Here is a 143,171-nt window from a genome sequence, read left to right on the forward strand (position 1 = left end):
CATTTGCCTGTTGGTCTTTCCAGTCTTGAGGGAGTGGTTTGCCCTGTGTCCTCATTTCTCTTATGGATCCAAGAACAGTTGTTGATTTTTTTCAGTGTTTAGCTTTTTACTTGTTGTTAGGATGGAGTGGCGATTTCCAAGCTCCTTACACGTGACCAGAAACCAAAAGTGGTCACACAATGCTCTTTTTCAGATAAATTCCTAGAAGTGGAAATGCTGAGTCAAAATTTATGCCTCAGTTCCCCCAACTCGTGATTATTTCACTCCTTTTCCAGCTTAACTTTCCTGGTCCACCATGTAACCATTCTTTGCTAATTCCTCTCATTCCATTGCCTTGTTATCCTTTATCACATGTGCTTTCCAAACCCCAGTCCTGGGTGAACCTTGCTATCTTTCATGCCTACACTTGGGTAGCTAAGTCCTACAGAGAAAAAAAAAAAGCATATAGCAGGGTAACCTAATTTCCCAGAAATTCCTAATTACCAACATCAGCCAAACCATCTGTCCTTAGGTCCAACTGCTTCCTCTGGTCAACACATTCTCCTTCTCTCTGCAAAGATATTCCAAACTTTCTATTTCTCCCCGCAAGCCTCTGACTTCCCCACTCCCCACCCTAGTACCTTCTACTGCAGAGAGAATATATAGAGACTATCACACAATCACCCCACCACATTCCCACCACTAAAGGTATGGCCTTGTCAGCCTCTGGTCCCTTTCCTGCATCTTCCCCTACCTACAAATTACAGCGAAGTGATCCCTCCTCACATATGGGCTAACCCCCCACCTGTGCTTAGGATCCTCTCCACTCTGCCTCCTCAGGATCCATTCTCTTTCATCTATATGTTCAATATCTCCTTGTCAAATGGATATTTCTTTCCCTTCAACATTTAAACATACTCAGATCACGTCCGTCTTAAAAAGCAGAACAAAACAAGGATCAACTTTCCTTGACCCAGGCCGGCCTGTGGCTTAGCGGTTAAGTGCTCGCGCTCCACTGCTGGCGGCCCAGGTTCGGGTCCCGGCCGCACACCGACGCACCGCTTCTCCGGCCATGCTGAGGCCGCGTCCCACATACAGCAACTAGAAGGCTGTGCAACTATGACGTACAACTATCTGCTGGGGCTTTGGGGGAAAAAAATAAAGAAAGAAAAAAATAAAAAATAATAAAATAAAATTATTAAAAAAAAAAAAAAACTTTCCTTGACCTAACCTTATTTGGTTGTCACCCCCTTTTTCTTCTCTCCTTCACAGACAAGCTCCTTGCAAGAATTATCTACTGTTCCAGTTACTATGGCTGCATAGCAGATTATCGCCAAACTCAGTGATGTTTGTTATTCTAATGGTTTCTTGGGGTCAGGAATTCAGACAGAGAAGAGCGGGGAGAGCTCGCTTCTACTCTGCAACATCTGGCTGTCCAGCTGGTTGTCCCAAGAGCTGGGGCTGGCATCACCTGGAGGCTTGAATGGTCTCTTCGTGGACTACTTTGGGCTTCTTCACAGCATGGCAGCCAGATTTCAAGGATGAATGGACTAAAAAAGAGAACCAGAGGGAGTCAGATTCATAGAGACACAATAGAATGCTGATTGCCAAGGGCTGGGAAGAGAGAGGAATGGGGAGTTAGTGCTTCATGGAGACAGAGTTTCAGTCTTACAAGTTGAAAAGCATTCTGGAGATTGGTTGCACAATAATGTGAATGTACTTAACTCTACTGAACTGTACATTTAAAAATGGTAAATTTTATGTTATATGTATTTTACCACAACCCAAGAGAGAGAGAAAATGAACAAACCAGGGAAGCTGCATGCTTTTTATGACCCAGCCTCACAGGCGACATGCATCAGATCTCCTGTTCTCTATTGGTCAGAGAAGGCACAATTGCACCAAGATTCAAGAGTTAGGGGACAGACTCCACCTCTTGATGAGGAGAAGCGAGCTTCTGGAAGAGCGTGTGGAACTGGACGTGTTGCTGTGGCCATTTGTGAGAAGTGTGCTCTTCCACATCGTCCCTCACACTCTCCACGTCCTTGGCTCCCACAAATCCCTTTGCTCTCTAGTCTGGCTTTGGCTTTTTAACTGCTCTTGTGAAAGTCACAAATTATCTCCAGGTTGATCACATAGATTTTTTTTTGTTTTATTTTGTTGTGATTATGGAAGTATTCAAACCTATGCAAAAGTAGAGAGAATAATATAATGAACCGTCACCCAACTTCAACAAATACCAGTATATGCAAATCTTGTTTCATTGACCCCACCACCACCACCACATTCGATAATTTTGTAGCCAATCTCATCTCCCTTGACCCTCTCAAGCAGCACTGGGCAGAGGTGACCTCTCCCGTTCCCTTGGCTTCACGGCACAGATATCTCATGGACTTCCTTCCCTGTTCAGGCCTTTCTTCCTTGGTCTATTTCTTTGTTATTGTCTTCTCTGGAACCTATACATTTTAGGAGACCTCAGCACTTGGCCTTGGCCTTCTTCTCAGTCACCTGGTCTCACCCACGCCCTTAGTGTCAGTCACCACTCACGTGCAGGTGACTCCTGGGGCAGGGACCACCCGCTATTGCCAGTATCCATCCTCTCCTTCTTAGGAGCACTGACTTCTAGCTGGGCATCAGGCTGCTGAGATAAAGGCCATATTTCGCAGCCTCTCTGGCAGCTAGGAGCGCCATGTGACAAAGTCCTGGCCGTTAGAGAGTGAGAGGAAGTGACATGCAAACTCTGTGTGGTGCCTGCATAGAGATGGGCATGGCCTTCATGCTGGAATGCTGTCATGATGAGCCATGTTGGCCTTTGTGGACAAGAGTAACACCCAAGGGGCCGGTCCCGTGGCTTAGTGGTTAAGTGCGTGCACTCCGCTACTGGCGGCCTGGGTTCGGATCCCGGGCACACACCGAGGCACCGCTTGTCCGGCCATGCTGAGGCCACGTCCTACATACAGCAACTAGCAGGATGTGCAACTATGACATACAACTATCTACTGGGGCTTTGGGGAGAAAAGGAAAAAAAGGAGGAGGATTGGCAATAGATGTTAGCTCAGAGCTGATTTTCCTCACCAAAAAAAAAAAAAAAAAAAGAGTAACACGCACATGGTAGAAGCAACCTGGGCCCTGGGGCACCTCAGGGAGCAGGGCTGCCATTCTCCTCAGACTTCTACCTGTGGCAGAAATGAGCTTCTATCCTATGAGCCCCTGCTACTTCAGTTTATCACAAGCCAAACTTGTATCGTAACTATCATTTCTCATCAATCCTAGATGTATTTTCTTCCACATTTTAATTTATCTGAAATCAGAACTGCTCAGTCAATGTCATGTTATGGTTTAATCGTAGCACTCTTTTTCTTTCTTAGTGGTACGTAAAATAATGGTGTAGCTTCCAATCGGTGGCATCTTAGATTAGATGAAATACAGTCTCACGACCCCACACGTGTCTCCTCAACCTGGCCTGTCCTCAGAGCTCTGGCCCTAGTTGTCCAATTGTCTATTTGCCATTCCTGTTTGGACGTCTCAAAGGCAATGAACTCAACATGTCCACAATCTCCCGCTCCCCACTCCCCACCAAAGCTGATCCTTTGTCCAGTTCCCTGTCCCAGTAGACAGCACCACTCCCACCAGTAACATGAGCTGGAAGCCTAAAAACATGACCCTTGAGACCTCCCTCTCTCCGACCCCATATCCAGTCCTTCACCATGTTTATTTTTCCTCCTAGCTTTTTTCCATTTTTGCTGCCTACTCCAATTGCCATCATCTCTGTTTTGAATTACAGCAGCGTCCTCCCAAACGATCCCCCTTCTTCCTTTTAACTTCATCCCTAATTCATTCACCACACCATAGCCAGAGGGATCTTCTAAAAACCTTTATTTATTCGTGTCACTCCCTTTACCAAAATCCTTCAGGGGGCCTCCTATCGCTCTTAGGATAATGTCCCTAATCCTTAACTTGGCTCTTAAAAGCTTTGAATTATTCCCCCCGTAACATACAAGGGGCCCAAAGTAAGGGCAGAAATTGAGGTTCCCAAGTCTGGACGCTTCTTTCTTCTCTTCCCTGCCTTCGGTGCCACCCTGCAGGGGACTTTGCATGCCTGTGTGTAGACACTCCAGCTCACATATCCAGGGTCTGTCCACACCCTCAACCACAGACAACTGCCCCTTGGTCACCCCTCAGACCCGGAGTGTATACACCAGGATGCCGTCTGCCCTTGGAAGGGTGCCCTGAGGGAGAAGCCTTCAAAGCCCTGGAGCGGGAGCTGTTTGGGCAAAGGACTCCAGGGTCCAGGGCATCTGAAACATGGTCTAGGAAGGACACAGGCATATCCCCTTGGCTTTGCAGATTCCTTGTCTTGGAGAGGGGGTGCCCAGAGGAGAGCCAAAGGAGGGGACTCTGAAGTGTGGGGCCCAAGATGGGGGCCCAGCTGCCTGGCACTAAGGGCAGTGCTGCGCTGTATGACATGGCACCCTGTCTACAGCAGAGCCAACACAGGCCTCCTCATGCTCTCCATGCCCCAGCCACCGTGACCCTGTACTTGTCCAAACAGGCTCTGTCCTTCCTCACCCCAGGGCTTCTGCACACGCAGGACCCTCACTTTGAAATACTCTTCCCTGCTCTTCCCTTGGCCAATTCCTTCCTCAACAATTCAATAAACATATAAATGTATGAATCACGACAATTTAAAAAAATCGCCAATTCCCAATGGGAAAATCAGCTCACCTGTGCATGGTGAGTGGAAGTATATATTGGTCCAACATTGAACAGATCAGCTCTGTATCAAAACTTGAGATTCATTTGTTCATTCAACAAATATTTATTGGGTTAAACATCATCTAGGTGAAACCTCTTAGGTTAAACATCGTTTCCTCTAGAATCACCCCAGCACGTGTACTTTTCTATAGCACTGAATCTGGTTGTAACCACGTTGTCGATTAGTTTTTAACATCAGCCATCCCTATGGAATGTAGGCTCCAAGTGGGCAGAGAGTGTGTCTGCTTGTTCACAAGTTTTCTCAAGCGCTTAGTGCAGTGTCTCGCACGTACTGAGCACTCAATTAATATTTGCTGAATGAACAAATGAATCGCACTTTGCAATACATAGAGCCAACCTGTCTTCTCGAAAGGTTGGACCAATTTACACTCCAACCAACCATGTCTGAGCGTGCTGATTTTTCTCCTGGGAATTGACAATCTTTTAAAAATTTTATTATTCATGTCATTTATACATATATGGATAGATTTATTTCAAACTATATTGTAATTCCATATATTGTAGTTCCCTTTTTCTGAATGTTTGTTCACGTCATTTTCGCAGACTTCCTCTGGGGTGGCCATCTTGTAATAATCTCTAAGAACTCTCTGGCATATATGGGACACCAATACTTTGTCTGACATGTAGGTTACAAAATCCCCCTCCCCCCCAAGTTGTCATTAGTCTCTTAATCTTGCTGATGGAGATTCTGGTTGTTTGGTTTGTTTTTGTGCTATGGAAGTTTAGTATGCTCAATGTTTTTCTTTATAGTGTCTTATTTAGTGTCATGGTTGGAAAGGCATTTGCCAAGTTCCTAATTCCTTCAGTCACCAATATTTTATACTAGCTCTTCTGTGGTTGCTTTTTTCCCCCTTAAATCCTTGTCCGTATAGAATTCATATTGAGGTAAAGAACAAGGCAGGGATCTGGCCTATTTCTGGCATTTTTAGGTTCTGCCTGTCCAGCACTTCTTCTCTCTTCTTCTGGAAAGAATCCCTCTTTCCTATGGGAAATGAACCCCTCTCATTGTGATCTGATGTGGGGTGAGCCCATCCACCACCCATACTTGACCCATTGTGCAACCAATCAGACTACTCCATTCCTCTAGCCACAGTGATTGGTTCAGAAAGGGGCATGTGATATAGGTTGAGCCAATCAGAAGTCCTCCCCAGGATTTTTTCTACCATAACATTAGGAAAGAACCACTTTCTTTAGGCTGCAGTTGTTAAGGTGCTGTGTATGTTTGGCTCTTGTAGGCTACTACGCTCACATTGGAGAGAGAGAGAGAAAGATGAAGATCTGATGGCATCATTTGAGAACCTGGACCCAGCTGTCTTACGCACTGGACTTTTGAGTTACTTACACCAATACATTCCTTTTTATTATTTTTTTTTATTTTTTATTTTTGTGAGGAAGATCGGCCCTGAGCTAACATCTGCCAATCCTCCTCTTTTTTGCTGAGGAAGACTGGCCCTGGACTAACATCCATGCCCATCTTCCTCCACTTTATACGGGACGCTGCCACAGCATGGCTTGACAAGCGGTGCATCTGTGTGTACCCAGGATCTGAACTGGTGAACCCTGGGCCGCCGCAGTGGAGCGTGCTCACTTAACTGCTTGTGCCACCGGGCCGGTCCCAATACATTTCTTTTTAAAAAATTAGTTTCAGGGGCCGGCCTGGTGGCATAGTGGCTAAGTCTGCACATTCTGCTTCAGTGGCCTGGGGTTCGTGGGTACAGATCCCAGGCGTGGACCTACACACACTGCTTGTCAAGCCATGCTGTGGGAGATTGGCACAGATGTTAGCTCAGGGACAATCTTCCTCACCCCCCCAAAAAAAAAAAAAAAGAAAATTAGTTTCAATTGGGTTTCTGTCACTTGCAATCAAAAGAATCCTGATGGATACATGACCCCCCTTTTCTTATTGCATCAAATGCTTAACCAGAGATCATTTCTTGTTTTGCCTGCCCAGAAGAAGAGCATTCCTCCCCATCCCTGCCACCCTACCCCTTATTCTGGGAAATTTTTTTCTTCTGTTCCAGCCTTGTGATTTAAACAGAAGCTGTCGTTTTATAGGCACCACTTTCCAGTCACCTCTGATTGCCGGGGAATGGCTCCTGATTCAAGCCTAGCCTATCCTCCTTTCTTGAGATTATTTTTCTCAAAGAGCTGGGAGATGGGATGCAATCCATTAAAATAATATATCACTTTCTGGGGGAACAGGAATATATTCATATTGTTTAACATCCAAAAGATAGTAAAGGGTATACAGTAAAAATACCCACAAGGAACTCTTGAAAATCAACAAGAAAAATATAAGAACCCTAACAGAAAATCATAATAAAAAGATATGAAGAGGTAATTTACAGAAGAGGAAATCTGAAAGGCCAATAAGCATAGAAAGAGACACTTAAGCTCATTAGAAATCAGATAACTACAATGTAGAACAATAATAGCTATCAAAAATGAAGAAGCTGCTTATTGCCAAGCATTGGCAAGATGGGGGGATAAGTGCACACTTGTGCCTGCTTGTGACTTAGAGGAGCAGCTCTTCTGGAAAGCAAGCTGGCACTCTTCAGTAACGTTAAACACATGCTCTACTGCCCAGAAATCCCACTCCTGGGTGTATGTCCAAAACAAGATTTGGGCCTGTAGGGGACACGTACGGGTATGTTCATCACACCATTGTTTGGGGTAGCAGGGAGTTGAAGAAAACCTGGGGGTCTATGGTAATCATTAGGACTGTCCAGAATGTTCTGGCTCTTTCTCTTTCTATAGTCACATGGTAGGACTGAACCTCCGTGCTGTTTAAAGTTAGGTGGAGCCGCGGACATACTTTGACCATCAAAATGTGGGCAGAAGGGATGTGTGTCACTTGCAGATGGAAACCAAGAGTTGGCGCATGCTCTGCTACATTCTTTTATCTACAATGGACGTGTAGCACGAATGAGAAACAAGCCTTTGTGGTTTTAAATCCTTTTAATCTGGGGAGTATTTGTTACTGCAGCATAATCTATTCTATCTGACTGATACAGCGGCCACATGTAGACATTGGAAGCCATGAACCAGGCACATATACAGCAACGTGGAGAGATCCTAACGGTGCTGGGTGGGGGAAAAGCTGAATGAGATCTATAGCATAATACATTCATATCAACTGAAAGTAATGTGCCCCAAACAATTTATATGTTTTTCCAAGTACATATACAAAGCGAAGGATACGCATCAAATATATTGGAATTGCTGCCGATGTTGGAAAGGGAAATGCAGCTAAAGGGGAATGAGGCACCTTCACAGACTAGTGATGGTCTGGCCAGGAACTGAGAGTGGAATTAACCCAACTCACTTCTCCTGACGTCCAAGAAGGGGAAAAGGATTCCCCCCTTGTATCTCCTCCCTGGAGGCATCCAATCACACCTGTTTACTACGTACCCTGCTAGAGGGGTTAATCATATTCAAACAAATATGTATTCTCCTCCTACCCACCACACACACGTACAGCCTTTTTGTACAAATGGAGGCACACCAAAGGGCACACTGCTGGGCCCGTTGTTTGTTTCTCAGTCCATTTTTGATGGTGAGGTTGGAAGATCTGAGGCATGGGATAGGCTTTGTTACCAGATGGAAAGATAAAACCTGTCTGGGAGAATGAAGCCAAGATGCAGATATACACCATGGATCTTTCCAGAGTATTATGAATCTCTCCATTAAGTTCTCCTTTTGCTTAAGATATTTTATATTGAGTTTCTGTTACATATAACCAAATGAATCCTGACCAATACATTCAAATGCCACTTTGATCATATATTACATTTCCATATACTGGGACCTGTCTCTGGACTTCCTGTTTGGTTTCAATGCCCTGTCTATTTATAATGTGTTTATAACATTTAGAATATGTTTTATATCTGGTAGGGCAAGTTCCGCATCAAGAACCTTCATTTTCAGAATTACATTTGCTATTCTTTTATATGATTAATTCTTCCAGATGAACTAAAACATAATTTTGCCACATTAAAAAAATCAGAGTACTCTGAGGTTGCATTAAATTTAGAGGTCAGTTTAGAGAGAATTGACATCTTTAAATATGGAGTCCTCCTAGCCGAGAACTAAGACTGATTTTTCATTTATTCAAATTTTCTTTTATGTATTTCGGTAAAAGTTATAGTTTTTATCTAATAAAATTCTGCACTTTTCTTGTTACATTAATTCTTAAGTATATTATACTTTTTATTGCTGTCGTGATGTGTCTTTTTCCAGTTATACTTTATAGGTGGACATTGTCAGTATATATGCTGTAGCCTCTGTGTGTGTTTAGTTTGCACTTAGTCCATTGAGTGATTTTTAGGCTGGGTCTAATCATTGCAAGAAATGGAGACTGTCTCAAAGTAGCTGGATCAAAGTGTGTGTGTGTGTGTGTGTACGTCTGTGTCTGTATGTGTGTGTGTGTATTAGGGGTAGGGGAAACCGAGTGGGGACCAGGTGAATCCAGATATGGATACAAGGCAGTCCTCAAAGGAACCTGGCCTAGGAAGCCAGTGAGAACGTTTCTCAGGAGGCCCTCTGCCCTCTCCTCTGCTTACCTGCTTATCAGCTCCGTTCTCCCATCTCGGCCATCTGGCTTCTCCAATGTGCTCTTGGTTATAATTTCAGCTCAAAAGTGGTCCAGACGCCCCTGCCTTGGTTCCTTCTGCAGCACCCATCACCAGGTGGCTGCTTCCATGTGGTTCTTTCCTCACACCTCTGAGAGAAGAACTCTGATGGTCTCATGTCCTCTTTTGTGACTAGCCAGCAGGTACTTTGCATTTGGGCCACATGTTCGTCTCTCCTTCAGTCAACGGTAGCTGGGAGAATAGGGTCATTTGGAATTCTTTAAATCACACACAGACACACACACACACACACACACACACACAGACACTCTTATATAAATTCTGGCCCTCGGTGCAGCCATTTCTTTCTTTCAAGGTGGAGAGGGGACAGAGCAGGCAAGGTTTCCCATAGCCAATGGAGATCTCAGACATTTCCAGAGAGGGTGGAGAGGACAGTGAGTAAGAGCAGGGATTCTGGAACCAAAGTGAAGCTGGGGTTCCAGCTCTGCCAGTGAATGGCCTCCACAACCTCGGGCAAGTGGTGCCTCCCAGTGCTTCAGTTTCAGCCTCTAAATGGTGGGATTTAAAATAAAATGTAGAGGCCGGCCTGGTGGCATCAAGGTTAAGTTCACGCGCTCCGCTTCAGCGGCCAGGAGTTTGCAAGTTTGGATCCCGGATGCAGACCTGCACACCGCTCATTAAGCCACGCTGTGGCGGCGTCCCATACACAAAGTAGAGGAAGATTGGCACAGATGTTCTCTCAGGGACCATCTTCCTCAAGCAAAAAAGGAAGATTGGCAATAGATGTTAGCTCAAGGCCAATCTTCCTCACAAAAAAAATAAAAATTAAAAATAAATAAATAAAAAACAAAATAAAATGTAATGTAGTATAATGTAATATGAACTGTATATAATTTAATGTATAATATTATAAAATGTTATAAAATTACATGATACACATGTAATTATAATATGATACAAAATATATAATTATAATAGTAATAAAATAATGTAACATTAATAATCTATATCAGAAAATATATAGTATAATAAATTATATATTTAATATGTAATATATCACCTTATACATGTATAATTATAATGCATGTAATGTTATATAAATATATAGTAATATAAAATTATAACAATATTAATCTATAATCTATAATTAAATAAAATTTATAATATAGTATAGTATAATATAAATTGTATATAATTTAATCTATATTTCACGCATATATGTGTAATTACAATATAAATTATATTGTAGAAATATAATATTAATAATCTATGATATCATATGATTTGACACAAATAGGATTTAAAGCCTCTTACAATTGTGATGAGTATTAAAGTGCTTTGACAGGACCTGGCACATAATAAGCACTCAGTAGGGCCGGCCCTGTGGCTTAGCGGTTAAGTGCGTGCGCTCCGCTACTGGCGGCCCGAGTTTGGATCCCGGGTGCGCACTGACGCACTGCTTCTCCGGCCATGCTGAGGCCACGTCCCACGTACAGCAACTAGGAGGATGTGCAGCTATGACCTACAACTATCTACTGGGGCTTTGGGGGAAAAATAAATAAATAAAATTATAAAAAAAAAATAAGCACTCAGCAAGTAAAAGTTTTATTGTTACAGTTGTGTGGTGTATGAGTAGCAAAGTACTAAACAGTACCTGGCCTGTGGTAAGTGCTCCATCAGTGCTAGATTTTATTATTATAGTTACATAGTATGTGAGTATGAAAACACTTAGAACAGTGCCTGGTGTTCAGTAAGTGTTAAGTTTATATTATTAGTGAATTTAGTGAATTAGTGAATTATAAATTAGTGAATTTTCTTTGGGGTTTTCCTAAGCTATACAATCGTATCATCCACAAATAATGACAATATTAACTTCTAGTTTCTCAGGTTTTTAATTCCAATTATTATTTTTATGTCTAATTGTACTGGAAATGTAACCAGAACTTCCAGAGTAAAATTAAATAATAGTGATGAGAGCAGGCACCGTTTCTGTTGTTCCTGACTTCAAGAATCGTAGGGAAATTGCTGGCTGTTTGATCCACACCCACATAGGCACACACACACTACGATATTAAGGAAGTATCCTTTTACTACTATTCTGCCAAGGCCTTAAAAAACAACCACCAGGAAAGGACACAATGCTCTCAAATGCCTTTTCAGTCCCTGTCGAGCTGCTAAAGGTGTCTTCTGTTTTGACCCATTAACGTGGAGAATCCTATTGGCCAATTGCGCGATGCTCATCCTTTGCATTCCCGCGCTAAACCCCTCTTGCTATGGTCGGGATCCTGGCATTCATCTCTTTCTTGTAAAGAACTACGTCAGGCATCAGAATCAGGAGACAAAGTATCCATATCATTTTAGGAAGAACCAAAGGAGCAAGAAGTAAGCCCCACAGGACAACGTTCATCTAAATGTTACTGAATTGTTGAACCAGCTTTGACAAACCCAAAGCTGCAGTGAAATGCAAAGGAAAATTTGTCCGAATTGCTTATTCTGAGGGCATGGACAGAAACTGACTCTCAAAACTCATCTAAATTTGAACTCTGGGCCGGCCCCGTGGCTTAGTGGTTAGGTGCGCGCGCTCCACTACTGGCGGCCCAGGGTTCGGATCCCGGGCGCGCACCGACGCACTGCTTGTCCCGCCATGCTGAGGCCACGTCCCACATACAGCAACTAGAAGGATGTGCAGCTATGACATACAACTATCTACTGGGGCCTTGGGGGAAAAAAATAAATAAATAAATAAAATTAAAAAAAATAATAAATAAATAAATTTGAACTCTTACAGTGAAGGTTTGGGTTTCAGAAGACGCTCTGGAGCAGCCCTTGTCTTGATCAGATGTGTAGATGAGCTAATGCTATGTCCAAATTTAAAACTTCTAGTTGAAAAAAAAAAAGTGAGTTTAAGTTAAATTTTTATCTGAGATATGTAGGTGTAAAATAAATTCTTTCTTTTTTATATAGAAAGAAATACAAAACTCTGAGCTTTTACTTTCAACACACAAACGGGTCTCATTGATGGTTGAGCCTTGATTGAGTGAACTCGTATTGTCACAGGCATACACCAGGGATTCTGGTGGTTTCTCTACTGCTATTACTACTTAATAAAAGTAAAATCCTTCCGGCAAATGATAAGCTACTGTTACAACTTCAATTTGTTGCTGAAACTGTTATAAGAATATTCAAACCTCTATATGAAGATAATGGAAATGTTTATAGTTGTGGATGGAAGCAATTATGGAATTCTATATGGGGTAATTTCTCAGTTGGTTGTACAATGAGCTATAATTTTATGGGTAAAGGTTTAGTGCTTTGTTATCATGTACTGTCATTTTGAATTTAACCTGTATTACCTGCTGATTTTTAGATTTCCAGTTACTAATTAAGGAAAGGCCTCTTCTTTTTTGTGAAATGTATTCATTTCTGCATTGGATTCTTGTTCCTAGAGACAAATAAGAATGATTCTAGCTATTCCAGTGACAATAATTCTTTTTCTTGAGAAGGCAAGAAAACTTGAATTTTTCCTTAAAATTCAACAGTCTGGTTTCTCCCCCACCTTTTACCATTTTTCTTTAGAATTCTCTATCTCTTTGGTCTATAGCTTTTTAATGGCCAATCTATTTGTGATCTGGTATAAAAAAGCTTTCAATTTGAAATGAAGGAAAAAATGGTGGCACCAAGTTACCAGAATGAAACTACAATGAAGGGTTCCTCAAACTTTAAGAGCCCAGGACATTTCAGTTTTGAGAGCCACCAGAAAAATTTTGTCATCACGGAACTGCCACCAAAGTCTACTTGATAATTGGGAAAGAAAGAAAATGGAGGGAGAAATATTGAATAACTACAGATTTACCAAATGCAATGTGATTTTTAATGGGTCTTCAGATGTTTGCTAAACACTATGAAATCATAAAACCCTAAAGAACATAGTTTAGAAGCCCTCACTGGCCAGTTATTACAATGTCCAATGATCCCTAGTTTACTAATAATCTATAAAATTCTGACGCAAGTACCTGGCAATCAGGGAATCAATGAGGAGAAAGCACAAAAGCATTCTTAGCCTTTTCTCCAGGGGCTGTCTGGTAATCTCAACCCTATGTTCAACTTTCCACTTCCCAAAGTCCTTGTTCATTGAAACCCCATTTAACGGAGACTCTCTCTTTCCTTTGGGGTACCCTGACTTTGGGGAACAGGGTCACAGTATTTTTTTCCTTTGATTATTTCTTTCCTCTTGGAAAAAGAGAACAAATTCTTGTTTCTAGTTCACGGATCCTTATTTTTAAGCAGCTGATCTCAATTATTCCCACACTTGAACTTCATCTCTGAAGCAGCCAAGTGTATGTGTGGAAGAACCGTCTTCGTAGGTGGGGAAGGAGGTCCTACACTCACCTACCCATTATCTAAAGGGCCACATTGAGGAGTCCACTAATTTCCAGCCAAAGTTGACTGAAGCCTTCTGTGTCTCCAGTTGGCTCATTCCATAACTCTTCATGACTTTGTGTCGGGCACTGCTCTGGGCTTTATGTTCAACGCTTTTTATTCCAGATTCTGATATGTGTGCCTTTCCATGAGTCACTCTCTTCCTAACCCTACCCCCACCCCCAAATCCTACTCCCTCCCAGCTGAAACCTCTGCTCTTACCTTATAATTCTGTAGGACCTCACTTTGGAAAGGGAGGAATCTAAGACACAAGGCTGGAGGTCTCAAAGCAGCAAGTCATAGAAGTCCTTAATTACAAAAACATATTTGTGTCTCAAAATGTGTGCTTGAAAGACGTGGAGCACACCCAGGGCCTTCCCCAGGGTTGTACCCAAAGCCTTGAGCTCCTTCCTCAGACTCTCTTCTCACTCTTCAAGTCTCAGTTCCCATGTCGTCTCCTCAAAGAGGCCTTCCCTGATCACACCTTCTGAAGTGACACCACCAATGCATCACGTTGCTTTAGATAGACCTTGTGACCCTCTGCATTACCTTGATTATTTATTGGGTTACCATTTTACCATCTCAATTCTCCCCCTAGAATGAGACAGCTTTCCTGTGGTGTTCGCTGCTGTTCCCCTGGTGCCTAGCACAGCACTTGCTGGACAGTGAGTGTCCAAAAAATACTTGCTGAATGGAGAAAATAGTCTGTGCTATGACAAAGAGTAAAATCAGTTGTTTTTAAAATACAGAAAAATTACTCAACAGATTTATGCAAAGAATGTACCAGAACACCATGGTGATAAAAGATTAATGCCGAAATGTATATCTATAATCCCCCTGCCCCTGCCCCACCGAGCCCCATATAGTAGTAGCTCTTACTATTAATGTCATTTTACTTTGGCAAGTCTCTGTGGGCCATTGATATGATTAAACATAATTCTTTTTCATAATTATTTGCAATGGCCACCCAGAACATTGGAAGTTTTAAAAAATTTAATCTTGAAATTTAGGATTTTTTTTTCTTGGTTTTAAATTTTTAGTTAAAATGGCAATCATATACAAAATTAGAATAGTATAATGAACCCCCATCATCCAGTTTCTACAAGTATCAACTCACAGTGAATCTTGTTTCGCCTTTGCTCCCTCTCAGCGATGTGCTGGAGTTGTCTCATTCTGTCCGCCAAGAGCTGATGGCACATACCTCTTCCCAACTCGTGTTCAGTGACATCCTGCTGGGAGTTTGAAATCAACCATGAGGGGAGAATTACACCGTGGAAATTGGCAAATACTACAAGTCAAGGCTCCCCCTCCCCCCACCTCTGTACTGGAAAGCCTGTTAGATGATTACCAATACTTGCCTCCCCACAACCATACTGGGTTATTTTGGAATATCATATCTTTTATTTCAATGGGTACATATAAAAGATAAGAACTCTTGAAAAAGACATAACTATAATTCCTCTATCACACATTAAAAAATTAAGACTAATTTTTAAAATATTGTGACATCTAGTCACTGTTCAAATTTCCCTGATAATTTCATAATTTTTTTAATAGTTGGTTTGTCCAAATCAGAATTCTTTTAAATAGGTCTATACTATGGGGAAGCGATCAGCAAAATCTAAAATATGAAAAACTCTAGAGGACAAACAGCTGTTCCTTCAACAACTAAATTGTAAGGGAGGCTAAAAAAAAAAAGAGAGAGAGACAGAGAGAGAGGGAGACACCTACAAATTAAAGAAAGATTTAAGAGACAGATAAACCAAATGCAACATGTGGGGCCTATCTAATCAATAGTCTCCTATGTTTCCTTCTAAAAGCTTTATTATTTTACCTTTCACATACTATTGATTTTTCCCCATCTTTATTGAAGTGTGATTGACAATAAAAATTGTATATATTTAAGTTGTACAACTTGATGTTTTGATATATGTATACATTGTAACAATTCCCACAATCAAGCTAATTAATATATCCACCACCTCACGTAGTTACCATTTTCTTTTCTTTCTTTTTTTCCCCTTTGTGGCAAAAACACGATCCACTCTCTTGGCAAATTTCAAGTATACAATACAGTATTAACTATAGTCACATTGCTGTGCATTAGGTCTCCAGAACTTAGTCGTTTGCGTAACGAAACTTTACCTCTTAAACAACATCTCCTCTTTTCTCCCTCACCCCAGGCCCCTGGCAACCACCATTCTAACTCTCTATTTCTGTAACTTTGACTATTTAAGATTCCACATATGAGGGAGATCATGCAGTATTTGTCTTTCTGTGTCTGGCTTATTTCACTTAATGTAATATCATCCAGGTTCATTCACACTGTCATAAACAGCAGAATTTCCTTCCTTTTTAAGGCTGAATAATATTCCATTGTGTGTATGTGTATATATATATACATGTATATATGTATATATATATATACATGTATACATGTACATATACATATACATATATATGTATGTGTATATATATATATACACATACACACATACATATATGTGCAACATTTTCTTTATCCATTCATCCATAGACAGATTTAGGTTGTTTCCATATCTCGGCTATTATGAATAATGCTGCAATGAATATGGAGGGCAGATATCTCTTCAAGATACTGATTACATTTCCTTTGGCTATATATTCAGAAGTGGGATTGCTGGATCATAAAGTCGTTCTCTTTTTAATTTTTTGAGGAACCTCCATACTGTGTTCCATGACTGTACCCATTTACATTCCCACCAACAGTGTACAAGGGTTTCCTCTTCTCCACATTCTCACCAACACTTACCTTTAGCCTTTTTTATAAGAGCCATTCTAACAGTTATGAGGTGATATCTCATTGCAGTTTTGATTTGCATTTTCCTGATGATTAGTGATGCTTAGCACCTTTTCATATACTTGTTGGCTATTTGTATTTCTTCAAGAAATGTCTACTCAGGTCTGTTTTATAATCGAGTTATTTATCTTTTGCTATCGAGTTGTGTGAGTTCCTTATTTTGGATATTAACCCTTTATCAGCTATCTGGTTGGCAAGCATATTCCCCCTTTCCATGGGTTGTCTTTTCACTCTGTTGATGGTTTCCTTTGCTGTGCAGAAGCTTTTGATATGATGCAATCCCACTTGCCTGTTTTTGCTTTTGTACCCTGTGCTTTCGGTGTCAAATCCAAAAAATCATTGCCCAGACCAATGTCAAGAAGCATTTTTCCTATTTTTTTTCTATTAGTTCTATGGTTTCGGGTCTTACGTTTAGGTCTTTAATCCATTTTGAGTTGATTTTTGTATATGGTGTGAGATAAGAATCCAGTTTCATTTTTCTGCTTGTGGATGTCCAGTTGTCCCAGCACCATTTAATGAAGACGCTCTCCTTTCCCCATTGGTACTCTTGTCAAAGATCAATTGACCTTGGATGTGTGGATTTATTTCTGAGTTCCTATTCTGTTACATTCTTCTATATGTCCATTTTTATACCAGTACCATACTGTTTTGATTACTGTAGCTTTGTAACATGTTTTCAAATCAGGAAGTGTGATGCCTTCAGCTTTATTCTTCTTGTTCAAGATTGCTTTGGCTATTTGAGGTCTTTTGTCATTCCATATTAATTTTAGAATATTTTTTCTATTTTTATAAAGAATGCCTTTGGGATTTTAATAGAGATTGCATTGAATCTAGAGATCATTTTGGGTAGTATGGATATTTTAACAATATTAACTCTTCCAATCCATGAACATGGGACATCTTTCCATTCACTTGTTTTCTTTAATTTCCTTCATCAATGTTTTATAATTTTCAGTGTACCAGTCTCCTACTTCTTTGGTTAAGTTTATTCCTAAGTATTTTATTCCTTTTGTTGCTATTGTGAATGGGATTTTTTTCTTAACTTCCTATTTGGATAGTTTGTTGTTTGTGTATAGAAATGTGACTGATTTTTGTATGTTGATTTTTTTAATCCTGCAACTTTATTGCATTCATTTATTAGGTCTAATCATTTTTTTTGTTGCTGTTGAATCTTTAGAGTTTTCTACATATATGATCATGTCATCTGCAAACAGAGATAACTTTATTTCTTCCTTTCTAATTTGGATGCCATTTATTTCTTGTCTAATTGCTCTGTCTACAACTTTTAGTACTATGTTGAACAGAAGTGGCAAGAGTGAGCATCCTTGCTTTGTACTGGATCTTAGAGGAAAAGCTTTCAGTTTTTTCCCATTGATTATGATGTTAGCTGTGGGCTTTTCATACACGGCCTTTATTGTGTTGAGGTAAGTTTCTTCTATACCTATTTCTTTTGGGGGAGGGGGATGATTAGCCCTGAGCTAATATCTATGCCCATCTTCCTCTAGTTTATATGTGGGATGCCTGCCACAGCATGGCTTGATAAGCAGTGCGTAGGTCCGTGCCCAGGATCTGAACCTGCCAACCCTGGGCCACCAAAGCAGAGTGCACGAACTTAACCGCTACGCCACAGGGCCAGCCCTCCTTCTATAACTATTTTGTTGAAAGTTTTTATCATGAATGGATGTTGAACTTTGTCAAGTGTTTTTCTGCATCAATTGAGATGATCATGTGATTTTTACCCTTCATTCTGTTAATGGGGTGTATCACATTGATTGATTTCCATATGTTGAACCATCCTTGCATTCCAGGGATAAATCCCAGTGGGTCATGGAGTATGATACTTTTAATGTGCTATTGAATTTAGTTTGCTAGTATTTTATTGAAGATTTCTGCATCTATGTTCATTAGGGATATTGGCCTGTAGTTTTCTCTTCTTGTATTATACTTATCTGGCTTTGGTATCAGTGTGATGCTGGCCTCGTAAAATGAGTTTGGAAGTGTTCCCTCTTCTTCTATTATTTTTGAAGAGCTTAAGAAGGATTGATATTATTTCCTCTTTACATTTTGTAGAATTCACCCAGGAAGCCATCTGGTCCTGGGCTTTTATTTGTTTGGGGAGTTTTGATTATTAATTCAATCTCCTTATTTATTATTGATCTGTTCAGGCTTTCTAGTTGTTCTTGATTCAGTTTTGGGAGGTTGTATGCTTCTAGGTATTTATCTATTTCTTCTAGATTATCCAATTTGTTGGCATATAATTATTCATAATAATCCCTTATGATCCTTTTTATTTCTGAGGCATCTATTGTAATGTCTCCTCTTTAAATTTGAGTCTTCTTTCTTTTCTTCTTAGTCTAGCTATGAATTTGTTGATTTTGTTTGTCTTTTCAAAAAACTAACCTCTAGTTTTTTGCCTATTGTTTATCTATTCTCTATTTGATTAATTCTGCTCTAGTCTTTACTATTTCCTTCCTTTTGGTAACTTTAGATTTAGTTTGTACTTCTTTTTCTAGTTCCTTGAGGTGTAAATTTAGGTTGTTTGAGATTTTTCTTCTTTTTTAATACAGATGTTTATCACTATAAACTTCCCTCTTAGTACTGTTTTTGGTGCATCTCATAAAGTTTAGTATGTTGTATTTTCATTTTTGTTTGTCTCAAGATACTTTTTAAATTCCCTTTTAATTTCCTCTTTGACCCAATAGTTTTTCAAAAATGAGTTGTTTAGTTTTTACATATTTGTGAATTTTCTTACTGTTATTGATTTCTAGTTTCATTCCATTTTGGGTGGGAAAGATATTTGGAATGATTTTGATCGTCTTAAATTTGTTACGACTTGATTTGCAACCTAACGTGAGTTAGCCTTGAGAATGTTTCATGTGTGCTTGAGAAGAATGTGTACTTTTCTGTTGAGTAGAAAGTTCTATATATATCTGTTAGTTCCAGTTGGTCTATAGTGTTTTTCAAGTCAGCTATTTATTGATTTTCTGTCTGGATGTTCTATCCATTATTGAAAGGCTATCGATTTTTGCATGCTGATCTTATAAACCTGTTCTTTACTAAATTTCCATTCTTTAGTACAGTCATGCTCTGCATAATGACATTTCGGTCAATGATGGACGGCATATAAGATGGTGGTCCCATAAGATTAGTACCATATAGCCTAGATGTGTAATAGGCTATTTCACGTAGGTTTGTGTAAGTACTGTAGGAGAGGAATAAATTTTCCTCTACCCTTCTAGGTTCTTCTGGCTGGTCTAAGAAATAAATTGACATTAGAGAGATTAACAAGGAGAAAAACAAACAAAAGTTCAATACCTTGTATACATGGGAAACTGAGGAACTGGCCAAAATGGCCAAAGCCTTCACCTTAAATACCATCCTCAGCTAAGGACAAAAGAAGATGTTGGGGGTGGGGAGAGCGAGGCACTTCAAAGGGAAGGAAGGCAATTCACAGATAAGTAAAAGGAGCAAGCATTTGGAAAACAAGTATTTGGCCACACAGAAACAGAAGAACACAGAGGTGAGCCCAACAAACAGGCTTTCCTAGGTTCTTCCCTCTATACCACCTAGTTCATTTTATGCTAAGGTGATAGCTTGCTTGCTGAGACAGGTTTTTTTCATCTGAATCCTTTTAGACAGTTAAGAGGGAGGTAACAAGAAAAACTTTCTGAGTCTTTCGTTCTTAAAAATAATTAGCCTGAAATAATCCTCAGGTTAAAGAGACACATTTTGGAGTGGCAAGTTTTATTCCCCTTCAGTACACTCTATGATGTTCGCACAACAATGACATTGCCTAATGACACATTTCTCAGAGTATGTCCCTGTCATTAGGTGACATATGACTATAATTATTTTTCTGTGAATTTTTTTAGGGGGGGAGAGTTATGATATTTAATTATATAATTTGCAATAAAAGATACTTTTATTTCTTCCTTTCCAATTCTCAGGACTCTAATTGCTTTCTTTTGTCTCATTGAATTGGCTTATATGTCCAATACAATGACAAATAGTATGGTGATATGAGGCAGCCTTATCTTTTTTGTTTCTTGTTCCTGACACTAGTGGAAAAGCTTTTAGAGGTTCCTCATTAGTAAAATGTTGGTTTTTGGAGGAAAAATATGTTTTATATGCATATGAACTGTACTATATACATTATATATAGATGTATGTTATGTATATAGTATATGTATGTTATATATAGTAATTATATTAAGAAAGCATACATTAATTACTATTTTATTGGATTTCTAAAAATATATTCCAGGGGCCAGCCCCGTGGCTTAGCAGTTAAGTGCATGCCTTCTGCTACTGGCGGCCCGGGTTCGGATCCCAGGCACGCACCAACCCACCGCTTGTTGGGCCATGCTGAGGTGGCATCCCACATACAGCAACTAGAAGGATGTGCAACTATGACATACAACTATCTCCTGGGGCTTTGGGGAGAAAAAGGGAAAAAAAGGAGGAGGATTGGCAATAGACGTTAACTCAGGGCCAGTCTTCCTCAGCAAAAAGAGGAGGATTGGCATGGATGTTAGCTCAGGGCTGATCTTCCTCACACACACACACACGAAATATATATATATATATTCTAAAAATTCTAAATATAAATAGGTATTGAATTTTGGCAAATTTTACTGTTTTGCTAATATTGAATTAATCTTGAATTCATAGAATAAATCTAACCTAGGCATGATGTATTATTTTTTAAATCTAACATTGGATTCTGCTTGCTTGTATTTTAAGATTTTCACATTGATATTCATAAGTGAGACTGGTCTGTAATTTTATTTTTGGATGCAATCTTTGGCATGTTTTAGAATCAATGTTATATTTGCTTCATAAAAATAATTTTGAAATTTTCCTTTGGTTACACTCTGGAATAATTTAAGTAGTAAGGAATTATTTCACCTTTAAAGGTTTAGTAGAATTCCCTGTAAAACTACCTGGGTCTGGTGCCTTTTTCCTTTTCGTTTTCTTCATTTAAAAAAAATTTTAAAGTATAATGTACATACTGAAAACTGCATAAATCATAGGTGTACAGTTCAATGAATTTTCTCAAATGGAATATATTTGTTTAATCAGCATTTAGATTAAAAAAAAAAGACACTACACTCCAGAGGTCTCCCTCATGTTTTCCTTCCAGTCGCTGGCTTGCACTCCAATAAGAGCCTGGAGCTGCTCTGTCATGGTGCTCTCTAACTAGACTCTGTATTTTTTTCTATGGTAACTAGTCTGCTTAGATTTTTTTGGTCTCCATTGAGGTCAGTTTTGATAAACAGTATTTTCCTGGACAATTATCTATTTCATCTAGGCTTTCAAACTGATTTACATAGAATTATGCCAATTAGTCTCTTACAATTTGAAAGTTTTTTACCTGTTATCTTCCCTAATCCTTGGAAGCTACAGGAACTGGATTTATTTTTCTAGATGTTCCATCAAGTCCATGCAACAGAAAATTATAAATCCCTCCATATGTGTGTGTAATAGTGTTATTGAACAGACACTTTTCCGTCTGTCTAGCTAGCTAGCTATTTATCTAGTAGCCATCTAACTATTTATCTTGCTATCTAGTATCTATGCGTATCTTGCTACCTATGTGTATCCAGAGGAAGAGCACCTACAAAGCATTTGCATTCCTGATAAAAGAGAGAATTGGCTGGGCTGTCCTTCTCCTCTCATTTCTGCCTTGGGCTAAGACATGATATCATCTTGCGACCACAATCGAGAGGCCCCAGAGAACTGTGGAAGTATTGGCCCTGCCATTGATGAGCAGCTGAATAACACCTGGAACTACTTAGCTCCAGAATTCTTGGTGAGATAGAAGCCTCTGTCTGTGCCACTCCAAGTCAGGGTTCTGTTATTTGCAGCTGAACACATTCCTGATACAGAGAATAAGATAGGCAAAACCAGAAAAATTTAGTTGTTCCTAGTATATGAATGTTTAAACACAGGAAAATTATCATAGAGACATCAAATTCCCCCACTCTAAAATAGGAACTTGGGTAGCACCTACTTAAATTAAGTGCTTATCGCACTGGCCTTTTTAGTGTAACCATTGTTAAAAGCATAATTTGCATAAAGTACTCACAATGTTTTAGGTGTAATTTGCCTTTTTCATTTTTGTGCAGTGGGGGTACAGATTGGGTACATCTTGTGCAGATGATAGGTACATCCTCGTAGGGTTTCAAAATGGTTAAATGAGATAATCCATATAAAGGGCTTAGGACAGTGCCTGGGACATGGTAAAGAGCTCCATAAATCTTCATTATAATGTTTTAATAATTAATATTAATCAGAAATAGTGATGTTAGCTATGTTTGGATGGCTAGCTCTGTCTCATCCTTTGTATGCCATAAGAAAAGTCACCTCCTCCGAGAGGCCTTCCCTGGCTATTCTATCTAAAGTAGAATCCCTCCCCAAATACCTCCCACTCCCTATTGCCCCCACCCTGTTTATCAGCCCAGAGACCTCGTCACCATTTGTAATTCTTTTGATTATTGATTTGGTAAATGCATGTCTCCCCTGATAGAATATAAACCCCATGAGAGCAGAACTCCCAGTGGCAGCCACAGATTCCGTACTCTCTACACATTTGCTGAATAAAAAAATGACCAAAAATGTCCAAGAAACCATTATGACAAAACAGTGACATTTGACATAGGGCTGTGCAGAGGTGGCCATTTCTTTTGGTATAATTTTGCCCACATTTAAATAAAAGTGAAGGTGGATAAAACATCTGCCCAATTCTACACCTACTTCATATTAGGCCTCATCAGGGGGCTCAGTAGTTCATTATTATTATCTTTTAATCTCTAAAAGATCAACAAATAGTTATTTATAATATTTGGCCTATACACTTGTAGAAAGTGTGGCACAAATTGTTACCTTTAGAAAAATATGTTGTTTTACCTTTGAACAGAGACGTAAAATTCAGCTGGAAATTTTAAAACCAATGGCTTCTTGTAATCAAAGATTTAAGCGAAATTCTTCATAATTTTTCTGCTTTCTGAAGTTCCTGGAATTCAGATTTTAAAGTAGACCTATAAAAGTTATGGTTGGAATCAGATCAGAGGGAAAATGTTAATGAAAACGTTTTAGATAGAAGGGATGAATCCTAAGGAAGAGAAGGAACCCCAAACACATCTGAGTGACTGGAGAGGCCCCACGGCAAACCTCTGAACTGGGGAGAAGGCAGGAGTGCGCCCAATGCCACCGTCTGAGGGAAGAGGACCCCTTTCCCCCTCCGCCACCCACTTCCCTACCCCATCATCACCACTGGATATGGAATCCAACACAGCCCTGCAGGATTTCCGCTTGGGGTCACCGGTCAGGGACCGCCGACAACTGACATCCTGGAAAGAACACCAGGAGACCTTTTCCTTTTTTTTCCGGATCCTCAAGAGAGACACTATAGTGCTGTGGTCAAGCAGTGGACTCTGGCTACCTAGTTTGAAGCCCATTTTCCCTGCTTACCAGCTATGTCTCTTGGGGCTAGTTACTCTGGCCTCTCTAGGCCTCCATTTCCTCACTGGTAAAATGGCGTAACAGCCGAGCCTATCTCATTGGGCAGTGACTGGCACATGATAGGTGCGGGATAACTGTGACTTTCATTACTCTTCTTCCAGAAGTTATCACAAAGTGTCTGCCAGTTTTTAATTTTATTTATTTATTTTTTCCCCCAAAGCCCCAGTAGATAGTTGTATGTCATAGCTGCACATCCTTCTAGTTGCTGTATGTGGGACACGGCCTCAGCATGGCCCAAGAAGCAGTGCCTTGGTGTGCGCCCGGGATCCGAACCCAGGCCGCCAGCAGCGGAGTGGGCGCACTTAACCGCTAAGCCACAGGGCCGGCCCGTGTCTGCCACTTTTGACCAGCAGGGGTGGGGGTTCTAGAGCATCAATTTTTTTTGGTATAACTGTTCTATGGCCTGGGAATTTGTTTTCTAATGTTGATGAATAAGTGGCTACTGCTGTGGCAATCTTAAGTGGATTATTCAGAGAAGGTTCCAGAATTTCTATGTTGGGGGGCATACAGGCAGCCATCTTGGAAGAGGCGCTATGGGTCTGGTGTCAAACTTTTATTTTCCATTAACACAGCCCTTACATGGATGGATGATTGTGTGGTGGGCTGATGCTGTAGTTACACTTGAAAGCTGGTGTCCAGGTTTTAGTTAGTTGCGTTTATTTGGAATACTTTGGAGGTTAAGGGAATTTTTTGCCTGGTCTTCTGGCTATATTTGCATGGCAAGCACTTATGTAGATTGTATGTTAATTTGGGGATTGTGTTAATTTGGGGGAGGCTTTTGAGGGCTGTTTTGTAACTAAATGTGCAAAGCAAGCACATGATTTTTATGTGGACTGAATATTACTTGGGAAGCTTTGGGAAGGTTTATGGAGATAAGAGTATTTGCTACTTTTTCTGCCCTCCTTGGGGCTCATTTTTCTCACCTCTGGTAAACTATGCTCCATAATTAATTTGGCTGGGATTAATTTGATCTGGAAAACAGAACAGGAAGTGGATTTTTGGCCTGAATTACAGAATCAGCTTGATTAGTGTCCCATTCAGCCAGTTTCAGAGAGTGTAATTGTTGATGCTGGGGACAAGCTGGTCTCTTCCCCCTACCCATCCAGGAAGCCACACCAGAGTGACCACAGCTTAAGGGATGAACCTGAGGGTGAAGACCTAGGGACCCCAAGTGGACCTTGGGTCCAAGCCACAATCCGTCATGGGTTCACTGAGTTTGCTGTGGGGGCCCATGTATGCTGATGACTGACCCCTCCCCCAACAATGGCGGAAGTCTGCTTCATTTGTATTTCATTTCGAGTTAAGTTTCACATTTTCCCCAATTTTTCTTTTAAGTAAATTGCATGTTGATGTACTTTGCCCATTTTCGTGATGGGTTTGCTTATTAATTCTTCAGAGGTCTTCGCTTATTAGGGAAATTAACCCTTTGTTACAGATTTTTACCCAGTCCCCACCCCCATTCAGTTTATGTGTGACTTTTTGTACAGTCCATTTTCCCCCCTTTGTGGCTTTTGGATCTTAGGTCATGCTTAGAGAGGACTTCTATAAACCAATGCTTTGTGAAAAGAGCCACTTTTAAGTACCTTTTTCTATTTAAACATATGTGATCAACCCACATTGAATTCATTTCTGTAGGGAATGAGGTAGGGATCCAGCTTAAATTTTTCCCCAAATGGCGAGCCAGTTTTAATACCATTGCTGTCTTTTTATTTGATAGCTCTTATTCCATTTTTCCTCCCAACTGAGGTATAACTGACAAAACTGTTAAGTTAAAGTGTACAATGTGATTTAATATATGTATATATTGTGCACCATTTCTTGAATAATCCCCCTTTCCCTCACTGATTTGAAACACTGCATTCCTAAATTTCCCCCATATAATTGAGTCCATATCTTAAAGAGCTGGACAGAGTCAAAAACCTATCACCTATTTTGGAGAGACCCTGGGTCAACCGGCACACGGTGTGACCCCGTATAGGGGCATAAGTTGGTAGAATCTTTGGATAGGGCAGTGAAGATCAGAGTGTAGAATTCTTCAACAGAGCTAGTGGTTTTCTGAGGCATGAGAGTGGGAGAAGGATGGGGTGGACATTTTGTGTTGTCTGCAAATTGTTTTCAGAAACCCAAAGATTAGCTCAACAAAAACCTGTAAGGGCAAGATTCTCCACCCACATATAACCTTGGGGCCTTGTCACCTCAACAGGTGGCCTCCCAACTTTTGATGCAGTCAAATCCATGAACAATGGGCATTTGCTTGAAACCGCAAATAACCTACAGGAGTCATGTCCTTTGCTCACATTTAATTTTTATTTTGATTTTTTTTAATGCTCCACAAGACGATATTTATTTCATTTATTTCTTTATTTCTGTTTGCTGCTGTTATTTTACTTACTGAAAGAGAGAGGGAACTTTTGTGGCCTTTTTCTTTTCTGTAGGCCGCCTTAAGCTTTCTAAATTTGGAATATATTTAAGCAAGCTGAAGGGAACAGGGATTTCGCCAATCACTCGAGGGGGAAAGGAAAGGTGGCTTTGTTAATCATGCCCTATGGTGGGTGATTAACTGCGTGTACAATTACGTTTCACTTTTAATTAACTGTGCTTAAGGCTTTAATTAAATTTGGGGGTTCCCTTCTTAGAGCAGCTCATACTGACGAAGGTGCATGCGCTGGATGATGTCACGGCAGTCGTTGAACACACGGCGAATGTTCTCCGTGTCCACAGCGCAGGTGAAGTGGGGGTAGCAGTAGTGGCGCCCATCTCCACTAGCAGTGCTGATTCTCTGTGGCACAAACATAGGGAAACACGGTCAGCGCCACCTCTGCAGAAACCTCCCATCACTGACGGGGACACCGACCAAGGACTGTTGACCAGCTATGGTTAAAACAAAACCAAGTAAAGGGGCACAAACGCTCAAATTCACACTGGCCATCAGTGAGATAAAACCGAAGAACTGGATAGTTTAATCCCCAAATTTAGAATTAAGTAAACTTATAATCTTAAGAGGACAAGCAAAGAGAACTCAAGACAGTCTCTACTCACCAGAAATTCGTCGCGGATGAAGTACTTGGCCCGGGTCACGCGTGGGTCCTCTCCGGGCTCGGGAGTAGCTACAAAGAATATAAATATTTTGCTACTGAAGGTAGTTAAAAGGTTGGAGCAGAGCTGGAGCACTGGCATTATTGCAGCCCCTTCACTTCTTGGGTTTCTCCATATACAAATGAGTGGAAATAAGGTTTCTTGCTTCCCCTACAGAGCATTTATAGTTGGGGGTCGGGGGAAGATTTCTGTTCTTAGAGGTTGTTCATTTAGGTGATTTCTAAAATTCACCTAAATGAACAACCTCCAAGAATGGAAGTTTTTAACATGCATGACTGTATAGGGCCAATAAGTTGAAACGTGTGCTAATCAACTGCAGAAGGCCATACGTACCATCCTCAGGAGTAGTGTAGCGAGCAAATTCTGGAAAGTAGTCCTCAATTTTCGATTTTCCAGCAAGGACTTTCTCAGCGAGCAGGTCTTGCTTGTTGAGGAACAGAATCACAGAGATGGTGCGCAGCCATCTAACCAAGAGGGAAGCAGGTTTAATCACTGCCCAGGAAAAGGAAGCATTCTTTCTGCAAGGGCTTTGGGATGCTTGCACGAGAACTTGCCCAAGATTCTTTTCCGTAACAGTGCAAAGACAGAGCCCTGAGATCAGTAATGGGGCTCCTGGGCGAGCAGCCGGGAGGGAACCAGGCAGTCACTCCACCAACCTGTTGTTCCAGATGCTCTTGAAGAGGTTCAGAGCCTCCTGCAGGCGGTTGGTCTGGTTGTCCTCCCGGATGACCATGTTGTAGCTGCTGCTGGCCACCACGAAGATGATGGCAGTCACATCTTCAGCAAAAGAAAAAGCCATGCATGTTAGAAGCGAAAATGATCCTTAACAATTAAAAAAGCAACATATCCCTCAAGAGCAGAGAAGCCCACTGACTTCCATACCATTGAAGCATTGGATCCATTTGCGGCGTTCATCGCGCTGGCCACCCACGTCAAACATGCTGCAGCAGAGAAACAACACCTGGTCACTCCAGAGGGCTAACGCTGGTCCAGCACTCTAACCGCCAGAGGGAACACCAAGAGCCTATCATCTCCGTTTTTTAAAAGGGAACCATTCACTTACTGGAAGTTGACTTTGTCCACCTGGAACTTGGTCTCAAAGATTCCAGAAGTCAGGACGCGGCAGCGGAGCAGATCCTAAAACAAAATCTATGTCAACGGATCTCACCAACAGAAATATGAATAACCTCCAATCTGGAGCAAAAATCTTGACTATCTTGGAAAGAGGGCTCCAAGTCCTCTGCTTGTGAGAACCTTTGCATACCTGATCGCTGGGCACATAGTCAGCCTGCTTGATGACATCGATCTTGTCCAGGAAGCTGGGAGGAAAAGGAGGACACAAGGGGTTGTTCAGAGAGCTTACGCCAGCTTGTCCACTACTCCTGTCTCTCTACAAAGTCAAGCCAAATGGAAATGATCATCCCACCGTTATACGGCATTAAGTTGGTGGGAATTTTGCTTGTGTTGGTTACATTTATGACTCAAAAGCTTATGCCTTAAATTCTGCTTGTTCTAACCTTTCAAAGATAAACATATTTGGCTGACGAGTAGGTCTAGGAATCAAGAACGAGGCTCTCAGGGCCCCTGGCCTACAGGTACAGCACAGAGCACTGGTTGGGGGTGGCTCTGGTCTTGTTTTAATTTTGAAAGGTTGGTTCTGTACAAATCAACCAGCAGAGGGCCCAAAATCAGGCACCTATCAGATTTTGTGCCATTTGATACTGATTGACTAAAAAGTTAAAGTTTCAGATTGTTTGGCTTGGGACAACATAATGGCAAGCAGTCTGAAAACTGTATACTTCCACATCATTCAGTGTTTTTAAAAAAAAGAAAAATGGCATATTTAAAAGAAGGATTATTCCCCCAAGGGACTAATGAAAATGAGATTGAGGTACTCAGCATGGGTATCCCTTCCTTCTACTTTTTAAGAATGTCAGTTATTAAAGAGAACAAAAGAAGCTGCCACAAAGGGCCCTTTTTGTCCTAACCACACCGAACAGGAAACAAACATGAAGTTCCCTTCCGTTCTATTTGGTCCATGAAATAGAACGCTCCAGACATGAAACTTCTAGTTTTCAAAAAAAATCTCACACCATCCAGGTTGTGGGTCCTCCTCTGGGCGGGGAGCAGGCACAGTGAGGGGCCTGGGGTCTTAGAGACTACCGTCCATGACAAGACAGCTTTCCATGGAAAAGCGCTGTTGCCCACCTCCCTCTCCACAGCTGTAACTTTTCCCAAAGCAAAAAATCTCTTGTTGGTGTTGCTCGACTAGACACACCTAAGGAAAAATCACTTTGGAAAGACTAGACTTTTAAACTAATACGGAATATGTTAAAACCAGCTTTTTGGGGTAGGGGTGGGGGAGCTGGAATTGTTTTCAAGTGGGCTATCAGAAAAGAAAAATCACAAAGGGAGAAAAGTCTATTTAAAGAAATTCTATAAGTTTTTTTTCCCCCTTCCTTTTTACCAGTTTCGAGTCAGTCTGGCTCTGAGGATACACTAACTTGCCCAATCAGTCTTACATTACAGCACCAGGCCAGAAATAGCTCCCCAGCCGCCCTGGCCTCCAGCGCGTTGCCATGGCAACCGAACCACAGTTCTATAAATAGATCATCAGCACCAAATCTTGTGAGAGAGACATCTGGACTGGGGCCAGCCAAACCCCAGCTCAACAAATAAAAATAGGCGGCTTAAGAAATGGGCAAGGTACCAGTATCTCAACTTTAACATAAAGGCAGTTAGACTAGAAACGTCCTGGTCAGTGCACAGGCAAGGCTGTTTTAATCGTCCCACCAGGGAAGACATTTTAAAAGTTTTAAGCTCTGTTGTTCTCCTTTTCTCCGAGTTTCCTTAAAAACTTTCCATAAACGGTGCAAATGTTGCCATTTTCAGATAAAGTTGCAGGAGTAATTTAATGTTGCTTAAAAAAAAATCTTTTAAATGGTGTGAGATTAAAAAAAAAAAAACCTGGCTAAATTGTTCATTAATGAAGTTAATACACCCTACACCCGCTTCCACAACAGTCAACACTGGGATGGCCCAACTCTCCTAATCTTGTACCTGTACTTCTGACTTGGATCCAAAATACAAAACGCAAACAATTCCAGGATTTCCATTTGTTTTGCGTTACTATAATTAGCACTTCCAGCTTTTAGTTCAAACTTTTGTGAAAATCAGGCACTTTGTTGAAGAGGGGGTGGGGGTGGGGGTCACAGGGACTGGCCACGATGGACTGTTTTTCTGTTCCTTGAAAAAATATACAAATTTGCTTGCAATATTAAACCATGACATGGCTCTCTATGTGACCACTGAAAATCATCAGATGCACCTTCCTATGGGAAAGCAGAGGCAGCGAGCGAGAACCCACAGATCCACCAGCCCCTAACCTGTGATCTGCGGGCGCATTCTAGGCAACTCGCTTTGTGTGCTGCCTGATTGCTGTTACCTCCTCCTCCCTCCTATTTATTCAACTGGTTTTCACAATAAGTTCCTCAGGCTTAGGGCTCCCAAGGAATGCAATTTTAGCTTTTTGCCAGCCAGCCTGGTACCTTGGTCCTGATGACTTAATATTTTCTATAGCAAACTCGTTTCTGAGTTTCAGCTACTTAAATGAGAGACTGCAACATCACACATACCTATTGTACCCCCGAGTCACAAAAGACACTCGAACTTCAGAATATCGTAAGTGAGACCACTTTGTGCCACATCAGCAAACAAAAGATTTCTTTAAATTTTTTTTATGGCTCTGAGCACCATATATTTACGCTATCATGTACAGGATGAGGGAGGTCGTAAACTATTTACAAGGCAACTTCCCACATGTGTGCCATGTTCACTGGAAGAGAGCCCATGAAGGGACAGAGCGAGGACCCATGGGGGGAGCACCCTTGAATTAAGGCCCCGTATGAATGAATAAGGATAGGAAATGAAACTCAACACAAGGCCCAGCTCCAGAGGAACATGCCCTAGTAATACTGGACCCTGGCAGCTACTGGAGTCACTTACCTGACAGCACAAATAGCAAAGCAGTTCTCAGGTACCAAGGAAGGGGGTGCATGTGTTTGTGCTTTCTGTTCCTCTCCCTGTTTTTAAATTACAGCAATAAAATGTAATACTTCTATATGATCCCAAGTGTGAGAGCTGCCCTATCTCCCTAAATGCTTGGAGGTCAATTCACTTAGTTACTTCAAGCTAATTAATTATGAACATCACTTTATTGCAAGTAATTATCATTTTGCTCTAACAGGCATTAATTGTTTATATAATGTCACTGCACTAAAAAGTACAATTAAGGGCTTTATAAAACAAGTGAATCAGACTAGAACTTTCTAACGGCAGGTGGGAATAACTGGCTGGCTTCTACAAAAAGAACTCATTTGCAAGTAACTTTGAAAGCGAGAGTCGAGGTTTTTGGCATCTTCTCCGTTTGTGCCTGTGTCCTGTGAGGTGGGGGAGCATCGACTTACTACTGGGCGCAGTCGATCAGCTGGTACTCGTTGGAGCGCTCGTAGCAGGCACGCACTCCCTCGTCCTCCCACAGAGCCTTGGCGTGCTCGTAGAATTCCTGAAAGTGAACCCGGGAAAGAACGTGTCAAGATACGAGCTTGCACCAGTTCAAGAACACCGTCATCAGAACTCGGAGACCCTAGTTCACGATATGACCAAAGTGGGTGTGATGCCCAATTACAAGCCAAATTAAGGAATTAATTCACCTGGAGAACTTTCATTCAACCTGTTAAACATATTAAAAATTTGAAGTATTTAATTCCTGCTGATCTCCTCTTATTGTCAATTACTGGTCTTGGGTAGTTTTCCTCCTATATTTTTTGGGGGGCGGGGGAAGGGGACAGTAACTACTGACTGATTTTGTTTCCTCAGGAAAGAATAGGAAGAATATATGCTAATCTGTTAGGAGAACATGTCAATGAATGATTCAGTGTTGTGAAAACAAGAAATTTCATTTGTAGGAAAATCTGAATTTTACCAAAAAATATTACAGCAGATCTCTTTTATGCCTTTTGTCAGTTTTTGTGGGAATTCGTGTTTGTGTATTCTAAATGGGTTTGGCTGTAAACCTTTATTAGTGGGAAAGCAGTATTAATAAGTAGGGCTAGGTAAACTTTTTTGGCAAATCTGGCCTCGCCAGTGCCTGTCCCTGTGGGGAAGGTTGTATAGGAAGAAGCAAATAACCTCGGAGTTGTTTTAAATCCACTAGGTCATGATTCACATTTCATTGGAACATAAAAACATTTTTAATTATATGGGGGCAATCTTCCCTTACAAGGAAAGAGGAGGTTTTTCTCCAATATGAATTTATCAAGAGAAGGATTAAAAGTAGGTGAGAACATAAAGTTCAGTTATCAGTAGGACTAATAAAAGTTTACTGTTCTGGGGCATTTTTAATAGACTGCCACTTTTTCTTCTCCTGTTAGAAATATAGAACCATATTTCACGAAAAAGTCTGTGCGTTGTACTGTGTATATTGTGCTTATTGCTTGAATTTTTTTCAGACAAATGCTATTTATAAAAATTTACCTAGCCATATTTAATGATACTGCTTTCCCGCTAGTTTAAGTTTACAGCCAAACCCATTTAAAATACACAAACACGAATTCCCACGAAAGCCTGACAAAAGGCAACAGTAACTCATTGTTTTCACTGTAGACAAGTCTCTTCCTTCTAGGCCTTATAAACTCACACATCTTTCCATCTTGTTTCCCGTTCCCTCTTATAAACGCTTCTTCGCCCACAAAGGGGTCAAAATGTATGTGCCCGGGCACGGGCAGTTTTGTGTTCCCTAAAAATAGTTCTTTATGGAGCAGACAAATCTTTCCAAACAGTGGCATGCACGCAGCCAGGGAGCACAGAAGAAAATCTGAGTTACAATTTAGATTAAGTCTTTTTTTTTTTTAAATAATGAGAATAGATTTCATTTGCCCAGAGGCATGGACTACTTTTAAAAAAACCTTAATAAAGGTTAAATAGTAAACTGTTTAAGATAAGAATATCAGAGCTGGCATTTCATTTCTGCATTCCTTGGTATCTTAGGATATTTTCAATTAACTGGACAATTAGCATTTGTCTGCCATATTTAACGGAGTTTTGTCTGTCACAAGATGTGTATGAGGGAACAATTAAGGCTACCACAACTCATGACTTTTTCCCTCATAAAAATTTATAATCTAGTAAAGCAAGAATTTTAATATTAAAATGTGATGTTTACTTGTGGGGAGGAGTGAGCCAAGATTTACAAGGGGTGATAGAATTTTGCTCATCCATCTTGAGCAAAGCCCTAATGATCATTAGTGATTCTTTTTTAAACATTAAGCATCCTTACAGAATTAACTTTCCTAAGAGTCAATACCACTGTGTTTTGCCGAAGTGTGGCTTGACACCGGTGTGCCTGTGTGATGTACGGAGGTGACTGGTGAGCAGAGCTCCAACCTGGTGGCTCGTCACCTGTCCTGTCTGCGGTGCAGGGGAGGGGGCCGAGGCCGCACGTTTGAGGTCTTAGCTTACGGGAGGGAAATCGAAGTCGGGCACGTTCATCACGCTCAGAATGTAGTCCACTCTGAACTGGTTCTCAGGGTTGGCCAGCTCCACAGGGGGCACCAGGTTGCTCATGGCGGCCACAATGGTCTGAAAGGGATTTAGCAAAGTGGTCAGGGGGATGGCACTGTCTGAAGGGGAGGCTAAGAGAATGAGAGAGGACCCGGACACCTACTTCAATGGCCTCTTTCAGGTTGTTTTTGATGTCCTGCACCTTCGTTGCCTTCTCACTACAGTGGGATTGAAAAGAAAAAAAAAATCATATTGCAACACGTCGACTAGCAGTGTCACTTTAGCCAAGATATTCCAACTAAAAGCATAGTATTCTGTTCTTGAAGGAGTTGTGGGTTCAGATATGTGCAGAGATTGGAGGTTCCTGGATAAAGGTGGTTTCAAATTATAACCTCCCAAATGTGTCCCAAGGACACACCCGATTTGGGGCAGATTAGCAAACTGGCATCGAGATAATGATCAAGGCTACTGTACCGAAGTCGGACGTGTTCATTTACTGTTTCAGAAGTGGTTCCATCTGCTTGAAGCCCCCACTGCACACCAACGCTTCCTAAAAGGTTCCTATGCGCCCTTAACGACATCCCTGTTTTTGGGGGGAGGGTGGGGTACTTCATTGTGGGGTTCGGGAGGAGAAAGTTTCCTGGTTCGACTTGGGGCTTACTCCACCACTGGGCAGTATGCTGAGAACCAGTGAGTGCAGGGGGTGGTGTCAGTTACAGATTTCAGGGCTTCTACGGCCCTGTTATTTACTTATTTATTTAAATAGTCATCGTGTGTCTGTCACTGCAGTCAGCAGCAACGAATGACGTTTCTAGTTGATGATGTTAATACACACCGATCCCTTGAGGTGAACAGGAATAAAGATTCTGCCTCTGGAAGTCTTTACGATCTAGGACTTATGCAGAGTGGGGTGCGGGGGGGTCCCTCTGTTAGGTAGAGATTAGAGGTTTTGTGGCTTCTTAATTTTGATTTTAACTTGGACATACAGGATGGCCTGTGTGGTATGTGGAACGCTCTATGTTCTGTCACTGGGACCACAAGGCCACACCCTTTGGCTTCTAGGGTCCCCTGATGGAATGTTTGTACCCGGTGACATCAATAAAAATGCTGTGTCTTGCAGAAATTGCCCTTCACCTGAGGCACAGCCAGGGAAAATTCCTGAGTTTGTGTTTTTAGGGGATAAGGACACTTTGCTTGGGGTATCAATCGTGCCACATCCACGCACCCTGCCTCACTTCTTGGTTTTGCAGTGGGGGCAAATGGAACCAATCTGCACAACACACCTACTGTGTATTAGGCCCTGGGACGTGACTGTCACGTGGGACTAAGGTGCTAGCCTCACAGGGGGAGAAACTGAGGCTGAGAGAGGGCAAGTCTGAGCCACGAGGGAGGAGAAGGGACAGAGCCTATTTCCTGCTGTGTGTAACTCTCAAAAAAAATTGTGCGATTCTCAATTTTTGAAGCATTCACTTGGTTGATTCACCTAGAGTCATAGGATGCAGGTAGAAATTCAATACGTAACCCCTCTGGAGAAGAACACAGCAGAACATCAACGTAGACGAAATGCCAAGGGGCTTAACAGCACCTGCAGCCCGGCCGAGTGGTTCTTGGGGCCTGGGGAAGGTAGATCTCGGGGTGCAGGGATCACTGAGGGGGTCGTGTGCTCACCTGCCAACAGCCCTGCCCTGCGAAGAACCTGGTCTTTCCTTATTCAAATCATTTTAATAGCTAATATTTCCTGAGCATTTTATTCTTTCAAAGTAAATGTTTGCATATTTATTTGAGGGGTGGCCCTCATTTTCTGAATGATCTCACTTCACCTATTTCCAGGATCAGCCCTCTATTAATCGGCTGTTGAGACACTGCTCCTTTTATATGGGAATAAGGAGTTTAGAGGTGCCGTTCTTGTCAGCTCTTGAGGGTGTGCATGTTTTGGGGTGGGGGGTGACAGATGGTACCAGAAACCCCCTCATGGCCATTTAAATAAAAGTGCTGCGAGTCAGGAGAACTTGAGAGCAGATATGACAGCGAGGGGTGTGCTGCAAACCAGGAGTGGGGAATTTGTGCCCACATCCGAAGTCGGACTCCGGCCCCCAGACTCTTAACACAGCCACTTGATATTTAAAGGGACCGGGAGTCCTGACCACTAGGTGGGCTTTTTTGCTGTGCGTGTGCAGAATTGAAGCTCGTTTCTGAAATTAGGACTGATGTCCAGACTTGGTGCTGTAGTCTAAAATCAGTTATTTAGACGTTCGAGTTTTAAAAGGACGTTTGTTTGTCCCTAATGTTCACTTATGAATTTAAATTTACCTAAAACTCCATAGGACAAACCCATTCCCATTCATTAAAAACAGGCTCCATTTCCATGGTAATGCGAGCCATTAACCTTTGGTTTTAAGGTCCCACAATAGTTAAAACTTAGATATGTCCGAGTATTAAATACCCAAATGTACATATGGCAGGAGAAAAGTATTTCCAGAAACGAGGTTCGTTCATTCAGTTTGACATTCTGGTCTAAGCAGTAGTATGACTGGAAAACTTCCAGTCTTAGATACGGATATTTTGAGAACATGTTCAGTATTCATCTACGTATGTGAATAGGTGTGGGAGTGTATCAAGTATAAAACATCTAAAATAGAAATCTGAAATCTAATTCGGGTGTGTAACACTAAAACGTAAAATTCTTCCATTGAAGCCACTACTACGTAGACGGAGCCATTATACTGGGGGCTGGCAGGTTTATCATCATTTTTACTATGGGTTAATGAATTTAACACTGATTGTGAAATTTAAAGAAAACTTCTCAGACGTCTCTAAACTACTTAAAGCCAAAATATATATCAATTGCTAGAATTCTGATGGACTAAAAAACTGGGGCTGGGGCTGGAAGTACGTTTAGGATATTCCAGCCCCCTGCAATTCCTCCCCTGTCTAAGTATAAAGCAGATTAGCTGGGTTCGAATTTTAGGAGCCACCCCCCCTACCCCTTGGGCTAACTAAGTGGTAGAGGAAGGCTATGCTGTACTAAGTTTCATTCAGTTCTATACCTTTATCTTTGTGCTTTTGTGGGAAAAGACAGACAAAAGAAGAAAGACAGAAGACAGACGCAAGATACAGAGATTGCTGAAACATGCAGAGAATTTTTATTTATCACGTACGTTAATACTTATATTTACTTGTAGAACAGAGTCACAGATAGAAGTGCAGGCAAGGTGTTAGTAGGGTTCAAGGGTCTAGCACAGCTTCTAGTACACAGTAGGTTGTTCAATAAGGACTTGTCATATTTCTCAAATGCCAACTTTTGGTACAGTAAACTGTCAATCACTTTTTACGTAGATGCCTTTTTTGGACTGTTGCTACACTACATTTTTGCCAATTAAGAATTTCATTCCGTTTTTTTTTTTGTTCCAGTTATCTTTAGAGGTTAGGTGGTAGGGCCCCATCCCCCCTCCCCCCCGACAACAGAATATTATTCTTATTAGAAGTTCCTAAGACCAGGCAATTCCAGCATGCAAAGTGTGATAGGACATAGCCGGGAAGATGAGAAACTGTAGCCATCATCTAGGGATAATATATTCTAAAAAAAACAGATGAACAAACATGTGTCAGTTACTTTGTCCTGACCCCAATATCCTTTGCCCCGCCCCTCCCCAGCCACAGAAGCTATTTCTTTGAGATGCTCTAGGCTAGGTCAATGAGCTCTGCATGTTCTCATGAGAAATGGCTACTCCATCACTGCATGCTGAATATGCAAGCAGAGCCAGAATGGGTTACCTGGCATGCGTGTGTGTGTGTTTGCATGTGATGAGTAGGGGGGATGCAGGAAGTGGAAAAAAAAAAATTGATAATGAATGGAAAAAAAAAAGATGGATGCCATCGTTAATTTCCTATCCACTAGCTAACATAAAATACCTTGAATAAAAATAAATTTGATAATTTTTAAAAGACCAAAGGCCTTTCGAGATCATTCTTAACAATGACCTCCTCCAACGGGCCGAACTTTTTTTTTCAAAACTCAGGACAGCGCGGCACCATGTATTTTAAGAGGTAAAGTATTATTTTTTTCAAGGAGGTCTGAAATTTTAAAATCAGACCAACCATTGATGAAATGAAATTTAGTAGACAGTTTTAAAGACACGTCGCCAATTCAAATGGAGAGCTGGGGGGAAACAGAAACCATGTGAAAAAACATCAATTCTCAAAACCCTGAACTGATCATCCAATGCTGAAATCCATAACTTTTCCCCAGCTGGATCTAATTATACTTTAAGGATGGCCAAAAAAGATTGTTTTGCACTTCACGTGCTTTGAAACATTAAGAGCTCGTCTGTGTCATTTGCAAACGTATACCGAGATGGCTGATGGCCCTTCAACGACTTGTGCTTTCTTCCCAGGTCTCTGCCCTCAGTTTCCCAGTATGATCTTCATGCTTGTGTGTTTGTTAGAAAGTGTTTCTGGTTTTGAATGTGCCTACCCATCGCTGTTGCTCCTTGCAGCCTGCGGGTCCTCTTCGCCGCCCCTTTTAAAGAGAGATTGAAAGCTCACCTAATCTGCAAGGCACGGCAATGTCACAAACCCCACACAGCCTCTCGACACTCCTAAACGAATGGCCACCATCCTCCCGTTAATTCTTAGGTCTCCCTTCTGGCTAAACTGGAATGTCAACTGAGACTGCAGGCCGTGGAGGGAAGATCCCACACCTGTGCTGCTGCACCAGCAGAGCCCTCTGGAGACTCTGGTCGGGTACAGAAGGGACAGATAATTATTTTCTTGTGCTTTCACTAAATGTACATGCATTAGGGAGCTAAAGCAGGGATTTATCTCACAATTCTTTTGAGAATATAGGAGTCCATGAGGCTCCTAATTCTCCCAGATCTCAACCTTCACAGTTGTTGTATCTGAACACACGAAGGCATGGGTGATTTTTGCCCATGATTTCCTGGTGCAATATTAATGACCTCCCTTCTTCCAGTTGGGGAAAACTACCTATAAAATGTTTTTATTTATAAATAATTGTTCCCCATAAACTGTCATCACTTAAAACTGTACCTGGACTATGAGGCAGCGGAAAAAAAAACCCCACTCAAAACCCAAATCTTCACAAATGGTTGGAATTCTTTCCTGAAGGTGGGAAGGGCAGGATGGCTAAGCCTTCTATGTGGTTTTGTAATTGATTAGCTTATTAGCTCAACCAAGGTTAATGGTACTTTTTTCTTCTGGCACTAAATGTAAGGAAGAGAGTTAGCTTTGTGTTAGGAAAATCCACACCTGACCTCTGTATTTCTGAAGGTCAGATTAATATTACACGTTACTCTAAAAATGTAATTGGCACGGCAGTCTGCGGATAGTTAAGGCAAATTTAATAGCTCAGCCCAGCCCTAACAAAGCGCACATTTACGGGAGCAAGGAGGCAAAGGCCCTGGCACCACGCAGAAACACCCTTTAGTGGATGGATGTCATTTCATAGGGAATTCCTAGTTAAGAAGAAAACCGAGATTGTTGCAATACCGCAGTGAGGAAAAAGAAAAAAGGAGGCTCAGCTGACGAGATAAAAATAAGGTTTCTAGACTCACATGAAGAATTCCCCTGTATGTCACTTTCACAGGCTAAATTTAACATCCTTGGAGATTACCTATGGCTTCCTCTACAAAGCAGGCAAACTGGGAATGTCGCTTCCTCTTTTCAAAAAGAAAATAGAAAAGAGAAGTTCTGGTTTAAATGCCTTGTCTGCATTACAGACCGGCTTACTTAGGGAAGAGAATCCTTTCTCTAAAAATTAAAAAATTTTAGGGCAATCTGTAGAGTAATAAAACTCTAAGTAAATTATTTCAAGGGTGTCCTATCTTCCCTCAGACTCGAGCTTAGGTAAACAGTGGCCGCTACATCCTTTTAAAAATGCTAGCCATGTCCAATTTTAATCAAAATATTTATCTAGAGAGTACATGGTCAAATTATTTTTGCTTAACTAGCCTCATGAAGAAGCACTGTCTAGCAAGTTGGAGGGGGAAAAAATGTGCAAGATTTTTTTTTTTTTAACTACAAATTCATAGCTAGAAGTCTGTTTCGGGCTTTTTGTTTATTGACTGATGGCAATCTCTGGTGGCAGGGCTTTATTGAAGGGTGTGTCAGGAATTAATTTCAGCATTGGCTAGTGACAAGGCGACTTATTTGACAAAATGTATGTGCATATTGATAATTCCAATTCTTCTGAATTCACAGTTAAAGCATAAAAAGCACTCTAAGCTAAAATGTCCATTTGTTTAGGTGATGTCATCCTTTTCTTACCCCCTCTTATCTAAGAAATTCTAGAATTTTCCATAAAGAGCAGCCTTCGGCACAGGTCTTTTACCTCTAAGAGGTGATAAAACTCATCTTTGTTTCCCGGTGCCTAGTGCATAGCAGGCGACAGTATACGGTTTTTTATTTGTTTGTTTTTGGTTTCTTTGGTGCATAACTGAATTAAACTATGCCGTTTTGACCCAATCTCCCCTTTTTCAACTAAAGGGAATACAACTGAGGGATAAATTTTCAACTGAATTCAGGTTTAAGAAAGGGAATGGGACTGCTAAGCAGCTAGTAATTGCAAACTAGTGCCTTCAGGTGTTTGTAATCTACCGGGGTTAACTGCTCTCACACCAGTGGAAACAAGCTGGTCAATTTAGCTTTTTCTGTTTCACACATTTTGTTACATGAGAATGAGGGAGGGACCCATCTGGAGTCTGGGGAGAAAAGCCAATTGCCTGATTCTATTGAGCCCCCACCCCTGTTTGCATTCTTCATGGCAAGCATGACGCCGTATTTATCTTTTACATCCCTAATATACGTGCTCTCGTTTAGTCTTTATTTTCATTGCGGTATCGTCAGATTGTCCCATACCAAGATGCCTAGAAGGACTTTTCAAAGGCAAAAATCCTCCTTGAACCGGCCAGAAGTACCTAACTCCCAGTTTTTCGATCATTTAAATGTCTCCTTTTCGAGTCTTTAGGCAAGACTATTGATTTTTACAAAGGGAAACAATGATTTGCCCATAATATTAATTCCAAAGGGGTGTGGGATAAGGAATTATTAACAAGGGCTGCCTCTTCCAACTTTGTTTTATGTGAGAATATTACTGAAACAGTGTTTCCATAATGGTTTAAAACATCCTGCACCAGGGTGCAGTGATCTGCTGGGGCCAGGGGACTCCACTCTGCAGGGCTTGGCCCGCAAAGTTGGGAGGGGGGGCACCTAGCCAGTGTCAGCCGTGTTGGAGACCCCATTGCACCAAAATCTGCGGGCAGGTCTGCGGCAATCTGTCACGGGGCCAACCAGGAGATGTTTTACAAGAACCCTGGTGCTTTATTATTATTATTTGTTGCTGCACTGAAGATTAAAAGGGGGGGGGGGGATATCCCTAACAAGCTCTTCCCCAGACTTTCTAATATGTAGGCTGAAAAAATTAAATGAAAATGGGCTGCCCAGCCCCCCAACCCTTCCTAAACTTCCTAAAGGTTAGTACCAAATGTGTTCCTCCTCCTGTGCCCCTGCACAGATATGACACTTACTCTCCATTAAACCCATTAACATGCAGGATCCTCATTTGCTTCACAATGGTGCTTTTACCAGATTCTCCAGCACCTAGAAAATGAAAGTAAGTCTCAGGTTATGAAGGAGGCATTTCACACACTTTGGGCAGGGAGAGCACTGCTGTTTTTTCCATAGAAGCAACACGCAAAAAACAAACAAAATAACAGACTTGCAATTTTCCTTGACATTTCGGCGCAGAGAAAGTGAATTAAATGTCCAACTCTGTGTCTACCTGCAGTATTTCACCATCAGAACAACAAACAAGAATTAAAGGTTTACGCTGTTTTTAGGTGTCTTTTTTTTTTTTTCTTTTGGTTGTTTTAAAATTTTTGGGGTGGGCAAGCAAAGGGGCAAAGAGAGGGAATGACGCAATTTTGTCATTTGAGGGGGAAAAAGAAAATTGAAGTTAAAACTGTGAAACTGAATCCTTGAAATGGGAGCATTCACTGGTAAAATGTGCACATAAATGAACATAGCTACATAATTCATTGTTTGTCAGATGTTTCATGGTTAAAATACCCAGGATTCACAAACAATGCCCAGACACTGCAGTCTCCTCCAGATCACGTTCTGACGCAGCACTAAGCTCCTCAACATTGTCACAATGCAGCTTCTTTCCGTGCAGGTTTCTCTCCCCTTGGGCTACTTAAAAATCAACCCCTAAAACCCCAACATTACATTTTATCTACCCTCCTTTCCCAATTACTTCCCTCTGCATACAACAACCATATTGCTGGGGAAAATGGGAGACCATCAATTTTCTGTTACCTTCTGGAAAAACATTTTAATATCAAATGTAGTGCTTGAAAACAACCATATTCACATGTAGCAATGACTGTAAGGAGCATTAAAAGGACAAGACTTTAATCACAAGGAAAAATATTCCTGGAAACCACTGAATTTTCAGATCCCAAAGCCCTCCCCAACTAAAAGTAAGAAGGAACACACGCCTCCATTTTAAATCACCTTTCATTTGTAAAAATATATTTTATGGAAAAAAAAAATTTTTCACCAAGCTAGAAGGAGGATTGCTATTTTTTCATTTTCTTTTCTGCAAATGCACACTCTCTCCAATAAATAATCCTTGTGTGAACAGTATTTTGCCCTCCTCCCACACAAACCTGTTTGGTTTTTTTACCCCTCTTTTTCTTTCTTTTTCACTTTTATTAATTGTTTTGTTTTACTTCCCAAAGAGCAGAGCATTCCTCCTTCTCTTGCCTTCTCACAAGCTGTAATCAATATCTGTAAAAGTTAAAATTAGTTTCCACAGAAACACTGATTTCAAAGCAAACACTCTATCTTACTTAATGAGCCTAGCTCTCATAAATTAAAATATTAAAGGCACTATTAAGAGATTCCATGAAAAGAATACATAATATCAGAATCTCCAATATTCTTACTTCAGAATTGTTAAAATTTGTGACACCTCTCTTTTACAGGCACAAAGAGATCTGTGCCTCAGTTTCCACATTTATGAAATTAAGAGAATTGGGCTGAAAAAATCTTTTCAAGATCTTTTTGTGGTACTGTAATTCACTCAATTTTTATGTCATCAAATTACAACGGATTAAAAAGAGGATTCTGGGCATCATTATGTTTCCTGTGTGGGGGGGGGGGGGGAGGCATTATTTGGTGAGAATCACCATTTGAAAATGCAAAATGCGTGGCAGTGGCTTGAGGTGCAGACCACTGCGCCAGGGGCTGTCAATAAATAGTGATAAAATGTATGGACCAGGGCACTGAGGAAGATTAGGCCACAGTGATGCAAGGTGTGATCTGAGTAACAGTCTTCAATTTTAAGTGGAGACTTTGGGATCACTGTGCAAAGGTGTTAGAAATTTAAGGTACCATTAGCATCACACTTGTTTTCAATTAGTATTCAGTTAGCAAGACAGCACTCCTAAGAAAGATTCTAGACTTTTCTAGGCTTATACTTTGAAATCACTTATATGCATATTAATATTCACATAGCATAATTCCACCTTTAGAAGTTTTAGACATGACCTCAACATATGTACTATTTAATTACTGAAATGGCAAATGCATAAAACACCAGAGAGACGTATTTTCCCTTAATTAATAATTTTCTGCTTTACATAAATCTGGGCCCAGGAGAACAAAGACATGACCCATCCGAGAAAAGCAAACCAAACACCACCACAAATAAAAACCAGCCTTTTACATTTTATTCTTTATAATCAAGCAGTTTTGTTGAAATCTGACCATGAACTAGGTCTTAACCTAGCAAATCCACAAATTAACTCAGATAGCCAAATTACTAAGGAAGTAGAAAGCTTCCATACTAATTAATGCTTGTGTTATCTTCTGGTCATTTCAACAATTTCTTTTATGTTTCTTTTGTTTGTTTTTTCCCCCAAAGCAGCACCTTTAAGAAAAAAGGAGAAAAAGCCATCTCCTTACAGTTAACAATCCCCACCCCCCTTTTTTTTGGCCAAAGAGGAAAAACCGCAATCAAAAGAGAAAACCCAAAACCAAACAACCAAATGGCACTTGACAAACTAACTAATGTCTTTTCATCTCCTTCCACCTGGAAAAAAAGTCTTCTCCTTAAAACCCTCTCAATCCCCCCTCCCACCTTGAAAAGGACAAAAAAAAACGCCATTTCCAGACCAAGAAGCCATTTACAGACAAATGTCATTTTCCAGTTCTATCTGATTTGTGAATGTCTTTTTTTTTCTTTTTTCACAAAGCACTCTCAATGTGGCCGACTAACAGGAAAATATGTGTGTGTGTGTGTTAAGGGTTGGGGGGGCGCTGCTGCGGGAGGGGGGCATCTGCTACAATTAATTCTCTTCTTTGCTTTTCAAAAAGCCTGCATGTCTGGAAGGGGAAAAAAAGGTCATACTGTAAAAATGACGTGTCATTTGGCTTCACTGGGCACTTAGCGTACTAACTCCATTTTTTTTTTTTTTTTTTGGTCTTATTTTATTTGATTCTCCTTCTCTTCCTTCCACGGCCCGGCCCGGCCCGGCCCGGGACACGTCTGCTCCGCGCACACAGCCTGTCCTGCCCGAAACGCACAAGTCGCGCCCAGCGGCGGCCGCGCTCCCTCCCCCCCACTCCGGCGCCACGACTCGCCCGCGCCCCCTCCCCCTCACTGCACCACCTTTACCACTCCGATCCCTTCCGAGGGGCTGATGTCACCCGCCCCCCCACTCTCCTCGGCCACTTCCCCCGCCAAAGCCTCCCCTTGCCGAGGCCCCCTCAGCCACCGCGGCGCCCCCCCGCGTCACCCCCTCCTCTTCTGGCCCCTTTCTTTCTCCTTTTCCCTCTCCCAACAAATCACACACCCCACGGAGGCGGGTCCCCCTCCCTCTGCCCGCCACCCCATTTCCTGTCCCCGAAACCCTCTTTTTGTCGCAGTCTCCCGAGCCCTGTGGGACTCCCCCTCCCCCTCCCCAACACGCACCCAAACCCCTGGCGTCGTGTAGGCCTCGCGGAAAAAGAAAAAAGAGCGAGGAGGAGGGCGAGAGAGCGAGGGAGGAAGGGCGGGCCAGGGGAGAGGGACCCGCGCCCGCTTCGCCACGGCCCCCGCCCCATTTTGAGCCCCCGCCCGGCCGAATCTGCGCTCTGGGGTCCCCCTTCCGGCCTCGCCCCCCAGAGACAGAGCCCGCGAGCGGGCAGCGGGCTCGGGAGCGCGCGCCCGGGGCGGGGGGCGGGCTCGGCGCGCGCGGCCTGCGGGGCGCCCCGAGGGGCCCCCGGGCCGGGCCGGGGCCGGCGCCCCCCGCCCCGCCCTTACCCAGCAGCAGCAGGCGGTGCGTGGCCCGGTAGACCTGCTTGTCCTTCTGCAGCTGCTTCTCGATCTTTTTGTTGGCCTCGCGCTGCGCCTTCTCCTCGTTGCGCTGGTCCTCGGTCTTACTGTTTCCGAGGCAGCCCATGGCGGCGGCGGCGGGGCGCGGGCGCGGCCGGGCTGCGGCGGCGGCGGGGCCGGGCGCGGGCGGCCTCACGCGGGCCGGGAGGGCCGGGGCAGCGCCGGGCGGGCGGGCCGGGCGCGGGCTCGGCTCCTCGGGGAGGAGCGCGCGGGGCGGACTGCGGGGCGCGGGCCGCGCGAGGGGAAGGTGGTGTCGCTCGGACCGAGGGCAGCGCGCAGCTCCCCGCCCCTCGAGCCGAGGCCGAGGGGGCTGATGGCCGCCGCCGGGCCGAGGCGGACCAGAGCAGGAGCTGCGGGAGCTGCTGCCGCCGCTGCCGCCGCCGCCGCTCTTATTGCCTCGGCCCGAGCCCCGCCGCCGCCCCGACCCAAAACGCCGCGGCGGGCGGGGGGAGGCGGGGGGAGGAGGAGGCAGCGGCGGCGAGGGGGGTGGAAGGAGGAGGAGGAGGAGGAGGGATGAGGAGCAGCCGCGGCAGCGGCCGCGGCGGCGGGGAGGGCGGGAGCTGGCGGAGGGAGGCGCCCCCCGGGTGCCCGGGAAGGGGGGGTCCCTCCGCCCGCGCCCGGCCCGGGACGGGACAGGCCGGGGAGCCGCCCCCTCGCCCCCTGGCTCGGGCCCCAGCCGGGCCGGCCGCGGGGGGAGAGGGGGCGTCTCCGAGCCAGTGACGACCCCTCGCACGACGCCAACGCTCCACCCCCCGGGCCGCGTCGCCCTGCGGCCCCCGAGGCCGCGGGCCCCCCCCTCCCGCGGGCGCCGCCGAGGGGCCGGGGTGGGCGGAAGGGGAGGGAGCGCGAGCCCGAGCCCGGACTTAGGAAAATTTTCGAAAAGAAGAGAGAGACACAGAGAGAGCCAGAGAGCAGGGAGTGTGGAAAAAGCGAGGCGAGCACGAACCAAAGGACAGAGCAACCGAAAAGGAAAATGTGTCCAAACACACACACAAATACTCAATAAAAATCCACACTACACAGCGATGGTGGTGTCTGGTGGCGGTGGCGGGGGTGGGGGTGGGGGTCTGACTAGATGAGCCGCTCGTCGCGCCCCCGGCGCCGGGCGCCATTGCCCGCGCCGAAGGCCCCCGTGGCCCCGGAGCGCCCGCGGCCTCTGCGCTTAGCGCGGCCGCCCAAGTAGGAGAAGAAGGCGCAGCCCAGGAACACTCGGAAGCAGCAGGTCGCCCCGAAGACGAAGCCGCAGCCGCGGCCCTGCTCCGTGCGCTTCTGCAGCAGGAAGTTGAGCACCCACGAGGGGCTGCGCACCGAGAAGACCAAGAAGACCACGAGGGGCAGGTGGGCGCTCAGCGCGCCGGCCTTCAGCGGCCCGGGCCGCCACACGACGCCCCCCACGCGCGGCGCCGAGTAGTAGGCGTCGTCCTCGTCGCCCGAGTCCGTGTCCCACTCGGCCCAGGCCCTACTCGTGCCCGCGCCGCCGGCGCCCTCGCCGCCCCCGCCGGCGCCCTCCGCGGCGCCCTCGTCGTCGTCGTCGGCGGCGGCGGCAGCGGCGGCGGCCTCCGGCCCTTGGGCCTCCTCCGGGGCTTCTGGCACCTTCTTCTTCTTCTTCTGCATCTTCTCCAATTTCTTCCTCTCCTTCTCCTTCTTCTTCTCTTCCTTTCTTCTCTGCTCCAGCAGCTTCTTCTCGATCTTTCTTCGCTCTTTTTCGGTCAGGAACTTCTCGGGCGGCACTTCCCGCGCCGAGTTCTTCGGAGTCTTCGCGGTCTTCTCGGTGTCCCCGCTCTTCCGCGGCGCGAGCGGCTCTCTCGGCTCGGCCAGCGCTGCAGCCGCCGCCGCAGCTTCGGCAGCCACCTCGGCCGCAGCCGCCGCCGTCTTCCTCTCGCTCTCCGCTGCCCGGGCTTTGATCTTCATGGCCATCTTCAGCATGGTGGCTCGGCCACCTCGGGGTGCCCGGCTCTCGCCTGGCCCGGGCGCCCTGCCTGCCCCCGGCCTCGGCCTGTCCGGCCCCTGTGCGCCCCGTGTCGGGGGACTCGGCTGCGATCCCCGCTGCGCTGCCCCGGGGCCGCGGAGCGCGGCTGCCCGGGCTTCGGGCTGCTGGGCTGGCTGCCTAAGAGTTAGCGCCAAAAAGGATGAGCAAATGAAAAAGGGGCGAGAACAAACCAAAAAGCACCCAACAACAGCGAGAAACCAAAAAGCACCAAGAAATGTCAAACAACTCAAAAAAGAAAAGTGCAGAGGCGCGATGGCACGAATCTGGTTGTTACCCTCAGGCGCTCCTGGGTTTGGCTCTTGGGCACGCCAATGGAGAGGAGAAAAGAGAAAAGAGAGAGAATTGGGGGGTGCCCGGGAGGCTCGGGGCAGGGCGGCAGCGCCGGGGCGCCCTTGCCCTGTCCCGGCCCCGGTGGCTCTTGCCCGCGCCGGGCGACTCGCACTTCCGCGGGAGGCCACGGTGCACCCGGACTTACATGTGAGTGAGGTGCACTCACACGCAAGGCAGTGCCTGCCGGCCGCCGGCCGCCCGCCGCCGCCACCCCGCGCCGGGACAGGGGTTCGCTCCAGCCGCGGCGCCGCAGCCCCGAGCCCGAGAGCCAGCGAGCGAGCGAGCGCCGCGCCGGGCCAGCCACCTGACGCAGCCCGCTCCGCGGTGCCGACGCGACTGAGTGTCCCCGCCGAAGAGCAGCGCTCCTAACAAGCACGATGACGCCCCAGCCTCTTCAGAGGACGGACCCACAGCGGCGGCCCCTATAAACCGAAGGGGAAGCCGAAAAATCGGCCCGCCGAGGACGTGCCCAAACGGGCCGCCGCGCACCCAGAGGGAGTGGGCCGGTGTGGGGGCGACACTGGAGTGGGTAGGGGGCGCGGGAGGCGCAAGAGCGGGGAGAGCGGGGGCGCCCAAGGCGGTGGGCGCCGGACCCCGCCTCCCAGACCTGCCTCCCAATTTTCGGTGAGTGGTGTAGCCCTGGGCGGCGTGCAAAGTGTGCGACGGCGGCGCTTACCCCTGCTGCGCGCCTCCTTACCTCCAGCTTCCCGGTTTGTGCACGCGGGGACCGCCACCCACCCCTCCCTCGCGGCGGCGCGCGCCCGTGGAGGTAGGTGTCGGCAAGCCTAATTAATCGCGACGCCTGGAAAGGGTTTCGGATGTGATGAGAGGTGCTATGTGGCGCAAAGCTAGCAGGGCTAGGAGCAGGCGGCAGGCAGCGCGCCGGCGACGCGGCAACGGCCGTGGCTGCGGAGTCGGTGTACCCGGCGTCCTCCCAAGCGGGAGAGGTGGTGGGCCAGGGTGTCCCGGTGATTCGTGGCCCGGCCTGGGCGCCGCGGGGGGCTCTGGAACAGAGAAAAAGTAGTTTATTGAACATGAATTTGTTTGCAGATTGTTTACAAACTCTAAAGTGTCCCCACCCCGCCCTTGTCCCCCCACTAGGATGTGGTCGAGACCACTGGGTTAGAAGCAGTGACACCAACTTCTCAACTCCCGCTGCTCACTTTTCCTGGGACCTTGGTTGAGTCACTTGTTGCCACACAGGTGTCTGCTTGGGTACAATTCATTCATTCATCCAATAAATGTTTGGTCGACCCGGCCCACCTTGGGGCGGGGGAGCCAGGTGGGAAGGAAGCCCACCTGTAAATGAAAACACACCTAATATACCGAGGGGTGTGGGGTGAGAGTTTGATACTTCCAGAGGCCTTGGAGCAAACTGTGGCTTATAGTTGTAAGTTTTCTTTGAAAATAGAAAGACACTGTTAACCGTTCAACAGAACTATTGAAATGCCCTCTTTCCCCCAGTTTGCTCGACCCAGAGTAAGAAAAGGTGTGACAGATGAAAGTGTCACATATTATTTTTCTTGGCTCCTTCAGGTGCACCTCTACCAAGCCCTCTTTTTTATCTGAATGGACAACAGAGAGCAATTCAAAGTCACCAAAGAACACTTGGAATTAAGAACAGGAAGAAAAAGCTACAGGCCAGACCCCCATAACCTGCAGCTGCTACCTCCCTCACTGCTGGCCTCTGACCTTCTCGAACTCTGCTGAAAGTTGCTGCGTTTGCCCTCCTCTCCACATCCAGACTAAGCTGGGTCTTTGTCACACTTTGGATTATAACCTCTTTTCCACTCAAAAATATACCTTCTTTTGAAAAAAGCTCAAAGGAACTACTGTTCTAAGTTGGTGCTTTTCACCTAAATAAAAGCAGATAAAAATACTGAACCGATAGACCTTAATATGCTGGTAAGCCAATTTGACAGTAAGGCCTCACAATCAATGATTCCGTGACTGTTTAAAGAGATCACGACTCACAATCATTCACCAAGTAGATTAGAAACTACTTGAAGACAAGGCCCAAGTTTTATATCTTTATATATTAAACAAAACCTCTTGGTTAAATTTGATTAAGTGATTGTCATTTTAAAAAATTGGTGAAGACTTATAAGGAGGAGGAACAGGCCAGAAACTGTTATGTTCCATTTGATCAAAAGCATCTTCCTTCCTGCTTCTAATGCCCCACAGCACAAATACATTGTATTTAAGAAGAACAAGGTTAATAGTAACCAATAAACCTTGATACTTATGCCAGTAGCTATATACATATTACTACAATGAATATAATGAAGAGTCTCCTTATTTGGAAATCCTTGAGTTGGGTTACCATCTCTCCCTTTTAGATACATATCACACCTGAACTTTGAAAGGAGTGAAACTGTCCCATGTCATATACTGACACATATCCCAGGCAGGGCACAATCAGGACTACTGTCCTAGAAATGTATAAGACAAGGTCAGGCTTCAGTCATTTCAACTTCTAACCTAGCAGGGCATCCTTGAAATATTTTTTAAGTGTAGGTTTCACCTATATTTTATTATGACCAACCACTGATGGACAAATAAAGCATTTACTTTGTAAATAAATGACAGCAGGTGGAATCAAGGGTTTATAGGTAAGCAAAAGACTCGAAGAGCTCTGAAACACAAGCTCGTTTGTGGTCTGTTCGGCTTTCTGTTTTCACTCGACACAAAGTGAAAGATGAGATTTTACTTAATTGGCATGGGGAGCTGACACTGTCTCCAGTTTTCCGTCTAGCATTTGACCTACCTGGGGCCTTAAAAGTTTTAATTTTTTAAAAAGTCTTTTCAGATTTGCAGGCCACCACGTGTGACCTTTTCATATAAATTAGTAATTTATTTTAATAGGTCATTACCATTTTAAGTACCTGGTTTATGCTTTGAGAGTAGAGCAATTCATTAGCATAATTCTTGGAACAGTTCTGACTAGAGAGTTTTCCAGTGGAAGGGGCCTCTCATTTGGCTCAGGGAGAGATGGAAGTTATGGAAACTTCAGGCTCCAGAGAGGGGCAAAGGGCCAGAATGTTGGGAGTATAAAATGCCGAGGGAGGGCACAGGTCCCTCCCTCAGGTGACTTGCTTCATGCCAAAGCCAGCAAGTTGGGATTAATAACACACTCCCAACCTAAAACACTAGGTCACCTAATGATACAACTTGGTTAAACAGATGGTGTCACACGCTACACAGAGAGATGGCCTAGCAACAGTTCTTTCCAACATTGCATATTTTACAACAATGGGTGAATTCACATGTCGGAGTTTGAATTTTGTGGTCTTGTAAGCTTCATATTTATGGGTGGATGTGTTCCTTGGCTCTTTTGCATCTTCCTGTCTAAGAATGCCTTGTCTACTTTTAGAAGCAATAGACTCGCCACAGCTGAGAATCTTGAAAATATTGTTACACTTAATGATGTAATTCAGTTTTTGGACAAGCGTGTTCTTGGCCTTTTCATTAGCTGGGGTTATTGTAAGAGCCCAGAGAAAATATAATTTTCCAAGAGCCCAGAGAAAATATAATTATAATATTATTTTAATAGCCTATGAAAAAATAAATAGGTTTCCAATGAAACAGAAACCTTAGCTGTAAGATTTTAATAATAGTATTTAGTGCTTTCCTGGTGCTTTCTGTCTTTAAAGCACATTCTGCACTTTATTTAACTAGAATGACAAATGAATGAGACTTGAAGCCTGGGCTATACATATGATAAAAGCAGGCACTGTAAAAAGCCTTTTCCTAGTCCCAGTAAATCCCCGGTAAAAAGGTTCTGTTAATTAGGATGATAAAGTTCTTAAAAATCTAACATAGTGATTACCTATGGCATTTTTTTTCTTGTCATATTGACTAGTTAGTAACTTCGACCACAAAGTACTCCTAAACTTGCATTCTAAACTAAACACACAGTTTAGTTAGTAACGCTTTATTTCAGGAGACTTAAAGTCAATTACTGCATGGCCATATGAAATTTCCCTATTTAATTTCCATTAACTAATTTTAAAATAATTTGTTTTTAGTTCAGAACACACTCTAATCTATACAGAATGTGGAGGCACATTGGCCAATGTGTTTGGACCCAGCCAGTGGCTCTGAGATGCCATTCAAGCATCTACTTAAAACCAGGGCACACAACATGAAGGCAATTGGGACTTGTTGTGCCTTTATTGATCTTTCTTGACTCTGATGGGCGGGGCCCATCTATGAGAGGAGCTTCCTGGTCTCCATGGATGACCAGTCCTCAAGGCCATCATTGCCTTTCTCACAACATCCCAAGGAGCCCCAGACTAGGTGGGAGTGGACTTTTAACAAAGCCAGCATCTACCTTAGCAGGGGGAAACAATAAAAAAGAGACTACGTGCATTACTCTGTTCCTTTTAAAACTTAAACCTAAATAATATGATACACATGTTAGTCTTAGTTGAAGATTCTAGATGGACAAAAAATTTGGATTGGGGCGTAATGACATCAACCATAGACCAATGGCCCCACTTACTGGAGATCTTAATTGGGTAAAAAAAAAGATATACAAGTGGTACCACTCTATAGCAGGAAAGTTAATTTTCCTAAACTAAAATATCTTTGACTTCCCTTGGGGAAACAAATTTCATGAAGACTAAGGTAATGGGAAAACCTGTTGCTTAGATCTTGTAACTTGGCCTTGAGGATGGAAACTCATCCAGGAGGGGGACTGATCAAGGAGGACTAGTTAAAAACAGGTGCAGGCCAGCTCACTTTTGTTTTTATTTACAAGGTGCCTTATTCAAATAACATTTTGATCCAACATCTTACTAAACAAGTAACGACAGGAAAAAATAAATAAAAAGCAAGTTGGCACTATCAAGAGAGTGCTGAGGTCCTAATAAGATCTCCTTCAGTAAAAGCCCTTTAAATGTTCTTAAAGATTTTAGTTTTTTTCACTGTATTCAATTCTTCAAATGTAGCCCCATATAACTAAGAGATTAGAGAGTTAAACACTCCAGATTAATCAAGTAATAAATTTCCTTTCGTTAAATGCTGCTTTGTGTATACGTATATACAAACGAAACACCCGCTAAGTACAAGTTTTACTTGTACAATCTTGGGTTTTTACTTTATTTACCTACCAACCAAATGTGGGTGATCATTTTCAAACAGCCTTGCAGTTAGTTACTAGCCTCAGCTTGGGACAACTGAGATTCTGACGGGGCTGTGGCTGTCATTTGCCTTCGTAGCTGAAACCCTCTCTCTAGTCCCACTTTCATCTGCTGTTGGTAAATCCTGAATTAAGCAACTAATGTCATAATTAGTCACATGTTTAATTCATCTGGAAATGTAGGTACCTTTTCATCTTTTTGTGTTTGCCCACACATGTTTAGGTTGAAATCAAAAAATGTGTAATTATAGTTTAGCTCCACCCATTTCCCTGGGTTTTTATTTTGAGGGGGAACGAATCATCGGGATACAGACAGCATAGCTCCCAGATGAGGAAGGCGGCCTCCTCCTTTGCCCACAGCTACGCACAAGCCCCAGTTCTCCTCACAGCTGCCCCCCTGCACGATTTCCATTTGGTCAAAATTCAGTGTTTGCTGGGCAGCCCAGAGGCTGCGCCCTCCACTCCCTCACTCAGCAGTTTATCGAGGGCGTGGCAGCATTCACAGCACTCTCTGTGGCCCGTGAGGAGCCCACTCAACATCAGCAGAGCCCAGATGGCACTGTGGCTTTCTAAGGTCTTTGCCGACCTCTGGAAGTTATGAGGAGGAGAAAATTATTCAGCCAAAGCATCAAGCATTTGCAACCAGTCTGGGGATCAGATGCAAAGGAGATGTTTTTATGAGCTACAGACCTCAGCTCTACCCACAGCCACGTCCCGGGGTCTCTGCATGCCGCCCAGTACTGGAAAGCTGCCTCTGCCCGCTTTCTTGAACATTCCTGTCTCTTGCTTTCTTGAACATTCCTGTCTCTTGGTTGCCTTAGTCTCTACTACCTTCTCAGATTACGGCTCCTTTTGTGCTAATTACACCGAAAAAATTGAAAGAATGTCGCTGACTTTACAAAGAACACAAAGCAGGCTTGCTTTAAAAACTAAATATAGCCAATTTCTTTCAGAAGGCAGACAACTCAGCTTTCAAACAATTTCTACTATGTGGATTAATTGCAGATAGCCAATTCATTTATTAAGACCCAAATGACAGAAGGGCTCAGCTACTGGGAGGACAAATTAAACATATATGTTGCTTTTGGGGGCCATTTACATAAAATGAGAAGATCTGATTAATGATAAGTTTTACTCCCCCAGTACTTAACTGTAAATTAAGACTTGCCAGCAACGGCAGGCTAATTTAAGCTACCATGAAAAGAGGAAAGAAATAGAAGCTGCCGATCTGTAGAAAGCAGTACCTGTACTATGCAGGTAAAAACACAAATGAAATGAAAAGAAAGTCTAAGTTTCCCCCTGGAAGGCTGTGGCTGCAGGAGAACGAGAGGATGCTGTTTTTGCAGCCCTATTTTCTGTTATGTAAGAAATGGTCTTTTAAATGACAGAATTGGGGAGGATGTGCTACCCCTGCTAGCCAAGCAAATTATGAATTCTACCCCCACCCCTCCTCCTGTGAAATCCTCTAAGGGTTAATAGGTGACCAGTAGCAGCTTGGAATGATTTATTTTTCTAAGGAACATTAAATACTGAATTGCTCATGCTGAAATAATGCTACAGCTGTGCCCCTTAGGGCTGAATTCTGGACACCAGCTCAAGTGACAGGTGTACTCGATGTATGCCCAGCCTGGCTGAAATTGTGATGCCTAACTCAAGTTTTCCCCTCGATTAACTGGTGGGGACTCTGGAGACAGCCAGGAAAGGGCCTTTTGCCACAGACACGGAAGACCATGTGTGCTCAGCCGTTCACAAAAATGCCCGCCTCGGGGGAGAATGGAGGCGCTGCTCCTTGAACAGAGAACAGGAAAATCCAGACAGAGCTTGGAATGCAGCAGGGAGAGAAAGTGGGAGCCGAGAGATCTGATCAGGACCAAACCCTTCTGGGTTTTAAAGCAAACAGGTCTGTCCTACAATAGGCTCTTGGAGGATTTGAGCAATTGAAGCAAGCCTGGGGTTCTAGGAAATGTGTCACCAAAATTGGTATTATTAGAGGAAGTGGCACAAAGCTAGAAATGCACAGTCTAATCTGTAACATATTAATGATACCTATTTTTATCCCAGGGTTGCAGTGACCTAACACCAAGAATTAAAACTCTAGAAAACTAACCCTTCACATGTATAAGACAGGAACACCTTGAGGGGTGGGGGCCACAGGGCAAAGCTTTCACTGAGTCCCTGGGTTGGACCTAGGGTGAGAAATCAGTAGTCACCCAGGAAGGTAGCTGATTTTTGAGGGAACCTGGCAACAGTGAAGGAGGGCAAGTAGAGCTCTAGACCAAACCTTGGGGGTTCTGGGGTGATGTCAGCATGCTGGGAAGAGGACACCTCTGATATGTCAGAGGCCACCCTGAGCAAACTGCACTGTGCCCTTAGGGTGTCTTGGTCTGCAGAAGGAAGGAAGAAGGCTGGGCTGTGCTCTGTCAAGCCAAGAGGGCTCCTAGACGAAGCTTCCCTTGGTCCATCCCACCTACCACAAAGGCCCTGGACCCCATCTCCTGGCAAGATGGTGCCAAATGGCCACTGGAGAGAGATGCTGTCTGGAGCTAGATGCTGTCAAATCTCCCACTTGGGAGACTTGTTCCAGTAAGGATGCTTCTGACTAAGATGATGGCTGAAGGTATCAACCAATTTAAAGCAGTGGTAGGTGTTTTGCTTTCTTATTCTGAAAAGATCATCTCTATCTTCTGAGTAACAGGATTTTTTAATAATTGGACCTTCTGGAACTGTATCAAAAAGCCTAGCTGTGAAAGAAACTTTCAAAGGAAGTTGATATAAAATTTAGTTAGGACCCAGAGACATCTAATCTGCAAGTTAAATGGATACTTGATTTACTCAAACCCATTAAAAGCATCCCAAAGTCTAGGAAAACTTCACTGACCCAAAATTCCTATCGTCACATTATTAACCCATGCCTCAGGGGGGCGCCCCATGGTAGAGTATTTTAAAGAAATTCTCAGCCTTAAAAGTGAGTTCCTTAAATGGTTTTCTATTAATTAAAGCAGTAATTATTCTAAATATATCATTTCAGTGAGCTGCTGTGGGTTAGTTGAATGCAAAATGTGCAAAAACCAAATTGTTGACTAACTAGTGTGATCCCCAAGGACATTTAATGTTTTAATGGTAGATATAAAATGCCTTTATAGTTCATTTACCTTGCAGCACATTCTTAAAAAGTGTTAAGTGAATGTGTTTTCCTCAACCCGGCATAACTACATACCTGCTAGATTTACTGAGGGTACCAAAGGCAGAGAGGGGAACTTTGTAAAAAATAAGAAGCCTAAAAATGACTAAAGAATAGAACTCTACAACAAAAATTTAGTTTCTAAAATGGATGCCAGAGGCAGAGGAGATTTTGAGAGAAAAATATACGCATAATTTCTAAAACACGTAAAGCAAAACAGCAAATCTGCAAATGAGAAAAAAAAGCTACTAGCAGCAAGCAAGCCCTAGAAAAACAAACAAAAAAATCACTTGTATTGATAGTAATTGAACCCTCGCTTAACCCTTCTCCCAATACCTGATAATTCTGTGAGATCACCCAGCTGTCACTCTTTTCCTTTTAGAAACGTGACATTGATTTGTCTAGCAAAGACCTATTACTAGAATTCTGAGGTCTGCTTAATGGGGCTCTAATAAATCTAAGTCATCAATTCTTGACCTTTTTTTCCTGAAATTCTCAGTATGTGGTAAACTGCTGAAAACACATTTCCAAGGTTCTGTGACTGTGACATAAAGATAAAGGGTCAAGGCTGAGCGGCTTTGGTGGTCTGAGTGCATCTGGGCTCTGCCCTGCCTGCACCCCAGAGGGAAAAGAAGTAAGATCGATCAGAAACAGTATCTGAGGGCCGTATCGATGCTCTGCTTTGGGCTGAGCTGTTTGCAAACAGAAACAAATTGCACACGACTGAATAAGTGCTAAGGGGGGTGTGCCAAGGAGCCGTTACTGCCTTTCCTCGAATCCTTTCCTTCCCCACCTGCCTGCTTGCTTACTGTGGTGAGAGATCAGGAAAATTTGTAGCCAAGAGTCTAAATTGGCTTATCCACATGAGAGAGAAAGAAAGAAAGAGAAAAGATTGATGATCTAGTCCTAGTTTTGGTGACTTGGAGATAAAAGGATGGAGGAGGGGGCCCTGTTGGCTTTTTCTTTTTCTATAAAACCTACACTTCTTTTTTTATTTTATTTTATTTTTTTAAAGATTTTATTTATTTATTTATTTTTCCCCCCAAAGCCCCAGCAGATTGCCGTATGTCATAGCTGCACATCCTTCCAGCTGCTGTATGTGGGATGCGGCCTCAGCATGGCCAGAGAAGCGGCGCGTCAGTGCGCACCCGGGATCTGAACCCGGGCCGCCAGCAGCGGAGCGCGCGCGCTCAACCGCTAAGCCACGGGGCCGGCCCCCTAAAACCTACACTTCTTATCCTTGTTGTTCACTGGCTGGGTTGAGCTGGTTATAACCGAAGACAAACTGAGGGCAGGGGGCTTCAGTTCCCCCTAAATTCTAAGATGGCTGCAGGCATCAGACAAATCTTGACCCTGGTAATGATCTTGCCAAGAGCCTAGTTGTAGGATTTCTCCCTGCATGGTTCTCCCTCCTTGTGTCTGCCTGTGAGGACCGGCTTGCTACTTCATCCCCTCCTTCCTCCTGCAGCAGACTTCAGCTCGCCACTGCAGAAAAAGCAAAAGACGCCAACATCTTATTTGTGCCCTCCCTTCCTCGTCCCTCAGAGCACAGGCTGGATTCTAGGTCTGTTCCTTCAATTCCTAAAAAGTTTATCTACAGCATTTGGGTTGGATGAGCTGATCCTCTCAAATATTCAGGCAAACCGGCCGTCTGTAGACAAAACAACCAGATGCTTTTTCACAACTGAACTTTTGACCAAATTGATTGGATGCTTCGGCATCAAGAAGACAAAAACTCAAGTCAAAAAGGTCACCAAGAATAGGAAATTAGTGGGCGATAAAAAGCCATATGACAGTAGGAAGCATTACATTTTCCTAGCAATGAAAACCTGAGTTTTTGGGTCATGCTAAATGACTCAAAATTTGCCAGAGTGAAGCCACAGCAGAAAGAATGGATTTTTAAAATGGTTATATTGTTCCTATTTATTTGGCTTTGCTGCTGCCAGAAAGTGGCTTGGAGCCTCCTTTTTAGCACTCTGTAAAATGTAAATGCTCTAAATTAAGAAGCCATCTAATCTCAACCAATATTAATTCTGACATGAAAAATGAGATCAATTCTTCAGACAAGATTATGATCGCTGCCGCCTGACATTAACCCATCACCTCACTATGTTTCTCAAAAAATGGAATATTTTTCTTTTCCAAAGTGCCTATTTATTTCTACGAGGGGACAAAATCCTCACGCACTTTCCTTATTCTGACATTGAAAAGGCACAATCTCCTCAAGTGGGCTGGTTTTGACCCCCAGACTCTGCAAGCTTCTGTATCTTGTCTTTTTTTTTTCCTCTCCAAACTAAAATCACTCTAAAATAAAATATCTAAGCACCCTGAGGGTCGTAAGACAGGATGCTGCCCTTGCATCTTTCTCCTTGCAGACCAAACTGCCGGCTTCTGATATTGTTTTCCAAGTGCAAAAGGGAAAAACAGGTTTAAACATATTTTTCTAGTGTTTTCCCCTTAACTGGTCCATTGAAATCAGCACGATCACAGTGCCTCCATCTCCGTAGCAGGCAGAATCACCGTGTATCTAGACAGAGAAAGGATTTGCATTTTGGCTCGGCTCGGATGGGGAATCTGCAGTTGCTGTAGGAAAGCAGGCATCTCAGTGCCTCCCTGCAATACCGCTGCACAATTTCAAGACCACTGCCCCTCCCAATAAGATTCTGCAGATGTTGTATTTTGCTGGTTAATGCTCTTGTTGAGTGCAAGAAATAAAGTGGTTTGACTCGTAAATGTCCATAATTCACCTGCCACCAAGCCTTAAGCCCCTGCTGTTTCATTATCCGCTGCCCTTTAATAATCATCAAAATTAGAAGTGTCTCTAGCAGCATGTTTAGCGAGGGGAATAAGGAACCCCAGAAAATCACAAATTGCTTGGGGAAAGTTACCACATAGGGTGCCTCCCTGGGGGGAAAATAATGCCCATCAGTGTTTAATTCAAGGCCTCGGGGCACTCTTGGCAGTGACATCACTTTTAACAGAGACATTGTGTAATTCAGTTACACAAAAGCAGCTGAGATGAGCAGGTTCGAATCATCTCTCCTGCTCTGTGTAATTCCGTGCTAGAGGCTCTCCAAGCAGTCTGCACTTTCTGTTGCACGGCATGAACAAGTCCTAAAACGGAGGCAGGAGGTGAACGGAAGCGGGAAATAACGCCCCTTCCATATCTATTTTTTTTCCTCTGCTCCCTTCATCCCTGGGGACCCCACAGCTAACCTGGATGCATTTTGCTCCTCTCTTTCTGACATTGCCATTCCCAAGAGCTAAAGCTCTTTTCAGCTGAGCAAGTCTAGGATTCCCTTTGATTTCTCTCTAAACACTGCCAGCCCCAAATCCCAGGGCCACCTCTGTGGGTTGTAGCAACCCACTGGGGGGGCCTCCTATGGACTCAATGCCTAAAGTCAGGGTAGGGATTAGACAGGCCCGGGAGGGTGGGAGGGGGAAACGGGCCCTTTCCCAGACTCGTGCCTGAGCTGAATGAAGCCTACTAACATCTGCTTCTCCAGCTCTCTTCCCAGCCTAAAACACGGCCTCTGCCCATCAGAACATCGGGTCCCAGGCCCACAAGGCTCTCTCTGCAGCTCCAAGGCCCTTGAACGTCCATTTGAACTACACACCCGACTTTAAAGAAAAATACCGTCTTCAACAATGGGGTGTGTGACCACTGGAAACCCCTCCACTGCTTTCAAAGCCAGTGGAGCAGAACACTAGCTGGACTCCCCGCCTCCGGGTGAAAGTCACAGCTCACTCCACGGAAGGGGAGGGAGAAGCCAACAGCCGGTAGCTTGCTAAGTTCTGCCCTGTGGGTCCTTCCTTTTCACAGTGCATCCCTGGCTCAAAACAGCAAGGCCTGACGACAGAGCTGGTGATGGGACCCAGGACCGCGGGAGGGGCTCGAGCCCCTCTCCAAGGGCACTTATCCATCACTCCGAGTGACAGCTCGCTTTGCACTCTGCAGCTCAGCAGCTAACATCTCTTTCAGAGGCCCCTTCCCTCCCCCCACCACAAGCCTCCTCTGTAAAAACCAAAAACCATCTCGTTCTTTCATCATAATTAAAGTGCTGTCAGGGAAATGGCAGGGCTGGCTTCTGCTGCAGTGGAAATGACCCTCTCTATTCCTCTTCTCTCATTTGCTGAAGTGGTCCTTCCTTTGCCTGAAATCAGGCCCTTTGGTGATGGAAATTTTAGCCGGAAGCAGCGAGTTCTAAGCAGAATCCTAACCTTGGGAGGGTGGGGAGAAAATCGATGTTTTGAGCCGGCCCGTCTCTGCGGCAAGGTGCTGGCGCAGCCATCTTCATCGGCGGGAGTGGCTGCCGCAGCCACCTCTGCTCTCAGATCCGTGCAAGGCTTCCTAATTACAAGTCATTGTCAGGGTACACAATTTAGCAAAATTTGGAGGCTGATTCTCTCTGTTGATTTATCTAAGGGGCAGGAGGACGCTGTTTAGAAGGAAGTAAATAGGTTCTGGATCTGGGAAGATAAAATCCCAGCGCCTTTCATGCTCAGAGGGAAAGCGTGACTGCGTATTTAATATCATCGCTGGCCTGCGTGTGTGTCTGAAATAAAGCTATAACTTACACGCATAATTAAATGCCCTCCTCCTCCCAGCTGGGTGCTACTGAGCCCCTGGGTGACACTCCTGCCTGTCATGGCCACTGCAGTGTTTAGGGCTCTTTCTAAAGTCCTGGCAATGGCATCTCATCTCGTTTTGTGAAGACGTCACTCTGATCCTGTTAGCCATCATAGAACTTTCTAAAAAGAACATTTCAGGTCGGGAATGCATTAAGGTTTAAGAAAAAAGAAAAAAAGTTAAAAGGGAAAAAGAAAGAAAAGAAAAAAAAAGAACCCATGGCCCTGAGTAGTTTTGAGCTCTGCCTGCAATCCATGACATATATTCAAATACATATTCTGTGAGGAATTCATAATATTCATCCGAACCTTCAACTACTTACATTTTAAGGAAACTCGCATGTCAGTAGCTTTCAAAATTAGCTTAATTTCCTTTTCCTAAAGATCATGCATCTTGGAAGGCCCCTTTTGAGTTACACTGGGGAGCTTAACTGGCAGGCTTCTGGATTTCTATAGGGGTGTGCTAATATCTGGCAAGTCAAAATGGCAATCCAGGCCTCCCTCAATTGAATCATTAGTTGTTAACGCACCTCTGAGTAACTCGAAGCTAAGGTGTGAAATCAACCCAAGTGTCACCAAGCATCGGTTTCTCCTAAGGCTGTAATGCAGGACAGTTGGGGGGCTGTTTATGTCACAAACCAGCAACAAGGTTGTCTTTGCTGCTTGATTATTTGCTGGCCTGGCCTCCTGCCTCCTTGTTCCTTTCTCCCACCACCCCCAACATTTTTTCTTTTCTTTTTTAAAGAAAGCGAAGCAACCGTATAGTACTCAAGCCTTTTATTTTCTGACTATCCTGTGTGTCATAGCAGTGGACGCTGGAGAAAAATATGGGGCTTGTTGTTATCGACCTGAGCTGGGAATGAGTCAGGCACCCAAAGGCTTCCATCTGGACCCGACTCTGCCACTTAGATGGGCCACCCTCCCACCCCTGCCAAGCAGAACCCAAAAAGGTACCTGGAGAGCCGGAGGGAGGGGCCCCCAAGTCCTGGGGTCACAGGGGAAGAAAGCCAATTTGAAGAATTCACTGCAATGGGGATACTAAGCGGTCACAGAGCTGGGCTTGGGGGAATGGGGGTGTGGGCTGGGACAAGGGGTGGAGAGGGAAGTTGATTGCCCAAATGCCCCCTCCCCTGTCCTTCTCCAATGCCTCCTGTTAGAATTCTACTCTTAAGGACTCCAATATTAAAAATGTGACTCTCAGCTTTTTGGCTTCACAGAGCTCCTTATTAAAATGCAAATGTCCCTTAAGGGTAGCCCCCTACACCTTTGCCAGCTAATGGGATTAACTGAACAGAACACAGCCACCTGCAGGGAAGTAAGGAAGCCTAGGGCCAAATCTCCACTTCTCGAGTTTGCCAGAGGCTCATCCCTGAACCCCCCATAATGCAAAATTCAGGCATCCCTGTTTCAGATCTCTTTGAAAGGGGTATCGGAAGACACCGCCTGAGTCCCAGCAGTGGGATCATCTGCTTACTGAAATTCTCTGAGCCCTGGTGTCATCTCTTTTAAATCATTTCTCTTAGGATGGACAACACTTTCAAAGTATCCTAATAGAAGGGTCAGGATACAGAAGAGAAGCATTAGGCTGGTGGTGGGAAAGTAACTGCATATAACAGTCATTTGCAGAGGCTGTGACGTGTAATAAAAGATATTTTCAAAGTAACTTGGGCAACTGATTTTTCTGAACTGGCAAACAAGCTTCAGTTTATGTCATGAAAATGCGTTTTCACTCACAGTGATTGCTCAGTGTGCCTCTCAGGTGCAGAGTATTAAGATGTCACAAAGAGAAGCCAAAACTTAATAATTCTGTAAATCTGAATTTTACTCATGGAACAAAATCAGTTCCTGTCATCTGGGAGTTCCTTCAATCCAGTGATCTACACAAAAGCCCTTCTCTGGTATCTAAAATAAAAAAATCTCTATCTACCTATCTGTACACACACACACATTTTCAAAAATATATAAAGATCATGTATCATGTGCTGAGCATTACAGGCATCCTGATACATACGACACACTATTCCAAGAGCAATGAATAGATAACTTAAAAGTACTTGTGAAAGGAAAGTTGGAAATAAAATTCTGGAATTAAAAGTGTGTTTTTCTTTCCACAACGACTGGGAATTAATTATACTACTTGAATATAGACTATCTCTACAATATTTGCATTAGGAAACAGGAAAAAGAGGCCCAAAGCTCAGGATCTAATACGGAGGATGGAAACTAAGATGGAGGGCAGCTCAGGATCTAAGGAGGAAGAGGAGCTAAAATGGACGGCAGCCGAGAGGCTGAGATTGCGGGCTGAAGCTAAGATGAAAGGAAGCACTCCACAATACCTCAGGACCTATGGCTGCAAACTATGAACACTTGCCCATCCCACCCTCAGAATACGAATCCTAGACACAAGATTCTAAGATTAGGTGGAAGAATTTGGGCCCACTCCCTAAGAGAATTTTCAGTCCTAGAAGATTCTGGAAGGTATAGTTTGGCTCCAGACAGAGCAGAAAAGAGAGAGGGAGCTGGCTAAAGGCTGTCTTCTGCACCACTCCTGGGCTAGGCCTTCTGAAAGCAGGCCTTCTCAGCAAGGCCAGGGCCCCCCGGGCTATACCTCCTGGAGAAAGCCCTCATTCGGTATCAGGGCTGATGCCTTACCATCACCGAGACCCACACTGTGCCTACAGAAGGCTTGGTTACTGCTGTTCCTGTATAAATTTTCGGCCTCACCCTGGCATAGAAATGCCTGAATGGTTGTGCCTGTCAAATATCTAGACACCGTTGTTTGTTTCGATCCAAGCAGATCCTTCTGGGTTTTCTGCAGGACTCAGAATAATTGCATGTAAGCACTGGCTGGGTTTGCTCATCTAGGGTGCAGAAGTGTTGGAAGGTTGCTGAAGTCTCTTGTTAGACAATTGTTCCATCTTCTCTTATAGCTGCAAATCTACACCCTATTTAATCACTCAGCAGAGACTCCCCACTCTTGTTAACTTCCTGGGTTTGTTTTGATTGTGAGACCACAAAGGGAACAGCGACGTCTTCCCATGGGGAAGGGCACAGATTAGGCACTCAGTACAGGTATATTGAATGAATGAATGAAGAAATGAAAATGCCCAAATTAAGGCAAACTCACCAGCCCGGCAAGGATTTCATCCTTCTGAGTGGCTTGGCAGACACATGAGTGGCGACTGCAAGCTAAGAGATGCTACTAGAAAGGCAAGAAGGAAACAAGGCTATTTCGACATCCAATATAACCCCCAAATTAGGAAATAACTTATCAGTGAGGAAAAATGGGTGCATCTCTACCAAGAACTGGGCAGGATTCCATGGTCTTTGCCAAGTTGGACACAATCTAATATGAGGTAAACCTCAGATCTGCCAACAGTCAAAAATCTGAAAAATTAATTTGCGACAACTGTTTTCATTTGGAACCATGATTTTCCTCAATGAGGCGTATCATCGTGTGCTCAGTTCCCATTAAACACTCTCAGACAACCTTTTCTTTCTTTTTTATGAGGAACAGCCACGACCCTCTTCCCCACAACAATTCCTAAAGGCCACAGAAGGCCCGTTTTATAAACAAACTTGTGGCGAGTCCCTTTTCTTGGCTATGAGAACAGCAACTGTTTCCCCCCTCACTGGCCCCTAATCGGCCATTTTGCTAAGTCTCAAAGCAATACAAATCTAGCTCAAATCAATTAGTAACACATTTCTAACTCTTGGCGCTTGGGGAGAGTGTGAACTTATCCTGGTGGAGAGAAGCTAAACCTTGAGAAGGAACTGAAGCGCGGTCACCCTTGCAAACCGCTTCTGCCTCTGTGGGCTGCGCTTTTTTCCTTTTTTAAAGCAAAAACTTGGGTGAATGGGGTTCTACCACAACAAATTAGGACAAGACTTTGATTTTATTTTTTCACTTGAGCTAATGAATAAAGCACAGGACAGAGGCAGCTGACGGAATATTTTCCCCACTAACGCCAGGAAGCTGAAGGTCTGCTCTGGTGAGTTGCTTGTTTTTTACAGCCTGAGAGATTGGCGTCTGGTGTGACATTCACTCTTAGCTGTCCCCTCCTGCCCACCTCCCCCCCCAGCACAGAGCCATCAATCTTGTCCTGTCTCCTCCTGCAGAATCTACCCCCCACCCCTCACTCCTTACTGAAGAGAACTGTCTCCCCTCTCTAATGAGCATACCCATGAGAATAAAACTTGTTTTTCAAAAGGGGGGGGGGAAGAAAGGAAGGAAGGGAGGAAGGAAGGAAAAAAAAAGAAAACAATGCCTATACTGAGTCTGGCTGGAGCCAAATTCTCGAGGACACCAACCTGTAAACTTCTAAGGATTTCCTCAACATCTGAGATGTATACTTAACGTACAGGCTGTTTGCTTTTAACTTTAGGATTTGCTTTGTTTTGTTTTGAGTAATTAACAAATCAAAGAACTCATGAAGATTGGGTTTTTTTTAGGACATAAAGGTTCACTGTGTGCCAGATTTCTTAAAAAAAACCACTAAGTGGCATAAGGCATTTGAAAACACTTGGAAAGTCAGGTTGTACTAGAAGGGGGCTTATTACTAATGTAAAAAAAAACAAAAATTGAATAATCATTTTAGGATCAGGAGAGGAATATCGGAGAAGAGACAAGGGCCCCACTGTGGGAGAGGATACAGTCAGAGCTCAGCGAACATGGTGAAGGGAGGCAGGGGCCCCACTTGGTCCCTGTCCTACTTGGTGGGCTCCTGGGACCAACATGGGGCTCCATAGGGGGTGGGATGGGGAGGAGTCGATGCCTCCCCCGTGCCCACCCCCCCAGACCAGCCTCTCGGCTGTGCTGGCTGCTCCACCCGGAATTGGCAGCTCTCCATCCTCTGCCTGGTACAACTTCAATTACTTGCAACCCGATCCTCCCTTCTCCTCCCTTCCCGACTGGAAGTTCCTAGAGGGCAGGGACCCCATTTGTGGGCAGAGCTTAAGTCAGCAAAGGCACTTTTTCTTTCTCCCTCTCTCTTTCTCTCCCTTTTAAAAACTTGTATTTAATCTCTGTATTTATTTATCTCTTAGGAGATAAATACACCTTCTTTTCTCTCTTTTTCAACAATAAAGTCCTGGCTGAGGAGAGAGTTGGTTTTTAACTTCTCCTACTCTTCTAGGTCACAAGGACTCTGGGATTTCAAAAGTTCAGAGAAGGAAAAACAAAAGAAAGGAATTCAGACTCCTTTTCCCACCTCAGTGAAAGGATGGAGCAAGTAAAAGAAATGAGAACTGAGGAGAAAGTGGGAAAACGTCTAAGGAAATCGTGTGTGTGTGTGTGTGTGTGTGTGTGTGTGTGTGTGTGTGTGTGTGTGTTGGGCAGAGAGACTGGCCAAAAAAACCCATCAAATGAACAGACCAGACCCCTCGCCCCTCCTCAAAATACAGAATGGCAGGATTCATGTTAAAACAAAGCCCCAGGGACCCTGGACAGGATGAAACCCCAACCTAAGAGACCCCTCAAACATGGGGCTTTTCTCCATTTGGGCTTCCTACATTTCATCTAGAGAATTCTAAGTGATCCCACTTCCTGCGAGCGGGCTCAGTCATTCTGAGCTCTCTGCTGACCTCTGGTGGGGGAGGAGCTCTACTGGCCCAGAAGGGTGTAGAAACAGGGGCAGCCCACCTGCCCTGTGTCCCCAGGGCCCCCAACATCCAGAGCACCCCCAGCTGGGGGTGCCGTGTTAACCCGCCTTGGCCAAGGTTCAGGGCTCTAATTTGGGACGTCTAGGGAGGAAACAGGTAAGGAAAGCTTTAAAGAGGCCCCGGACGATTATGGGTTTAAGAGAAGAATGTTGGAATAAACTTTGTTAATTGAAAGAAAAGAGTTTTTAACAGCAGGGTGAGAGAAACTTTTGCCTGAAGTTAATATATTTTATTCAGTTCTTTTGACTTTTCCTTGATTGGGGTGGGAAAGAAATGTACCACTCACCTCCGCTACCTACAAAAATTCTCCCAGTGATGGGTACTTAGAAATTATTAATTATTTACCAAAGGATAAAAGACAGGCCTAAGATTTCCTGTACCATCTGCCATTTTGGAAGGGACCCTTTAAAGAGGAGAGAGGGGCCGGCATGCCGGTTCTGGTTGAACTTTTTGTAAGAGAATTAAAGAAGTTTTACAGTGAGAAGGACATCCCTCTCATTATTCAGATGAGGAAAACTGAGACCCAGGGGATAAAGCAATTTGCCCAAGGTCTCAGAACTGGTTCCCCGCAGAACCAGGGGGCGTACGCAGGCTGGGAATTCAGAGGTCACGGTGACAGTGTTTTCCCGCACTGGCTAAGGTCTACAGACCCACTAGTTAAAGGTGACAGGATTTGTCCTCAGAAGTCAACTGTTCAACAGAAAAACCTTTAAAACTATCCCTAGGCCTTGGGGACAAGGGTTGTGTAGGAGAAAGGGGATTAGGGGAGGGGACTCGGAGTGGTGCCTCAGGCGTGAGCACACGGGGAGTTTTGAGAAGCTAGGCTCTCAACAGTAAACGCCGAGCGCCATCTGCCAGCCGGTTCTGAGCAGCCTTGCTTTATTTTATTGTTTCTACTTTCCAGCCCTAAATAGTAGGTGTTCTCATCTCTTTCCCTAAAAAAAGGTATTTCCTGCTCATGAACCCCGCCAAAATAAAAATATTATTTAAAAAAAAATCTCAAAAGAGAGAAAGAAAAAGAGGGAAAGAAAGAAAGGAGGGAATTCCTTTGGAGGCTGATTTCTGCTCCCCCATTTCTGAGCTGCGCAGACCTCTAGGCGGAATGGCATCAGCCCCTTTCCTCCATGGAAGGAAGCCCTGATGGTCTTCCTCCAGACCCCTTCTTCCTGACCTTCCACCTTCTTCCCAGCAGAAAGATCAGCTCCCAATTTTGAACTTCCCTTTATATCTGAAGTTAGACCCTACCTCTGGGGAATCAAGGTCTTAGGGCCTGAAAGAAAAAAAGAAGAGAAGAGAGGCCTTTGCCACCTGTCAACTTAAGTCTGAGGATAAGATGTCTGCAAGGGTTTTGGTTCTGTCCCTGCTCACCGAGTCCAGTCTCTACCTAGAATCCCTTTTCTGGAGCCTGCCCACCCCTCACCTGGGAACCTTAACTCTTTGTACCTAAAGTTGACCACAGAGATACTCCCTGGCTTTCTTTTGGACAACCTGTCAAATTTAAGTCCCTGACCATGGCAGGACCCCAGGATTACTCAGCAGAATCATCACAAAATGGAGCCTTGTCACACTTTTAAGAATCCAACTTTGGCCTTTTCTGGATGTCACTTGGCAAATTCATGGAATCCTTGAATCCACCAGGTCCTAGGAATGAGAACCCTTGAACATCTAAGCCAGTGCTCTCTTTCCACTCTCCTAGGAACCCCCAGAAAAGTTGGGGTTCCTCTGCCCACCCCCTCCCCCATCAGGGCAACGTGGGAAGATAGGCAGGAATAATCACCATAAACTTGCCCCATGCCAAACCGCCCTAGGATAACCGATTTCCTAAGAGCGCTCCAGAATGACTGGATCCCATCAGGAGAATTTCCAGACTCTCACTTAGAATGAAGAGCCCTCCTTCAAGTGTCCATCTTAAAACCAGCCATGGCCATTTGTTTGCAAAATGCAATGATCTAATATACTTCCTTTTTAGCAGCTAAAAAGGAAGAAATGAAATCACATAAATGTTTAATTATAAATAGCTATTAGTTTTCTGGCAACCCAACTTAAAAATTTTCCCCTAACGTCTGGCGTTTGCTGTTGGGTTCTGCCCGGAGCCTTCTAAGCATTTCCTTGGAAAGACGTTGCACTTGGTCCCAGGCATAATGTCAAAATCAACATTCAAAAAACACGCCCGGTGTAATTTCAAGGATTCTGCAATAGGAGGTGTTAGTCAGGGGGCACTTCACTTAGCTGAACTTGGAACATATAGAAAGTGATATTTTTAATTTTACATGTCCAATATATAACTTATCAAACTACAGATTGGTTTCTACCCCTCACCCTAAAGTAATCCTAATAGTAAAAGCGAGTGTTTAAGTTCACATAGATAACTGGGGTGGAGACAGTCATTGTCTTACTTTTCTTTTCTTCTAGACTTTGCAATTAACTTGAAGTCCACAAATTCTAAACTCTCTAAGGAAAAAAAAAAAGTTTAAAAAAACTAAATCTCTGATGAATCTATAACATCTTACAGGTCTATTGAAAGACCAGATGGGAGCAAAAATATCAATGTTTTAGGGTCAAAATAGAATAAAGAAGCAATAAAGTCTTCTTTCGTGATGGTTACTTGGGAGAGAGGCTGTTTAGGTGCAAGTTGAGGGCCTAGGCCACTTTTTAAAACTAAAATCATGATTTAGTCCTGTTATGATTATTCCAAGAGATTCTGGTTATAGAATCCGCCCTAGGATGGGAGAGGGGGCATCAACTATCTTATCAAAGACCAAGTGCAAGACTCTTGATCAGGAAACGTGCTTGGGTTATTACTTCTATTGGCACAACTATGGTTTATTTCTAAAAGATCTTATTTTACCTTTCTCAGTACAGTCATTCAGAGGCATTCCTTCCACTGCCCCCCGACCCCCCGCAATGTAACTTCCTGCCTTGAAATATCAGTTGCTAAAGGTTATGGGTCACCTCTGTGCAGTAGGCTGGCTCCCTGTGGGTCTGGGACTAAGTGACCCAGGTAACAGGGCCCACATCCTTGTCGCTGCTGTGCACATACTACCAATTAAAGGCTCCATTAATGTTTCGTGGGACACATGTGAAGTGGGGCCCCAGCCATCCCAGAGCTGATCCATAATCAGCAGCCATCTGAGTATATATAGTCTTTATTATCTCAGCATATTTCTCTACAATGCATGGTGAATTAATTTAGTGCACACCAGACAGAGGGACAATTCCCAGCCTGCTATGGACAAAGGCCCCTAAGGAACCCCTAAGTGGTAGATATGATCATTTAAGGGTTAAAATGTATTTAAGGTCTGCTTTATCCCAGTCCATTGATTAGCTACGGGACTGACCTGGTTAATCAGAGTCTTAGACCAAATCATTATTACTTCCCTGGAATAATTCTCTTTTCTATTCTATTTAGGGCCATCTGGGTCACCACCTTCTTTTCTGAGATTTCTGGAAATTACTTCTACCCAAGAACACAGGATCACCAACATTAGAATAAACATTTGTGACTGGTTATTAGTAACTGAAGTCAATGATCTTTTCTCTGAAGATGACTTTTCTTTTTAAGGTCTTAAGTTATGACATGACTGATCTCTAACTCCCCCAGGATTTGATATTGATAATGTTAGGTTAGTGGTTCTCAACTGGGATTGATTTCGCCCCAAAAGGAACATTTGGCAATGACTGGTGACAGTTTTGATTGTCACACTATGTGTGTATGTGGTGGTGGTAGGGGGTGGGCTGCGTGTGTGTTACGGCATCTAGTGGGTAGAGGTCAGAGATGCTGCTAAACATCCTACAGTGCACAGGACAGAGACAGCCCCCATGACAAAATGTCAATGGAGCTGCTATGGAAGACCTCTGTTTTAGAGCCCCCCGGAAATGCTCCTAAAATCCCAGTACATAGCCAACGGGGAGAAGTCACAGCTTAAAAATAAAACGCTAGGGTTGATTAAAGCTTTGGGGCCTATTACATGCAGACTTTGTCCTAGGGCGGGGTGGGGGCTGAAAGTGAAGCAGGGGCCCTCTGCACGTTCGCTGGCTCCCCCCTTCCCCTCTCATTTTTACCACTGATGCGACACCATTCTTTTGCCTTATACCGTCTCACCATCTAGTGGCCACCTGAAATATCAACTCACCTCACCATCTCTGGGCCCTTCTAGAATCAGTCATTTAAAAAATTCACATTTGGGGCAGGGAGGCAGTGGGTGGAAGGACCCCTGAATGATGTATACGATTTTGTTAGTAAGTTAATTAAGCATCCTGTAGGCCTAATAGACCTATACAGAGAGTGGGTATAAGGAGTTAAGATGGACACTTTCTAAGATTTCAGAAGCCCATGAAGGCCAAAAAACTCAAGGGGCTGAAGACAAATAAAATTTGACTTCTTATTAATGGGGACCCAACAGAGCCTCTGCTTAAGTCCTTTGGATACTCAGGACTTACCATGCATAAGCACAGAGAAGAAAACGGCGTCTACGTAAAAGGATGCGTTCAAGGGGTCTCAGTAATTTAAGTACCTGTATCCTTCCTAAATTAACACTGTCTATTTTTGACAGGTTGGTTTTTTTCTTTTTCAATTGGACCAATCAGCTACTTTTACAGCTAAAGAAACTGAGGGCCAGGCATGTGGTCCTAGAGGTCAGAGGCTGGGATGGACACCAGCTAAGATGCAGGACACTTGTTCCTATTTCCCTGCTCGGTGCTAGACTCTCTCACAATGCCTGACTTCAGTGTTTGTGCATCATCATAAGAATTATTCTTTCTTTTCAACCTTACCTCTTTGCAGGTTCCCTGTAAAAAATAATTCCTCAGTCATTTGCACGTTAGCAATCAGTTTGATGAAAGGCCAAACTGTTCAAATAGGAAAGAGGAGAGAGGTAAAGTGGTCTTTTGATTGAGGCGGAGGAGAGCTGGATAAATCAAAAGAGAGCAGCTCTCACTGCCCAAGTTCTTATCTCCTCCTAAGAATCTACACGCAGCGGCGACACTGAGCTCGTGAAAGCTTGACTGTGGCACTCCTTAGAAAGTGGGTACAAGAGATTTTCCTTCCCATTATCAACTCATTAAAGGAAGTTTAAGGTACTTACTCTGGCCCACACACCAAATGTGTGTGACAACGTCGGAAACACTGACTGACTCATAATAAATTTGGGATTGGATAACAATTTATACCTTTCTACCTCTCTCCTTGCCCCAATTTGAATCATTAAGAAAGATTTAGTAAGATCTAATGTTCAAATTCTGTGGGCAGAACTCCACCAGTCAAAATGCTCATGAATTCTCCTGAGGTTTAACAAATTACTCTGCAATGCAATTTGGGATTTTCCCTCTAAGTGAGTACAACAGAGGCACACTCCCTTAATTTTTGTTGCTCTGTCACAGATCAGTTACCTAACACTCTTCCCTTATTACAGCCCCGAGTTGTTACACGTGTAAAGCTGCTCCAATAATTCTAACCTGAAAGCTGTGCACCTTTGGTGCTCACTGTTTGTCAGAGACCAGATCTAGGTCTCCACTGAGCATGTGAGGATCCACAACAGTTAAAAGTCAAACACTGATTTTTGTGCTGTTCCCTACCTCATTGTTGGAGGTTTCATCTTCAATTCCCACTGGCTGGCTTGCTTCACAATCTGGCCGTCGAGAAGGAAAACTAAAGACAATCTTGTTTTTTTTTTCATGTGCAAAAACCATAGAAAAATCTGCCCTCAGGTCCCCCGGCTCAACCACAGTATTGAGTTGACTTATAAATAGGGGCTAATAAAAAAAGAAGGAGGTAGTGGTGGGTAGGGGATGGACAAGGGGGATAGGTGACACTTTTTCAGGACAAGTAAAAAAAGTTCTCTCCTCATCTTGTCTGGGCCACGTCACTCACCTGAGAGAGACCTCACACAACCATGAATTTGGCAAGGTGTCCTCTGTCTACTGCTTGGGTTGACTTTACTTACAAAATGTATACAAAGAATGTACTCTGAAACAAGGAGACAGAAAGACAGAATGGGTGCCTAGTACTTTTAGAACTTACACAACAGTCTCAAGGGGAATACAGAAAACAAAAAACAGAAACAAAAACCTCCTTGGAGCAGGGAGAGGAAAGTCCAGGAGGAGCAGCACATTTCTAAAAATAACGGTTACCATTTATCAGGCACTTCTATGCACCAGGCACTGGGTTGAGGATACCCCTTAAAGGTTTCTCTCAACTTCTAGAGGGTATTCACTTCTAGAATCAGGCCCTCTCTTTAGAGGAATTAAGGAAAAAGACATCGCCTCCTGATTCCCCTGGAAATGCCCCTCCCTCCTTTGAGGCTCCTTGGCCCACCCCCTTGGCCAATTTGTATCTGGGACTTCCCACTTGACTTCCTCACTTTTATAAAGGCTACTAAGGACTCGCTGATTCTTCAGCAGGACTCCCAAAGACTCAGGCCCATTTTTCCTCTCACTCCCAGAAAAGATCATGATCTTATGCCCAGGGTGACCACAGGCCAGAATAGCAATCTGATGGGACAAAGACTCTTTCAGTCTAATTCAGTGACATCTGTTAAGGTGGGTGTGAGCAGGCCAGAGTCTCAAAGTCCCTACTGCTGGGGGGCCACCAGAGAGGGTTAATTAGACTGACCAATGCTTTTAGTTCTCTCCCCAACTGACTGTTTTAATTGATGGTGGGGACCCTGTCATATCAATTGGCCCTGCCCTTTCTATCTTGAAAATTGCTACTCTTCCTGAGAAATTTGATTTTAAATTGGAGAACTGGCATGTTAATTTCACATTCCATTAGGAACCTCGGGAGGCACGACGTGGGTTTACAAAGAACCCACCTTTGCCACAGGTTAAAGGAACCAAGAAGTGTGGAGATCAATATTCATTCCCTATTTATGTGTCTCCTAAAAGTAACTTCATGTAGAGGCATTTGAAGAGCCACCATTTTGCTGGGGGTGAGGGGTAAGTTTTATTTGGTGGGGAAATTGACTCTAAAAAGAAGATGCATGGCTGGTATGGGGAATTTCAAATCTAGTCAATTATGTTATCTTCTCTACAAATAAATTTATTTTTTGCTTAATACCAACCTTCCTGCACGAAAGTCAAAGGTGGTTTCTAAGATTATGCAGTGACTCTTGCTAAGTAGGAATTAGCCACGACTAAAAGTAAGGAATACTTTAAAAAAATAATCACTATGAAAAATATTGAGCAAGAGTTATTTTAATAGGATCATTAGATCCAGGCCAGGATTCTAAACAGTCTATTATACTCTAGCACTAAAAATATAGAGGAGCTATGCATAACAGCAACTGCATTTTAACATTATTACTATTTTTTTAGTGGAAATCTGAATAAGGAAGAAAGCTTTCGGCTCCGCTGAAAACTACTGCGGGGTTTAAAAAAGACTTGAAAGAAAATCTGCGTTAAAAAAAGAAAGAAAGAAAAGCCCAACAAACAAACTAAGACCGCAGTGTTGGCAAAGCAAATGTGGAAAGTAACCATCACCATCGCAGTGACAGGTATCTCAGACTGGGGAGCTCACGTTTCCCGTACGCTCAACGGACATTTATAACCAGGGATCTGCCAGGGTCTGGCTGTAACTCAAAAAGCAGGAGACTGCTAGACACGTGTCATTTGACAAGGGATTTTAAGAGCACATAGTACACTTGCAATAATCATGCTTTACATTTAAATAATGCTTTACAGCTTATTACCACATTTTTAAATAAGGAGTGTCTTTTCTGAACTAGAAACTTGAGACTCCTTCACTTACCTTGCAGTCTTTGAGCAAAAGTCTCTGACATTTAATCTCTGAGCTTTTGGTTTATTTGCCTATGAAATGGGGTCCTATCACATTTTTATTGCCCAAGGCTGTTTCAAAGGACAAATGTGACTAGATGAAAGGCCTTTAAAAATACAATAAGAATGTGCTATCATTATGCGTAATCATTACTATTACTGGTTACTAATAACTCTGAAGGCAGTGAGGCTGTCCCTTTCAAGTCAGGAGGAGACACACAAAAAGGCAATGAACCCCACTTTTCTTTGCTTAATGCAAGTTTTCCATGGTATATATAACACGGGCCAATTATAAAAATTAACCTAGCTATATAGAAAAAAGTTTTTTGAGAGAAATCTATAGGAAATTGGATTTTAAAAGGCAGGGAAGAATTTCAGCCTTTGAGAAGCATGAAATTCTATTGGGAGACAGAGAAGGAAAAATCATAAAAGTCTCTTAATTCTAAAAATTTTGTGCCCTGCTAAGCCATGTCCTTCCCACTGCACCAAATAGCTCAGTGGAGGCATTCTGAATACGGAAAATTGGCTGTATTGAAAAAAGGTGCTCCTGCAAGATGGGATGCAATGCATCACTGCTGCACCTGATGGCATAAATAAATTATCATACAATTAATTGAGATTCACTGTATAAATAAAATGTCATGGCAGAATGGCCATTATTATACATAGCATTTGCTGCACAATTTTAATAAATGCAGCAGGTACTAAGAAATTCTAATTTAGCAGCCTTCAACTCTTAAAAAATGAGAAAAATCACACTCAAATTAGGTTTCAAAAAACCTGTGTAAGCCACCAAAATTATTCAAAAGGGCAACAGAAACATGAAAATAGTCTATTATTGGGTAGTGCTGAGTAAGAAGAAGGTGTCATCTCTTAAATATTTTAGAATTTGGGTCATGTTATGGATTGTCTGTCTGTCTGTCTATCTATCTATCTACCTACCTACCTACCTACCTACCTACCTACCTACCTACCCATCCATCCATCCATCCATCCATCCACCCATCCTTTTCCTTTTTAAGATTTCCTGTAATGTGGTTAGGCTGCTTGGGCAATAAAAATGGAGAGGGTATATATACACAGACACACACACACACATTTTTAAAGCAACAGATGAATCTGCATGTCACAAACTAGGAACCATATCAAAGGATGGGCATTTGATCTGCATTTTCAGTGGTAAGAATATATGGATATCTTGTTTTATAAGTTAGGACTAGAATGTTAGTAAAAAGTCTTGTCCTAAAGGTAAGTCAGTCTTCATCCTTCCCCCTCTCCCCCTCTCCAGTCAGGAACTCAGACTCAGATGGGGTGCCTCTCTTGTCACTTTGGCAAAATGAAGCCTGGTCAGAAATTAGCCTGGCTTGACAAATCGCATGGCCACAGCAGGCAACACTGGCTGTCTGAATTCAGGTTCATGCTAGACATGGCCTGAAGTTTAGTCTCCTGGACTACAGTGCATCCAAACGTGCTTGACCACCAACACCCTGTGAGCAGAGCCAAAACAATGGCAGGGAGAGCCCAGCAAACTTCCTTTTACTAAGGTTGGTTTCTCCCCCTGGATACAAAACAAAGGTAAGCAAGGGAATATTCTAATATTCTTAAGACTTGGTCCCAGACATGGACAGTTTGCCGCAGGGTTGATGTTTGCATATCTGTGGTATAAGCTTCCAGTCCTGATTTTAGGGGACTGTGCTCCCCCCTCCCCTCTATCCCTCCTCCCGGGATAGAAGACTTAAGACCTGGAGCAAAGGAGACTTGAGTGGAGAAAGTCTGCTGGGAAAGCTTCATTCCACAAATGAAGGAACTGAGGCCCCAGCATGTAAGGGACACACCAATTAGGTGTCAAGTGCACACTGTCCCTTGGCTCTCCTGTCTACACCCACTTGTGCCCCCTCTCCATCACAAGTTTGCTTCCTAGAGCTATGTTTGGAATATGGAAATGGAACTGTTATGGCAAAACCAGTTGTCTGCAGAAAACGGCACATTGTCATTTAAGGCTCTGTGGCTTTAGTGCAGTTGGGACATCTGAAATTTAAAACTATCTCCCTTCTGTATGTCTTTGGGAAAATGATGATGTCATTATTTCCTTGATGGGCATAAATAAAATGACTATCACATTCAAAACTGTGATTTGTGAGAGAGACACATCACAATAGCTTACAGTGATGTCCATAATGTCATTAATGAAAACCATCACACGTTATAAAACATTTAACAAACAAATGTAGCACAGCCTTAGAAATTGTGATCTTGAAATCCCTTGAAAAGTCTTAGAGAACAAAATGAAGAAATCAAGATTGTGGAGCTTCACTTTTGAAATTTTCATTTAAGCCCCACATTCAGACTATTGCTGCTAATTGCTGCTTTTATTAACTGTGGCACAGGAGTCCACGCCCCAGATTTGAGCTAAGGAGAGTCTTGAGGAGGGGAAGGTGGGAGGCAGGGCAACTGGGAAGGGCCAGGGAAGGACTTGAAGATAGGGGACAGGGGCTTGTTTTGGCGGGAGGAAGGGGGTCCTGGAGAGGGGAGGGGGCGCTGCAGGCGGAAAAAGTGAAGGGAGACGGAGGGGAAGGCGGGGCCGCCAAAGGTACCCTTCCGAGGATTATTAACACAAGACTTTTTTTGGTATCCCAAGCCCACAGAAGGTCTTACCTGTGAGCCTCTTTGCCCCCAGCTAAATCTGCTTGAAAAAATTCACATGCAAACATTTACATATTTCACAATTCATATTCACAGTTTTACCACATTTTGTCCACACTTAAAATACACTCGAAGCATTTTTTTTCAAGTTTTATTTTAATTGCATTTCAAACACGAGACACGGCATTCCACTCACAACGCATAACCCCTCCCTTTTTAAACCAAGCCCCTCCTACCGTGCTCTTTATAAAAGTGTAAATGATTGGCTTACCTCGGGCTCTTCCCTAGGAAAAAAATTTCATATTTTTTAAACATAGCCACGCCCACCCTCTTGGAACCAGCCCACTGTGGTTTTGGATCCAAATTTGCTTACAGCAGGTTAAGCGTTTTTTCCCCCTCCTCCTCCCATCCCCCCATCAGGTGAGCTGAATGTGTGCAAAAGACCAAATTTACGTGTGCGGCCCCGGACGCCCCAGATACCTGAGTGTCTGGTTTTTCAACCGTAAAGGCGGGAGGGTTTGGCGAACGAATGAGAAGTGAGGAAACGCTTAGCGCAAAGGGAAAAAAGAGAGAAAAGACATACAGAAAAAAGGTTATGGAGGCCAGCGGGAGGCGGCCCCCTCTCCTCCCAGCCAGTGGCCCAACTTGTTACCCAAGATATCCCACCACCTTCTCCTCCGCATTTTTCGCGCCGCCCGCTGCAGAGCGCCAGCGCACAGGTACCACCACAGTGTGCGAACACGGAAAGTTTTTGCCGGCACCATGGCGCAAAACACAAGACAGCCCATTCCCCGGTACAAGTACACAATCGGCGGGTAATTTGGGGATGCCGGGGAGATGGGAATTGGAGGACACTTGAGCATATCATGCACAGGCGGACACAATATGGACACCAACACACACCAACGACAAGCTATCTGAGTCCAAGCAGCCGTGCCAGGCGAGGCGGGGGCGCACCTTCCCCAACGACCCCAACCCACGGTGGCCCCAACCAGCCTAGCCAGGGAAACCCCAGGGCCCCTCCGCGGCAGTGCCAGGCTCACCTGAAGCCCCCGCCTTTCTTGCCGGCCCCCACCCCAGGACTCGGCGGCATCTTACGGTCGCTGGCGCTGGCTTGTCCAGCTGGAAACGACCCTCAGTGTTGTACGGCACCACTTTTCTCCCTAAAGGGCACATACTTCGACCACCCAAGCCCACCCGAGCCCCTCTCCCGCTCCCAGGGCAAAGTTAGGGCCCCTCGCTGGAACTTTCTAGCAGGCTTTTCCTGCTTTTGCCCAGACCTCCTCCTCCCGCTGCCAGGCCCCAAGCCCCACCGGGCAGCCCTGCCACCCCCTCCCGAGATCCCCGGGCGGCCCTGCTCCCCACGGGCAGAGTCCGCCGCATTACCTAGAAGCAGCAGGCGATGCGTACACATGTAACCCATCTTTTCGTCCTGGAGTTGCTTGTCGATGAGCTTGCTGCGTTTCTTCTCTGCGCGCTTCTGAGCACGCTTCTCCAGGGCTTCCTTGCGCATTTGTCTGCGCTTCTCCGCCAGAGGAACCTTCTTGACCTTGGGGCTGCGCGGGGCTTTGGGCTGGGGGCTCTCAGATCGGCCGAAGCAGCCCCCGAAGGCTTGCGAGAGGAAGTTGCGGAGCAAGTTGCGCTGGGGCTTTCGGCGGCGGCGATTTCGCCGGGGCTGTACACAACGGTGGCACCCGGAGGTCCCATCGTCGGATTCGTCTCCGCTGCTGCTGACCGACCCCTCGTCGTCGTCGCGGCCGCGCTCAGACCTGCCCCGCCAGGCAAACGCGCGAGTAGGCTGCGGAGTAGGCGGATCGGCAACCTGGATCTCGGGGCTGGGGGGTCTAAGGAAACGGAGCTTGGGTCGGGCTCCGGAGGCAGGGGCAGCAGCGGCTGCCCGAGCGGCAGGGGCTGTCCCGGCGGCAGGAGCGGCTGGGGCGGCAGGGACTGCCCTGGCGGCTGGAGCGGCAGGAGCGGCTGGGGCTGCCCCGGCGGCAGGAGCGGCAGAGACCGCGGGAGCGGCCCCAGCGGCAGGGGCTCCTTCCCCGGGAGAGGGGACTTTTCCTCCCTCCGCGGCAGCGGCGGCTGAGCCTCCTTCCATCTCTCCTGCTTCTCCCTCAACTGGGGGTCCCTCTCCCTCTGCTTGCTCTCTCTTAACTGGGGCTCGGGAGACCTCGATGGGCGGGTCGTCAAGCGCGATTGGGGGGCTGTCCATGTTGACGGGAGTGTCGTCGACCCCAACGGGGGCGCTGCCAATCTCGAGCGGGGGTCCGGAGATCTCCATCGGGGGGCTGTCGCCCACGAAGTGTGAAGGAGGTCTGACAGCCTCTCGGGATGGGCTGCCGAGGGCGCCTGGGACCCAGAGGGGGGGCTCGTTCGCGGCGGGAGCGAGGAGGACCGCACTCGGGACCGCGACTGCCGTGACCTGGCCGCCATCACCGCCGTCGACTTGTGGGATAGCTCGGGGGAGCCCAGGGGGTGGGCTCTCGTCCCCAAAGGCTGCTCCATCAAACTCAAATGGCATAGCCTCCTCAGGGGGAGGGCTGCAGCTTCCTCTGAAGCCCGAGTTTGGAGGTCTGAGGGCTGGGGGCTCCTCGGGAGAAGCGCCGAAGACCCCGGCACCTGGGCCTCCTGGAGCAAGGTCTGAGATCTGCAGGAGAGGTTGGCTGCAGCCTCCCTGGCCAGGCTGCTCAAACTCAAAGGGCATGGCTTCTTCAGGTGGAGGGCTGTAGCCTCCCAGGCCTGGGCTGGCATCACCGAAGGCTCCGGGCTCCAGGAGTGCTGGGCAGAAGGCCTCAAGGCCTGCATGGGCCCCAGGGGTGTCTCCAGGCTGCTCCAGGGTAGGCCAGAAGCTTCCCATGCTGGGCTGCTCAACCTCGAAGGGCATGGCTTCCTCAGGAGGTGGGCTGTAGCCTCCATGGGCTCCGACTTCCTCGATGGCTTGGCTGAGGCTCTGGAAGTTGGGCCTGGAGACCTCTGGGGGTCCACAGGCCTCACCTTCAATCTGGATGGGGATGGGCTCGCTGTGAGGCGGTTCGGTCTCCATCTCTTCGGCTGCGCCAGGCCCAGCACTGGGGGCAGCTGCCCCTGGGGCCTCCAAAGATGGTTGCTCGGGCTGTTCCCCGAGTTCAAGGGGGATATGGCGTTGTCCTGACATATTATTGCCGTCGAGGCAGTTGCGCACGCCCATAACACGGTGGCGGACTCTTAAAATAAACTTGGGGCCCCGTAAGACGGAGCACCCAACCAAACTAGGGTGAAAAAAATATTTTCAAAAAAAAAAAAATCAAAATACTAGAAAGTTCTCCGATTTCACTTTCCAAACCTCTGTGAGGTCTGGGGCATTCAGGGCCTCAAACCCTAGATGGTAGCAGAAGCAACTCTATATGTTGCTGGTAGAGTCTTGTCTCCTTCCTGGCCACTTTTTATCCCCTGAGGCTGCCCCCTGGCCCCCACTTGGCCTCCCCTGGTCCCCTCCTCTCTCTCTTTCTTTCTTTGCTCCAGGCCAGCCCCGCCTGCTTGGATCTGAGGAGCGTGCCGATTCGGTCCGAAAATCGTTCGTAGTGCTCTCTCTCTGCCACCAGGGGACGCCGGCCCTGGTGCCCAGGCGGCTCCCGGAGCCGGATCCTGGCGCCGGCAGCCCCGGACTTTGGGTAAGGGGGCTGATGAGCGCAGGCCTCGCAGGGACGTTTTGGCTCCTTCCACTCCTCTCCCTGACTGATTTGGAGTGTTTCTCCTCTCTTCTCCCCTGGCCAGCGAGAGAGCTCTCCTGCGTTGCTGGCCACGTGACGCAAGACGTGGGCCCCGGGCTGCTTGAGCGCAGGAGCTGAAACCCTCCCTCCCAGACCCAACTGACTCTTCTCGGGGGGAGGGGGGGACTGCAGGAGGGTTTCATTACCTCAGGATACCCCTGAACCCCTGAGCCGCAGCCCCCAGCCCTGGGCAGCCTCCGATCCTGAGCCCCAAGTCCGGAGCGCAAGGCTTTCGGCGACTGGGAAGGGGGTGAGGGCGCGGGACGGGGATGCGACAGGTGGTCGTGAGCCCACCAGTGGGGCGGACAGGAGGCGAGGGGCGAGGGGCTGCCAAATGTGCACACTCAATTTGTTTTTAAAACGCCTTGGGGTACTTTCCACTGATTCTGCAGCTTTTGTTTGCCGGCTTGCCGAGGCTGGCTCCTGTAAAGCACTTTGATGTCCCCATCCCCACCACACTCTAGGGGTCTCCGCAGTAGCCTAGGGTGGCGCAGGCAGGGTTCTCTTCCGTTTATGTGGACGATGATTCAGGAGAATAAGAGGGTCTCAGGCGCGTACCACGGAGACCCTCTAAGCGGTAGCCGCCGCGGTACCGAAGAGGGGTGGGGGGGGCGCGGGACGTCCACCAGGACCCCACGGAGGGGAGGCCTCAGAGTTCTGGGAGTCCCACTGTTGTCGGGAAGGGTTAAAGGGGATTTCAGTTGGGATTTATGGCTAGTTTAGGGTGGTCTGAGAAACTGGACAACTCTATGCGCACTGAACCCAAAGACACCGTGCCGCGCCGGCAGCCGCTTGCTGCTCCGAGCCTCGGCACCGGCTACAGGATCGGTCAGTCAGCATCTCTAGTTCCTCTCCAGCCCCACTCCATCCTCTGTCCTCTCGCTATGGGTCTCCCAGGGCAGCCACTTTACTTTTCCCCTGCTAGAGTCCGCTGAGGCGGCACGAAGCCCGGCCACAAACCCAGCGGTCTCCCGGCTGCTCTCCCGTCGCCGTAACGCGTGGTGGTCTCAGAGCCTGCCGGGGTAAATACCGCACCACCTGGGTGGGCTCGGGGCGTATGCGCGTACTGCTCTGGGTCTGGGGTCTGCGGAAGGATTTGAGTCCCGGGAAAAAATTGCTGTTTGCAGATCACGTAAAACCCGGGACATGGGCATCAGGTCTGTCTCACTAGCGGGTGACATGGACCTGCCAGCCACGTTTGGGTGCAAGGCAGCTAGGCAGGGAGGCAGGCGGTCGCCCCTCCTGCGGACAGGGGAAGGATGGTGGTATGGGTGTTACATCGGGTGGGCTGCGGCGAGCGGGGCACACCATCTGGATCGCTGTATCTACGAACCGCAGGCGGGCGAACCACGCACGGTCCAATCTCGTTAAGTCTAACGCATCCCTCTTAGAACGAGAGGACCACAGCCACAGCGCATCACTGCACCCGCATCCACCATCCACGTGGCCACGCTGCACGGTGGACAGCTGACAAAGTCAGACCCTAGGTAATGTTTGGGGCCCCCCAAAGGCGTATCATCTCAGCTTTATGTGTCTACACACTTCCACATGCCAACACTGAACTTTCGTTCAAACTTTGGCCAACTATCCCCACGGGCAATGGCTCAAACATTTGGGCATCCACTGAATGGGCCAAGTGGGTTGCAAGAGTCAACTTACCCCCCTCAGACCTCAGCGCTGGGTCAGCCATTGGGCTGGGGTCACGTCAATCAAGGCTGCCCGGCGAATGAGCAGGGGGCATCGCACCGGAAACCGGATACGAGTGGGAGGTCCAATAGGGGGCGCCGTGTTGGAACGCCCTAAGAGGTTGTGTTGCTGGCGTGGTTGGAAGCGGTTGGTGGGCGGGCGTATGGCGGCCAGGCCTGGGATGCTACGAGGCTGGCCGGCGCCGTCGGGTCACTCTTCCGGATGCCACAAGTCACAACGGCTAGAAGGGGAGGTCGGGGGGCTTGCAGGGGCCAACCCTTGGTCTCGCTGATGGCAGTGGGCAAACCCACTTAACAGAAGGGGCCGACACTGGGGCAAGGCCAGGAGGAAGAAGATTTCCAGGGCCTGGGGTAGAGGGCAAGGACCCTGAGGAGGGAGAGGGCTTACTGTCCCGATGCAGAGGAGCAGCCCCAGATGGATAAGGAGTGGAGGCCCCAGGGATGCTGAGCCCTGCGGAAGTGGAAGGTCAGTAGACGTTGGGGACGGAGCTCCGGAGGCTGCGATCGGGGCCCCAAAGGGACGCTTTGCTCTCGCCAGGCCTCGTGCTTGGCCCGCTTCACTTGGGCTCTGCCCCAAAGCACTGTTCATCTAGGAATAGGTAGAGGGTCTCTTTGTCCGACATCCTCCTGGGCCTGTGGGACCCGTGTTCAACATTCTTTCTGGTATCTTGGTTCTTTGCCGGGAGATGTCATGAATTGAGGGGATAGACTGGGCAGATACCAGTCCTCCATCCTAAAGGTGGAGCAGCATAAAAATGAAAGAAAAGACCTCCAACTGGGGGGGACTTGATGGAGAAAATGGCGTTTCAAATGGGCCTCCATGGAGGAATAGACGCCTTGGCTATGACTAGAAGGTGGGGGGATGGGAGACGTTGGCCTACCGCGAACAAAGATCTCATGGTGGGAAACATGGCACATGGCTGGGTAAAGAGCACAGGCTACCTTGTGGAGTCCTGGGGGAGTAGTGGGAGAGAAGGCAGGAAAAATGAGATAGGATCTCTCTGAGGATACCATGGAACATCAGGGCAAGCAGTTTTGAGGCTATTTTGGTAGGAAATGGAGCAGATGTTGAATGTTTTTTTGTCCTGCAAGTGAAGATTTGAGTCTAGTTTTAAGAAAAGTTGAGGCAGTGTAGAGGATGGTCGTGATGAAGAGAACAAAGGGGGCTGTGGCTGGTCATGACCTTTAAGGGAGAGAGAACCACACAGTGAAGGAAACAGGAAGGCTGAAGGAAGGGACTTGAGGGATCTTAAAGGACCCTCTAGCAACTTCTGTGCTAGAAAGGCACAAAAGGGGGAGGAGCCAAAATCTGGCACTTAGAGGAAGGGACACACGTGGGATTGGGGGGGTTGGCCCGGTTGTGGAGCCAGTTTGGTTTTAGACATGGCAGAGGCGAAGGAAGGATGGGCGATCTGAATGGAAATTTTTACAGCCTATTACTTAGGAGGATGGGTCTGAAGTTTAGAAGAAAGGTAAAGACCCTAAATTCAAAGTGACAGTCATCCATTTTAGGATATGAAATCACTAGATCAGATAATACCCTCAAGGGGAGAAATATATTTGGTGATAGAATCTTGACCATTTGGAGCACTGGAGGGGAAAACGGGAGAGATTAAGGAGAGAACAGTGGGGCTCAGAAGGGACTGGGAGGAGTATACCAGAGGGAAGAATTTAAGAATTGGTCAGCGTATCTACTCTAGACCATGGTTTCTTAGCCTCTGCATTGTTGACACTGGGGGCTGGGTAATTCTTTATTGTGGTGACGGTCCTGTGCGCTGTAGGATGCTTAACAGCATCCCTAGCGTCTACCCACTAGATGCCAGTAGCATCCCCTTAGTTGTAGCAACCAAAAATGTCTCTAGACTTTGCCAAATGTCCTCTGGGGGGCAAAATCGCCCCCGGTTGAAACCACTGTTATAGGCTGAGTAAGGACCCTCAGACTTGAATAGGAATCACTTTAATTTAAAGGTAAATTGGGACCAGAAAGCAAAAAATCCAGTGTTTAACTCTGATGCTCCCCTTTTGTCCACTCTTGTTTATTTTTCTGTAGTGACTGGCCAGCAGGATCTGAAAACCCCAAATCACTTGGGTGAGTGGGGTTCAGAGCTGAGATTGCGCTGCCAATCAGCAGTGTGACTCCAGAGACCCCAGAAGTGTGGCCAGATGTTTGAGGAGCTGACTAACCGGAAAGGCAGCTGCGGGGCGTGGCCACAGGGACCTGAAGAACTGGTATGGTAAGAGCTGGGGGTGATCAGCTGGTGGGTTTACTGGGGGCCACCCTGATTGTTGGCACTGTCTGGGGAGCCCACTCAGGGCTGGTGATCTTGCTGGCTCAAGACAGAAATGTGGCCTTGCCCTGGATGGAGATGGCCGGTGATGGGTTGTGGTAGGCAGCTTAGCCCAGGCCTAACCCCACCGGGGCACAGTTTTTAGGATCTGCTATCATAGTTTTATAATAGCAAAATACCTTTGAGCATAGATTTCCAATTCTGGATGGATTTCTATCAGGAAAAGAGGTAAATATTTGATAGGAATGAGCAGGAACAAGGAAGGAAAGTCAGTTAATGGGTTCACGCAGATCAGGAGGAGGAAAGCAAGATAGGCTAGTTGGGGTGCCTGAAAAAAGACTGAGCTGGAGTGAAGGACAGCTGTGTGCTGGGGTCTGGACCCTGTTCCCACAGGGAGAAGGCGAAAGGGAAGGGCTGTGTGAGATGCTGAGTCCATTAGGGGAGGAAAGGATGGGCTGTTAAAATTCAGATGAAGGTTTCTTGAAAATTGTGTATACTCAGCTACTTGAACAGATTTTCTACAGATGATGAATTAAGAAAGGAATGGGAAATGTTACTCATGTTTCAGTTAAACTCTGCATTTCTGAGGAAAGTCAGCCTGTTAGACTAAATGGCCCAGGTGCCACAGTAGCAAATCAGGGGGCTTTTTGTAAACAAGTAAACCCCAAATGGGAAGAAGGTATTTCTTCACTGTTGACCCTGATCGGCACCATTGCCACCTGCAGGGATGTGGCTCTCATCCTTGGCAGCCCCACGTGATGCCCTGGGCTTCCCAAACTCAGTGTTACCGCTATATTGACGCCTCCATAGCAGCACACACGCTAAGCAGCAGACAACTGTTAGTGTACTTACAGCTGGGGATTCCTACTCATTGCCAAAAGCCCAAGGCTTTTGGCACGTAGCTGCCTGTCAAGTTTTTTCCTAATTCATCCCTGTATCCAAGAAAGAGAAAGCAAAGTAGAGGAGGGTCCCTTGACAGGGAGGGGAGGGGGGCAAGAGAGAAGGGACCAGAAACCGGGAAAAACAATCTTTTTTGGCAGGGGCACTTCCTCCTAGCCTGTGGCACTGGGGGCCCAGGGGGTGGCAGTTTGCAGAAGAGCCTTCTCTGCGCCCCACTCGTGTCATTAGTTGTCAGTGGGTTTCTTTCCAATGAGGAAAAGGAGAATCTTGTCACCAGTTGTGAAGAAAAGGCTTAAGTAGAAAGGAGAGAATACAGGAAAGAGAATTCAGGCAACGACCGCATTTCTCAGCCTCCCAGTAACAAATGTTTTCTGAGTGCCGACGGAGGAGCAATAAGACTCTGAAACTGCTCAATTAATTACTGTTCAGTTAAGACTGGCTGGGCCCCGGCTTCTACCTCCCAGCACCTCCTCTGCCAGCCATGGCCGGTGGAGGCAGCAGCAGCCTACTGCTGTCTGCAGAAGGGTCTGCATGACCAGGCTGTTTCAGGCGAATGCCAACTGAAGGGAAAATGCCTCCCACGGATGAGGGTTAGCAGCAGATGCGGGGCTCTTATTAAAGACCGTGAAAGCCAGACTTAGGAAAATACTTGATCTGCGCAGACTAAAAAGCCCCATGCTGGAGCCAGAGGCCAGGGGTCCCCACCGTGAATTCAGCCCCTTCCTTCAGCTCACTAGCTGTACTCAGCAGCCTTCCTCTTGGAAGGGCTACCCAGTTCTGCCGCAGCCAGGCACGAGACCGTCAGCTGACCACCGTGTTCTCTACCGGCACTGAACTGGGCCACAGCGTCCTCCTCCAGACTAGCTGATGATGCAGCTGAGGATTTCAAGGGGCGAAGTGGCCATTCCAGAAAAGATGAACAGTGCCCCAAGAATGGACTAAGAGAGGAGCAAAAGCAGGGGCTGGCATGGCGACAGGGAATCCCAGGAGATAAATTTGTCTTTAAAGGAAGCTCTGTTTAAAATTTCGGTAATTCATGGTGGAAATTCCAGGCACCCTGGGGGCTTCTGGGCAAGGTAATTTGAATTTAAGGGGAATGGTCTATTTCACCTTCTCGCACAACCTCAATTACCAGAGCGCATTTTCCTAACGAACTCTAATTGAGACAGCAACATAAGCCAGGGCACTCAGAAAGCAGCTCTTGCCTGAGGGGAGGAGAAATGTGTCTTCAGCTGGCTGGCAGTCCTCCTGCGCCCCTCACACTCCTCAAGTTTGAGAGGTGTGGGCCTCAAAGTTGAGAGTCGGGGCCTCTCCCTGAACCGACACTCAAGACTTAGGTTTTGAACTATAAAACAAGATTTCCTAGGTTTTAAGTCTCTCCATTTGGTTGAAGCAATTGAGGTACATATATGAAAACTCGACTGCACCTATGAAATTGAAATTTCTGGGCCAGGTCTGTAAGAGATTGTCAGAGGGACAGTGACGTTAGGGTGGCTAATCTGAGATCCCCATTAGCGGCCATCCTTGACCATTAAAGATGCTCTTCCCAGTGCTGAGCTGACATTGCTCCTGCTGCCACCAGATATTTGGACTGCCGTGGCCTAACCTTTTTCTCCCCCAGTCTCTTCATTTCTTCAAACTATTCTTTCTACCCCTAATATTTGTGGGCTTTGTGACTCCCATCTCCAAATCTTATCTTCTGCTCCTTCCCCAGTGTTCTCATCTCCCTACATCTTCCAGTTTTTGTGACCACCCCCCCAAACCTTCGTTTCCTTTTGTTGTCCTCAAATCTCCCCCACATTATAACTACCACCTACCCTCTGTCCACACAGCCTAGTCTTCCTCTGGCCTTTCTGATAGCCGTGACCCTGCCTGTTAACTTGCAACATGCTCACCCTAAAATAAGTCCATAGAATAAAAACAGGCCCTGTCCACACACGAAGCCAGGAAGGCAGCCTCCCCAATTCTACCCTGGAATAGGAGTGGGTGGGGGTGTGGGGTGCCATAGCGGCAGCTCCTCTCGGATGTCCTGCCTCTACTGGCTGAGCGCTGTCAACAGGTGACGGTGGCCCTGCACTGCAGACTCTTGGCCTTAGGCGAGCTAAGTCACTCGGCTGTTTACCCTGGCCTTTCTGCCATGTGCATTAACTAGGCATGAGCACCAGCATCCGGACCAGGGGCTTTGGGGGAAAAAAAAACCCAAACTGTGCGACGTGAAAAAAGGGAAAACAAACATCAGTAAAATTCCCCTTATATAGAGCCTTGTAATATGTGGCCAAAACAAGGTTAAAATACGAAACTAAATGGGACGTTAAATCACTTAATTTGACATAAACCAGTTTTTTTTTTTTAAACATTTGCTTTGTTTATCCCATGCATTTGCAACAGAGGTAAAAGTGGTTTGGGGGGAGTGCAAAAAAATCGTAGCTGTTCCAAGGTCCTGCAGTACAGAAACAGATATACTGTATATCTATCTGTGGTATTAAAATGTCATGGGTGAGAAGCAATTAAAAAATGTCTGAAAAAGCTCCTAGGAGGGAGTGATAATGAAAATAAAAGGTGGAGAACACTGGTTTATCCTAGCTAGCTGCAGCCTCTGAGCCACTTTTTTCAGGTCTAGCCTAATCAGGACACTTACAAATGTTACCAAATAATATATTCAATACTGTGGTCATTTGCCCCACGTTGCTGTCAGTTGGCCCTCCCCACGCGGTTAGCATCTCCAGGCTGCAGTGCTCAGTGCAATGCTGGCTCCAGGCTGCCTGCTCCCACTCTGAAAAGCTTGTTTTCAGACATGATGATTGGGGAGCGCAGGTGGTGAAAACAAGCCCATGTAAGACAAACACTAAAGAGCTGCTCTCTGGGATGGCCAGTTTTTTTCTCAGGTTAGTAACAGGACACAGTGAAATTCTGTATTCTCTAACTGGCCTCTTTAAACCATTTTTGCCACCAATTCAAAACAGATTTAACAAAATCAAAATTAGATCAACACAAAACAGATTCCTTCACAACTGGTGCTTTTTATTTGATCAACCTTCGAAAACTTTTTGACTTCATTAGTGTTAAAATCATTGATAGAGTCAAATTGGGTAACTCTGGGCTTCTTAAACTAATCAACCTGCACGCATTTGGAGCTGAAAGGGATGCTAGGAATATCTTGTCATTTTCCATGTGAAGAAACTGAGGCAGAGAGGTGCTAGCTCTGACCCAAGGCTGCTGGGCAGGACCAGGGCTAGAAGAGCCTTAGATCTTAGATCCTGCTGCCCACTTCTAGGGCATTAAGAATTAGGAGATAGAGTCATTAATGTCACAACCCAGCAGGGTAGGACAAGGAATTCCATCCCTCATTCTGGAACATGGGGATTAAAGATGTAATTTGAGAATCTCATCCCCTTTGCTGGGCCATTTTTAAGAGAAGGGCAGTACTTGAGCTGGCATATGACCTCACTTGCCTCTGGAAGCTTAATTTGATTTTAGTGATTTGTTTTTTGTTATAGGTCACCTTTCTGTTAAGAGACTCCTTTCCCCAACACCATGGTTTCTGCTCAGTTTCCTCTCAGCTTCCCTCAGTAGCTTCTCTCTGCATGAGGAGCAGTGATAATACACATAAATTAAAATCCATGCAGATTATTTCTTTAAAAAAGACCTTGTTCTTACCAACACAGATGTTTCAGCTTTCTTCCTTTGTGAACTTTCTATCACAGCTGCCTAAAATGAGAGCTCAAGAGTAAAGGGCTGTGAGCATTTCCAGGGGGAAAAAAGCTTCTAGTGCGTTAAAGAAACATTATCTTAAAACAATTCCAAGCTTTAAAATTCCCTATTCTTGAATTCTGATAAACATAAGTTTTGTTAGCCAAACTTTAGAAGTAAACCTACGCCAGCCTGTTGACACCACACAATATCTGAACATTGCTACATGATTTTCCAACTCAAAAAATTCAGTTATAAGAGCACCTTTGTCCAAGGAAAAGTAAATTTCCACTAAGCAAATGATTAGTGTAGTAAAGGGGAAAATCCTAAATATTGGTGCATAGCATCACATTGAACCAGCTCAGTTCCCCTCCTCTCTCTCTCCATTTGAAATATTACAGCAGGCTGGTAATTGACCTACGTGGTCAACTATGTGGTCTGCTTTTTCTTTGAGAGAATTTCCTCACCAGACCCCACCTAAGTTGAAAGGGCAAGTGAGCCCATTCAAATGCTAACCCCAGTTTAGCAGGGTGAGACAAAGGGCCAGTTGGGAGACTAGTCAGTTGGGAATGCTTGGAGAACTTTCCAGAAACACCTGTGGAAAAGAACGGCAGCTGAACATCAGTGCCTCAGGTAGAAAGGGTTTGAAGAATCTGTGTAGCAAAATGCCCTCTCCTCGGCTGGATCCTGGGCACCTTCCTAGGGGTTGGTATAGTCCTCAGTTGTTTTGTATGTTCCCTAATGGCTTTTCCACCCTGGAGCCAGGGTGGAAGGAGGGAGGGTGGGGGAGGGGAACTGAGTGGGGGAGGGGCGGGTGGGTAACAGGTTTTCACAATCAGAGGTAGTTTGTGGAGGAGAGTGTCTGAAGGAAGGCAGACTATTTGTGTTCCTAGACGAGGACCCCCCCCCCCCCCCTCGGCACAATGAACCTGGTATATTGCTTCCAGTCAAGGAAGCCAGCCTCCCCTTCTGCAGGCTTCTGGGAGAGGTGGGCGCCGGGCACTGAGGACTTTTTTTTAAACTTGTTTATTCATCCTGCAAGAAGGCAGCATGCTAATTTCTCTAATGAAAAAACCTAGCTCTGCAGGAACACCGGCCCCTCACACTAGCCAATCTGTGAAGGTAGCTTCCACACTGAAAAGCACACCAAAAAAGCCAACCAAAACCCTGGCTTCTTTTGCCTACGCACTAGAGACCTTTTCCTTGGTGAACTCCAGCTGCTCAGACGCCACCAGAGGAAGAACAGAACAGTTATGCCACAGAAAGGACACAGCGTCACTGTTTACGTTGAGTAGGAATTCCAACTTTGGGGCGCTCCGTCGCACTTAGGCAATTGCACACTTTGAAGCCGGAGGCAGGGCACGCCCGGCCCTTCTGCGTACCCTCAGCAGCCTTCGGACTGGCGCTGCTTCCTCGCTGCCCCGCGAAGCCCCTTCTAACACCGCCTCCCCGGTATCGCTAGTGACGACCAGAACGGCTCCAGCAGTCATCCGTCGGCGCCGCAGCCCGGCACAACTAAGTTTGGGGCGCCGCGACGCCTTTCCTGGGGAAAAGACCTGGAAGGAAGGCGATTTAAAGCGTTCCTTCTGGCCGCGTCCTTTTCTTAGGAGTCTAAGAACGCGACCCGTCTTTTCATTTAAAGTCTCAAAATACTTCACCTTTCCCCCAAATCATTCTCATCAGAATAGCTCAAACCCGCGCAAAAACGAGACAGGCGCGCACCAAGAAAAGATCAATTTCCAAATCGGGTGAGGTTTTGTAAATACATTTCGCTTATCAGTCTTTCCCTCCAGGACTGACGAGAAAGGCACTCCGCACGAAGATGCATTACCAGATTGCGGCCGCTTTTGTCCTCGGACACCAGGACAGTTTCTCCTCCAGGTTAGATTCCAAGCTTAGCTCCACCCAAGCTGAAAATGGCCGGTGCGCGCCGCCTCCCCTCCCCGAGGCTGCCGAAGCCGCCGGCGCCGGCCCCTGCCCCTGCCCCCTCTTGACCGATCGCCCAAGGACTTGTGTCGGGTCCAACACCTTTCTCCAGCTCGGAGGGTGCTGCGCTCTTTGGGGACGCACTGTAGAGTGTCCTAATGATAGATGAGACCCCCTTTCTTGCCTGTTCCTTGTTCCGCTTTGCCTTTCCGCTCGCGGCCACGTCGCGGGCTTCTCAGCCCCTCTCTTTTCACCCCTAGGACCTTGGGCAAACGGCTGGGGACCTCTCCAGCCAAGCTGCACCCAGCTCCGCCGCCAGACCAGCTGCGCCAAAAGGCTGGCGATGCCCCGACGTGACCAAGCCCGCACCACCAACCCCGGTAGCCTGTAGGTACCCCTAAGATTCCCGTACCTTCTCTGTCTGCCCTGCAAGTGCGGGTGACTCGTGGGGAACCGCCAGCCGGCCCGGAGAGGTCGGCTCTGGGGCGCGCAGGCAGGTGCGCACGCTCTTTGCCGCGGTCTCCGGCTCCGCGACCGCTCGGAGGCGGGCGGTGGTGGCCAGGACTGGCGCACAGCCGTCGGGGGCACTAGTGCCGAGGTCCCGTGGCTCCAAATTGGCAGCTCTGGGACTTGGGCTCCAGGCTCAGAGTGTCTTAAGCACCACGCGCGCGACTTGCCCCGGAGCCGGCAGTCTCCAGAGTTCTCGCCCAATCCCAATCTGATTACTTTTCGCACATTGCAACGGTGTCTCTACAGCTCGGCTGCTCTCGCATTGTGGAAGTTGGCGCGCGCACCTCCGCACCACGTTTCGGGCGCCCGCCAAGGCCAACTAGTTTAAGACTAGTCTCTCAGGAGAGAAAAAAAGTACGTAAAACAAGTGACTTACCCATTCTGTTTGGGTGTGCAGCTCGAAACCTGGGACGCACCCAGGATCCAGTAGTGCGTCCTGGACACCAGGTTGGAGACTTCGGGATGTCTCCAGAGGGGCGCAAGAAGCGCCCCGCCGTTCAACAAGCCTTTGGCCACTTGGGCGCTCTCGGCGCCTTCGGGGAGATTTGGGGAGCCCTTCCCGCTTGCCCTGGCCCCCCACCTCCCAGGCTGGCTAGCTGAGCCCGCTCTCTTCCCGCCTTCCTCCTAACCTGCGCTTCCTTCTCCCTCCCTTCCTGCCGCCGTTCCCACACCGACCCCAGGCTCCCCAGTTTACCGGTGGGCAACCAACCTGGGTCAAAGAAAACAAGGAGAATCTGGGGCGCGTCGTCCATTAGTGACGCCGGATGGGGATGGGTCCCCTTTTGGAAGGAGACTCCGGGGATGGGTCGCGGCGGGTGGGCTTCCTCGGCTTGCAGCGGCGCTGCTGCTTCTCCTTCTCCTTCCGCTCCTCGGACTCCTCGGGGTCCCTCGGATCCTTGTTCTCGGTCTCGGGCTCCTCCCCCTCTCGGGGGCCCTGGGGCTCCTGAGTGCTAGGCTGCGCGCGACTCGGGGAGGCGTCGGGGCTCCGCAGCCTCAGAGCGTGCAGGCGCTCGGCGAGAGAGCCCCTTTCCCCGAAAGTGGGGCGCTTGGGCACCACAGGACCGCGCTCGTCTTCGGGCTCGGTCTCGGGCTCAGTGGTGGGGGCGGTCTCGGGCTCAGTCTCGAAGTCGGTTTCAGACTCGATTTCAGACTCGGTCTCGGTCTCGGATTCGTAGTCAAACTCCTCCTCGTACTCTAGGCACTCGGGGAGGGACACCTCGAGGTCTGCCTCCTCGCGCTCGTGGTCAGATTCGGGGGCTTCGGGGAACACCTGGGCGCTGGAGCGGTGGTGGGCGTTAAGGAAGCTCCGGCGCTGCTGGGCAGCCGCGCGCTGCTGGGCGCGGGCGTTGGAGGTGGCAAGGGCGCGGAGGAGCGCGATGGAGCAGGAGAGCCAGAGGAGCGCGGTGGCTGCCCGGCGGCCTATGGGTGGGCACAGATCGTTGTAATTGTGGCGAGCTCGGCGCCACTGCTGAGCCCGGGACCTACGATCCATTCTCTTAGGCACACACCGAGAAGCCGACCCACCCTCTGGCTCTGCAGAGAGCGGCTCCGATGCGCATTGGCTGCTAGAGCCGAAAAAGGTGCACCTTACGAGGTGAGAAGCTGGATCCGGAGGTCCCAGCCCCACCTCGCTGTGAGGGGGATAAGGGAAGCACCTACCTTCCTGACCACTCAACTTTCTAAAGCTCCGCGCCTCTGCTTGCCTCTGCGAAAAAAGACAGGATGGGAAAGGGAGAGAAAAGTCTGTCTCCTCCCGGGCTCCTCTCTCTAAGTCTCAGACTGCGCAGTCTAAGACTCGGGAGAGGTGCCTCCGCTGGTCCTCTCGCCTGGGAGAGGAAAGAGGAGACTGAGGCGAGGAGTGACGGGCGGAGAGGTTCTGCAAAGTTGCGCGCCCGGACTTCTGCCGGGCATGTGCAGTAAGGAGGCGGGGGCGTCTCCCCGAGAGCTGCGCGGTGGCGCTGAGCCGGTGGCGCAGACCCTAGTGGGCCGGCAGGTGGCAGGAGGGATCCTTGTTTGAAAGGATTTGGGCGAAGCGAGGAGCGGTGGTGGGGGGTGCCTGGCGGGTGCCAAGGAGCAAGCGAGCGAGCGAGCGAGCCACAGGTTCCAGGACGTGGCAGCTGGGCACGGCTTCTCCAGGGGGTCCGCACCCTCCCCAACTTCTCCAGGGTTATCGAGAAAACACGAACAAAGCCCGAAGCAGCTAAAAATCGGACCACAACATTCCGGATATTCAAGGGGAATATGGGCCTGAACGTGAGTTTGAATGATCCAGCCCCAGGCATTTCCCAAGGGCTTAATAGTTTGAGGATGGTAACCTGAGGCAGTCATTAATAGTGAAACCACCTTTGGCAGAACTGCTGTAGTCACTGTAATTAGAGACGTTTCCAAAAAATACACCTCCCCCCAATGCAGTCTCAATTGGCTAATTACCTCATGGACAAATAAGCATCGTCCCTAAAAAGGACCCCACAGATGAGCTGATGGTTTGCAAGTTGGCAAACCCGTTGGTGGGCCGCCATGAGCTCTAGCTGAGAACATGTGCTGGGAGACAGGCTTGAATTAGCCGGAACCACTAGTTAAGAGAAGTCTTTCCTGTGCTGATATACAGTAGGCACAACGGATTCTCTGCTCCTGTGATGCTTCAGGGTGGTCAGCTATCAAAGTAACCTCATGGGGTACCCTTTAAAGCTTTTTCATAGATAGGTTTTCAACAAAGTTAATTCATTGAACAGATATTTATTGAGTGCATAACACATGCCAGGCTCTGTTCTAGGTGCTGAAGGTAGATTTAAAAAGAAAAAAGAAAAAAATCTTAAAATAAGGAAAGGATATTCAGGATTACTCTGCTGTTAATCAGAGCATTAACCCACTCTGAATCCCTCCTTACCCACCAGCATGGTTTCATCGAGCTTAAATTCTATTGGCTCAACCAGAACATTAGGGTTAGGGAGTGGCTAGACAGCCCTAGATCATGTTGTTGAACCCCAAAGGCTAAAAGCTGGGAGGAAATTTAGTCCATCTCCTTCTCAACCATGGAAAATCAAATGAGCTCCATGTCCTCCTGGAGGAGGATCCCTGGGGCCGTCCTTGCTTAGGAAAGGATGGTACTTTGGAAGCTCTTGAGTTCCATCTGTAACGTGATTGCGTCTTCTGGGTTGTGCATGCCCTCCGTGTTAAAATATGGAGTGCCCCTTTTGTCAGAGTGACAGGCCCAAAAGTGGCATAACTCGAAGCACAACCATCTTCGGAGGATCCTCAGAAGTGTCAACAAGGTTGCTTCACTTGGGACACGTGGTTTTGTGTCTTTGAGTCAATATGGGGAAACTTGAAGAGGCGTGACCTCTTATAACTCTGCTTTCCCGTTTGAGGTGGTCCACCAGGCGTTCCCTGTTGGCAGTCTTTCCCGGTGGCTGCAGAGTCATGCCCCCACAGCTGTTACTCAGCGTGGTGGAACTTGGCCTCATGTCTTCAACACCAGGTCCGCATTAAGCTGTCAAACCCGGAGTGAAGACCTTAGTAAGAGTCTAGCAACTGCTTTTGATGTGTTGAGGTTTTTATTTCTGCATCTTGGCTGTAGACTGTCTTGAATGTTCCCGACCTGGCTTCTTGGCTGTGTCTGTCTTGCATCTTGTGCTCTTCGAGTTAGTTGGTAGCATTAAAATACTGATTAGTCAAATAAAGTGGGATTGATTTGGCAAACCCCATAATAGGACGAATGTCTGTAGTCTAGTTGTGCCCTACTTGAACACTTTCCAGAGAAACTGGAAGAGTTTTATTGTCACAAGTGCCTGGCTGGCTCCAATCATCGTGTGGATATTATTATGGGACACTGGACAGGGGCATTTGGAGCGGAATATCTCAAATCCTGATCTCTCAGCCCTGACTGAGGAGGGACGTTTCTAAAGGTTCTGCTCACATTGACCCACCTGCTTTGTTTCTTTCAGTTAGCACAGCCCCACTGACAGTGTATGGAACATAAAGATGTCATTCAAATGGTTTTCAGGGCACATTGGGAAAGAAACCAGGAATATGTGGGTGCTTGTGAGTGCCCTTCCAATGGAGGTGAATGCCAGCTGTCAGCAATGAGGTGGGTTATGATTCTTTAGTGTACCTAAGAAAGTACTTCATTTTTCAGAATGAGTGCTTTATGCCCGTAATGGAGATGGCAGGCCAGAGCTGATCCACTAATATAGATACACTGAGATTGCCTGCATTATTAAAAAATGTGCATTACATAATACATATTTTTTGGACTAGCTTCTGCATCAGTAATGCACTTTCTTTGCTAGATGCATTTTAATCAGCAAACGAATGTTTACCAAAACACTGCGTTTTAGAGCCTCAGTCATGTATAGTTACAAATACATTTCGGTGTACATTCAACACAAGGCTCCGGGAGGAGCAGGAGGACCGCGCTGAAATACTGCTCCTTCTCCCACTTAGTGCCGAGGTCGAGCAAATGGATCTGTGCAGAAGATGCTCTTTAAAATGCATTACGTGCGTGATTTTAAAAAGTGCTTGCTGCAGAGTGAATTTCAAAAAGGAGCAAGCGGGTGATGAACGACCTCGGGTTGTTACCAGGCTAAGGAACACGGGGCTCTGTCTGTCTGCCGGTTAATAAAGTGTGGGCATATATCACCTACAGGGCTCTGCCAGAGGGAGGCTCCTGAACCCGTTGGACAGGAAAGCATAGTTTCCAGTTCATTACAGTATCATACAATAAGGTTCTTATTTGGATGAATTGTGAAGAATATTGTCTTCCACCCCTTAAAGGACGGTCCCGTGGAAAATGCATTAGGAGGTATTTTTTCTGGCTCCAGAGGGCAAAATTAGAACCTATGGGTGGTAGTTACAACAGGCAGGTTTCAGCTCATCTCAGCCCAAGGAAGAGTATTCTGACAATTAGGGCTCTGAAATGGAGTGGCTGTCAGGAGGTGGTTGGCTCCTTGTCAGAGCAGTGTCGAATCAAAGGACAGACAGCCACATATTGGAGATGTTTTCCATGGGACTCATGAGCCGCGTGGAGTTGGAACTTGATGCCCGCCAACGGTCTTTTCAACTCCAATTCCTAGTCCATGGAAAGCGTCTGGAGAGGGGCTGGGGGCTCTGCTGATGGACGTGCTCTTCCGACTCAGCTTCTATTTTAGAAGCATTTGAAAGTGCAAGTGGCTGAGCGACAGGAATGTTTGGGCAGCAGTTTCAGGACATGAGCAAACAGGTGTCTGCGATGGAACCAGCAGCCTATAGTGGAGCTTTCATAACCAGGGGAGGGCTCGGAGTCTCTGCTCCACAGCTCATTTGTTGAAGCAAAGAAATTAGTCAAGTCTGTCTATTAATTACATCGGTCCTCTTTGCCTCCCCTCCTGGAGCTGTCTCGGAAATTAAAAATGAAATTGACTATTTAGCAATCATGCATTGAGTCACTTCTGTGAGCAAGACACTATTCCAGGCATCATGGGGAGTTCAAGGTAATTGAGAGTGAACAACTCCTTCCATCTAACAACATGCATATCAATGTGAAATGCCCCCAAATATTAAAAAGTGGATTGCCAACAGGTGCCAAATAATAAATCCAGATAGATAAACCAGGGAGGGAAGTTTAGTAACAGTGGTTACAATCAGAGGGAGAGTTCATCTGGTGATTTTGTGAAAGGGATGGGTTTTTACCTGGTCTGACTTCGAGATTTTGTGTTTTTTAAAAAGTGCATAAGAGGATTACTTTCAATCTGCCTGTTCCTGTGTGTCTACCGTGTGCAAAGCCCTGTGCTGGTCACTCTGGGGGAGATAGAGATGAATCACATGAATTCTCAAAAGGCTTGCCAGGCTATTGTCATGGGTCCCATAGACAACCAACACATTTTCCAAGATGAGACACAAGATAAAAGATTGGTTCTTCTCTCTCAGGCGAGTGGGTATAATCACTCTTGAACATATTTTTTGGACAGTCATTGGAAAAGACTATTTTTGGAGATGGAGAGCTTTTCAAACTTTCCTTTGGGTAGAAATGAATTCAGGGAGTTGGAAGTGTTTGCCACCCCTGACTGTGGCAATCAGCCAGAAAGGCTCATCCTCACTGAGAATTAGGCATTGCCCCTCTTCCCATCCCCCAAAGAGGTCTGGGTACAATACAGAAACACTGGGCTCGTTTCTCTGGGGTGCTGTGTTGCTGTTATTCAGACTGCACTAATATCGATTGGCTCTCACCAGTAGAAATAGTGACAACCCTGAGCTCCTGATTTTGGGGGAATGCCATCTAGAGCTAAAAGCAAACAATAGGGGGAAATAATCATCTTTTGACATGGCTGGATTCTGTCCAGGCCATTGTTGGGATTACAATCCTCTGTTTGTGCCTTCGTTTTTAAAGGGAGATAGGATCAGAAACGAACGTATTCCTGTGTACGGAGCTGTTAGGGATTGTCTTCTCAGGAGTGGTCTTTCGTTTCCGTTTGTCTTGTGCTCTGTCGAGGTTCCCACCCATACAGTGTCCACCCACCTACCTACCTCTGTCACGGGAGGAGCAATTTCTAGGCTCCTGACCCAACAGGAAGAGTGGAAGCTCCCTTGCTTAGGCAAAGCGTAGGCTTGGGCGTTCAGGTCCTCCTTGGGCATGGTGTACCTCCCTTTCTCTGCTCTGGCCCGAGCACTCAGCTTTCCTGTGGTCCCTGTTTACACTCTGGACTCTGGCCATGTGCCTGGCTTTGTCCTGTGGAAATCGGGCCTGGGTTCTGTCCGTCTGCCTAGCCCCAGCTCACACATTAGCTTGTCTGGTTCTTTCCCCTGGCCAGCTGAGACATCAGTGTCCAGAGGTGCCTGCAACCCAGGTGATTCTAGTCTCAGACATTCCCCTGCCCTGCACGCCCGCTTCCTCCTGTAGTTGGTGGGCTGTGGGTGAAAACACCGCTGACTGCAGAGGCTACTCAACAGTCAGGAACATCCTCCGGCTCATGGGGTTAGCTCGTGTCCAGCTCTCCTGGTCATCCCATGTTTTCATCCAGCCACCAGCACTGACAGAGAGCCTCGAAGTTGTTTTTATCTCATCTGCTGAGGATCTGACTCACCCCTTCAGACTTGGTGGGGGAGCGAGGGAGCCGCGAGCCCAGAGGGGAGAAACTCTTAGTGGTGTCATGGTTCAGGCGCACGCTCGTAGAAATCCTTTCAGCTCGAGCTCTTCAAAATATGATTAGACCAATTTTACATGTCTAGTCACTGAGGCTCTGGCAGATTGGGACTATTTCTATATGTGCAAAGTGAAGTGGAGAATTGAGGCAATTATCTTCAGGCAAATGACTCTAGGCTTTGTAATCAGTCCATCCTGATAACTGGGGGAAAGCAGCCTCATTCACTAGCATAGTTTTGAGTTAAAGAGGATTCTAAGGTATTTGTTTGTTATTTGCACTCGGCTTTGTTTTTGCAAAAGGCAGTCCGGTGAAGATCCCTCCTGCCCCTGCACGGGTGTTAGGGAGTGTGGCTCCCTAACAGGACCCTGTCAACCAGTCAGGTGCGTGGGGATTGATCTGGATCAGTTTATAATCAGCATTCCCACAGTGGGGTGCATTCCGACGGCCCACCTCTGCTTCCGGGGAGCTGGCACTGGGTTTCACCTCAGTCTTCTCTTCCCACCCCTTCTTTCTCTGTGCATAAGGATCCTAAGACCTCGGGCCACATGATCAACAAGGTCACCTCCAGTGCCAAGATCATGCAGATCCCAGTGGGGCCGCACCTGATAAAGTGTCGAGAAACTGGGAGAATAAAATAACAGTTCTCAAAATCAGAAAGGAACTCATTATAGGCTGGTGATGACTTCTGGGCACCCCCCTCCATCCATTATGTTGGCTAAAAATCATTGTAAATTGGGAGTTTTTCCCTTTGCTGGTCTAGAAATTCCTTCATAAAACAGCCATTACCTTCCTCCCAGCTCTTCACTTGTGAGGGAAGAAGCAAGGGCAAGAGAAGGCTTTGTTTTTCCCAGCCACGGAGGTCTGATTTGGTTTGAAGCAAGTGAAGACTTCAATCATAATTGCCCTTGAGAACAGTCCATGTAGTTAGGAAGCCATCGACCGACGGGGAGAGGTCTGTGTGGGGCCTGCTGGGTGCTGGTGGGCGGGCAGGGCCTTGACTCAGGAGCCCAGCTCCCCACTGCCAGCTTCTCCCTCAGCCACACACTCACACTCACACTTGAGAGAACAAGATGAATCCAATTAATTCCAAATTGTGCTTTTGACTATAAGCACCCTAGGAATGAGGTGGTGGGGCTTGAGATGACCTTAGAAAAACATATAGGAGTTAGAAAGGGGTTTTTTTGTTTGTTTAGACTGTCAAGAAATCTTCATCTTTGTCGATTTGAAATTTTCTGATGTTGCTTAATTATTAAAAAAAAAAAAAACCTCAAAACTTCCTGTCCACAATTGAGATGAGAGAATTTTAAAAAACATCTCTCTGTCCTCGGACTGTTGTGGCATAATGTGGGTCCTGTATTTTTTTACTGATAGCTGGTTAATTCCCGCCCCATTTGTGAAACGGTGACATCTTTCTCCAGTGTTTACTATGATTGGTTTACAGCCTTAACAGTCATTGTTTTACGCTATATTTTAAGATCTGCTGGGGCAAGTGCCTTTTTACTGCATATTATCTCACAATCCTCTGATAGTTTTGCCCATTTATTTTTCTATAGAATTCAAGAACCATTTTTATCAAGTTCTGTAATGACTTGGGTCGTATTTTGACTGAATTGCATTCAATCTATAAATTAAGCTGGGAAATATTGTTGTCCTTTGTGTATTAAGCCTTAAGCCAGGAGCATGATCTCTCTCTCCATTTATTTGAGTTTCTATTTCTTCCATTAAGGATTTGTGTTTTTTTTATATAATTCTCCTGTATCATTTGTGGAATTTGATATGTGAATATATATCATATATTTCCCAAGTATTTGATACTTTTTTTGCTATTGTGAATGGGCTTTCTTGTTTCATTAGATTTTCAGACTGTTTATTATGTGTTTATAGGAATGGTATTGATTTTTGTGCGTTTTTCTCAGATTCTGCTACTTTTAGAATTGGTCAGTTTATGAGGCAACCAGCGATCTGCTCAAGCAAACACTTGGGGAAGGTTGCTGGAGGATTTTGTAGAAGGGATTCCTGCATGAGGGAGAGAGTTGAACTAGATCATTGGTTGCCAAATGCCAATCCACAGTGAAATGAGAAAAATAGAGATGATGTAGTAGGTTTCTGATCAGGCTGAGTTTATTCAGGGAAGGGACTCCTCTTGATGTGGAGGCTACAAAAGCTTCCTACCTTTAGTATTTCAATGTCATTTCTTTTTGAATGACAATAAATAGTAATTTGACTTTTCATTTTGTTTTAAGATTTCAGAGGGTTTTTTAGAGTTTTTAAAAATCTTGTTTTTATTTAGTTTTTAAAATGACTTGACTTAGTGTATTAAAAAAACCAGTTGGCAATTGCAGGTCAGTGTCCCACATTTCTTGTGAAATTTTAGCATTGTCTGAAATCTCAAAATTAGGAACTTCCAACTTGTGTCCTCTTAGACTTTACACTTTACAGTTTTATGATATTTGGTAATTCTGGGCTTCTTTTTTTATTTTAAAATATATTTTTGTTTATTCTTTTGTATTCTTCTAGTTAGTCACATCATTTTGTTGGATTGATGTTTTTATTTCTTCTTTCATTTTTTTCTGGTTTGTTCACCCTTTCTTTGTGCCTCACATGTTCTCAGAGAGTATGTGAGAGAGAAGAATCTTTGCTCCTGTGCTACGTGAGGGGGATGGGATGGGGACACCTCATTGTGCTTCTTTTTTTAATGCCTTTTCTCTCACAGTATTTAGATGGGTTTTAAAAGGAAACAAGATGGTATCCTGTGAGAGCGACTCAACAGAAGGGCTGGAGGTGAGAGGCAGGAAGCCAGATTTGGGACCAGATGGGCCTGGACCTACATCTTGCCTCCCTCTGTTTCGTAGCTGACCAGTGGCATATTCTCTGGCCTTCTGTCTCATTAGCTGCAAAATAAGGACTTTCTAGGGTCTGAAAAAACCTGCCTTCCAGGGTCGTGGAGATGATCAAATGAGGAAAGAAATAGAAAGTTTCTAGCAGTGGTCAATAACAAGCAAACACCGAACCGGTGGCTCAGCTGATGGCAGCTGTCATTGATGGTGATGGTGATGGTAATGGTAGTGGTGAAGCCAAGTGGCAGGAGAGTGATGGTGAGGACTGGGAGGAGCTCAGCTAGGCAGAAAGAACCCAATGGAAAGTTGGAGAGGCCGATCAAGTTGGGTTTTGTCTATATGCCTTTCCAGTTCTCTCTTAGTGGCCTCTTGATGGTGGTCTTAGAAGCCATAGTTTGATCTACAGAAATGCACTGAGTACCCACTATGGGCCATACACTGTGCTAGGCACCAGAAATATGATGGTGAGCTAAATCAGACTCCATCTCTCCACTCAGTGCCTTCATTGGGGGATCTGTAAATAATGAATCATCACATTAAGAAGGGTCTTGTTACAACTCGAGCTAAGGGTACTGGAAAAGAAATGTGGTTTTTTTTAGAGTGTACAGCGGAGGAAGCTGCCCTAGATTGGGGCATGTCAGGGAATACTTTCCTGAGAAAGTGATACGTGCACACTTGAGCTGTGAACTGAAGGATGAGCATGTGGCGGCGGGGGGTGGTGCAGTTCCAGTGCAGGAGAGCGTGTTCGCAGGCCCTCTGGTGGAGAGGAGTGAGCGTGTTAGGGGAACCGGCAGAGGGTCAGCAGAACTGGAGGACAGCGAGATGAGTCTGGAGGGGTGGGCAGGGGCCGCCATTAGGGCCTCGTTGGCCCAGCAGGACAAAATGCAGTCTTGTGTCTTAAACATACATAGAACAATGGGAAGCCCTTGTCCTGATGGGCAGCAGGTGCCATAATCAAGTTGTCTGTCTCAAAAATCTCTCTGGCCACTGGGTAGGGGGATGGAATTTGAGGGGAAGCTAGAGATGATGGTAGCTGGGTCTAGGGAGGTAGTTGGTTCTAGAAATATATAAAACTGGTGGTGGGGAGTGTGCCTTTGAGAGTTATTTAGGAGGTTGACTAACAAGGCTTGGTGACAACATGGATATAGGGAATTGGCTGTGTGAAAGATGATGCCCAGATGGAACTAGATGGAGGTCAGTGCCTTTCACCGAGCTAGAGAAGGGTGGAAAGAGGCCCAGGTGTGGGTTGGCAGGAGACCTTGAGTTCTGACATGAGTTCTGTATTGGATTGGTTGAGGTAGAAGTGCCTTTGGACCACATGTGAGGAGTAGTCAACTAGGCAGAAAGATGTTATGGATCTGGAGCTCAATGGAGGGGCTGTAGTAGAAGCAGAAAACATCTAGTGGTAAGGAGGGTACAAGAGAGGGACACCCCAAACTGAGTTTCCATCCAAAGTTGTTGTGGGTAGAAGTTGGGCCAGAGCTGGAAAGGGCTTGGGAGTTCAGGTCTTAGCCCCTCCGTTGCACAGGTGAGGAAACAGCCTCAGAGATGGGGCTGGGACCTGCTGGTTAGAGGCAAAAGCGTCTCTCAGACGGAATTTTTCATAGTCCTAGTTGAGTCTCTTCATCGCTACACCAAGTGGAGAATCTTCACGTTGAAATGGAACATGAGCCCAGGGCTCAGATGTCAACCCCCTTGATATCAGATCTATTTTTTTGTCACTATCCAAACAGAGAGTTCACAGCTTCACATTCATTTCTCGATCACTTTAGAACTGACATTCTGCCAGCTCCTTATTAAAGAAAGAGCAAAGCAAGAGCTGGCTAGAAGGGGTTTGGAAGCTAGAAATAGAACTATACCATGTCCTTAATAATCAAGCCTGGCGTGGGGCCGGCCCGGTGGCGCAGGCGGTTGAGTGCGGGCGCTCCGCTGCGGCGGCCCGGGGTTCGCAGGTTCGGACCCCGGGCGCGCACCGACGCACCGCTTGGCAAGCCATGCTGTGGCGGCGTCCCATGTAAAAGTGGAGGAAGATGGGCATGGATGTTAGCCCAGGGCCAGTCTTCCTCAGCAAAAAAAGAGGAGGATTGGCAGATGTTAGCACAGGGCTGATCTTCCTCACAAAAAAAAAAAAAAAATCAAGCCTGGCGAAGTCCACACGGCAGCCAGGAAGGACCTGGACAAGGTTAAAGCTAAGATAATTTGGTGAGACTGTCTTTTTCTGCTGGTTATTCAAAAACCTAGCCAACTCCCAAAATACCTGTTACTACTTAAAGCTGGTCCTCAAAATATAAGGATTAGGCACAAGAAAGACAAGTCAATTTTTCTCAAGACCCTTTTTCAAGATGTCTACTTTATGAAACTTATGACATATCAGCAGCTTCTCCCAGCCATTACTTTTAAAGATTTAATGTTTACACATGGAATATATGAATTAGATATATTATATAAGAAGTTAAAAATACTAAGAACTAGAGCTAAGGCTGAAGTCTGCTTTAATGACCCTCCACTGGCCACAGTCTCCACATTCCCCCTCTCAAATCCCCTCGAGGTTACCAACTTCACATATAGTGACCAGTTTCCATAGAAAATGTCTTTTTTAAAACACAAGTAGTGTTTTTGTCACTTTGTGGCCTTTTCCCTGGGCAGCCTATCTTGGAGACCTTCTGCATTGGTCCACATAAGCTCTGCCTTGTTCTTTTGAATTGTCTGTCGATAGTAACTTCCCTGTTGGTGTGCATGTCTGCTTTCCACTTGGTCCCTGTTAGAAACAGCACCACCGCCCCTGTCCTGGCACATACTTCTGTGTGCGTGTTTGTAAAGGCTTCTCTAGAGTCGATGTCAAGCAGTGGAAGTGCTAGGTCACAGGTAGGCATGGAGCTCTGGCTTAGTTTTCCTTCCATGCAAGGCCACCAGTCTGTCTGCACCAGCAGTGCGTGCATGTCTTTCCCCCACCTTCTAGCACCACCCCAGTCCTCTGGCCAAGACAGCAGTAGTGCCACCAGACCTCCATGAGTGGGGAGGGGAGGGCTTGGGGCTGTTTTCCTGTGGGGCTGGGTCTGTGGGGCCATGACCTTGGCTTCATCATTCTTGTCTCTAACTGGTCAAGAAAAAAAATGTGAACTTCAGTGAAATACATTTCAGAGATCTGCCACAAAGAGAGGTGGAGGGAAAACCTGACTGAAGGATGTCAGAAAAGGGAAGCTGAGTGTATTGGAGTCTGTGTCCAGTTTGTTTACGTTCTTCATGGAGGTGACTGAGCTCTTGCAGAAACTGTGTCGCTCAAACCGCTGTTGCTGGTGCCCATTCGAGAACCCGCGGCTGTGCTCCAATGAGAGCGCCCCTCTGCTGGATCATTTTGAACCCGAAGGTAGACCTCCTTTTGTAATCCCGGATTGAGACAGTTTAAATTGGGAATGGTCACAATTTAAAGAATGCTCTCCAGCCTTTGAAATGGAGGTCCCTGCCCCCTGCCCCACTCCCCGCCCTTTTCACTGTGGCGGTAGATGAGTTAGTCATGGTGTATAACTAGGGTTACTGTCTAATTTGTCATCCAACCAGGACATTTTTGAGCGTGAAAGGCAGCACTAACTGGAGGGATGCTGGGGTGATGGATAAACCAGGACTTTCCTGGCAGAGTGGGTTGTACGGGCTGCTTGTCCTGAATACTAATGTTACTATTATTAGTAGTAATAGAGTGATAACACTATAATTAAATATGTAAATGAAATAATATAATTGATGTTAACGTTATTATTAGCACGTTTAAAAGAAAGTAACTTCCCATCTCCAACTAGTTTAAAAATAGACTTCTGTTGTGCTGAGAGAAGGGTCTGCCATTGAGAGTGCTTGTTAAATGGGGTGAACTAGGGAAAGTGAAATGTGCTCATCTCTGTTTCCTTCTGAAGTCATTGTGGAAACTTAAGGAAAAGAGCAAATTCAGGAGAAAGAAAACAGGAAGTTTCCTTTCCTGGGGTTCCTGCCTGGAGAGCTGAGGTCAGTGACCACTAGTTGTCGGGGGCTTTAGTCAGCAGCAGCGCTGGGGCCTCTGGGCTCCTCCTTTCCCCTCTCCCTGATGCCACCGGGGAGCTCGGTGCAGCCCCTTCTGGCAGAGCCATGGGAAGGCCCCGCAGCACAGGGCTTTGAGCAGAGAATGCTCGCTGCAGGTTGAGGGGCTGGCCCGGGGTGTGGAACGGCCATTTTTAGGCAGAGAAAGTAGTCAAAACTTTCTGAACTCAAAAGTACCTTAGAATTAAAAAAAAAGTTTACAGTCTCATAGAAATATGGAGATTGTTTTTGCTCAAACTTCAGTTATTTCCCTACTACCTGCGTGATTTTTGCCGTATTCCCGTACTAAAGCTACACTTAACGGTTTTCCTTAAATCAACTTGCTTTCCTTATGTAAATGAATTTCATTTTAAAGGAAAATTATACCACTGACCCTTGACTTCTGGCTAAGTATTTTTTTAATACATGTGAAGATAAATGTGTAGCTTTTAAAATGGACATTGGCCCTCGTCCCCTTGGAATCGTCTCGGGCACCACCTTGATCTGGTCCAGCACTCTCTTCTCTCCAACATGTGGTGAGGGGCTCAGGCTGTTCCCCCACCCAGGAAAATACCGTGTAGACCCTTGGGAAGAAGTGATTCCGGCTGGTCTTCCTCTGTTGTGAGGCATATTCTTGCCGCCCTTGCCAATTTACCATCACAGGGGACAGAGTAGATTTTGGCCCCAGTGTGTAGTAAGGCAGCTCTTAGCTGAGGAGCGGTAGGAAGGATTCTGGTTCCAACCAGCTGAAGCCTGTTGAGTTTCAATAGGACTAAATTACTTGGGGCATATTTTCTTTCCATGACATTTGCCTTCTAATAATAAATCGACAGATGCGGTTGTCTTGAGCTGCCTTTACCGTGACATTTGCTGTCACTTCACATGTTTCTGTTTGCAGACGCAGCCGAGAAGAGGCTTATCAGCGGGGCTTTAGCCCATGCCCTTGGCCTCAGTGGAGCCATGTCTCCACGACAGGAGCGTGTGCTCCGGCTCTGCTCACTTCCTGCTGGCGCGGCTCGCGGGACCCTTGAACTGAGCCTTTGTCTCTCAATCAGGGCTTTTCGTGGATTGGTGTGGTGAATGGTGGGTCTCTTCTCCCGTCATGCTCTCTATTCTTGGTTAATGCTTGAAAGGAGTCTGTGCCTAAACATGCGTATCAGACGCCTTTCGTCAGGTTCAGAAGCAGGACTAAGCCACTGTGTGCAGGTAACACTGCAGCGTTCACAGCAAGCATGTGATCAACTCACGGTTACGCGTTTGTCGCTCTGGGGGAGAAGCTGGGTGAGGGAGGTGGACAAGGCCTTCTATGGGCAAAGTTAGGGCCGTGTGCTTTCCTGGGTTGGCTGGAGGGTTACAAGGACTCACTGTAGGGTGGAGAGGCCCGGGCCCGAACACAGCTGGGAAGCCATCAGCCCTGCTGCTCTCCTTCCCTCTGTCACCCCCGCCTTTTCTTTGGCATCTTTTAAAGCAAATCCCAGAAATCATATCACTTCACCCCCACTCTTTCTGAGTTCTTTTGGGGTCTGTTGAAGCCGCCCTCTTTCCCCCAAGGAGAGCGTGTCAGGGTCACTAACCCCGCATTCCCTTCTCTTCCCCAAAATGGTGCAGTTAATCACTGCACAGACGGAGGGCCCCCTCACTAGGAGAGCAGACTCTCGCTCCTGGGAGCCACAGGAGTCTCCTAAAGCCACCATCCGTCTTTTGGGCCCCCTGTTTAAAGGCCTCCAAATTGATCATTGGACATTTCCCCAATTCCCAAAGCAAAGCGGATGCATTTTCAGCAACCAGGAAAATCTCAGCTATGCTCTCTCTAAAAGAATGCACATTTGGAACATACAGAGCCCAAATCAGTGTGATGTCAGTTGTCACTGTCTGGGTGGAAAGATTTTGGCATGGCCAGCTGCCGGACCTCTTTGCGCTATATTAATAGCAGGGCCGTGGGGCCCAGTGGGGTCGGAAGCCAGAGAGAGGAGAGGGACAGCTGTGGCAGACATCACACCATGCTCCAGGCATGTGCTCCTGTGTCACAAGCACACAGATGGCCCACACCTTGCTCTGCCGCTCAAAGCCCCCCAAGCCCACGCCTGTCTTCTCCTTGTAGGGTCAGGAATGGGCTCAAGCTGACAGTACACTGGACAAAGGAGCCAAATTAAGATTGGTGTGATAGGAACAGAGGGTTCGGATGGCCCCGTGTTCTGGGTCAGCTTATGCTTTTACTGGAAGTACAGACGTGTGGCTGAATGAGGCAGTGGTATTTAAACAGCTGAGGGTATTGGGTTCTATATGCCAAGGCTGGACAGATATTTTCAAATGTCACAGGCCAAATGGAAGCTGAGTTGGCAGCAGGATAGAGGGGCAGGGGGTTTGGAGGACACCGCATCAGCGTGGCAGATACGGTCAGGAGAGCCAGAGGGGATTAGCGCCGGCAAGAAGCCCAGCACGGGAGGTGCCGTGAGGAGGTGGCAGGAGAGTCATCTGAGTAGTCGGCGCTGGCCGGCAGGAGGGGGCAGGTGAGGGATCCAAGTGGGTGCTGGGGGCAGGAGCAGATGGAAATGTGCGGAATCGCCGAGAACGGGTCTAGAGTTGAGAGGTCAGCAGGGCCAAGCCCCCTGGCTCAGAGGAACAGGTTGGGGAATAAGCCTGTGGTTAAGGTCCCTGGTTTTGGTGTCAAACAGAACTGAGCACCAACCTCAGTACCCTACTGTCTACTCGGCACCCTCGGGGCAACTCATTTATCTGCCGAGGCCATTTCCTGATTTATGAGGAAGGTACCGGGGTTCCTGAAGGGTTAAGCCAGACAGGTAGCACCTGGCTCTCAGAAAGGAGCCCCTAAATGGTGGCTGCTATTATTAATAGCAAAAATTAGTTTGTGAAAACCTGCCATTGTGGGATGGAGTTGGAAACTGCCCTCCAGGCCTAATCCCATCCAGACACTTGTGTTTCAACCACACAGGATTTTTTTTTTTAAGTCTGAATTATGATGGCCACCAACGCTTAGATATTGGGAGATTTTTCCAAAAGCTTTGGAGATTTGACTTCTCCTGGCCCATGGGAGCCTCTACTTGTCTGGGGCCTGCTGTCCATAGGCAGCCGTAGCTGAGGGGCGGCCGTCCCCTGTCGGCATGCCACAGACCCACTACTGCGCCCACTGCCAGCTGGCCCCATCACTCACCCCTGCGCAGGGCCTGGCCTCTGTAGGCATTTGCACTTGCTCTCCCTGCGGTCAAGTGGAGCCATTATTATCTCAGAAGGAACAAGGGCCATCAGAATTAGCCACTTGGTTGCTGGCCAGGGCCTCCTTGACTTTGCCATGACATTGGTTTGGGAGACCTGGGCTCGTGGATGAGCACTGTGTGGCCCGGCCTGGGAAGGAGGAGGTGAAGGGATGGGGGCAAGGAGTTTTCATGGGGACCTTGGCTGGGGCCATGGAGCTTGTGGTTGCCCGTTTTCCTCCCTGCAGCCCACAGAGACACAAGAGGCTTAGGGCAGTTACCATGGCAACACCAACATCTGTGTGTCTCAGGGTGGGTGAGAAACCTGAGCATGCCTTCTCTGGGCGTGGGGGGCAGGTTCCTCTTGGGGCCCTTGGCTGGTGGCTGGCAGCCCTTGAGTTAATTCCTATTCCTATGCAGAATTTCTTCCTCGTCTTCTGTGGTTCAGACTTCTCTCTTGCTTGTCCAGGCCCCTGGGAAGAAACCATGGCAGCAGTGACTACGGCTGGGACTTCAGGGACACCTACATGAACGCTTAGGAGGTCCCTCGTCTTTTGAAGAACTGAGTCTTCTCCTGTGGGAGAAACACTGGAGTTGGCTGTTCACACACAGCCTGCCCCAAACTTGGTCTTGGCACAGAGAAGCCCTTCCTCCTGATTTGTTTGTTCTTTCTTGATTTGATGTATCTTGTGGTACATGCCATATCCTAGGCGTTAGGGGAATACATTCATTCATTTAATCTTCACAGCAAGCTTACAGGGAAACTGAGTCACAGAGAGGTCAAAAAACTTGCCCAAGTTCACACATTTGGAAAGCAGTAGAGTCTGGATTTGAACTCAGTGGGTCAGTTGGGCTCCAGAGCCCACCTTCCAAAGCACTGGCTTCAAATACTGCTTGAGAGGTGAGGGAGGCTCCAGGGAGGGGTCTGAGATGATGCTGGGCTGAGTCGGGAGCCTTCCATGTAGCAAGCTAGGGAAAGGCCCTGGGGTGGGAGGAGCTGGCCGTGGTCTCTAGGGACAGGAAGGACAGCCTGGCCGCAGGAAGTGAGGGGAAGGAGAGTGGGGGTGGACGAGGAGGGTGGTGGAAGCACTGAGGAGGCTAAGCCGTGGTCTGAATCCAAGTCTTCTCAAGTCCTTTCTGCTACCGTGTCGAGGAGTGATTGCTGGAGGCAGGAGGAGCAGCGGGGAGACCAGTTGGTCCAGATGAGGGCTGGCTAGACCCGTCAGTGGCCATGAAGAGAACGTTTGAGATGCATTTGGGAGGCTCACAGCAGTTGCTGATGGACACATTAGTGGGGGTCAAAAGTGACTCTGATTTGACTGGGGTCTGAGCTGGGGTAGCTGGGGTCTTCTTCCTGAGGTGGTCCAGTCTGGGGGAGGCCTTCCCTCTGAGGCCTCTTTCTTGACAGTGTAGAGGAGGGTTTCTGGTACTTCTGGAATCTTCCTCAGCTCTTTGGGGTTCAGCCTGTCATCAGAGCTGGTTCCTTCTGGCCTGGAGCACACGTGGCCTCAGGACAAGGCAGCCTTGGAGAGCCGACTGGGGTGGTGGGAGGGGCTGTCACAGTGGGGAAGACTGCTGAGCCATGGGCAGGCGGGGGCAGACACCAGTGTGTACGCACTGACCTGAGTTCACCAGCGCCCTCCTTCCCACCTGCACTTCTGAAGGGAGCAGCTCATCTTTATCCTCTTGACAGGGTGTTATGGGTTTTCTGGTTTTCATTTTTTGATAGGTGAGGTAGGTGAGCCTTGAGAGAGGTCAGTGCCTAAAGCCACTTCTCCAGTCCCCTGATGAAAATGGCGGGCCACTGGGGGTAGGGTGAGGGGGTGGCCGGTGTTCACTGTGGGTATACCGTGAAGGGGTCTGCTGGACGTCCCCAGGCTTGCGCTGGAGCCAGCCCGTCGTCTTGCTCTCTTCTGATGATTGGTATTCTCAGGGGCTCCCGAGGTGGCACAAAGTGCCCCAGTCCCTCACCACTAGATGGCGCAGCTGCAGTAAATGATGCTGATGGTGCTTTCAAGGGCCCCTTTCTCAGGAGAATCCTGGGGTGGGGGTTCCTACGGCCCCCTTGGTCCCAGTCACCTCTTGGATGTGCTCTTGGACCTGGCTGTGTGGTCACGGGTAAGTGATGTCATTTGTGTGGGTTTCCTTGTCTGTAATGATGGTTGGGTAAGAGATAATGGATTTCCACCAGCTCTAGCATTTCATCATGAATGGGGCCACAAATTCACCTGCCTCATTTCTTCTTTTGTTCTCTACTCCCTGGCCCTGCTCTACGGGATCAACAGGAGAGCCATAGCTCTGTCTCCTTCCTCTGGCCAACTGGAAGGGTTGCAGAGAAGGCTCCTCTAAGTTTGACTTCTTGTGCGTTGCCCTTGCCCAGCTGAGGGCCCTGAAGAAGTGGACTCTGGGCAGGTGATTTGTCTAAGATCACCTAAGAAGGCCTTGGAGATTGTGACTCCAAGCCCATTTCATTAACAACCTACTCTCCTTTATCAGAAAAGGCGCCACATTTTCAAAACCATGACTGCTTCTCTCTTAAATCAACAACAGACAACAGCCTAAAGATTGCCCATAAATATAAGTTGCACTGATGGCTGTTTTTGCCATTGGAAGAAAGACATCAAGTTGAAGAGCCACCTGAGTGTGATCTTGGGGTGTTGTGTGTGTGTGTGTCTGGTTTTGTTTATCCTGTTAACTCTTTCCCCCTTTTTTCTCTTTCTCTCTACCCCAAGCTTTTCTGCTTTCAAGTGTCCTTGGAGCCTTCAGCAGCTGTGACCCCTCTGAAGCTCTGATGCCTCACTGTGTGGTACTGCGGAGCCTCGTTAATGCCACCTCCTCGATTGAAAACTTAACGCTTCAGCCTCTTCTTGGTGGGAGTTTAACCTGTGCTTTCTGGAGGAAAGTTTTGCTAAGAAAATAGAGTTTTATGAAAAAGGTCTTGGGAGGTAAAGACTGATCTTCACTCTTCACCAGAATCCAACAGTTCTGAAGGGTTTCTATGGCGCCTCAGCTACAGACGTCAGTTGGAGTTGAGTCATCTCTAGCTTTGAATAAAGGCCCAGAAGGTGCGTCTTAGAAACACCGTGTCAGAGCTTACCTTGGGTTCACCGCTGGGCTTCTTTAAGATGGCTTGATTAATTCATGGTGGCAGCCCCACCACCCAAAGTCACCTGAAACGAGAGGATTTACTGTACTGGTTTACCGCCGGTTAGGTGAGAAGCGGGGAACAGCAGCCCATCTGTTGTAAAAAACAAAATTAACAACGGAACATCCACAGAGCAAACACTTTGTACTGCTGCATAATAAACGAGCCGTTGAATGCAGCGACCTTGGTTGAGGTAGCCGTGGGTTCATCCGCCCACTCCCTGCTTCTCCGGGGTGCTAGGCTGCTTAGATCTGTGGCCTTCGGTCCCCTGAGGAACACCCTGGAGGGTCAGGGCCTCCTGAGCCTTCCACATTGCACCTGTCCCCACCACACTCAGACTTACCCCTCCCCGCTCTGGCTCAATTCATAATTTTCTAACTATCTTCTTTACGCCACAGCAAATGTTCCTAGACAGGATGTCCAGACTCATGCTGACACTTCTTATCAGCCAGTCCCATCAGCCTAGAATTTCCAAAACCAGTTGTATGGACCTTGTCACAGAGGCCCATCAGCTTGGAGGACATGGGGGAATCGAAGACCTAGGACAGAGTGAGGTGGCTCTCCTGGTGGTTTTCCACCACCATGAAGGACTAGCCTTTTGCTTTGCTTAGGAGTGAGCTGACAGCTCCTTTTTGATTTGCAGCAAATGTTCAGAACGTTCAAATTTGTTCAGAACTAGGCAGGGCTTCTCCATCGTTGCAACACTTGAGTTAGGCGGTTGTTCATAGACTCTTCTCCTGGGGTCCCTCATAGAACAACATTAGCACGGATCTGCAACTCAAATCAAGGTAGCAGAACATTCGGAGAGAAGCCTTTGAAAGATGAACTGTTGAGGCTGGCTGTCCGTGTGTGAGGCCATGACAGAGCCGTGATGAAGTTCTTTTCTGTGGTGCCCTGAGCCTGCTGCCACGGCCCCAACAAACCCACGTTCAAAGGCCACTTCTTCAAGGTAAACAGCGCTGCCTTTGAACTGGGAAGGGAAGCGGGCAGTTGGGGGGCAGGATTCGATGTGCATGTTTGAATGAGTGGATCCATGAGGAAGGTGCCGTATGGGTCTTTGGTTTATGATCATGTAAGACCTTGGGGTGCAAAGAGGGATGTCAGTGTCCTGTGACATAGGTGTCCATCTGGGTCCTCTGTAGGCCCCGATGTGGGGCAGGGCTGGGAAGGGTAGGGAGGGGACCATGAGCCACATAAAATCAGGGAGGGGGTATGTTAGGCACAGCCTTGTTGGGGGTGATGATGAAGGACTCTTCCGGAGGCCCCCCCGCCAAGTCCTGTTGTGTTTGATTCAGAGAGTTGGGTGGAGGCTTTCCTGAGGGCTCTCAGAAGTGCTGCACCCACGGGCTGTGTGGTCAGGAGGCAGCACGTGAGGAGTTGGGCAAGGGAAGGCGGGCCCTGGCCCAGCCCCAGTGTCTGTCTGCTCCCCTGCAGAGGCCCCCACTCCCACTCAGTCAGTCCACACGCGGCGGCCAGAGGGCATTGAAATGAACACTTGACTCTCCTCCTCCTGCTCCAAGCCTCCGGTGGCTCCCCACAACCTGGATACCACCCACCCTAACCGGGGCGCTGAGCACCTGCCTGTCCCCCGGGTCCCCGACGCCCTCCAGCCCACGGCTGCCTGCAGACCTGCACCGGGCCTGCTCCTCCCCCACTCTCACCTCGGCTCCCCACTTCCCGAAGCCCCCCTGACTGTCGGACCCTCACTGGGCATCACAGCCCCTATTGTCTTTGTCCCTTGGTGGATGACTTGTTTGCTGCCCACCTCTTCTAGACTGAGCCCCAAGGGCGAGGGCCATAGCTGCCTTGTGGACTGTTACTTTCTCCAGCTTCTGTCTCCACGCAGGGCACACAGTAGGTGCCTAATAAATTTGTGTAGACGAGTAGATGGATGTCTTCCTCTCCGTTCTTTCTGCACAAGCCCAGCTTCACGCGCGTGAGTCCTGGAAGCCAGTGTGTGTGTGTGCTCGCACATTTGCCTTTGTCAGTTTGCTTCCAACTCACGGTTGCTGCTTTGGGGGTCTCATGGTAAGCCTGACATCCCCCCCTCTACCCCACCAGGCTGGGTCCCCACTGTTAGTTCTCTCATTACAGTTCTTCATGGCACTTATCACAGCATGGAAGGATGTGCTCTTTTCTTAATGCCTGTCTCCCCCACCGGACTAAACCCCAAAGGACAAGGCCTGTCTCTCACACATTTAGAACAGAGTAGGCATTCAGGTAATTGTTGGATGGTTGGATGAACTGATGGATGGGTGGACGGACGGACGGATGGGCAGATGAATGGATGGACAGAGCAAAAAGATTCAACGACACTTGACATGAAAAAAGCCTACTGAAGTTGAAGATCCATCACACATGCAGAGTGGTTTCCTGACAATTTATGGGCTGCTCTGGGCATGGGCAGGAGGCATGGGGGCAAGAGGAGTCCCCAGAATGTCTGAGAACAGAAGCAAGGGTAAGACACCTTCCCATTAGAGCAAATGAATTCTCTAAGACAATTCCCCCAGGAAACCGCAAACCCACCCTATCACAAGAGCAGCACATAGAGCTGATACAGAATTTTCAGAGCTCAAGGAGCCCTGAAGCCCATTCACGAACGCTCACAGGGTCTAACCTGGCTCAGCAGGCTGGGGAAGGGGAGCCAAGGGGGGAGCTCAGCTCTGCAGGCGAGGTGGCAGGTCCACAGTGGCTTTGTGTGGGGGGTTTGTCATCAGGATGCGTTTGGGAGCCGGGCTCTCGGATGCAGTGGGGCAGGAAGCCATCGCCACTCTGCCCCCCTGCCTGGGCCCCGAGTTATGCCAGCTAGGCCACGGTAGCCCCTCAACAAAGTCCCAGGGAGAAAAGGCCTGACGTGAATGGGACAGGGAGGCTAAGGACACTGCAAAAGGCCAAGAAGTGAGAACAAAGAATGAGGCCCTCGCTCCAGACAGCGCCCACGGCAGGAATGGCTCCAAGTGATTGGGAGCTGGCTTTGGAAACGGGACAATGAGCTTTACAGCCAACCTCCCCAGCCCTCTCCCCTTCTGAGTGCTCCCCCTCACCCAGACGTGGGCACAGAGCTGTGAAGGTGAGACCCTGCCTGCTTCCCCGCCCACCGCCCCATCACTGCTCCTAACCTTTCTGTTCTCAAGGCTCTACGTCTCTTGCGGCCCCCAGCTCTGCTGCGGACTTGGCCTCCCTTCTGTAATACTGACTGCCACCCATTTCTCTCAGCTGTAGCCTTTCCTTCTGACTCGGAAAAACAATGTGACCACCTTGCCCAGGCCAACCTTCCTTCTTGTGGCTTCCACCCCACTCCGGCCCCCCCTTCCTACCCCCCGCACATGGCCCGTCTGGGGCTGGGGTACCTCAGCACACAAGAGGCAAGCATCCCTCCCATGTGGAGTTTCCTCTGGTGGGGAGAGGAAGGCCGTGAACAAGAGAGAGGAATGATGTAGTCTACTAGGAATTGAATCCTGTGGCAAAGTGAAGTGGGATAGGAGAAACAAGAAAACAGTTTGTGATTTTAAGTGGGGGCCCCCAAGTGTTTCCTCCCATGTTTTGTCTTTGTACCCTCAGGCTTCTCTACCTTGGGTGCTGACATTTCGCGCTGGGTCATTCTTGTGGTGGGGCCATCCTAGGCATTGTAGGATGGTTAGCAGCATCCCTGGCCTCTACCCATGAGATGCCACCCCTGCTCCCAGTTGTAACAACCAAAATGTCTCCGGACATTGCCCCATGTCCTCCAGGGAGGAAATTCATCCCCCAGTTGAGAACTACTGGTGCACAATTAGCTTACACAAATTTTACTTTGACCTGCTTGGCAGAAAAAAAAAGATTTAGCTCACTACACGTTGCCCTCTTTAAACGTGATTTAGACTCTACTGCCCCAGGGCAGCTGGGATGTAAAGACACGGTGTCCTTCCAAGGTCCTGGTGATTGAGGGTGTTTAGCTGGATCTAGAGACTGATGGACAGATGAAGAAATCATTCTAGATCAATGTGTGTACACGGGGTGGTGTACAGACATATGCTTCCGGGCTCTGTCCAGGCCTCTGAGAGCGCCTAGAGGCATGGCACCCCAATAGCAACAAGCACACCCCACACCCAGATCTTGGTTTCTAATACCATTCTCCAATAAAAGGAGCAGGCTCCTTGTGAAAAAAAGCTTATTCCTGGGCTGGGGTGAGGACTGCAGGATGAGCTTGGAGCATGGCGTAGTGGCAGAGAGTAAGGAAGTGCTCAAAAACATGAAGTGGGGGCAGGCAAAGAGCACAGGAGCCACTGCAAGAGCTCCCAGTGGCCCAGACTAGGACAATGTGACGAACCAAATGTTGAAGTATAACCCAATGTAGACGCTGAATATCCATGAGACATACTGATGTCCATAATTGAATAAGTAGATAAACAGGTAGAAGAGACAAATCTCTTGTACAGAGAACTACAAAGAATTCATGTAGGTGCCCCTCAAGGAGGGAGACATAACTCTCCTTCCTTTCAGTCAGGGCAGCACCTGGGGATGTGTTTCCAGAGTGCAGTGCAGAAAGGAGGGTAGAGAGCGTTGCCGTCGAGAGACTGAGGAGCGGCACCCCAGCCTGAGGGCCAAGGTTCACACTGAGTGATGAGTCATGGGAAGCACAGGCCCTGACAGGCCGTGATGGGAAGGCCCTTGGCTGTGGGCTTCCTCCGAAACCCATGCCCTGACTCTAACCATGAACCAAGCACCAGGGCCGTTCTACAAGGTGTCTGCCAGCACGCCTCCAAATGGTCATCAGAAACAAGGAAAATGTGAGACACAGTCACAGCCAAGAGGAGGCTAAGGAGACACAACGAAAAGCGGTGTGCCTGGATGGGCTCCTGGAACAGAGAACAGGCATTAGGTAAAAACTGGTGAAATCCGAGTGATGTGTGGAGTTCGGTTTATAATAATGTATCAATATTGGTTCGTTAGTTGTGACTAATTACCATGGCAACATAACAATGGCAGAAACTGGCTGCTGGGCACACAGAAACTGTACGAATGACCTGGCAACTTTTCTGTAAATCGAAAACTATTCTAGAACATAAAGCTTATTTAAAATACAGGTGTACATATCTATAAACAGTTGTGGCCCAGCCTTGTGAGAAACAAAGGCCCCGGGGCCGTCCTGGCCGGAGATGAGCGCTGCAGAGGGCACTGGGCTGGGTGAGAACCCACTCTGCCCCGCACCCACACTGGCTCCTGATGCCCCCATCTCCCAGCCCTGCTCATCCGTTGCACTGACACGCTGGCGTACTTACGGTGTTCGTGGCTCCTCTTCTGCAGAATGCAGGCTGCACAGCGGGGCTCTGCTCTGCTGATGAGGTCTCCAAGTCCTGGGTGTGCTGGCCCCCAGCAGGTGCACAGCCGACATCCAGGTAGAAGAGGGGAGGGGACAGTCCCTTCCAAGGGGGTGACCCTGGGCAGGAGGGAGGAAGTTGGTGTCCAGGAGGCGCCTGGGGCTTTGGCTGGGACCAAAGATGGGCAGTGGGCAAGTGAGAAGGGGTGGCCACTGGGTCTGAGTTTAGCGGACGAGACAGGTGGGGCAGGTTTTCTCACCCTGGAAGCTACGACATGCTCCCAACATGTGCACTCAGGGGAAAGGCCCAGGCCTCCTCCGGCTGGAACCGCTAGTTCCAGAGCCTCCCTGGCTGGCTCGTGCCTGGCAGAGACTGTCCCTGAGGCCCTGAGGCTCTGTCAGGCCAGGCCCTCCCAGCTCCTGGCAGTGGTTTGCACACGTTGAAGAAAACCCAGAGCATGCTCTTGGCAGAGGAGATTCAGGGGAGGCCCTGTCTGCCCCAGAATACCTCCCCCCCAGTCCCCAGACATTCTCCACTTTCTCAAAAGGCAGAATGTTCCTGTAATCCAAGATGAATTGGGACTGATGCCATCCTCTCAAAAAGAGACTGTGCCCAGGTACCCGGCATTCGCACCCACCTGTGAAGGGAGCCACCTGTGGCCTGTTCCTTCACACCTAACTGTGATGTCTGGGCCTGAAGGACACGGCCTGCTGCCCAGGGCTGGAGGGGCCATGACGGGGCTGTCAGGCGTCTGTGGAGGGCAGGTGGGTGGGAGCAAGGGCACCCCCTCCTCAGCTTTCCTGAGGACCAGCTCCCTTCTGGGAAGAGTCCTGGAAAGGCCAGGGGAAGAAGAAGACAAGCAGGGGTGCCCCAGGGCCACCATTAGCTCTCTGGGGCCAGTCACTACCCGTCCCTCCCGTCGGACAGTCTGAGGAGACACATGCGCACCTGCTGTGAGCTAGGCTCTGTTGTGGGCCCCAGGGACACGGGAGGACAAGATGGACGTGGGGCTGTCCCCGTGGAGATTAGAGCCTATGCCTGAGACAGACCGCGGCCATGTGAATAGCAGAGCTTGGCCGGGAGAAGCGGGGAGGGCTTCCTGGGGGAGGTAGCTTGTATGTGGAATGAGAAGGCGGCAGCTAGGCGACTAGGTAGGAGCGGAGTGTGCCCATGGGGGAGGGGACATCGCATGGGAAGGTCTTGACCCTGCAGAACTCTCCCAACCCCCACCCCCAGCTTGGATTTCACGGAGGAGGCAGGGACAAACCATTGAAGCATTTCACAGACAAATGACAATCCAGTGTGCATTTTGGAAAGTTCCTTCTAGAATGCCATTTGAGGCCGCAGTGGAAGTGGGGAGGCAAGGGGGGGGCGGGGAGGCTATTGGACTCGCCCCTCGAGAGGCGACAGCACTGGGCCAAGGAGCAGGTGGCAGAGGGAGGAGAGAAGAGTGTTGGGTGCAGGAAGCCCGGGAGCCCAGGCATCCTGGCTGCTGAGGGCTGTGCAGAGCGGGCACCAAGCACGTGGGCAGGGATGGGCGAGGCTGGGCAAGGGGTGGTTTGGGGTGAGATGTGCAATGAGTTTGGGGTCTCCCCCTGGTCTTCATGTCCCATTTGTGAAATAAGGGAGGTTGATGGGCTACTGGCCAAGTCCTTTCTGAGCTTGGGAGCCCCAAGGTAGTGTGGACGTGTGACTGCGGCCACCAAGAAGGGCTCAGACACCAACACCCACCCCATGGCCCCAGACTCCCGGCACCGCGACATGCAGCACGGTCTTCTCTCACTTTGATTAGATATTTAGCTGTCCTCAACCGCAGCCCATGTCCACAGCCGCTGGGTGCCCTTTCTGCATGGGTGACTCACCAGAATTAATGTTCATTTGATTTTTACTATAAATTACGCCTCACATAATTTCTCCATTATGGGCGGAGGACGGCTCCTTGGGAAGGCTGGAGCGGCCACTTGGTCACTCATGCCGGGGAAGCGCTGAGTCATCGCTTCTCCCACGCGCTGGCTGGCGGCGGATGGGCCATCGCAGGTGGCTTAATGGATGCGTCTCCCCAGTCCACTAATGGGAGATGCTCACCTCGGCCCCCAGAAGAGGAGAAGGGAGCAGCAGAGAGAGCTTGTATTCATGTAGCACCTGAATATGGAAGATTGGGATGTTGAAGGTAAAAGAAAATCACACTTTTAGAGATGGAAGGGTCTCCTTTCCTCCCTCCCTCCTTCCTTCCTTCACACATTTATTGACTGTGCCCGGCGCTGTGTGCCACACCGATGATACAATACAAAATTCAACAGGGCCCCAGCTCTTGGGGTGCTTACGGCCAAATGAGAGACTGACGTTAATTGGACAATCACAGAAGCACATGTGAAACTGCTGCAGATGAGGGTGTGCCACAGAGGAGCTGGTCCCTCCCAGAGGAGGTGACGCAGAGCTGAGATCCGAAGGACGAGGAGGCATGACCAGGCAAAGGGGCAGAATGGCGTGTGCAAAGGCCCTGTGGGAGAGAACCTAGGGAGCAGGCGAGACCCAAGGAAGGCCAGGTAACCTGAGGAGTAACGGGGACGAGTGAGGAGCAGTGGGCAGGGGTCAGAGCTCAGGGCTTGTGGCCATGGAAAGAATGTGCTTGTTATCCTGAGAGCTAGGGGACGCACTGACGTCTCAGGAGGGAGGACAGGACCTAATCAGATCTGCATCTCTGGGGATCATTTTACAGACGAGGAAACGTAGGCCAGAGTGAGCAAAGGCTTAGCCAAGACCACTGGGGATCGGTGAACGGAGGGTCCCTTCCACTTGTGGCCCTGGCCCCCAATGGGCCAGTGGGCCAGGGGCCTGACTTCACCATCCGAGGGTGAGAAGGAGCGCAAGCAGAATGGAGGCAGGGCTTGAATGGGGGTGGGGACTGCAAGGAACAAGAGGCTGCGTGGTCTTTCTCATCAGCATTGAAATCATACACTACTTGGTAAGAATTCGACAGACCCGGGCTTGTGACTCATCCACGTCAATTCCCCCAGCAATGGAATAAACCAATTAGCCTAAACCTCCAACTGATCTCGTACATTCGTCTTTTTTTTTTTAATATCAGAAGCTCCAAAGAAACCAAAGTTTACACGAAAAGAAAAAACCTAGCATACTAGATTGAAGCAGACATATGCTTATCTGTTTTCCAAAAGAATTGAATTAAAAAACAAAGCCCACAAACAGAACCTCACGATGCTGTCTGCGCCAGCCCCCTTGCTGCTCCTCTCGCCTCAATGCCTGGAATAAATCACCCTGCGGCCGGCCTCCCCTCCCTGGGAAGGGGCCAGCCTCCTTCCGGTCCTGGGCTCCCTGTGTGCAGAGACCAGGTGCAGTCTCTGGATGGGCCCCTGGGATCATTCCTGGCACAGACATCACATCACTGTCCCAGGCTGCAGATGCAGAAACTGAGACTCAGAGAAGTAATTTACCTAAATACCTTACCTTGTAAATATTGGAGCTGGGCCTTGACTCCCAACTCTGATGCTAAAAACCAAAGGACACAAAAGTCATGATCCTTGCTCTTCTCTCTCTCCAGACGTTGGGTATACACAGAACAGCAGCTACGTGATTCCATTTCACTCAGTGGTTCTCAGCCGGGGCAGCTGTGCACCCCAGGCCACCTGTGGCAATGTCTGGGGACATTTTTGGTTGTCACAGTTCAGGAGTGGGGAGATGCTATTAGCATCTAGGGGGTAGAGGTCAGGGAGGCTGCTAAACATCCTACAAAGCCCAGGACAGCCCCACAGCAGAGAATGATCCAGCCCAGAATGTCAACAGTGCCCAGGTTGAGAGACTGTAATATCAGTAAAATGGCGTGGGTAAAATATGTGCGTGCCCACGTACAGAGAAAGGGCTGGAAAGATAAGCACCAAAATGTCTATATTTGCTTATCTCTTGATGAAAGGATTTGGGTAATTTTTTATTTTTCTCCTTTATGTTTTTCTGTACTGTTTGAATTTTTTAAGGAACAATGTTCATGTATCATTTTTATAATCAGAAAAACAGAGCTGTTTTCATTTTGTAAAAATAAAAAAGGGATTCAGGACTTATCGATTCTGATCCAGTTCCCTCACTAACTAGCTGTCAGGACCAGCTCTCCAGAAAATATATCTATCTGGAAAGGGAGAAGAGCAATCCTTCTTGCATTGTATTATAGGAATATAAAGTAACATTGTCCTGGAAAAGCTCTCTGAGCTGAGAGGAGAAAAATTGTTGAGAATACTGAGATATTGCTTCTCTCACATATTTCCCCTCTGAGGTGATGTGTACATTTTTGCAGCATAGAAATTTAGGAGATGGGGACCCAATGAGGGTCTTCTATGTGCCAGCAACTGGGAAACAGAGGCGGGTCTGGCATGCCTCCTGCCCTTAGGGTGGCTGGGATGGGTGCTCCCACTTTTCAAAGGTAGCATTTAGTCCCTAGATCATTTTTATTTCATCTCAAGGCCGGGCCAGGTCTGGCTTTCTCAACCAGGCCACTACTGGCTTTGTGGTCCAGTCATTCTCTGCTGTGGGGGGCGTCCTGGGCATTGTGGGATGGTTAGCAGCATCCCTGGCCTCTACCCACAAGATGGTAATAGTACCCCTCCACCCTCAAGTCGTGACAACCCAAAATGTCTCTAGTCAGGACCAAATGGTCCAGTGAGGGAGTGCCAGGATCACAGGCACTGCAGAACCACTGGTCCGGCACACTTGGTGTTTTAAGGAGAGGAGCTCATAGAGATGACACAGGCTCCTGAATCAGGACGCTGATGTGCTGCATTTCTGAGTCACTGCCCCTATTTTCCATCTTTAAAAGTCCTCCCTTTGTGGCTACCCCATCTGAGACAGCGCCTCACCCAGGCAGGACCCCAAGTGCTACAGTAGCCCCTGAGTCCTTCAGACAAGTCCCACTAGGCTGCAGTGAGGCCGGGGCCGGGGCTCCAGTTTTCCTACAAATAACGACACCCAGGCAGGCTGTGTGCCAGCACCCCGGCTGGCAGGAGCCACAGAACGAGCCCTCAGCTCCTGGGAGTGCGTCAACCCGCCGACTAATTGCGAGAAGATCGGAGAGGTGCTGCTGCGGCCGCTTTGCGCACCAGCGCCTACATCAGAATCAGGAGACGAACTTAAAATCGAGTAAGATAAAACCAGTTTGGAAATTCAATATCTCACCTCCCTTCCTGTCTTTTTAGAAATCCATAATTCATAGAGAAGCCAGTCGGGGGTGTGCGGCTCAAATTGAATTATCCTTTTTTCTAAAGACTGAGGCTGAGAGAAGCATTTTCTTGAAATGGAGAAAATAAAAAGCAACTCTTTGGAGCTCCTGTCCCCTGATCTTGACCTCCTTGGCCCAGACCTCCATCCCACAGGGGCGAGAACATTACAAACACGGGAAACAATGTTCTAAAACGCATGCTAATTGCACTGCCAGGAATTTATCCTGCCGCTGCCCTCGCCCAGGCCGGCGATGATGAATATACAGGTTTATTCATTGCAGAGTGGTTGGTAATAGCAACAGACTGGAAACCACGTAGATACCCGCCATCGAGGACTGGTTAAATAAACCCCATTCCTCCTCTGCAAGGGAATGACTGTGTAGCGCTAAAAACAGAACCAGGAGGCTCATTGTATAGTGAGAGGAGGTGCGTCATTGCATTGTTGGAGCACGGTGGGGAACAATGTTTATAGTGTGCTCCCATCTGTGTTTATAAAAAAGGAACAAATATACACGTATGCATTGACTTGTACAGACCTAGTGTATCCCTAGGCTGGCTGGCTCCCAGGAGGGCACGGGGAGGCCAGAGAGAGAGGCCAAAGGCCTCGTCCCTGCATACGCTCTTGTATGTTTTGATTTTTGAACCAGAAATAAGTGCTCAGAAATAAATATATAAAATTAAATTTCCTTAAACACACACACACACACACACACACACACACACACACAACCCATGCTAATTTGTTATGAAAACACATCATGGGGAAGGGATGATGAATTCTTATGAAATGAACTCAAGTGTGTTATCTTGGGGAAATCTGGGCCCCTGTCTGGATTTTGGAATTTTTCATTTTGCAGTTGTTTTCTAAGGATTCTCTGCTTTGCTAATATTCTGGGATACTTGGTGTCTTCCAAATTATAGCACAGCCGTCACCACCCTCCAGTGGTGGGCCACAACTTATTCCAAAGCTCATGTCCCTTAATCCCCCTTCCCTGAGCAAGAGGGCGAGAGTTTTCGTTGACACGTTATTGGTTGGTTATTATGCTGATAAGCAGGGACTTGTTTTTTTGGGTCTTTCCTATTTGTGGCAAGTGGCACAGATTTTTCCATTCACTATGGTAGAGTAAAATCTCCTTTTCAAATCATTTATTTAAGTAATGCAAGAGCAAAACAATATTAAGTACATAATAGCACAGCTAAGCCTGCAGATATGCAGAAACCACAGAGCTGGAACCCCGGTGGCTGAACTTTGGGAGACGCAGCTCTGCACGACATCACTCCCCCATCTCCCCAGCAAATCTACTTTGCTTTCAATGACCTGGCCTCTTGGATTCCCTGACTCAAGATGATCAAGAAAAGAGAAAAAAATAGGCATTTGCAGTGAGCTTTCAATTACTCTGTCGAGCCCCAAATCTAGGTGTCTCCTTTGCTGCATCTGTCTACCTATGTACAGAGAGGATAACTTTCATTTTCCATTCCATTTTAGAATGTATTTTCCATTCCATTTTAGTATGTATTGTCCCTTCTCTGATGTGAATTATGCCTTAAGTGTCACAAATCTTAAGCTGATAAGGGAGGCCTAATGAGCTCCAAGGTTTGGCTGGATCAACACTTGCCTGCAGCCCATTCTCAGAGATATGGTTGACAGATAGCACCAGAGATGGGTCCTGGTATAAAGGTCCCCTCAGAAGATCTATGGTCCAAAAACTAACAGACAAGATGGTGATGTTGCTTTATGAGATACTTGAATGCACATGAGTTCCACATTATATTTCAGAAGCACACAGGAGGAGCTCCAGTGGGGAAGAGCATAAGGGTTTCTCCTGGCTGAGGCGGAGAATTCCAGCCAAGTGGGCAGAGGGTGACATATGTCGTCTCTGCTACACAGAGGCAGCATCTCACAGGCCCCCAGCTCTCCCTTGGCCCTTCAAATTACCCCAGTGCCTGCCCATTTGGATTTGTTTATAAAAAAGGAACTGATGCCCCATGCACGAGCTATTGGCCATCTGCCCATTTGTTAGGTTTTCCTTCTAGAAAGCCTAGTTAATCCTTCCATCCAACTTTCACTTCGGCTACGGACCTTGAGCTAGGGAAAGGCGAGTTCCTGGAGAACAAGAGCTCCTGGCTCTTGGAGACGTTTCCTGTAGGTCTTTTTGAGCTTTTAAAACAATCCTGAAAACAGCGCTGGAGGCTACCAGGCATGGAACAGACACGAGGAGACTTTGTTTCAAGAAACCTCCTACAGCTCTCCTGTGGAAAACAACAGATAACCCAAACTAACTGGCACAGCTATGTGGACGGTGTACACATCGCCCCACTTGATCTAATGAGGAGCGTGCTAGGGCGACCCCCATTCACAGGTCTGACTCCAGGGGCAGAGGGAGGGGCCAGAACCATCTGGGGTTCTCCTTGAGTGGGCGCCTGAGGACGGGCAAGGCCAGGGAGCCATGGGGCTCAGTGTTGGTCTCCTAGGTCAAAGACAGCCAAGTATTAGCAACTGCATGTCGTCACCTAGTAATGCTATGGGGACGGGGCTTCCTCGGTTCCCTGCTGAAGTCCAGTAGCGAGCACAGTGCCCGCCCCAGAGGGGGCGCTCACTCAGTGCTGCTGACTGAGCCGAGACAGGTGGCCATTTCGCGGCTGGATTGCCGACCCCCGGGGCTGTCAGCCCCAGAGGCAGAACGTTTTCTAGGCAGAACCCTGCAGCCTCTAAGGGTACTCCTGCTGCCCCGTGGGGTCGGGAGGCAGCAGCTGCCCCCCCATTCCTGTGTGAGCCCTCTCACGCACGCTCCCAGGCGCAGGAAGATGGCAATTCTTAACCCACATCAATGCCCGGCTAATAGGGGACTTGCAGGTACCAGAGGAGGAGTCCCGGGGAGGGTGTCAGGCCGCCGTCCCCCAGGCCTCTTGCGCACCGCAGGGAGCCAGCGTGGGGTGGGGGGCTGGGAGGCAGGCTCCCGCAGGGCCGTGGGCCCACTTGGTCTCGTCTACAGAAAGATGAGCGTTTTATACACCAGTGTCTAATGGAGTTCGCAGGTGGATGTGAATGGAACTGATGAGAAGATAATTATCCAAGCTGGGAAACCACCAAGGCTCTGGAGCCTGTGATTTCGGTGCTAATGGAAATGTGGCAAAGTGGAGCGGTGGCTGGAAGAAGCAGCCACTCTTGTACTTTCCTGAACTTGAAGCTTCTGGTTCCTGGAAGTTCTCGGGGGAGGGAGATGAGAGGCCAGCAGGGGGTATCCATCTCAGTCTGTCTCAGAACTGGCCCCCCCAGGCCTTTACTCCTAAGTGGGGGCAAAGTGGAAAGAAGTGAACCTGGGGCTCAGTGTTGGAGCCCCGTGACCCAGCAGACCAGGAAGGGCTGGGTGAGAGAGGAGAAGGGCCGGGAAGGGATCCACTCTTTGCACTGATCAAGCCTTTTCCGATTAGAGTGAACACCCTTCTCTCAAGCCCCTCCTCTGGCTTTAGAAAAGGACTTGGTCAGGGAGGGTGTCCAGGAGAGGATGCACAGGAGGTGCTGCAAAGACCCCAGTACTGCTCCTGAGTCAGCACGAGGGCTGTCGGCCGGGTACCTGGAGGCCATGGCCACAGAGGCGATGGCTGGGCTTCTCTTCCAAGTCCTGTTGTGGTGCTTCCTGCTCTCAGGTAAGATCACTGGATTGTTTTTGAGAGAGTAAGGGACCTTCCACCAACAACATCTGCCACTCAGGGCTGTCAATAGCTCAGCCTTCTTGGCGGTCCCCACCTATTGTTTCTTGCAACCTGGCCATCCATTTTGATACAGCTGCAGAGGGAGATAAGACTGACCTTGACAAGCCAGAGGCCCTCGCCTGGGAATTCCACGCACCTAGTGCCCCCAGCTTCCTCTCCATTTCCTGGAAGCAGGACAATTATGGGACCTAAGAACCAACCCGAGTGTTGTGAGGGACCTGGGGAGCAACGCAGATGCAAACTCAGGTTGTTTCCGGAGGCCCCGCACATTTCTTGGGGATCTAAACTGCAGCTGAGTTTGTGCTGTGAGAGGAAAACCCATCTTCTCATCACTCACGCGTCTCCAGCCTTGAGGTCCAGCCTCGGTTCTACAGATTGCCCTTGTAAGGGCAGCAGATAAGCTAACTTGCCTAATTTAGCATTTTCTTCTCACTGTGTGTGTGAGTTGGGGGAGCAGAGGGCTTTGCCACTCTGCTACATAACATTTAAAAATACAGGTTCCCAGGCCCCACCTCAGACCTGCTGATTCTGAGTCTCCAGGAGTGGGGTCCAGGGTCTGTATTCTTATTAAAGCCCTCTCCCCCAAACCAACCATGGAGACACTGGCCTAAGGATAATTCTAAAATGGATTCTTCATTCAAAAGGATTCAGGCGAGAGTCGCGTTTGAGTGGTGAGCAACCAGCTTGATTTGCATGAGGGTGGGGGGGCGAGAGAAGTTCTCTGCTACCTTGAGACCTGCTCTCCGAACAACTTGAGGCTGTAATTATACATGCAAAGTGGAGCTAAAATTTCAGAGAAGTATCTGGAGAATTCAAGTCAGAAGAAGCACATTCGTCTGAAATACCTAGATAATTAAAGAAAAAAATATATTCATTGCATAAATTGCTCATTAATTCACTCCTCTGTGGGGGCACACAGCTTAAAAGCAGGCGCTTTGATTAATCCAAGCTATATTAAATCCTCAAGACGCTTTTTTTTTTTTCCTGTGTCTGGATCTTCATATTACCTCCCTTTAAAAAATCATAAATAAAGTTGTCCCTTTGCAAAAATGCATTTCAGATTTGGCTTGACAGAATAAACTCTCTGGTTGGTAGAATCAATTTGGGTGTGCTTTTTCTTTTTTAAGTACACATTTTGAAATCAGATGCATTCTTTCCAGTTCACTGGAAATGCTAATTTTTTTCCCTCACATTTCAAAGTTACATTGTGTGTGGCTAAGCAAATAAAAGCCGGCACAATAGCACTTCAGAAAGACTGAGGAGGGACATGATCCCAATCAGAGAGAAAGCCAGAGAAATGGTTAATTTCAAAGACAGGCCACTGATTGGGGAGAAGAATCTATAGAATTATTTATTTCCTTTAAAAAATAAAAACTCTGAAAATACAAAAACCACTTGGCAAGAACAAGGGCCTAATCTTGACAGGTTGATTTTCAAGACCCTCTTTATGAAATCTCAGCACATCCTTTCCCTACTCCTTCCCCTGCCTTCGTTCCGACTCTGGGGCGACCTACGGCACCGTGGACCAGCTCACTTGTTTTCCTACTTCAGCTGTTTGATTCAGGTACAATGGATTCTCTGTTGTCTACCTGGCTTTTCTGTCCTGACCCCACTGTGCCCCACACCTTCGGCTGGCTCTGTGAGAGGGAGGCCAGCCCCACGAGGAAAGCCTCTTGCAGGTGGATTGGGGAAGTGAACAAAATCATTTGCTGAACTTGTAGATCCCATTGTCTAACCTTTTAAAGTTAGCCTTTTTGTCTGATGGCTGGAGCCAGAGAGAGTTACCTCAGTGTCTTCCCAGGGATCAATATTAAATTCTTGGTAATGCCTCATTTTACAAAGCTGGCGGAGGAACAGAGAAATATCCTGTATCAAAAACTCCGTAGTAAACAGGGAGATGGGTAAATCTCCTTTCCAGTCAATTAGCACACTGATAGATTGTTCTCACTATTCGTTTAAGGAACTGATCCCCAGATCTGGGGTTTTTATAGACCAGTAAAAAAATAAAAATAATTAGAGGGGAGATTGCCACTTTTTATTTCATCAAGAAAGGGCATTACCTTCTAAGGCCACTTCTCATAAAAGGAAGGGCATTTTGGGGCCGGCCCAGTGGCGTAGCAGTTAAGTTTGCGCGCTCCGCTTTGGCGGCCCGGGGTTCGCAGGTTCGGACCAACGCACTACTTGTAGAGCCATGCTGTGGTGGTGGAGGAAGATGGGCATGGGTGTTAGCCCAGGGCCAGTCTTCCTCAGCAAAATGAAAAAGGAAGGCCATTTTGACTCTAAGGGCAACATGCGCAAGAAGAACAGAATCTCAGAGCTGATGAAATCATGGATTTCTCCTCTGAGCTAGTGGCATTCTAGGCCTCAGGACAGAGGGTGAACCAGGTCCGGCTGCCTGCAAGGACCATCGTTTGAATCGAGCATGTCCAGCCTCATATAAAGCTCCCTCTCTGTCCCCATTTGGCTCACTTCCCATAGATAGGCCTTGCTAGGCTCGCTGGCGCTTTGCCAAGCGAGTCTGTGCTGCCCCTACACTGGGAAGTCACACATATTCTCCAGACGGTGGTGTGTCCATGCCACAAATCCAGCAGGGCCCCACCCTTGGGTCCGACACAGCCAGGCTGGCCAGAGAAAGGCTGGTGAGTTCTACCAGTATGCAGACCGGCAGCAAATGAGCAAACAGTTGACGGTGGGGTGAAAGACAGGAAACAGGCAAGAGAGGCGGCTCACTTCACGTCTCTTCCTACACACCCCAAGAAAGCCAGCACCCCAGTGACCCAGCTAGTGCCGAGGGCAGGGCCCGGCATCAGACAGAGAGTTGCCTGAGCCCTCCTATGCTGCGGGGACCTCGGCCGTCCATCTCCCACCCCTCTTCCAGGAAGCACTAAGCTCTTCCTGCATGCCTGTGGTGCACCAGAGTCCTCGTCCTCCTGTTCCAAGGGCCCCTGCAGATTGCCTCTCACTCCGGGCCACCCAACGGTAAAGACCACTTTTATATTCACCTCCTGAGGCTTTGACTCAAGGAGCCCCGAGGTGGAGGACCCACTTGTGATTTAATCATTAGAGAAAGACCACACTGGTATCAGCCCTTATTCTTTCCATGACAACTGTCTTAAAAACATGCCCCACCCGCACCTTCCAAAGAGTTCCGCTTCCTGCAGACACAGCGTGCTGCCCTCCCCACTCTAGAGGAATCTGGGGTGCAGCAGGAAAGGGGAGTGGGGCATGGGGGTTAAGGAGGAGAACCGGCTGGGGGCTCTGGACCTGTGGGCCAAGTCCAGCCTGCCAGCTAAGAATGGTATTTACATTTTTAAGTGGTTAGAAAAAACATCAAAAGAAAAAGAATATTTTTCTTGACACACGGAAATTATTTATGGGAACTGAAATTTGAATTTCCTGTCATGTTTTATTGGCACACAGCCACGCCCAGGATGCTGCTGGGCGGCGAGGAGAAAGCCTAGCCCCACGTGTGTGTATTGTGTATGTATTGCCTATGGCTGCTTTCGCTGAAGATATTTACTATCTGGCGCTTTGCAGAGAAAGTTTGCTGAGCCCTGATGTAGACCCATGGATGGACTTTCAGAGGGTTCCATGAATTCCCTGGAATTGTATGCAAAGTAGGGCACTTTTGGGGCACTTTTTCAGAAGGCCCACAGTTTTCATCAAGCTCTCAAAGGGCCCATGTCCCCAAAACACAGGGCTGCCAGAGTTAGCAAATGCAAATACAGGACACCCGGTTCAAAGGAATTTCACATAAACAACAAACACGTTTTTAGTATAAGTATGTCCCAAGTATTCAGGGGATAGACTTGTTCTAAAAAATTATCCATTTTTCTCTGAAATTCCAGTGTAACTGGGTATGCTGCATTTTATCCACAACCCGACCAGAAGAGTAAGACAGACCAGCTCCGAAGTGTCCCCTTCCCATGGCCCCCTCAAGGGGATGAGGGATCCCCCCTTCCCTCCTCTGATTCCTCCAGGGCCCCTCCCTCCAATGTTTCTTGACCCATGTGGTGGTCTAGTAAGAATGTGAAGTTATATTTATTTCCTCTAAATTAATTTTTATGTATTTTTATGGCATAAGCTCTTTTCTGATTATAATAGAAATTCATGCTTATTATAAAAAATTAAATCCTGGATGAAATGGATAATAAATGAAGGGAAAGTATCCATGACATGGCCACGGGGGACCACCTGCCTCCCATGGGCTGTTTGGAGTGGGCTCTTCTGCGTGCCCCCCAGGCCTGGACCAACACAGGATGTCATTCTGAGTACATCTATCTGCTCTGTTACTTTTCTGTGTAATGATATATGGTGGGTGCATTAGATTTACCTCATTCTTTTTAACTGCTGCATACTATACAAGTGATGGCTGCACCATCAACTAAGTAATGACCTCCAGATGAACCGGACGTAATCCATTCCCAAATCCTGCATCGTGGAATCTCTTACTCTGATTATATGGATTAAGGAAATCCAGTATTGCTCTCACTTTTTCTCAAAGTAATGCATGTATGTTATTTAAAAGCCAAAGAATTCTGAACACTTACAATGAAAAAGACGGTCCTTTGCCCTTCCCCGGGGTCCCCCCTCCTTGGCCCTTTCATCCATTTCTGCAGACAGTTCTGATGGACACACTTCCATGTCCGGGACATCCTCCACTGAACTCTTTCACGGGGTGATGCTTCGCTCCTTAGACCCACCCCTTCTCCCTGGAGTGTTCTCTGCCCCCCTAGTCCTCGGGACTCAGCCTGGCCCCGCCTGCCCCAGCCTTGGGGCCACTTCAGGCCCCCCCTCCTCTCCCTGCAGTGGCACTTCCTTGCCCTGGAAGGAAGGCGGCACCTGACTCTGGCTCCGAACTACACAGTGCTGGGCCCCCAGCGAGCAACAGAGGCGCGGCGGGAATGAGGGCACGGATGCTCCCCTACCTGCCGGTGGCGCCAGGAGGAAGTGTGGACAAAGGCCTTCCCGCCCTCGCAGAGAGCCCTGAGCCTCCCGCCCCTTCCGACAGAGCTCTAGGAGACCCGGTCCGCGACCCGGCCTCTATTGCTCAGTTCAACCCGCATTTGCTCAAACAATCCCCACGTGTGTGCCGAGTACCAGGCAGGATGCTGCCGGGCGGCGAGGAGGAAGCCCAGCCCCGCCCTTGGCTGCTCGGCGCCCGGCGGAGGCCTTGCCCTGCAGGCCGGAGGACGCTCACAGGCCGGAGCCTGAGCCCCATGTCTTCTGCAGGCACCGTTTGGGAGGATGTCCTCGAGCATCTTGGAGTCATCAGGTGAAGTGGCCTCGGAGCGAGGGTAGGCAGCTGTCGGGGCACATTCAGACCCAGCCGGCCCTGTTCACTAGAAGCTTCTGGATACCCAGTCCCAAGCTACGCATTCTGGAGACATGTAGCAGAACAAGGACTGTTCCTTCCCCAGGAGGCCTGACATCTGGGTAAGAAGCAGGCCCCAGGCACAGGCAGTGGGAAATAACCAAGGCACGCAAGTGCAGAGGTCAGAGGAGGGCTGAGGAGGGGTCAGCGAGTGACCGCCACAGCCCCCAAAAAAGCAGCCAGCATCCACTGGCCTCATCCACGCACGCCACATAACTTAAATAAATCCACATAAATTCACCTGTTTAATCTCACAACAGCCCTCAAGACGAGGAAAATGAGGAGTAGAGAGGGCAGGTAACAGCCTCACACAGTTGACGTGAAGGTGGAGCTGGGAGTTCAACAGGCAATGGACTCCGGGATGCCCGCTCTTAGCCATACGCTGTGTCGTTTCCCTGCAGTTGGTACAAAGTTGCGTAATAGTCACATTGACAATGAGAGTGTGGATGATGCCAATCTGCCTTCGTAATTCTCACCACAGCCACTGGAGACAGATTCTGTTATAGCCCCATTTTATAGATGAGGAAATTGAGGCTCAGTAAGGTTAGGAGGTGAGGGGAAGCCTCCTAGGGCAGGTGGGATGGCAGTTGGCCCTTCTTGGAGGAGAGGCAAGATTTGGAAGGGTGAGGTGGGTGACGAGGAGGGAGGAGGTGGGCCACCAGGCTGGACACTCTCCACAGGCACTGCCGTCCCCGCCCCTCGGGTTCAGCCAGGTGGATACAAGGAATGTTGTGCCCTCCTGGCTCCAGACATGTGGATGGCCCTTGTGGGCCTCGTCATCTCCAAGCTGAGTCACCAGCTGGGCAGCATCCTGGGACCACAGCATCGTCCCCTCTGACGCTGTGGGCTGAGAGGAGAAGAGGTGGAGGGACAGGTGGAAAGGGTGGAGGGAGGCAGGGCACCAGGAGGCGTGTGGGACTGCGTGCTCCCCAAGATGCTGGGTGGTGTTCATAGGGTACAAAAAAAGAAGAAATACTGAGTTCCTCAAAGTTATAAAGGGTCAGTCCTGCAGGCCTTGTCAGCACCCTCGTAAGGCTGATAGCCATCAGGGACGGAAGAAGGTTGCTCCCGCAGGCAGCAGCTCTGTCTGCTCACCTTTGTGTCCCCAGCACCTGAACAACTTCAGGCCTGTAACAGCTACTCAATAGATATTAGTGGGAGAAAAACTGCCTACTGAAAGGCAGGGATTGAGCACGTGGTGAAGAACGAGCTTCGGTGGCTCCTGCACAGAAGCCAGTGCCCAGTCTCTGGAGCAGGGTCCTTCCTAGGCTGCTGCAGGTCGCCAGACACCTCACACACCAGGGACTGAGGTTCCACCCTTAGGGATTCATTCCGTCAGCTGACACATGCACGCACACACATTTAAATGCAGATATCCCCAGAAGGACCAGGGAAACCTTTTTGGTCCATTTTCCTCAATTTGAGGTGGAAACAGAGACCCAGATGTAGGATGGATCTGTGCAAAGTCACTACACCACTTGGGGGTCCCCAAGGCCACCCTCAGGCTCAATAATTTGCTGCAAGTCCCCTCAGAACTCAGCAAGGCTTTTTATCCTCCCAGGAACGGTTTATCCCTGCAAGGACGCAGAGGCAGGTCAGCAGAGGGGAGAGTGCCGGGGCAGGGCCAGGAGAGCTCCAGGTGGGAGCTTCCCTTGTTCCCTCCCCAGGGAGTTGTGGGCAGCGATGACTTCAGCGATGTGTGACCACACGCACGAGCACCGCCCACCAGGGACACTCCCTCGAGCCTCGGTGTCCAGGGTTTTTACAGGAGCTCGGTCACACAGACATGGTTGACTGCCCATGTGGCTGACCTTGGTCTCCAGCCGCTCTGGAGGTCAAGCTGATATCTCGTGGCCCAAGGCCCCTGCCCTAAATCATGTCGTCAGCATAGACTGTCTGGCGTGGCCCAAGACCCCCAGCTAAACAAAGACAGACATCAGTCAGGGCATTCCAAGGACTTAGAGATCCCCTCCCAGGAGCCTGGGCAAAGCCGCCCTCTCTTGGGGCAAGGCGGCTCCTTACTGCACAGTCAGCCAGCGCGTCCCGAGTTTAGAGTCTTGTAGCCCTTGGCAGCTGACCCAGGCTAGCGTTGCGCTTGAGCACTTTGAGAGCTATTTGGGTCCAGGGTGGGCACCCGGGGAAGGGAGGCTGCAGCAGGAGGGTGAGGGGGCAGGACGCCAGTGACAGGTTTCCAGCGGACCGGCCTGGACTGGAGGGGTGATGATCAGAATTTGTCAAGTCTCAGATTTGCTCCCAAGAAGTGTAGACTCTCACCCCCGATCTGGACCTCGCTGTGTGACCTTCAGCATGTCATTCTCTCTTTCTGGGCCACGGCTGCTCATCTGCAAGGCAGAGGGCGGGGTGGGCCCCAGCAGACGCACCTTCTGAGCCCTTTGAGGGGTCGATTTCCAGATTCCGAAGCAAGTGCCCCCCTGCCCATCAGGCAGAGAGGGGCACCGGGGGTCTTTCTGGCTGCTATGTTTGACTTAGACTTTCCTAGAGTCTCAAGAGCAATTCTGAGGATGCCGTCACCAGCTTGTGCTGTGACATCAGTGAGGAGAAGGCTGGGGAGGCCTAGGTGAGGAGCAGTGTCCTGAAAGTCAATGCCTTCATTTTGGGCTTGAAAACCACCCTGGAGCCCTTCCTCCCCACCACACGGAAGCTCCTGGTGACCTTTCTCCTGGGCTCGGCAGGTACTGAGAGGTCCCCATGGCGGGGCCAGCGCTGGGCTGCCTGATGAGGTAGACAGACCCCAGGGAGGTCGGGCAGGCCCCGGGGCTTGCAGGGAGGCATCGAGTTGGCTGGGAGCCTTCAAGGGAATGCGGTCATGGCTGCAGAGAGAAAGGAGAGGGGCCCTCCTTGGAAGCGGAGGTCCAGCCAAGGACTGGACAGCAAATTCCCTGGCGGGAAAGAGCGATGAAGAGCCACAGCAGCTGTGGAGAGCAGCTTCTGGCTCAGTGGAATTGAGATGGGGGGATGTTTTCCATCAGGTCTTGTTGCTGTTCAGCTGGAGGGGCTCAGACCATCCCAAGAAATCCAAGCTCCATGTCTGCAGGGTCATCCCTGCCCCATAGCCCAGGGGATGCTGCTTCTCTTTGGGGCCTGAGCTGTGGTGGCCAGTCTTGCAGGCTGTTTCCAGAGCTGGCTTTTCCACGGCTGGGTCTGGGAGCACATGCTCAGGGCTCTGGGCGGGCAGGGCTGCCAGTCACATGGGTGGGGGTTGTCTCCCTAGGAATGGTCTCCCCCTCTGTGACCTCGGCTGTGTACTTTGGGACCTTCTGGGCCTGGGCTCCTGGTGGGCGTGCTACTGGGCTCTGAGCACCCCACCCTCAGCATGCTCTGCGTCTTCAAGGCCTTCTTCACTGCTGGCCACCTGGGGAGTCTGCACCTCCCCCAGCTCCCCTTCCTCCAGGACCCCGTGCCTCCTGACGACATTTGTGTCAGGTACAGGCCCAGACCATCCCCACCACCGCGGACAGTGGCGGGCTTTGCCTCCCTGGTGGGAGGCTGCTCTTGGTGGTCAGAGTCAGGATTTTACTGTCCTCTGCTCCTACTGACATTTTCGTGACTACGTGAGAGGGAGTGCGGATGAGAGGTGTAGACCAGGTCCCGTGTCCCGAAAGCCGAGGATGAGGCCATGGTCAGCTTGGAAAGAGGCCGCATGTGGGTGGGAAATCGAAGTCTGTGCCCACAGTCGCATCCTACCAGAAGTGGAGAAGGCCCCCCGCCTCCATTTTTGGCTCTCTGCTGTCATGTCGTTCATTCATTCTACATGCCTTTATTAAGGTCCCGTAATATTCCAGGCCCTGGCCCAGGGGATACAGGAACAAGCAGGAAAGACATGACCCTATTCAGGGTTTTTCACCTGTAGACTGGCTTCTAATGCCCTTCAGAAGGGAAAGTGACTAACAACTGGGTGTTGGGCACTGAGGACAGTGACCAAGACAGATGGGGTCTTGTAGTCCGATGAGGGGAGACAGATGAGGAGCTAGACGGTGTGACGAGTACATAGTGGGGAAAGGGCGGGGGGCTGTGGGAATGACAGGGGAAGCCCTTGAAGTTGGCCCCGGGGCATGTTAGGGAAGAAAGGCCACCTAAGAAGGGTTTGGTCTAAGGCGGCTTGGGGGAGGGCCCATGGCATGCCCTTGCCCTATCTTCACCCCCCATCCCAAGTCTGGTCATCCACCCCCCAGGCCAAGGGCTGGTTGCAGCAGAGAAAGCTAAGGTCAAGGTGCTACCAGGAAGGGGTGCCGGACCAGGGGGTCCATGGCAGCATCTGTGACTTCCCAGTTGGCTTTCTGCGTGCAGGCTGCTGGGGATGGCTGTACCCATCAGGACCAACCTCACAGAGTTCTGGACGCTCCATCTCCATCCAGGCCTCAACTGGCCAGAGATTGTAACCCCTCTGATTCTGCTGCTGTCCTACTACACACCGGTCTTCCTGCTGTAACAGTGGGCCCCACAGCCTGGGGTAAGTTGTCCCCAGACAGCTGGGACCGTTTGTTCACCTGCCCACTCCTACAGAAGAAAGCAGGCTGATGAGCAAATTCTCACTAAAGTGTGAATGACTGATAGTTGCTTACTAGGTGTCTCCTCCCATAGTACAAAACAGCCTGGGTGTGATGCTTTAGAGTGTCAAAAGAGAAGATTAAGGAGATGTGATAGCTGCCTTAGAACGTTTGAAGGGCTATGGTGTGGCCAAGGCAATCAACTTGTCTCCACTTAGCTCCAGGGAACAGAAGGAAGGTGGGAGGGTGTAAGTGACAAAGAGGCATGTTTCCGTGTAACGTGCAAAAGAACTGCAAAAAATTATAGCTGCTCATTAATGGAGGCATAGGTCACTGAGCAGCACCCGGGCAAGCCCTGTTAGCATTTGACATGCTCACAGGCCGCGTGGAGGTTTTGCCAGCCCTGGTGTCAGTGTGGCAGGAGCCCCAGGGAAGTGAAGTGCATAGACTGCTTATTAGGAGGCAGGGCCGGAGCTGGGGGCACGCTTGCCTCCAGAGCCCCTCTCTGAAATCCTGGGCTGCTCTTTAGGGCTTCCCCACTCCAAGCGTGGGCCGTGGACCTGCAGCGTGGCCCTGGCCTGGGTCTTGTCAGGAATGCAGACTCTCAGCACCCCACCGCCACCCCCTATCTGCCTGTTGGGGTCTGCCTCCTCCCAGGGCCCCCCAGGGCATTGTTCTAGAGCAGTGCTGCCCAGTAAGCAGAACTCTCTGTGATGACGGAGGAAACTCTTGACTGGCACCATCCAATACAACAGCCTTCACCACCACAAGAAATGTGGCTCATGCTACTGAGGAACAGATGTTTCATTTTACTTAATTAAAATGAAAATTTTAAAGCTAACACTTGACCCAGTTATTGGAAAACTTAAAAGTTTGTTTGGAACAACTTGGGTGCGTAGATCTATGTTTTCCACCTTAAATTTTATGAAATCTAAATGCAGATCGAGTACTTCTGGCAAAAATTTAGCATCCAAATTGCACTATGCCATAAAAGCAAAACACACCCCAGAGTTTGAAAACTTGCTACAACAAAAAGAATGTAAGATATTGCAACAGTTTTTTGTATTGCTTAGGTGTTGAAATAATAATGTTTTGGGTTTTTTAAATAGCCGCTCATGGCTCACGGCCCCACCCCTACAGCAGAGAGCAGCCCCTGCCCCGAAGGGATTCCTCCTCAGTGGTCCGCAGATCTCCGAGGGTGGATTTCCTGGGGGCAAGCCTCAATTCTGCACATTCCGCCCTGTGGTCTCTTCTTCCTGTGGAAGGCTTCTTAGGTACCGAGCAGTCTCATAGGTGGGATTCCGCAAATGGCTGGGGACTTGAAAGCCGTGTTTTCCTCCAGAAATGGGAAGAGAGAGAGGCCCTCCCACAAGGTCACCGAGCAAAGGTGAAGACCTGGAGCTGCGCTCTGTGCTGTGGACCTCAGGCAGCGAGGAAGACCAAGAAAGATGTCCCCGGTGGGCACACGCCATAGCCACTGCGCGCTGTCTTTTCACAGCGACATCATGGCAATAGTAATCGCTACAAGAGGCAGTGAATTTACCGACGGTTTCCTCTGTGTGACGTGCTATTTCAAGTGCTTTCATTATTATCATCTTCATTCTTTAGATGGGGAAACCAAGGTAGAGGGGAGTGTCACCCACTCAGGTGACGCCCGGATTAGGTGGTAAAGCTGGAATTTGAACCCAGGCAGTGCACCCCCCAGAGCTTCTGTTTTAACAGCATGCTCTGTTGTCTCCTCAGCAGGGGGTAGATGGGAAGCCTGCAGTAAAAATGTGCCAAAGTTGAGTTGAAACAAACCACCAAGAAAATCCCAAGCTTGGCAAACCAAGATGGCACCAGTGGACAGCACACCCAGAGATCTGTGCCACGGCCTGCTGGCCTCTGGCACCCCAAAAGTGCTCAGCAAATACTTGCTTGGTGGATGTGGCTTGCCCAGGTAGCTGAGCAAGGGGCCAGCCTCTCTGCACAGGGCAAACTCTGACGCCTGTGCATCATTCATTGCTTCACTTAATAAACGTGGGTTGGAATATGGAAGTGGCAGGTGTGGTGATGGCTCACAGATGCACTGGGGACTAGTTGGCAGGTGCAGTCTGCAAATGGGGAGGGGGTTCCCAGAAGCAAATAACTTGCCCAAGGTCACCAACCCAGCTTCCCCAAGTCCCGATGAAAAGCTGTCCATCTTGGGAGAAATAGTCTGTGTGAGTAATTGCTCACACCACTCACTCCAGGGTGATTTTACCCCCACTCACCTTGGTGGGAAGGGCCCATCCTTTATCTTGTATCTATTTCTGTGCACAGCCCTGTGACAACACTGAGTGCTCAGGCCCAAACGAACCCCGGGACAGATCTGTAAGACATGAAAAAAGAAATCTGCAAACAGCTGACTCTATTCCCTGAAGAGAGAGCCAGTCGCACACGTGGCTCGCCCAGGACACCTCCCCGCTCAGCCCCATCCTCGACCCACGCGCCTTCCTGAGTTCATCTGCTCGGGGTCACGCTGTCACTTTGGACGTGGTGCTGCGTGGCTCCATAGTCACTTCGGAGCCTCCCTGCATCTGTCTGCAGACCCGGGGGGCACCAGGATGGCCTCCTGGGCTCTGTTCTCTCTCCTCACAGTGCCTACCTAACACAGTGCTCTGGACACAGGATATATTTAATAATGGCTTGCTAATAGCTCATCCTGGTTTTAATTTCCCAGATAACTCTAGGAGGAGAGGACACAGAGGATGTCACTAATATACTATAGATGAACTTGACTAATTTCTTCCCCCACTAAGCCAGGCTAGGATAAAACTGCCTTAGACCAGAGTGCCACCCAGGATGGAAAATTTCAAAAATAGAATCTGCTGGATTAGTTAAAAAACAGAAAACAATCACACCTGTTTGTCCATGCCTTGAAGCGGCATCCCAGATGTTCCTTCTCTGCATAGGAGCCGTGAACCTGAGACCCCACCCCCATGATGGACATGGGGACCCCCTCCCCCTCCGCTGTGACCCTTTCACATTTCATCCAAATAAGAAGCTTATTGTATGATACTCTGACGAACTAGCAACTGCGCTTTCCTGTCCAACGGGTTCAGGAGCCTCCCTCTGGCAGAGCCCTGTAGGTGATATATGCCCACACTTTATTAACCGGCAGACAGACAGAGCCCCGTGCTCCTTAGCCTGGTAACAACCCGAGGTCGTTCATCACCGGCTTGCTCCTTTTTGAAATTCACCGAGCAGCGGGTCTCTCTTTAAACTCACGCACGTAATGCATTTTAAAGAGCATTTTCTGCACAGATCCATTTGCTTGACCTCGGCTCTGAGCGCAAGATGGAATGAACGGTGTTTTAGCAAGCACTGCCCGCAACCTATTTGGAATGCATATACTGAGATGTATATGTGGCTCTCTACCGCCAGCGCTTGGAGCAGAGGCTGTCATTAACGCTTGGGCTGAGTGACAGCTCCGTGTAAGACCACGGGAGTGGGGTTGTGGAGGCCACAAAAACTGCAAAGCTGGGTTTCCGGCCTCCAGAACTTACCATCCAGCCAGGGCACTGAGCTGTGCGTGTGAATCTCTAGGGCACGGGGCGAGGAGAAGCAGAGTTGGAACCCCTTCTGGTGAGGGAAGGCGCTTCTTTATTTTTTTTTTTTTAAAGATTTTATTTATTTATTTCCCCCCCCCAAAGCCCCAGCAGATTGTTGTATGTCATAGTTGCACATCCCTCCAGTCGCTGCACGTGGGACGCGGCCTCAGCATGGCCGGAGAAGCGGTGCATTGGTGCGCGCCCGGGGTCCGAACCCGGGCTGCCAGCAGCGGAGCGCACGCACTTAACCGCTAAGCCACCGGGCCGGCCCAAGGGAAGGCGCTTCTTGCTGGCTTTGGACTTGGAAGATGGTAGCTGTGTCTCTAGGTCTCACTTCAGTGCCTCAATTAGAGATGCTGGGTGAAAGCCGGCTCATCTGGCAAGAATTCTTGGAGGAAGAGCTTGGCTTGAGGAATGGGTTGGGTTGCATCAGAGTGGAGTTGGAGGTGGAGGTGGTGGAAAGTTCATTCCTGATGAGGGAAATATCCCGGGTGAAGTATACATGTTTCATGGTGAAATGAGTAGCTCTTCGCTTGAAAGGAGCGTTGGCTAAAATGGGGAATGAACCTAGACGTCCAAAAGGCCCTCAGGCCTCACCTGCCCCAAACCAGATCAGGGTGTCTCCCCTGAGCTGGTCTTCTTCCTGAATGTCCTGCTTCAGTGAATGGTATCTCCATCCAGACAAATTTTGCAAGCAAGTTCTCTGCCTCATCTTCAGCCGACATCTAACGCACCATAAGGATGCTTTTGCATTGTCCTAAATTTCTCCAGAATCACTCGTCTCCCTTTTCATATCACCACCACAGTGTACCCTTCTCCCCACTCTCCCTGGACCTCTGCAATGCCCCCCCCCTTGTTCCCTCTAGTCTATTTTCTGCATCGCAGCTAGAGACAATCTTTTCAGTAAATCTAACCTTGCCCCCTCATCGTTGTATGCGCGGCACATCGCAGGTTCTTCAATAGATGGACGCAGGAGACCTTGAAGCCGTGAGGGAGTTTAAGCGTCGCTGTGTAGACCACGGAGGGCCCCTGAATGCTGCTGTGGTGGTGTTGGGGGTGTTAGGGTGGAGAGTGGGGTTGCTGCTGGCGGGGAGAGGTAATAGAATGCAGACACCCTAGGATTATTAAGGAAGATCAAGTTCAGAGAGCCAGAAAGAAGGAAAGAAAAACACACGTAGCAAAGACTCAGGATCTGAAACAGGCTTTTTAGAAACCACAGCTCTGACTGGAGCAAGACACCCATGTCCCTTAGAGTTTCACATGGTGGCTGCACAAGTTGTCACCAGAAAGTTAACCGAAAACAGCCCTCCCTGCTGGCCTCTGCAGCCTCTGGGCCTCGTCTCAGGGGTCCTGGGAGTGCCACGAAGCCCGCAGGGTCAGGCCTCCCATCCAGGCAGCTCTCACTCCTCTGCCGGGTGATGCCCCTTCCAGGTGGGAGCTGGCAGACCTCCCCCTTCTGCATGGCAGGGAGCACAGGGGAAAGCCTGGGACTGGTCCCACCAGCTGTCTTTGTGCCAGCAAAGAGAAAGATGTTCTCAGGGAAGAGACCCACACACCCCAATGAAGGCCTGCAAACCCCAAATTAGACTCATAGCATGGAAACCCTTAATCCCCAAGGCAACAACAGAAGCAGGAGGGAACAGACATGTGCGTCCAGGGGAACGGTCAGATTGGAGCTCTCTCAGCACGTCTCACCCCGGGAGGGGGCCGGTCATCACGTCAAAGAGTCTAGAGTTTAGACGCATGCATTTGGGAGCACCAAGGCAGCTCCCCAGAGAAGCCATGTTACACCCGACACTCCTTGGGGAATGTTCTTTGGGCAAGAAAAATCTGGGTAAGGGGTGCGAAGCTCATGAGTTTCTGTCCCAGTTTGGCAATTTTTAGGTTCATGATAATGGCGAGAACAATAGCTTTAAATGCACGAGCCAAGCACTGGCGCCTTCAGAACATGTACCATCTCAGTCCACTCTCACAAGGAGGAAACGAGCCTCACAAAGAAGTGCTATCCTTGTGCTCATTTTATTGGGGAGGAAATAGGGGATCACAGCACGTAAGTAACTGGCCCACACGAAACCGTGTCTCATTGACTTAAACTCCATGCTCTTAACTGGTGTGCAAGAGGGCTTTCTCCACCTCAGCACTATCAACAGGTTGGGCTGGAGACTTCTTTGTTGGGGACTGTCTTGTGCATGGTAGGGTGTTGAGCAACATCCTTGGACTCCCCCCACTAGATGCCAGTATTATCCCCCCCATGCCCCAGTTGTGACAACCAAAAGTGTCTCCAGACCTTGCCAAATGTCCCCTGCGGAGCAAAACCGCCTGTGGTTGGTATTCTCACAGTGATTGAGAATCACTGTGCTAGACTTTTCTTTGAAAGAGAGGCTGTGATGACCCAGAGATGTGAGGGCAATCCACATGCCTGTCCTGCACCCTCACCTCCGGCTGGGAAAGAGGTGTGAGATTCCGAGTAGCACGGGTACAGGCACTGTCACTGTCAGGTGCTGTCTTACCTGCTTCTCCAGCAATTTCTCGGGATGTCTCTGTCCAGCTATATTGTAACTCCCTGCAGGGCAGAGCTGATCCCACCACCTCTTTAGTGGTCCCTGTGATGCCTGGCACAGGCTGGGCACACAGGAGGCCCCTGATAATGGTTTCCTGAATGACGGAATACCATGGACTGCTTAGAAGGAATCCCTAAAGCTGCACTGGGCTCCTGCAGCAGGACTTCTGTCTTGTTCATTTATTCTGGAAACATCTACCAAGAACCTACCAATTGCCAAGCTCTCTCTGAGGCTCCAGGAATAGCTGCTTATGGCAGCCACGTTGGATCAAGAGTGTTGTCAAAAGGCGCCACTGGGCCCAAGAAGAGGCTCAGCAAGACCCAAAGGGTGCAGGTGAGGCAGGGCCGAGGTCGGCCAGGCTTTTCTTGTCTGGCCACGGCAGGTGGGTTTGAGCTGCATGGTGGAGCTGAGTCCTCACTGCTGAGGACAGAACCCTCTGGAGTGAGCCCACCTGCATGTTACAGGCTCCGAGTGTCCTCTGTCCTGCTGTGGACAGCGTGGCTCTTCTGCAGGTCCTGCTTGCTGCCTGCAGTCTGTCGGTAGCCTTTGTTTGCAGGACACACTGCCGTGCCCATGGAGTCAGGGGTCACGGCCTCTGGCCACAAGGCCCCTCGGTCTTGGGCCACTTTACCACGAGGCACAGCTACAGCTCAGTGCTGATCACCACGATGGTGAGTCCCGGGAGTGGAGCTGCCTCTTTTTGGGAGAGAGGTTGAGCGGGGGGACACTCCCTCGGCAGAGGCCTGGGTGCTGGGAGTAGAAGCCCCCTATTGGGGTCTTTAGATACATTAGCAGATGCAAGAGGTATAAGGGAGTTTTAAGGGAGACCCAAGATGTTCGGGGCACCTCGTAACCTCGAGGCTGACATGGGGGGACCTCTTGCGCACCTTAGGTGCTTGCTGCCCCTCAGGCAGCAGCAGAGCCCTGGGTGGACCGTGCCGCCACAGGCTGACTGCAGGGGAAGGTGCAGGCTCTCTCTGTCGTGTGCTCAACTCTAGCGCGTGAACTTGGGGCTCATCTTTTAAGAGGAGGAGAGTTTCCGGAGCGAAGCCTTGCTCAGGATCTGCTTGCTGAGGCTGCGAAAAACCCAACCCAGCAGTTTATATGTGTTTGCACCCCACCCCAGCTCTTCCCATCAGCTGCTTCGATGGCTAGGCTTGAGGGCCGAGCCCACCTGGCTTTTCCCTGGCCATGCGGCCGTTGGGGATGGCCTGGCTTCATGTTTAAGGAGAAAGCGCGTTTTTGGTCCTGGCACTTGGCA

At 47.6% G+C, this 143,171-nt stretch overlaps 2 protein-coding genes and 1 long non-coding RNA gene across 8 annotated transcripts; 1 reads left to right on the plus strand and 2 right to left on the minus strand.

Moving 5' to 3' along the window:
* Positions 1–26,414: 26,414 nt before the first annotated feature.
* On the minus strand, positions 26,415–92,070 carry GNAS (GNAS complex locus). 6 transcript variants are annotated; one of them, XM_058562402.1, is made up of 13 exons: positions 92,013–92,070; positions 41,331–41,403; positions 38,261–38,305; positions 33,950–34,004; positions 33,745–33,864; positions 31,692–31,789; positions 28,490–28,544; positions 28,289–28,362; positions 28,108–28,166; positions 27,882–28,002; positions 27,559–27,689; positions 27,169–27,236; positions 26,415–26,908 (listed from the first exon to the last, which is right to left on the minus strand). In XM_058562402.1, the coding sequence occupies exons 1-13, from the start codon at positions 92,053–92,055 to the stop codon at positions 26,762–26,764; spliced, it is 1,089 nt and encodes a 362-aa protein (XP_058418385.1). In that variant the 5' UTR covers positions 92,056–92,070; the 3' UTR covers positions 26,415–26,761. The 6 variants fall into 6 exon arrangements, with proteins under 6 accessions (XP_058418385.1, XP_058418381.1, XP_058418383.1 ...); XM_058562398.1 differs by lacking the exon at positions 92,013–92,070 and adding an exon at positions 77,918–79,736; XM_058562400.1 differs by lacking the exon at positions 92,013–92,070 and adding an exon at positions 45,113–45,518.
* Positions 48,102–56,779, plus strand: LOC131418297 (uncharacterized). Its single transcript, XR_009222872.1, has 3 exons — positions 48,102–48,273; positions 48,606–48,719; positions 49,041–56,779. It is a non-coding gene; the product is annotated as an uncharacterized LOC131418297 (long non-coding RNA).
* On the minus strand, positions 92,055–92,956 carry LOC131418295 (neuroendocrine secretory protein 55). The gene has a single exon (XM_058562404.1). The coding sequence runs from the start codon at positions 92,793–92,795 to the stop codon at positions 92,055–92,057; it is 741 nt and encodes a 246-aa protein (XP_058418387.1). The 5' UTR covers positions 92,796–92,956.
* Between the last annotated feature and the right edge of the window lie 50,215 nt (positions 92,957–143,171).

The sequence above is a fragment of the Diceros bicornis genome, chromosome 19 (genome assembly GCF_020826845.1).
Source record: "Diceros bicornis minor isolate mBicDic1 chromosome 19, mDicBic1.mat.cur, whole genome shotgun sequence".
NCBI classification, from domain to species: Eukaryota; Metazoa; Chordata; class Mammalia; order Perissodactyla; family Rhinocerotidae; genus Diceros; species Diceros bicornis.

Excerpts from the sequence above, each read along its gene's own strand:
- LOC131418295 (XM_058562404.1), bottom strand. The coding sequence starts at position 92,795 with ATGGATCGTAGGTCCCGGGCTCAGCAGTGGCGCCGAGCTCGCCACAAT.
- GNAS (XM_058562398.1), bottom strand. The coding sequence starts at position 79,721 with ATGGGCGTGCGCAACTGCCTCGACGGCAATAATATGTCAGGACAACGC. Across the intron at positions 33,865-33,949 it reads ACCTGAAAGAGGCCATTGAA|ACCATTGTGGCCGCCATGAG; the intron begins GTAGGTGTCCGG and ends AATCCCTTTCAG. Across the intron at positions 28,545-31,691 it reads CTGATCGACTGCGCCCAGTA|CTTCCTGGACAAGATCGATG; the intron begins GTAAGTCGATGC and ends TTTTCCTCCCAG.